Source organism: Protomyctophum parallelum, assembly GCF_964188405.1.
Source record: "Protomyctophum parallelum genome assembly, chromosome: 13".
Classification (NCBI taxonomy): Eukaryota; Metazoa; Chordata; class Actinopteri; order Myctophiformes; family Myctophidae; genus Protomyctophum; species Protomyctophum parallelum.
The window spans coordinates 9696589-9837478 of NC_139708.1; the positions used below are offsets into that span (position 1 = coordinate 9696589).

The 140890-nt window shown below is 44.5% G+C and overlaps 4 protein-coding genes and 1 pseudogene across 9 annotated transcripts in view; all 5 read left to right on the forward strand.

Annotated features, from left to right (window-relative positions):
• The window catches only part of LOC310869466 (E3 ubiquitin-protein ligase TRIM35-like), a 1661-nt pseudogene extending 1028 nt beyond the window's left edge, over nucleotides 1–633 (forward strand). Inside the window, exon 1 of the transcript in view lies at nucleotides 1–633. This exon is cut by the window's left edge and continues 1028 nt beyond it. The product of the transcript in view is annotated as an E3 ubiquitin-protein ligase TRIM35-like (transcript).
• Nucleotides 634–2423: 1790 nt separating this feature from the next.
• LOC310868463 (nuclear factor 7, brain-like) lies at nucleotides 2424–5968 on the forward strand (the record flags this gene model as incomplete). Its single annotated transcript, XM_083778921.1, has 2 exons — nucleotides 2424–2526; nucleotides 4320–5968. The coding sequence occupies exon 2, from the start codon at nucleotides 4403–4405 to the stop codon at nucleotides 5966–5968; it is 1566 nt and encodes a 521-aa protein (XP_083635047.1). The 5' UTR covers nucleotides 2424–2526; nucleotides 4320–4402.
• A 10300-nt stretch (nucleotides 5969–16268) lies between these two features.
• Nucleotides 16269–40887, forward strand: mcoln1b (mucolipin TRP cation channel 1b). Of its 2 annotated transcripts, none has more exons than XM_083780253.1 (14): nucleotides 16269–16402; nucleotides 25453–25703; nucleotides 26569–26730; nucleotides 27157–27313; nucleotides 29844–29925; nucleotides 30344–30440; nucleotides 30767–30866; nucleotides 32238–32344; nucleotides 32775–32924; nucleotides 33377–33478; nucleotides 36577–36699; nucleotides 37558–37764; nucleotides 38332–38462; nucleotides 39242–40887. In XM_083780253.1, exons 1-14 carry the CDS (start codon nucleotides 16372–16374, stop codon nucleotides 39252–39254), a joined length of 1713 nt encoding a protein of 570 aa, XP_083636379.1. In that variant the 5' UTR covers nucleotides 16269–16371; the 3' UTR covers nucleotides 39255–40887. The 2 variants fall into 2 exon arrangements, with proteins under 2 accessions (XP_083636379.1, XP_083636380.1); XM_083780254.1 differs by having other exon boundaries at nucleotides 39279–40887.
• An 11683-nt stretch (nucleotides 40888–52570) lies between these two features.
• Nucleotides 52571–114002, forward strand: prr36b (proline rich 36b). 4 transcript variants are annotated; one of them, XM_083780745.1, is made up of 13 exons: nucleotides 52571–53080; nucleotides 87229–87397; nucleotides 87782–88352; nucleotides 91395–91473; nucleotides 105374–105594; nucleotides 105877–106328; nucleotides 107207–107542; nucleotides 107957–107988; nucleotides 108019–108406; nucleotides 108532–108831; nucleotides 109226–109486; nucleotides 110223–110507; nucleotides 111457–114002. In XM_083780745.1, the coding sequence occupies exons 2-13, from the start codon at nucleotides 87353–87355 to the stop codon at nucleotides 112156–112158; spliced, it is 3672 nt and encodes a 1223-aa protein (XP_083636871.1). In that variant the 5' UTR covers nucleotides 52571–53080; nucleotides 87229–87352; the 3' UTR covers nucleotides 112159–114002. The 4 variants fall into 4 exon arrangements, with proteins under 4 accessions (XP_083636871.1, XP_083636869.1, XP_083636870.1 ...); XM_083780743.1 differs by having other exon boundaries at nucleotides 107957–108406; XM_083780744.1 differs by having other exon boundaries at nucleotides 107957–108406; nucleotides 111460–114002.
• A 13891-nt stretch (nucleotides 114003–127893) lies between these two features.
• The window catches only part of LOC310869820 (serine/threonine-protein kinase N2-like), a 76969-nt gene continuing 63972 nt past the window's right edge, over nucleotides 127894–140890 (forward strand). The window contains exon 1 of the mRNA XM_083780761.1: nucleotides 127894–128443. Within this exon, the coding sequence (XP_083636887.1) occupies nucleotides 128423–128443 (21 nt within the window). The 5' untranslated portion in view covers nucleotides 127894–128422. The remainder of the gene's footprint in view (nucleotides 128444–140890) is intronic.

The following is a 140890-nucleotide window of genomic DNA, read 5'->3' on the forward strand; positions in this document are numbered from 1 at the left end:
CCTGACAACCCAGAGAGGTTTGATAACTATGGCTCCCATGTCCTGGGTTCTGAAGGCTTCAACTCAGGGACTCACAGCTGGGATGTTGAGGTGGGAGACAGTACAGATTGGTCAGTAGGAGTGTTGGCAGAGGCGTACCAGAGGAAGGGAGACGGAGGCGGTCAATGCTGGAGTATAGAGTTAAATGAAGGTAAATACACAGCAGAATTCTCAGAATCAGCCACTGATCTCTCATTGGAGCAGAAACCCCATAGAAGCAGAGTCCAGCTGGACTGGAATGAAGGAAAGCTGTCATTCTCTGATCCTGATACTGACACACATACACACCTTCACACACACTTTCACTGACGCACTCATTCCATACATTAACACTAGTCACACCCACCCTCTGAAGATGTTACCAGAGAAGGTCAGTGTGACTCTGGGACAATGTATTTAGACATGATGATGATGCTGTTTATAGACGTCACACAAAAAACTGAGTGTGGCAAAAACATAAGTAACCAACTAACCACTTAACTCTAAATCCAATTTCAAAAGTAGTGAAAATGCTTGCTTGAAAGTTGAAAGTGTTTAATAAAAGTTCTTAATGGATGTAATGTTGCAGACAAGAAAACACAGAATTTGTGGTTAAATGCAAAAGTGTCAATTGCCATCATCTTCTAGGCCTAGGGCCCCAAATGAATCCCTGTGATGATGAAGAGACTACCTACTAGTCTAAAGAATAACTTGTGGTTGAGGTCTTGAGGACAAAGATTGAATTGAATTGCATTTTTTGTTTTAATATACTGTTATGTCTAATTTGTTTTGTTGTGGAAGCAATTCTTGATCTTGCAGTAACATACAGCTGGTTGTACAGTTGGTCTGTCATACATTTAAGGAAATTAAAAATTGCACACTGCATCAAGCACCAACGGTTTCTTTATCTTTTTATTACACCATGATAGATGTGTAAAACTGACCTGGAACAGGAAATGGATATGCTATTCCTTTTCAAAAAAGAAAAAAGATAGTTCGTCATATTCAGATAATGAATAATAATGTTAATAAATAATGTTGTGATGAAGTTTAAAGTTTGGAAAAAAAGTTCCCTCAAAGTTTGAATGTTTTTTGTGCTGTCTATATCATGTCATGAAATGAAGGACCTAAATGTAATGTAACCATGATGCCATTTTTTACATTATTTTATCTGCCAGCTCAAGATGCAAAATCATATAGCTGCTTAAACTCTCTTTCTACAATTTAGGCATTTTAGGCATTTACATTAAGCCAGAACACAAAGCATGGCAATACATCACATACATAAAAAAGTAGTTATGAATCATACGTAAGCTAAGAACGTAACGGTGGAATATCTATATAATGAAACTGCATATATATACTTTATAGTGCTATGTCTACATAAAATGCTACCGGTATATGTCTACATAAAAGTTACATAAATTGAGGTCTTTGCATACGCCTGTAAGGTCGTCGGGCTCTCTCTCTAAAACCTGACAGTCAAATAGGATCTTATACAGAGAGCGTACAGTGGCAAGAATATTAAAGTTAAACCTAAGTAACAATTTTAACTTACACTAACTGCAAGTTGTCTTTTTTATTTATTCATATTTAGCTTGAACGTGATAACTGGAATAATTTAGTTCAATTTAGTCATTCTTAATATAATGCCAAATAATCATATAATAATAATAAAGTTGTTTCAAGACACTTGTCATTTTCATTCCTGAGCATATTATTTTTATTTTTCCCCTAAAAGAAATTCAAAACGTACTTTACTAGACCTACAGGATCACTTAAGCTACAGGCCACAAAGCATCAGTGGAATATTTGGAGATAAGATTTATTTCACATAATATATTTTTCTCTTCCATCTTTAACAATTATTAAATGTAATAATATGTTTTGTTATTATCTATTATTGTCATTCAGCTTCTAGTATGAATGAAGTTTTCATAATTGTGTTTAATGAAGTAAAGTAAATAATCTATAATTTATACTCCGGTACAGTAGATGGCAGTATGCTAAAAGCAGTGGTTGCACTTGGCACTTGACATGACAACACAACCTATGACCCTCTGGCCATGCTTAAAAAGAACGAACAACACTGTTTGAACTCTGTCTGAACTGAACTGAACGACAGATAGCTCAGTCAGTGGCTGGCTGGCTGCGACTCCGTTAAACGCTATTTATTTATGCTTAAATTTGAAATAGAACGAATAGAAAGAGAATATTGCATTTCTCCATTTCCTGATTTGTAAAGGCTTGTGTGAACAAGTGAAGTGGCCTCGCTCTCCGTTGTAATTCAGATAAGCGAGGTATGTTTATTTCCTTTCTGCGGTTTGAGGTTTTGCTGTATGTTTGTATTATGTCTCTACCATTAATTGCATCATTTGCATATGAACGATTATTTATTTAATATATGCCGTTCAACCAAGGATTTGATGACTGAAGTGCAACAAAGTAGAAGACTGCTGGCTCATTTCCTAATCCTATCTTGGAACAAAGTGTTTGTGTAACTTCAAGGTAAGTCGGCAGATAACAACTTTTGTTATTTACACGATACTATAGTCCTATAGGTTCACATGACGCTCGTACTTGATAATAATGACAGTCATGTTTCAGGGCTACTAGAAGTCCATATCTAAACAACTATAAAAGTTCCCTGCTTGCTTCTCCTGGGGGGTAACGGGAAGAGTGGGCACCACGATGTAGAATTGTGTGTGTGTGTGTGTGTGTGTGTGTGTATATATATATATATATATATATATATATATATATATGCACACACAATTCATAATCCAAAGTATACTGATTAGACCATGCTTGAATAAATGTAGGCCTAGTACACTGGCCAATGTAGCCATGTGGACAAACTGTTCAGACAAATTGAAACACCTGTGTTGGTCATCAGCATGGCCGGTGTAGGACTACACGACACTATGGTATGGGACTATATATGCAACCCATGAATGGCAAAATTGCTACAAAACCTGTATACCGAATCATTTTGGACATAAACAAGAAGTTAAGGATCGTTTTAAGTCTGATAATGATGTGCCATGCATGTTCACATTATGTATGCACTTTACAATACAACTTTACATTTTTCAATTATTAATATTTTAAATATTTTGGACAAAATGGCTAATTTTAGATTAAGGTGCCCACTCTTGTATCCCTCCTGACCAACGGACACAATATTCAGGGACACTAGGTTAGTTTGTCCAAAAAAGTTTGGATGAAATGTAAAGTGAAGAAGCAGTCAATTCACTCAGTGGAGTGGGCTGGGGCTTAAAAATTTAAAATACTTAACGGCTTCCGCGCCACAGGAGATATTCGCAGCGGTTTGTATAGGTACTTATAGTTCACGAATTCAGAATAACTTAAACTAAAAAAGGCAGTCAAACGCCGCAGATACGATGTTGGTGAGCATATTTATGTCCGCGTTCCAAAATTCCCATACGAAAATATAGTTATGAACAGGGACCCTACAATAAAGCGACATCAACATTTCAGAAAAGCTTTATGGAGGGTTCCGAGAGGGGCTATGGTCTTTAAGTAATGCAATTATTTTGATTTTTAACATGCACCATGCAAGGCATGCATCATTATCAGACCTAAATGTAATGTACACTTCAACTTCTTGTTTACCCCCTACAAATTAATATACTTTACTTCATTTTTTTAACCTTTTGGAAAACATGGCCTACTTAACATCGCAGTGCTGTGCTACTGTAACTCCTCCTTGGTGCCCTCTCTTCCTGTTACCAATATTGGCATACTCAACAAGCAACCAGGTCTATGAAAACAAGCCCAGAATAAGTGACTAAGGCAGGTCACTTATTTTCTAGTGTTTTAGAGCAATGGTTCTCAAACATTTTAATTTCATGGACCCCCAAATTAATATGAATTTGGCCACGGACCCCCAATACTTATAATAATAAAGCCGATTCGGATCATGACAATAAACACCGTTTTTTTAAACACTGAAGTTTTAAAGGTCTTTAAATAAATACATTTTGAAACTAATGGGAAATTCTGCCCTCAGGACTAGGGCACCAGGTGCCCTCGTCGTTCTGAAGGGGGTGAGACATGTGTATGTATATTGATGATGGGCCTACAAGTATAATTGTGTTGTCCAAGGTGGACCTCTTCCACTTCACTGGTATCACAAAACTGCTCAACTGAATGTTGGAGGCCAGATCTAACATTTATGAAACATGCATTGTTTATGAGAATCCAAATTATAAGTGCTGTTTTTTTATTTGAATATCCAGCATTTAAAATCATGTCCCCCCCCTTCCTTTTTGTTGCAGTTCAACGGTGGATAAAGATGGTTTTGAAGATGTGCTGGTGATATTGACTGAAGTGCAACAAACTGTTTTGCTCTTGAGACTAAATGGCTTCCAAGTCTTCTCCCCCAGAAGAGGATTATTCCTGTCCTGTGTGTCATGACATCTATAAAGACCCTGTTATCCTGTCATGTAGCCACAGCTTCTGTAAAGACTGTGTGCAGAAATGGTGGAGAGAGAAGAAAATGAAGCAATGTCCAGTTTGTAACAAAATTGATTCAAAGGATCCACCCTGTAACTTGGCTCTGAAGAACCTGTGTGAGGCCTTCCTAAAGAAGAGAGCTGCAAAACGTAAGAGAACTGAAGTTTTCTGCAGTCTGCATACTATGGAACATAAAATGTTTTGTGATGAATGTCAACAGCTAGTGTGTGAGATTTGTCGTCTTTCTAAGAAACACAAAAGCCATGGTTTCCGACTCATCAAAGATGTTGATTTGAAACACATGAAGGATGAAGTCTACTACAACTCACTGCCGCCTTTAAAGAAGCAACTGAAGGTCTTTAATAAAGTTAAAACAATCTATGATGACACAGCAGAACACATTCATTTCCAGACCGAGCACACAGAGAAACTGATTAAGAAACGCTTCAAGAAGCTTCATAAGTTCCTCAGAGAGGAAGAGGAGGCCAAGATCAAAGCACTGAGGGAGGAAGGGCAGCAGAAGAGTCGGATGCTGAAGGAGAAGATTAAGCGTCTGACCGGAGACATATCGACCCTTTCAGACACGATAAAATCCATAGAGGAGGAGCTGAGAACTAGTGGATGCATCTCATTCCTGCAGAACTACAAGACTACAATGGAAAGAGTCCAGGTCACACTGCAGGACCCACGGTTGGTCTCAGGAGCACTGATAGATGTGGCAAAACACCTGAAGAACCTGCCCTTCAGAGTCTGGTACAAGATGAAGGACATTGTCTCCTACACTCCTGTCAGTCTGGACCCCAACACTGCCCACACAGATCTCATCCTCTCTGATGATCTGAGCAGTGTGAAACAAGGAGAGACGGGAGAGCTGGAACTGCTTCCTCACCTTCCTGACAACCCAGAGAGGTTTAACCGCTGGTGCCATGTCCTGGGTTCTGAGGGCTTCAACTCAGGGAGTTACAGCTGGGATGTCAAGGTAGGAGACAGTACAGACTGGGTAGTAGGAGTGTTGTCGAAGTCGCACAGACGGAAGGGAAGCGGAGTGGGTCAATGCTGGTCTTTTCGTTTAAATGAAGGAAAATACAGGGCAGAATTCTCAGAATCAGCCACTGAGCTCTCATTGGAGCAGAACCCCCAGATAATCAGAGTCGAGCTGGACTGGGATGAAGGAAAGCTGTCATTCTCTGATCCTGATACTGACACACACATCCACACCTTCACTCACACTTTCACTGACAAACTCTTTCCATACATCAACACCGGTGGTACTTCCCATCTGAAGATTCTACCAGAGGAGTGCAATGTAACACTGGACGGCTTGGTTAAACATGAAGATGATGATGATGATGAGGAGGAGGAGGAGGAGGAGGAGGAGGAGGAGGATTCTTATGATGAAAATGATAATGATATTTTTAATCCTCGTCATTATCCTCCTTATTCTAGATTATATGAAAGAATATGTATGTAGTGTTATGTTGTTTTTTGGACCCTGAGTCTGAACAAATAAAATTGATTGATTACTCTTAAATTACTATGATGGTGATGAGTGCTTCTTTGACCTCATGCCATAGTAGACATGAGTAGGTTCATGAAGACAAACCATCTAGTCTTTAATGGGGTTTACCAGTCAATTTTATAATCTATATAGATTGTGTTGACAGTGGCTGTATTGAGCTTTTTTATTTTCTTTAATTCCAGTATTTGTTTTGCCCCTTGTTTATGTTTTAACATACAGCAATTTGTTAGTTCCGTCATTAAGGACATTAATGTGCACACTGGAGCACCAAGTGATTTTCTTTGTATTGAATTAACACTGATAAAGAGGTAATACCAAAACAATATGTGATTTTTTTTTGAAGAGGTGCCTCTGATGACAAATAAGTGTAAATGGTAATAAAGAAGGTTATTACCAACTGAACGTGGCAGTCAAGTGCAGTGCATTTTTAAATCCTACTGTGTGTGTGTATAATATATATACAGCATTAAAAAAAACATTGAGAAATTGGCGGGGAGGGGATAACAAGGCTAACCCAGCATAACATTAAGGGACAGCAACTACAGTAATGAATGCAAATGAGAATATTTTGTGCTTTTAGGTACAATTATTTAAGATGCAAATGCTTCTGTTTTGAGTAACGGTGAATTGATACCACCCCCACGATTGGGAAATGTGACCTGTTCTCTGCCCCAATATCTGAGAGTCAAAACAGAGATCCTTGTTTTAACTGACCTGGTTATGCATCGGCTAAGCCACATATGGGCACTTACGTAACCATGTACTGTAGATCACATTTTTGTTGTTGAAGTTACATTGTGTGCAACGTCACATCTGTATTTTCCGTGAGGGGTGCTCTGTAAAAGTGTTGTCTGGGTGGTAGTAAGTCACCTCACCAGCTGGTTTCTCAGATTGGATATATATATATATATATATATATATACAAAAATATTCTAATAATATTCATTTTTTAAGGCATGATCTCTTAAAAGAAGCCACAGTAGGCCTACGGTGCCGTTTCTGCCCCATGCTCATCATGCCTGACTCTTTTATGGTCATTCTTTGTGTGATTAATGTTATGATTCTTATCCAAGTACTCGGACCCTCGTCTGGTTCTGGTGTGTGACGACCCGGTTGACATTTCCATGGTTCGGACAGACGGACATACGGGCAGGCCTGCTCGGGAGAACGAGATTAACATGACACGGAGACTGGGTCACATCAATTCACTCACAAGGTTTATTACACTTACAGGATCATATATAGCTTGGATACTTCATGTCCTACTGACGTCACTGACTAGACATCACAATCACTGCCTGCAGCACGCGGCCTTCAGCGTGCCCCTAACACAGACCTAGAGTATGTTACAGTTCAGGCAGTGCACTATACATATATATAAGTACATTGCATATTCACATACAATTACCTGTTATCAGTACACAGCCTGTTGGATTACAACAATTAATAGTATGCCATTAAAAGGTCAGTCAACATGATCAAGTGTCTCCTGAAGCACAGAGGAATATGTTTACTGTCTAACAAAGTGTTAGCTTTGTGTTCATCAAATTCACTCATCTAATGGGAGCCGACTGTCAGGTTCAGGGATGTCAACCCTCATCATTTTGGTGTGAGACAACCTTTCTGTGTCACTCTCAGTAAAACAAATACTGTACACTATGTACACTGGTTATATCAGCTGCTCCTTTTTATTGTTGCTTTCAATTGTAACTCCATAGTTCTCTCACTCCCTGTAAAAAAACATTTTTTTGATGGTTGTGGGTGGGGCACCATTGTATAATATTTCAGAGGATAAAATGCACAAAACTTTAAATTAATTTCCAGTTTCCACAGCCACTATGCATTCATGTAATGTATAATCACCTGTAACTTGCAGGACATAATGCATTGGCATGATGAATCAAGCAAATGGTGCTGCATTCGTCATGCATTACTCTTTAGAAGAGTGTATAGAGACAACTCTTCAACATGCATCACTTCAAAACATTGCCTATCATCAGTAGTAGCAGTAGTAGTAGGCCTGGGCTAAGGCTGTTGGTGAGTGTGACGTGCTTATGTTAATATGTTCGCGAATAATACAGGATTAGAGCATGCTTGAAACATTCGGATATTCCACAACCACAATTAAGTTTTAAAATGTCCACAATAGCTACAAAACCTGTATATCCATTATCTAATAATTCTTGGCATAAACAAGAAATTGAAGGATAATTCTGATAAGGTCCAAGTGATGTGCCAAGCATGTTCAGTTCACATTGTACTTTACATTACCTGTGAACAGGTAATTGAACAGTTTTCAAATATTTAATTTTCAAATATTTCGACCAAGAGATGACAATATTTATGGGACGTGCTATTTTAAGTTAATCGATGGATTAAGCTAGAAGAAGCAGTCAACTCAGTGAGCTGGGTCGGTGGTCTTTAAGTAATATAATATTGTTTTTATTTTAACATGCACCATACATCATTATCGGACCTAAATGTATGGTAAAATGTAGCCTTCAACTTCTTGCTTATCCCTACCAATTAGTACATTATACTTTAGTTTATTTTTTAACCTGTTACCAATATTTGCATACTCACGAGAAACAAGCAACCAGGTCAAAATATTGCGACTAGGGCAGGTCACTTATTTTCTTAGAGCAGTGGTTCTCAAACATTTTAATTTCATGGACCCCCAAATGAATATGATTTTTTTTTGTCGGATACTAGCTCACAATAACACATTGCATTATGGGAGCCCACTTGCAATACCCTCACGGCCCACCAGTGGACCCCGGCTCACAGGTTGGGACCCCCCCCCCTTACAGCTCAATCTTTGTTAGAACAGGCTTCCTCTCTCTTTTCTTCCTTTTTTTCTTGTCTTCTTTGTGGAAGACCTTCCCATCAGACTGCTCCACCCACTTCAGTTTGATATCTGCCGTTTCCCCTTCTTCCATCAGGCTCTAGCTTCAACTGACAGATACAAACCAGAATTATTATTCTCCTGATTCTAGGGTTGCCAAACTTACACTTTGTTCCTGGAATCAATCAATGAATGAAAAAGATGTGACCCTTATTGACCTGATAAAGAATACACTTTCTTTCTGGAATCAATCAATGAATGACAAACATCTTACAAGTTCAAACAGTTCATATACATTACTGTGTGTTGTTAATCACTTAAACCCTCTAGACTTGGTAAACTGGACATGGATGCTGAGGTTCTAGTGGTTAAACACAAACTGTACATGCTGTATAGTGTACAGTACATACTACAGTGAAATCCCCCATAACCTGTAAGCCGAACGGGGGGGGGGGGGGGGGGGGGGACCCACTCTGAGAAGGGGGGGGACCCCACTCTGAGAAGCATTAGACAATGGACAATTTTGGATCCCTGTTAGTTCAGCAAACCAGATAATGTACAATATTCAATATAATAATGGGTGGCAAAGGAGGTATACAGTATGCAGTATGACAAAATTATTAAATTGATGAATTAGTTAGGCATTATTTGTACCTGTTCCAAAATGACCGCCTTCACTGCAGGGCTGTTCAGATCCAGGGAGGAGTTTCTTCTGGTCACTTTAATTCTCACCACTTGTTTCTTCACGGAGACTTCTGGGACTTTGAAAACAAACATTAATAAATGTCAGTTTTATTAATTTGTGGGCTCTCTAACCTAGCCTGGAAACCAGATGAATCTGCCACAGGAAGAAAGGTGATATTAGTCTAGCCAGCAGGCCTATAGACGAATTCACAGAGGGGTCATTACTGACACGGCCATTACTGAGGTTAGGCCAGGTGTAGCTAATCAGTGCGATTAATGGTACACCTCAGTAATGGCCGCACCCAGGCAACCCTCTGTGAATTTGTCTATACTCACTTCACTCTTTATTATTATACTACTTAAACTTTAAGTATGTTGGCTATTGAATGAATATCAACATCCTAATACATCCTTATACTGGGGGGGTCAAATTATGACAGGCAATTCCTGCAGTAAAAAAAACACTTTGTTTGAAATAGACACTCATGCTTTCCAAGGTGTGATTTGGGCTGGGAGGAGGAGTAGGACTAAGGCCCTATACGTCATCTCTGGGGGGGGGGGGGGGGGTACTACCTGTGAGTGGGGAGTGTTGGCTGATGAATGAATATCAACATCAACGTTATGCAGATTTCTTCTGTGTTTTATTTCTATGGAGGGATAGACAGCAGGCCGACAGGAAACGGGGAGAGAGACGGGGGGAAAGACACGAAGCAAGCACAATGCCGTTCCCCATTGATGATGTCACTGGTGGACGGGTTTATGAACTGCCCACTGTTTTTCTTCTTTTTTTTCCATATTCAAGTCTATGGTACTTCCAGGCTATGTGATGGTAAGGGAAACTACTAACTCGCTCCCAGATTTTAGGAACAACTGCAAATGCAGCACTTTCAATGCAACAATGGGTCATCTCTTACCATGGCTGTGGCAGATAAATGCATGTGTCTTATCACATTTCCAGTCTTCCCATTTGGACCCTATGCCAAACACCATGGAGACACAGTTCTCCTCCATGAAGCGATTATTTGGTTCCCCTGAATTCCAGTCCCCGAATGTGTAGCTGCTCCCATCAGACCACTTCCAGGAGTCTCGGTACAGGCCTATCCAGCACCAGTTCGGAGGGGATCATCTTACGTACCTGCTTATTCTCAGTGTGGTTCCTCACACTGGCCAGGTCTGTGTGTCTCTCCCTGCAGTGTGCCTGAGCCTCATCCCATGTCAGGCTCTTGTTGATGAAGAAGTATTTCTCTATCGGCTCTGAAAATACAGGTATACTACAGTCAGTTTCTGTACAGGTTGGCCAGAACATGGTATATGCTCTGGTGGCGTATTCTCAAAACACAAAAATATGCCCAAAAGAAAAAGATATTTTGTGAAGTGAGGGGTGCATTTATCATCATACATCATCCTCACATTCCATGCTCAGCCAATCAAATCAACACATAATTCACATTCTGTGCTACACACAGACACACAAAGCTGGGCATAGAGGGGCTAGCACCCCTCAAAAGATTATTACGTGAATTTATGCGATATGGTGGCCATTTATATCCAGTTCAGTAGCATGATGGCTATGTGCAGTGTTGACTGACATGTTAATGGTGGTGAAATGTTGAAACGTTTGTGCCCTTGTGTTAGCTAACTGATCTGAGTGGTTATGTTGCGTGAGAGTGGGAAATTGTGAGTAATGCTCAGAACTGACAAATACATCTCACCTGTATCGTCGAAGCAGATTGCACACAAACGTTCTGCACATGGAGCATCGTTCCATGTACCATCATCATGATACATGAATGTACAACACTCTCTCTCCAATGGCAATGTTGTTTGGTTCATTAGGAGCCCATTTCCTGAACTTCTGCTCCTGTTGATCTGCCAGTGACCATCTCCAGCTGTTGATGTCATCATACAAGCCTATCCAGGCCGCCTTAAAATAAATGACAAAACATCATTAAAGGATATTATAAAGGTAGGTCGGTATGGTGTATAATAATCTGGGGGTTGAATAAGTTGAGTTGTCCATTTATTTATTTGCAAAAGTATACAGTAGCTCAGTAAGCAGAGAGCATCAAATTTATTATTTTATCCTTGTTCTTTCGTTCTTTTGCTGATGCTTTTCATCCAAAAAGATTATACAAAAATAAATGAAAAAATAAAAACACTGGCACCTCACGTATTAGGAGGGCAGTATGAGTCACCAGAAAAAAAGGACGGGTCTTTTCGGTGAATCTCACTGGTTAACTTCAATGGGTTTGTATAGGAAGGGGACGAGGCAGTTAAAATGAATATCAAGTAAATACTGAATCGAGCAACTTAAAAACTATCTGGGGTGTTCACATAAGCCTGAGTAGGCGATAGAATTACCAAAAGTTCTTTTGAAATTAAAATATCCCTTTAATACATTTGTTAATATTTGTTGTCCTGTGTGTCATCCCCAATCTGCCTTCCCTCGCTTGACTATAAAATGCATACATTATGACTCAGTTGAAATTCCTCAGACTACCATATGATGACTATATAATAGCAAAGTGGAAATATTTACATATCTGTCCTCAGGATTGCCCAGGCTGTTTAAGTCCACCATATCAATCACTGTCTTGACGTCCTCCAAGCTGCCTATAGTAGCCAGGTCTGTGAACTTGTCCCTGCAGTACTGCTGAGCATCAGTCCAGTTCATTTGGTCATATACAATGTGGTACTGACGAGTGTGACATAAGGAGAGGGTACAGAGCCCTAGGATAGAAGAAGGCATTTTATGTCAAAACGTTGGTAATTCTTTAGATAAAGTATTGCATTGTGGCTACAAGCTGTGCGACTTCTTTTATTTTCTATGAATAGCTATGTTTTTACAATTTAACATTTAACCTTTAATTAATAGGCTAATTACGCTAAAGAGTAATACTATTTGTTCTGTTATATGTTGTTTGGTTGATTTGGTTGTTGTAGTTTCTATTTTGTTGTCTGCTTTCTTTCTTTCTTTCTTTCTTTCTTTCTCTCTTTCTGTATACATTGTATCCTTGTCTTTAGGACCCCCTTAAAAACGAGATGCTACATCTCAAGAGGTTATTTTCCTAATAAAGAATTAATTTCAGTCATCATGACTTACCTGTCAGGATTCCCAGCAGATTGATTGATTGATTGAAATATTTATTAACAGTTTGTAGAATTTACAGTACATTTTAAGCACAAACTCAATACAAAGACTGTCAACTGTGAGTGGACGACCCAATTAAGCATTACACTTGTTTACAACAGGGTCCACATTGTTCAATTCATCAAAACATTTAAAGACATACAAACATTTAGAGACATACAAATAGACATTTCTATGTAGCTAAATTCATCATATGGGAAGCAAAAAAGGGAAAAGATACAATATACAGTGAAGGAAAATGGGGTGGGGGGGGTGGGGGGGATTCAGATTTTACAGAGGCCAGTTTCGAATTGCAGCCATCCGTAGGTGCCCTTTGAGAGCGGTTTTGAAGGAGTCAAGGGATTCACATGTCTTAATGACTGTTGGTAGGGCGTTCCACATTTTGGTGGCATAGGAGCGAAAATAATTTAGTCCCTTGTTTGTGCCGAATCTGGGTTGTACATGGTTTGTTGCACTCCCTCTGGTGTTGTGGGTGTGGACTTCGTTTACATTAAGGAAGTATTTAGACAGGTACATGGGTATCTTGGTGGTGTATCGAATCTTGTGGACCAGACCCATTGCAAGATGCTGTACTCTGTCGACGACCCTAAGCCATCCCAGCCTGTCAAAGTGGGCAGGGGTGAGGTGGGTTCGGGGGGTGAGGCCAAGTAGGAGCCTGACCAGTTTGTTTTGGGAGGTCTGGAGCCTTGTTTTAAGGGCCTTTGAGGTGCTGTGGTACCAAGAGGTGGATGCATAGTCAAAGAAACCTTGTACGAGGGCTCCTGTTAAGGTCTTCAAGGTGTTTTTGCTGACCAGTGAGGAGATCCTGTAAAGGAATCTTGTTCTTTGATTGACTTTTTTGATTACGTTGGTGGCCATCTTATCACCGGAAAGATTGGCCTCCAGGATGGAACCTAGGTAGGTAATTTGATCTTTTCGTGTGATAATATTGTCACCCACTCTAACCAAGAAGCCATCTGCCTTGCTGAGATTACTATTTGATCCGAAGAGGATGGATTCAGTTTTTCCCAGGTGTAAGGATAGTTTGTTATCAGCGAGCCAGGTGCAGATTATACCGAGTTCAGAGCTGAGGGTCTTTTCAACCTGCAGTTTGTTCCTGTCCGAGACCAGCAGTGCTGAGTCATCTGCGAACAGGAACAAGTTGCAGTCACAAGCTGAAGTCATGTCATTAACATATATTAGGAACAGTAAAGGCCCTAGTATGCTTCCTTGTGGGACGCCACAGCTCACTGGGAGGGGAGGGGACAGTGTTCCGTTCACCTCCACCATCTGTTCTCTCCCCTCCAGGTAGGATTGCATCCAGCTCACTGATGTGCTATCAAAACCAATAGCTTTAAGCTTGTTAACCAGTATGGAGTGGTTCACGGTGTCAAAAGCCTTTTGGAGGTCCAGCATTGGCCTCATTATAGTTCTCAGATTCTGTCTCTGTATGAATGCACACACAGTGCACAGAAATACTGTTAAGTGAAGATCATTTGATTATGCATGAGCTGTCTGATGATGCCACGTAATAATTTGACTAGATAATCATAGGTTTCTATGCGTCATTTATTATTCTGATAACAATTTGCTTACTGCACCTTTCATTCAAAACACTCTTTAGGTATAGATGTGCCATAGTTTTGGAGCATAATTAGAGAAAACAGCATCTACAGGGTTATGCAAATAAGCAAACCTGCAGTTATGGGCTTATGAAGGAAGACTGTAACTTTGTAAGAGTGTACAAATGGAACCAAATGGACCTGTAATGGTCCATTTGGTTCCATTTGAACACTCAGAGTTACAGACCTGTTATTTGGTTATTCAGGGCTAGCTCTTTATGCGTTTCTGGTAATAATATTGTCATTTTGTATGTCCGTGGCAAAAAAATAATTTTGACAAAAATGTCCACCACAAGCCAGCATGGAGATGACCCCTGCCGATGAGAGCTTTAGATTAGAAGGTTTTTACAACTCTACAAGATACATGATACTGATATGGTATAGGCAGGAATACGTTTTATGACAGCCATATCTAACCGGCAAACAAATTACCTCCCACTTCCCCTCAATAAAAGCTTAATACTGTAGTTATTGTGGTTGGTTTTGTCCCTTTACACGAGGCCCATACTTTTAATCAGACATGGCATGACTGTCGCCCCTCACTTTCTCTCTGCTGTCTACTGTCTATTCCTGACTCATTGCTCTCTGTCTGTCTGTCTGTCTGTCTGTCTGTCTGTCTGTCTGTCTGTCTGTCTGTCTGTCTGTCTGTCTGTCTGTCTGTCTGTCTGTCTGTCTGTCTGTCTGTCTGTCTGTCTGTCTGTCCGTCTGTAGGTAGACAGGTACATGCAACATGGGCATCTAGGTGGTGTAGCAAATCTTGTAGACCAGACGTATTGCAAGATGCTGTACTGTCGTGAAGCCTAACTTAAGCCATTCCAGCCCATAAAAATGGGCAGGGGTGAGGTGGGTTCGGGGAGTGAGGCCAAGTAGTAGCCTGGCCAGTTTGTTTTGGGAAGTCTGGAGCCTTGTTTTTAGGTCCTTTGAGGTGCTGTGGTACCAAGAGGTGCATGCATAGTCAAAGAAACCTTGTACGAGGGCTCCTGTTAGGGTGTGTTAGGTGTTTTTGTTGACCAGTGAGGAGTTCCTGTATGGGAATGGAAGGATGGAACCTTTACCTATAGCTAGGTAATTTCATCTGTCCGTGTGATTATATATAACCCACTCTAACCAAGAAGCCATCTGCCGTGCTGAGATTGATATTTGATCCAAATAGAATGGATTCAGTTTGTGTAAAGATAGTTTGTTATCAGCGATTCAGGTGCGAACCGAGCTGAGGGCCTTTTCAACCTGCAGTTTGTTCCTGTCTGAGACCAGCAGTGCCGAGTCATCCGCAAACAGGAATACACGATATATACACGATACAAATATAGCTTACATTTGTGTGTGTGTGGGTGTTTGTTTGTTTATTTTTCAGTTAGGCTTACAATTTACAAAATATAAAAAACGTTACACAAAGTCAATGTAAAAACATGTGAAGGAGAAGGAGAATGCCTACTCTCCAGGGGCATAATAATTAAGTGGCATTCTCCAAGAACATCTGTACATTAAGGACAAAAACTACATCAACATTGAATATGCAAATCAATTTATTACAATTAAAACACATATCACTTTAGGGGGGAAAAAACAATATGAACAATTTTTTTTTTAAACAGCAGAACGTACAAACCACAATAAAATCAAAGTCACAAAACAGGTTAAATTGGCAGACCAAAGGGAAGTATTTGGTGGTTAAGAGAAGTGATTAAGGCAGGGTGTCAGTATCAGTGTGTGTGGGGAGGGGGGGGTGTCCCTTTGTAAGAACCGCAAACGTTTGTCACGTGACTGTTCTCGTGACCATAAGGGAAGCAGCGATCGACCGTTACAGAGTAATTGGTGACCTGTCCAATTCCGTTACTCCATAACAGAAAGTGTATTGGAAATGCAAACCATAACAGTGCGTGCGTCGCGGACGGTGACAGGTCACCGTTGTCGGTGTAACGCAATGTTTACCGACTGGTTCTGGTCGTCACCAGCGCACTGATAATCGTTTATGAACATGCTGTTGTCATTTATAACACGTTGTAGGCTATAACATCTGACACTGATGATATATTTGTGATCATTATTGGATTTGGATCGTCAGATCATCGCCATGTCATCTGAAAATCATAACTGTGCTACAGGTTTGTTTACCATATTATTATTATTATTATTATTATTATTGTTGTTGTTGTTGTTAATCCATTATGCCTGCCCTACATGATAGCAATGTAAACATCTTAGTTGTTAATTTAAGTGTAGTTAACCTGTATACATCCCAGGCCATCCCATATAGGTGCAAATTGGTCTATATTCATCACATCTTGAAATTCAAGATATGACAACAATTTTCATTCAAGACTTGAATGAAAATTTGTCTTGTCACATATGATCTAATGTCAGTGACACAGAGCTATGTCTACAAAATAGCCTATATGTGACCAGATGTACACTGATAATACTTTGGGATAAATCAATGTGACTACGCCACTCTCTTTAAGGGGAGAGACCCTGAACCAACTATACATTTACTGTTACTGTGGTGACCAAACTCAGGTTAACAAGACAGACAGAGGCTTGTGTGTACAACCATTGAACACTTTATTTTAAATATATCAGCATAAGGTTTATCAAGAGTACTGCATGGTTGTGTACCAACACATACAATGACCGGGGACAATAAGACTTTAATAATAATGATAACACTGCACACTGATAAAACTAGAACACTACAAAAGGTTAGAATCACTGCGACTTAATATGCGCACAAATCACTGAAATTACATTTTGTTAAAACACTGCACACTCAAAACAAGGGGAGAAGGGAACGGTACGGTCATCATTGTGAAGTTACTTTGATCTGACTCTGTATATAGACTGGACTAAGGTGAGGCACTTGAGTAGCAACTAAGAACTAACAATAAAATAAAAGGAGGAAAAGAGCAGCGGCTGCCTGCTGACCACGATCCCGTGCGTCACCAGTGTCAGCCTACAATATACAAAAATAGAATTACTCCTTGAGCACCATCATCATTACACACAATACATACAATATACTGGCAACTTGGCAAGCCCATCTTCCTACCTATAGGCCCGAGGTGTGTACACCCAAACGGCAGGAGCATGGGCTGACCAGGGTCTGTCTGGCACTACAATATAATACAGAAAATCATATTATTTACACATCACCAGACAATAGTCATAAAACAGCATGCTGGGTAAATGCAATAAACTCTAGTATATACATAAACCTCTGGTTGCTATTAAACAACATATAAGTTAACTCCTACCTCAGACTCTTGTTACAGTGCATAAACAGTACTTTGCTGGTTCCCAGCCGTCCTACTGCCCAGCACCACCAGAAACTGTGGAGTGCAGTGACAGTAATAAGTACATATAAAACTACTCATGAAACAAACAAAATAAAGCATAACCCGCATTGTAACATACCTCTTTTAGTAAAGTTTGGGCGCACGGTGCTGGCCACCGGTGAATGACGCCAACCCAGGACTGCACCACGCACAAAACGGACGAGAACAAACGCGACTCTCTCTGCTCTCACGAGAGCTTCGCTTACTATATAAAGGCTGTTGCTGCTGCCTGCTCTGAGCTCCCAGGTCCTAAGGTCCCACCCCTCACATACACCCCCACTTTAAAAGGTTGCCGTCCCGGTAACATAACGGACATTAGTCCCCTGGCCTGAATGTCACTTGCTGGGAGTGCACTGAGGGGGGTGGGGTGGGTTGGGCCAAGGGCAGGGGTAGGTGGAATGGGTTAGAGTGTTGACCAGCAGTGGTCCTGTGTGTGCGCCTTACACCCACCAGCTCCTGAGGCTGCGGGGTTGTCTCAGACCTTTCGGGGGGATGTGGACTGCTCGGTAAGAGTTCTGGAGGTTCTGGAATGGACAATGGTGAGTCTGGGGGCGGGGGGTCTGGCTCCCATTCTGCGGTCGGATTTGTCTCCATGACAATTGGGAGAAAACCAGACGAATAACTGCTGTTGCTGTCATCGTCGTCCTCAGTTTCACTTCCTAGGGGGGGGATGTCATCCATTTGACTGGGTGGGGTGGGCACTGCCAGTGGTTCCGACACCAGGGCTCCTCTTTCCGTGATCGGCCTTATTTGTGAGCGATGGACGTTCTTCTGCTGTTCTGGGTTGTTGCGGGACTGGATCTTGTATACTGTACCGACCTCGTCAAGGCATTGCACCACTTGGTACACTGTCGATTCCCACACGTCTTGAATTTTCCGTCGTCCTGGTCCATGGTTCCTCCGATAGACTAGGGTGCCGGCTGGAAGAATGGTTGTGGTGGTGGGGGGTTGACGCCTCTCCCTGGCTGTAGCAGCTGCCTCCAGATGGTTTCGGGCCGCCACATACACGGTGGCCAGGTGCTCTTGGTGTTCTTTCACCCAATCCTCTGGGGTAGTAGAAGCTGGCTCTTCATCGGCTCGTCCCAGTAGTAAGTCCACGGGCAGCTGGGGCTTCTGGCCAAACATCAATTCGTATGGTGAATGAGCAGTTGACTGGTGGACCGTGGTGTTGTAGGCAAACAGCAACTGGGGGAGCATTTGGGGCCACTTCCGCTTCTTCTCACCTGGGAGGGAGCGCAACAGGTCGTGAAGTGTGCGGTTAAACCTCTCACATTGTCCGTTTCCCTCTGGGTGGTAAGAGGTCGTCCTACTTTTTGCTATGCCATACAGCTGACAGAGGCGTTTGAGTAGTTCCCCTTCAAAGCTCCGGCCTTGGTCCGAATGGATCCGTTTAGGGACCCCGTAGATGTAGAACCACTTCTCAGTCAGAATTTTAACTACCGTGTGGGCCTTTTGATCCGGCGTTGGATATGCTTGAGTGAATTTAGAGAAGACGTCGGTCACGACCAAGATGTGTTCTCTCCCATCACTGGCTCTCTCCAACGTGGTAAAGTCAATGGCTAGCACTTCCAATGGTTTGGAGGCCATTAGGTGTCCCATAAAGGTTCTGACTGATGGCCGTACTGCTTTGGCAATGACACAGCGTTCACACTCTTTACACCACTGGTCAATGTCCAGGCGCATGTTGGGCCAGTAACACCTCTCCCGGACAAGGGCTGTTGTCCTCTCTGCCCCCTGGTGGCCATGGTTGTCATGTAGACTGGTCAGTACCTCAGTGTGTAGTGCTTTTGGTAATAGCAGCTGGTGCACGGCCTTTCGGCCTGGGGGCATCTGTACTTCTCGGTACAGTACACCGTCCTTCTCTCTTATTCTCTTCCACTGCCGAGCGAGCTCCAGAACCTGGTCGGATTCCCTTGTCCGTTCCACTTTGTTTGGGGGGCGCCCTCTCCTCCAGTAGGTAGGAATGGTTTAATCACGGGGTCAGTGGCTTGCAGGGCCTGCAGGTCAGCCTTCTCCCGCACTGGAGCTGCATCCACGGCCATGATATTGACAGTAAGCCGTGGTTGCCCCACCGGGCACGGTATAGGGTTATTGGCCACCTGTGGGGGGACGGAGAAGCCAGGCACCATGGCCGGGAGGGACTGGGGCACTGTGGTGTTTGGTTGGCGGGAAAGGGCGTCAGCATTGCCATTGGCTTTGCCGGGGCGGTATTTAATGTCAAAGGTGAAACTGGCCAACTGGGATGCCCACCGTTGTTCTACAGCTGCCAACTTCGCCGTCTGGAGATAGCTCAGGGGGTTGTTGTCTGTGTATATAGTAAAGGTCGTTCCTAGGAGGTATTCTCTGAACTTCTCCGTGACTGCCCACTTCACGGCAAGAAATTCCAATTTCATGGAGCTGTAGTTTGACATGTTTCTCTCCGTTGGCTTCAGTCCCCGACTGGCAAAAGCGATTGGCCTGCGTACGCCATCCTGTTCTTGGGAGAGTACTGCACCAAGGCCCTGGTGGCTGGCATCAGTTTCCAGAATGAAGGGCTGTTTGAAATCGGCATATCCCAGGACAGGGGCAGTGACCAACTTGTTCTTTAGTGTCTGGAATGCCTGTTCACAGTGTGCACTCCAATGTCCTTCCAACTTGGCACTGACCCTTGACCGTGGTTTCTTGGGGCCTCCTTCCAACTCTCCGACCAGCCGGTGAAGTGGAGCAGCATGCTTGGCAAATCCTTCCACGTAGCGTCTATAATAGGAGCAGAATCCCAGGAAGGAACGGAGCTCGGTAACAGTTGAGGGGTGCTTCCACTCTGCTACTGCCTTGGTCTTCTCCGGGTCAGTGGCCACACCGGCAGAGGAGATGACATGGCCCAGATATTTAACCTCCTTCTGAAAGAAGTGGCATTTGGACATCTTCAGTTTCAGATTGTGCTGCTGGAGTCGACTCAGGACCATCTCCAACCGCTGCAGGTGTTGACTGAAGGTTGTGGAAAAGATGACAATGTCATCCAAGTACAACAGGAGTGACTGGAAACTCTGGTCCCCGAAGATGCGCTCCATCAGGCGTTGGAAGGTGCCTGGTGCGTTGCAAAGTCCAAATGGCATCCGGTTGAATTCAAAGAGGCCAAACGGGGTACAGAAGGCTGTCTTCTCTTTGTCTTTCTCTGCCATTGGTACTTGATTGTAACCACTAGCCAAGTCGAGGGTCGAGAACCATTTGGCACCTGTAAGGGCATCCAGCGACTCCTCAATGCGTGGCAGCGGGTAGGCGTCTTTTCTCGTCTTGGCGTTGAGTTGTCTGTAATCGACACACAGCCGTATATCCCCACACTTCTTCTGGACCACCACGATGGGGGAGGAGTAGGGACTGCAGCTCACTCTCACGATTCCTCGCTGTAGCAGGTCTTGTATATGGGCCTTGACCAGTGAGAACTGAGAGGGGGGGAGGCGGCGGTACCGCTGGCGTACTGGGGCCTCGTCCGTCACTGGAATGTCGTGGTGGATCAGGTTGGTACAGCCCAACTCCCCGTCAGCGAGGCTGAATGCGTCTTGGTACTTAGTTAACAATGTCTTGGCTGCCTGTGCCTCATCAGGGGGCAGGTCAGGCCACTTCAGCTCGTTCAGACCAGGGAAGGGGGGAGGGGGGGAGGGAGACTGGGGGCGGGGATGTGCCGACATGGAGCGAATGAAGACGACCTGCCTGTCCGGGTCCTCAAACTGCTCCTCCACGTGCACCGACTGGGATGGGGAGTGTAGATCGGCCAGATGTAGTGACCCAAGCACAGTTTTTGGTTTCAGCCACTGGTCTTCCTCTCCAACATTTACGATGGGGATGTTGACAGTCCCCCTGGAAACAGCGAGGAGGGCACTGGAAATCAGTAGGTTTACAGGGAGGTGACCTTTTCCATAGGGCAGGGGCTCCAACATCACACTGTCCAGTGCCGGACCAGGGCCTTGGTTACATGTGGCCTGGACGAACTTTAGGGAGCCTGCGGGTATGCGGAGTGCCGGACCTGGCAGTGCCACCGCTTCCCCCACACAGCCAGTCTGTAGGAGGAGTTCCAGTTGTTGGCACTCTGACAATGCCCGCACCCATTCCTTCCCAGCTTGTTGGACTAGAGGAGAAGAAAAGAGGTTGTTACCATGTTCCCTGAATAATACAGAATAGCAACCACTGATGATGTTCATTCCTAGCAGGCCAGGCACAGCAGTTTTTCGACGCATGGAAACTGGGTCAGGAGAGTCTTTTACCACCAAGATACCCATCTGTGGGAGGACCGTACCCAGGACTTCAACATCCATCTCCACATATCCCAAGTATGGGATGTCCAATCCATTGGCTGCTGTTAAGTGAAGCCAGTTACAAGATTTCAGCTGTTCATTAGTTTGGGGCTTAAGGTGTTCTTCAAAGAAGGCCTGTGTTACGGTAGTTACCATTGACCCTGTATCAAGTAAGGACGGCACCACCACTCCCCCTATGATGACCTTAACCACTGGGCAACGTCCAATTAGCCTGGATGCCAAACTTGCCTGTTCTGAACCCATAAAACCCCCTCCTGATGCCGGGTTCCCAACAACAGAGGGCGCTAGTTTTCCTGCTGCTCAACGGCATTCACCCTTACCCCCACCCTTTGGCCCTGTCCCCTTGACTCCACCCCACCTGGGAGCCCACTAGTGTCAACCCGACAAAACCTTGCGATATGGCCTGCTCTGTTGCACCGCATGCATATAGGTTTACCATCAGGCTGGAACTTGTATTGGTTCGGCCTGTTGCCATTGGGGAAGTCCTGGGGGTTAACATGGTTAGGGACAGAGGAAGCGGGGCCTAGATGTTTAAGAATGGCGTCAAGTTGGACCTGCTGTTTACGTAAACACTCCTTCAATTCCCCCAACTCATCACTGGGCCTAGCAGAAATGGCATTAGTATCAACCTCGCCTTGACTAACTCCTGAGGCATGGGAGTCACAAGAATAGGCTCTTGCTCTGTGTGTACTAGTAGGGGGCCCTCGCTTTTCCCATTTGATGGCTGCATTGCGTACCTCAGTAAATGACTGGTTCGGGTGTTGCCGAACCAGGTGAGCCAATTCACGCTGTAATTTAGCATCACGTACATTTTCAATGAAAGTGTCACGAATGACCAACTCTGGGTGTGAAACACCACGTGGATCTTTACATTTAAGCAGCTCCATCAAATGTAACAAAGCATGTGAAAATTCACGGATAGACTCATTGTCCTGTTGCCTGCGTTGAAAGAACTGTCTCTGTAGCGTCACATATGTTTGATCACAACCAAAATTGTCAAGCAGTATAGTGAAAATTGTGTCAGGGTTGGTTCTATCTGCTGAAGAGCCAAATTTAACTTCCCTTTTAGCTTCCCCGTCTAAAAGATCACAGAGGAACGCTGCCTGTTCAGCTGGGGATGTTTGCCGCACAGACAATGATTTTCGCGCCTCCTCCACCCAATCCTCCACAGTCAAACCATCCTGAACTATAACTCCTGAAAAGCGTGGACATTTCCTCTCTGTTGGTGCATAAACATACACCCGCTCCCGTACTTGATTATTGCTGACACCATTAGCAGCTACATGGCTAGATGGCTCAGGGGCCTCTACATTCACTGTCTCAGTACCCCTGTCTTTGAGCCTATTATTTTCTGCTTGTAGCTGCTTAACAAGTTCAGTCAAAACCTTGATTTGTTCATCAGATTCAGCCATTTTACTGAACTTTTTTTTTTCCAGCCCAAAAATGTCAATAACCTGGGTAGAGGTGAATAACACCACAAGGAATGTCCACAGTGCACCAGGACGGTATTGCAGCTAGAGGGCGGTGGATGTCCTCTTGTTCTCCTCCTGGACAACCACTGCTCTTTTCCTCCAACCCTAACCTGTTGCTCTACAATCTCAGTGCCTCTAATTAACCAACACAAAAAAAGCCTCTGCGTCCACTGCCGACTTACGCCAAATGTGACCAGATGTACACTGATAATACTTTGGGATAAATCAATGTGACTACGCCACTCTCTTTAAGGGGAGAGACCCTGAACCAACTATACATTTACTGTTACTGTGGTGACCAAACTCAGGTTAACAAGACAGACAGAGGCTTGTGTGTACAACCATTGAACACTTTATTTTAAATATATCAGCATAAGGTTTATCAAGAGTACTGCATGGTTGTGTACCAACACATACAATGACCGGGGACAATAAGACTTTAATAATAATGATAACACTGCACACTGATAAAACTAGAACACTACAAAAGGTTAGAATCACTGCGACTTAATATGCGCACAAATCACTGAAATTACATTTTGTTAAAACACTGCACACTCAAAACAAGGGGAGAAGGGAACGGTACGGTCATCATTGTGAAGTTACTTTGATCTGACTCTGTATATAGACTGGACTAAGGTGAGGCACTTGAGTAGCAACTAAGAACTAACAATAAAATAAAAGGAGGAAAAGAGCAGCGGCTGCCTGCTGACCACGATCCCGTGCGTCACCAGTGTCAGCCTACAATATACAAAAATAGAATTACTCCTTGAGCACCATCATCATTACACACAATACATACAATATACTGGCAACTTGGCAAGCCCATCTTCCTACCTATAGGCCCGAGGTGTGTACACCCAAACGGCAGGAGCATGGGCTGACCAGGGTCTGTCTGGCACTACAATATAATACAGAAAATCATATTATTTACACATCACCAGACAATAGTCATAAAACAGCATGCTGGGTAAATGCAATAAACTCTAGTATATACATAAACCTCTGGTTGCTATTAAACAACATATAAGTTAACTCCTACCTCAGACTCTTGTTACAGTGCATAAACAGTACTTTGCTGGTTCCCAGCCGTCCTACTGCCCAGCACCACCAGAAACTGTGGAGTGCAGTGACAGTAATAAGTACATATAAAACTACTCATGAAACAAACAAAATAAAGCATAACCCGCATTGTAACATACCTCTTTTAGTAAAGTTTGGGCGCACGGTGCTGGCCACCGGTGAATGACGCCAACCCAGGACTGCACCACGCACAAAACGGACGAGAACAAACGCGACTCTCTCTGCTCTCACGAGAGCTTCGCTTACTATATAAAGGCTGTTGCTGCTGCCTGCTCTGAGCTCCCAGGTCCTAAGGTCCCACCCCTCACATATACATAAGACTTAGGCTATACTATTCTATTCTGATAGAGACTTCCCTTTAGCCTATAGATCATTCCTAATCAAATTAAATAAACAACAACCATTTTCTCAAGGTTTAAAAGAAAGAAATACCATGCCCTTTTCTTATTTTTATGTATAGGCTATTCAAGCTATAGCTATTATAATCTTGTTAATAATGCAGAAACACATTAACCCATTAAGATCAATTGCCGTCTAAATTACTATAGTTCTCAAACTTTGTCCTGCCAAGACCCCCATGTGATATGGACCCCAATAATTATATATCTATAGGCCTATATACTGTATATTTATAGCAGAAGCTCGCAGTGTGATGCCCTGTGAGATTGTATATTTGCTATCTTCGAGAACCACTGTTCTGCACTGTTGTAAGTTTTACCTAATGTAGCAGAGTGGCTCACAACCTCAGCCTGATGACCTAAAAGTCTAATATCTCCCCTGCCGGATTATAGGGATATATACCTTTAGTGTAGTGGTTAAGATGTTGGCTTTCCACACGGGAGACTCGGGTACGAGCTGGAGTGTATACCATTATGCTACATCTGGCCAGGGCACTGCTCCATGGATTCTCCATGGAGAACATGCTTACAAAAAGATCTACCAGCATTCTGTTTTTCCCTGGCTCCTTTCCACACAGAGAAAGACAGGCTGTTCTCCTCCGTGACCAGCTATGGGTCCCAGCAGGAAGCGCTCGGTGGCGATGGGGAGGAGCCCCGTCCCGGCAGCCTGGCGGCGGGCGGCCATCATCAGCAGGAGGAAGAGGAGGAGGCCCTGAGGAGGAAGCTCAAGTACTTCTTCATGAGCCCCTGTGACAAGTACCACGCCAAGGGCCGCAAGCCCTTCAAACTGGGTCTGCAGCTGCTCAAGATCATCATCGTCACCGTGCAGGTATAGGGTACAGTGACAGGATTGGTTTGATTCCATTTTTATTGAAGGGAGAGAGCAGCTCTAGTGTTGATTTTTCGTCTTAATTCCCATTGACAATAAATGGGGAATTTACGTCATATGTAGCTATGACGGATCATCATATTTTTGATCATTACAATGAATAATAACCGTGGACAAAGTAGTTCACATGAACTATACTGTAGTGGCTGGAGCATTTGAGGGGCAATATATATTTTATATGCACTAATTATAAATAAAAGAGAATGCACTTCCTCATTTGCGTGCGGTAGCATCTCAGGGGCTGGGTGACCACGGGACACGATATAAATTCATATATCTTTTAGCCATTACGAGTGCATCCAATGTGTCCCTCCCAGGCCCGGGGTGAGCAGTAACAACAACCCATAGCCTGAAATGACCTGGCTCGGCCAATAGAATGACGGGGGGAGGGGGGTTGGAGCCATCTTTGAATCTGTTTGAAAACATCAATCACTTCTGTGTGCAAACACTGGAAGTTGTCTATATCTCCTTTAAAAGCGTCTGTGAATGTTCTATTGAACCAGTGGAAAATTACACTAAATGCTTATGACTAAATAATAACTACATTGGATCGATTGGAACGCAGGTTGTTCTTTTTCTGTTTCCTGAAAATGTAGTTTTGAACAGTGGCCTAAAAGCTTTCCCCCGACTGTCAGGTGGAAACCTCATGTCTAAAACTCATTCAAATTAAAAAGTAGCAAAATCGTGAGTTTTGAGCTAATAGATCGGCTCCTGTGTGACACTCTAGTCTATGATAAGGCGTTAGAAAACACAAAAAGTCCCCCTCTGTCTGTGGAAAGGTTTACCTCTCCTCTGGTCGTTACAGTTGGTGCTGTTTGGACTGAGAAACCAGATGGTGGTGACGTTCAAGGAGGAGAACACGGCCACGTTCAGACACCTGTTTCTGAAAGGCTACCAGGATGACACACCCCAGGCTGTCCACACACAGAGCCAGATGTACAGCCACATCAACTACACTGTTCAACAGGTAGATAATCACTGTTCAGACACATCAACAGAGAAGCGTTCATTTCTTTCCTTTTTGAAACGAGGTATAAATATGGTTCCACAACCCAAACATGAGTCCCAACCCAATGTTTGGGAAACACGAGAACGACGTAGAGAACAGACAATTTGTTTATTGTTGCCTTTTTTTCCTTTTTGGGAGGTAAAATGTTAAAGCTCTATATATTATTATATTATTATTAATAGTAATCATTGCTATAGTGTTTGGTGATTTCAGTTTTCAGTTGGGACACAATTTGATCCATTTCCACTATCTTAGATTTTGAATAAACGAGCCCCTCAAAAAAAAGAAAAGAGCAAAAAATTATTACTTGTAATTCATTTTAAATCACTATATGTTTTTTAAAAGGTGTAGTTGGATTAACTGTTGCACCCCTCCCCCATGCAGTACATGGCTCTGCCGCAGATCTCACTGGGACGTTACGCGTATGTGCTGGGGGTCGGGGTGAACGGCAGCGCCCTCTCCCTGTGCCAGCAGTACTTCCGAAAAGGCAGCATCGATCCCGTCAACGACACGTTTGACATCGACCCCCACGTGGACACCGGTAAGACGTACTCCTCGGTCTAGGGTTGGCCATGTTCCCCCGAAATGTATCCAAACCCACATTTATACCTGGATGGCCCTGCACCCAACCGAGTACCCTACGCTGTGCTTTTTTAGCTTCTACTTAATAGAAAGAAATTATCCTCGTAGGACAGTGGTTCTCAAACTTTATCTTGTCAAGGAACCCCTAGGCTAACTATGACCCATTTGGCCTCTGACCTCCATCTGAAAAGAATGTTTCAAGACCTCCATCTGAAAAGAATGTTTCAAGAATATTCCTAATGGCGCCCACTGGCAAAATGGTCCAGGCGCATGCCACATATAGGCTTTGGCCTGACAGCTCGTTGCGTGTTCGAGTCCCGTTCATGACGACCTTTGCTGCATGTCTCTCCCCTTCTCTCTCTCCCTATTTCCTGTCTATCTTCACTTGACACTATCAATAATGGCAGAAAAGCCAAAAACAAATCTTTAAAAAAATAATAATATTCCTAATAATTATTTGTTGTTGAAAATAGCAGATCTATAGCAGATTAACTAATTTAGCAGGGGACCCCCTCAGAACCTAAAGAACCCCTGAGGGTCCCGGACCCCACATTGAGAACCATTGACTTCCCCTCACTCCTTTTTTTCCTCTACAGAGCAATCTGTTGGTCCCGAAATAGCTGATCAACATGTAAAACGCTCATTGTGAGCTTGTAGATGTGCTATTCTCACTGAATGTTCGACCCCCGGAATAGGGACGCTAGGGTTCATGTGGTTTATCATTCAAACCGGCAGCATAATTTAATGAATTTTCCAACGGCAGCGTTCGCCCCGGAGGAAGTGAGGGATTGTGTGAGTCAGAGCGCGGCTGTTCCATATACGTCAGGAGAACTATGACCCACTTACTTAATGCCTGAAGTAGTTTCTACTATATGCAGTGGTGGAAAGTAACTGAGTTAATTTACCCAAGTACTGTACAATGTTGAGGGACTTCACTTTGTACCTCTACATCACTACATATCAGATGCAAATATTTGTACGCCACAATTATTTGAAAACTTGCTATGTTAACTGGTTAGTTAATAAGCAAACATTAACCACCATTGTTTTAGCTATTACCTCTGCTATTTTGCTATTTTTATATTGTTTTATTGTTGATTTTACGTAAATAAAAAACATGGACTGCTACTTCCATCACTCACTACAGGACACAAAGAACACCCACCCACCACTGCCACAGTTTCTTGTTTTGTGCTTCTCCAATTGTTTGTTGCACACATCATTATCCGTTGACTAATGGCAGAAATGAAAAGTAACTTCCACAAGGCCTGCACTGCAGCCTTTTAGGGGCATAGTGGAAATGTGGAATCGTCTGTGCTTTTCACGTGACTTGGAAAACATGCCATCATTTATATGACTCAGTGAAAGCCGCTGTATTTAATTTAGCCATTTGTAACTCTGAGACTGAGGGCTGCAATTTCGTCACCGCTAAACCCCTTATCCCTAAACTTCTTTGCCTTTTTTTTTTTTTACTATTTAGAAAAACATTTTTTAATAGTTCAACTAGCCAATCTACATTGACACGCTGTGAGCTTGTAGATTGGCTATTTTAACTATTCAAAAATGTTTTGCAAAATAGTAAAAAAAAAAAAAAAAAAAAGGCAAAGAAGTTTAGGGATAAGGGGTTTAGCGGTGACGAAAATGGAGCCATGTGTGTACAAATAGAACCAAATGGACCATTCAGAATTACATGAACATGCAAGGAAGTATACAAAAATAATTGCAGTGTTTTTTCTTGGAGCCCCCCTCTTACATCTGAAACAAGCTGAGACCCCCAAGTGTGTGACTGTGTTTGTGCACACACAAACACAGTCACACACTTGAGCCCTATATACTTTTCGTATACTTGTATTACACTCGAATGGTGAAAATATCCTAATCTACAAGCTCACAAAGCATTGCGGTGGAGCGCATGTAGACTTTTATTTTTGTGTAGACCATTGGTTCTCAAAGTGGGGTCCAGTCCGGGGACCCCCAGTGGTCGTAAAGGGGGTTCTAGGGGGTTCCCCAGAAAAAGTACGGTAGTTACCATAGCATCACAATCATTTTTAACCACTTCATACATTTATACAGTAGGCTATTAAAAAATAGCAGATATACAAGCTCACAGCGTGTCACTTCGTGCCACGCTGTGAGCTTGTACATCTGCTATTTTGGCAATTAAAAATAAATACATATATATATAAACAAGATCCATTGCACTAATGTTCCAGTAATCATATTTACTTTGGGTCGCTTGGTAGAAGTCTCCAGAAACTATCAATATTTCACTTTGGTACATTAGTGCATGTACGTACGTGTACATGCACGCTCGCTCTCTCTCTCTCTCTCTCTCTCTCTCTCTCTCTCTCTCTCTCTCTCTCTAAATCTTTAATTCCTTGACTTGAAATGGTTTGAGGACCACTATTGTAGACTAGCACCAAACAGACTCCTGATCTTTGGCAGGGGGCACCAGGTTGGTCTAATGGTGTTGTTCATGTCTTCCACAGAGTGTGTTGGTGTGGAGCCGGTGCCTGTCCCTTCCTACCTCCAGAACTCTGACTACAAGAACTTCACACTCAAGTTTCACAAGTTAGAACAACGTTGTTGCTATGTGTTACGTGCAGCACCAACCAACATTATCCTTTTTATATTAATGAGACCTAACTATTCAGAATATTGTAAAAGCAAAATAAAACAAGACAGTGACATTAGAGTCATTGCAAAACTCATGGCTTTTGGGGGTATTTAAAAAAGAAAGAAAGAAAAAAGAATGACATTGCCCAGCACACAGGTCTCTGGTCAAAACTGGTTAAAATGCAACTCTGTCTGTCATGAATATCGTTGTCTTACAGGAATTCTTTGTGTCTTTTCTAATTGCCTGTGTGTGTGTGTGTGTGTGTGTGTGTGTGTGTGTGTGCGCGCGCGTGTGTGCGTGTGTGCGTGTGTGCGTGCGTGCGTGCGTGCGTGCGTGCGTGCGTGCGTGCGTGCGTGCGTGCGTGCGTCCCAGGCTGATAAATGTCACCATAGAGTTCCAGCTGAAGGCCATCAACCTGCAGACCATAATAAACAATGAGATCCCAGATTGTTACACCTTCACTGTCATGGTGAGATTCCACCTCTGCTGCTGCTGTTTGTCACCCCTGAGTGTGTACTATGCTGACATGTTATTTAGATAGCATGCTGATTCAGACTTGAGACAGAACACTACTTTGTTCTCTCTGCGCTCTATTGGTTTGCTTATTTACCTTGTGTTCATGCGGGGTCTGCTCATAATTACAACCTCCCAATAGTCCGGCAAACGTTAAGGTTAGTAGTGTGGGTTTACGAGTGTGAGACTACGGTTAGAGTCTGCTTATGAGTCGCTCTGCATGACAGTGTCTACTAAATGCATAAATTGCAATTGTAAATTGTACTGTATGTTTGCCACCAGATTGTCATGGATAACAAGGCTCACAGTGGCAAAGTCAAGATCCAACTGGAGAACCATGCCTCCATTAAGGAGTGTACAGACCCCAATGTGAGGGGACATGGTGAGTGTATGAACCATGCCTCCATTAAGGAGTGTACAGACCCCAATGTGAGGGGACATGGTGAGTGTATGTGGGAACATTTATGGGGGGGGAAATTGCCCAAAATATAGACAACAAGTTGAAAGTGGTCAACTGTGTCTTTGTGTTTTATACTGTAAATATTTAACTAATGAAAGGTATTAATTAATGGTGATGGGTATTTTTCCACCATATGATTATACTTTAGGACTAGAAGGACTGTATAAATTTAGTTAATATAAATAGCTTCGACAGCAGAGCTATGATACTGGGAACTGAGATGCACCGGAACACCGGAACTCTCAAAATACTTTTAAGAGTAATCCAATTACAATATATACTTAACTTTAGCTTTTACCAGGATACTTTAAGTAAATAGCCAATATGAACAATGTTACTTTAGGAGAATTACCTTATAAATACCAAAATGTTACCTGAGTTCACCCAAGGAGAGACGTCCAATTCAGAGTGAGGTTTTAGTCATATTTTTATATTGATTCAGAGAGACAGAACAAGGATTCACAAACAGCATAATAATTCACCCAGACCCCAGAGGGTCTGGTGGGTAAATGGTTTCTCTCTCCAGTCTCAAAATGGGAGACAGTACTTATACTCTTTCAGTACAAAATGGAAAATGGTACAAAGTAGACGTGTCACGTGGCAACATAGAATTCAATCACTGGCCAACCAACAGACCCTAAACCGGAAGAGCACAGAGGTTGGTAATGCATGGCACCCGGCTTTAAAGGATAAATGGTCATGCAGTCTCGGCTATGGCGAGCTGATAAGGGAAGCGCCCGGCCTTCAAGGTCAGTTACATGTAGGGTTCTAGACAGACAGTGCAATAATAATTCTTACTAACTAAACGCCATAAGACAGCGTGAAGTCACTACACAGGGCAACCAGATTAAAAGGTCAAAAGGTCAAAGGAGTCAGCTGACCATTCACCCACAAAATATATACAAAATTACCTATCAAATGGTATTATATAAGGTATTAAGAGCTCGTCAGTCACTAAATAATAACGCCATTGGATCAATCAGAAGACAGGTGCTTCTTTTACATTTCCTGAAAAGTAACAGTTTTGGAGATATGAGGTCTCCACCCACAGCCACGATATCGGATATGATATTGATAAACAAGAGTTAAAAGCACAGTAACAATAATGTAAAGTTAAGAATAGTAATAAGGAATGATCAATAGATATACCTCTGAAGGGGGTAGCTTAAAATTGTTGGTAACAAGCTAGAAACGCGTGGTGATGTGGCATGGTTTTAGCTTGTTGTTAGCTAGTAGACCAGGCAAGCCAGGCCACGGTGTGATGGAGCATCCATGAATGTTTCTGTTGCTCAGCGGAGAGCTACGCACGGCGGCTGTTTGACCTGCTGGTGGCCTTCGTCTGCCTGCTGTCCCTGGTGCTGTGTGGCCGCTCCATTCTCAGAGGAGTCGTCCTGCAACACGTAAGAACACACACACACACACACACACACACACACACACACACACACACACACACACACCGTGCACACCACTTTACCCAAATCCAGCTCAAGTGGAGTTAGGAGGTTTTGTCCATCATTGATAAGAACAGCTGACAATGGATCTCCAAGCTCACAATGCGTCACAACGAATGAATTCATGCCCTGGTGCTTCATGACACTGCTTATACAGGCCTACAATAATAAGCAGGACTTTAAATATTACACTAACTTCTGCAAAGGGGTTCACTGTGTGTGTGTGTGTGTGTGTGTGTGTGTGTGTGTGTGTGTGTGTGTGTGTGTGTGTGTGTGTGTGTGTGTGTGTGTGTGTGTGTGTGTGTGTGTGTGTGTGTGTGTGTGTGGGTGTGTGTGTGTGTGTGTGTGTGTGTGTGTGTGTGTGTGCGCGCGCCAGGAGTACGTGCAGTTCTTCAGGCACAGGCTGTCTCGTCGTGTCACATGGAGCGACAGGATGGAGTTCATCAACGGCTGGTACATCCTGCTCATCATCAGTGACATGTTCACCATCATCGGCAGCTTCATCAAGATCGGGATCGAGTCCAAGGTGATCCATACAGTACATGCGTTACAATTTAGGCATTTAACAGACACTCTTACCCAGAGCGACTTACAGTAAGCGAGGTAAACCCACAACATCAAGTTCAGAGAGACAGTGTAGCGCCTCAGTAAACTATGGGATCACAGGTAAACCAAGAGCCTAAACAGTATACCTATCAAAAATAATAATTGACATAATTCAAACTATATAATTTTCTTTTTATATATTTTATAAAAAAAACAGGATTATTATGAAAATAAATCACCAGGATACCAATGAACGTAGCATGCTACCTAAAAATAAGATTTTAAAGACTATAAATATATTCAAATAGCATGATATGTATGATCCTGAAATGGCTCATTATGGATTCTGCATAATGAGTCATTTTAATTTTGGTATATTTTGACGCCATACCGTTTTTTACATTTTTGAAATGTACCTGTACTCCATTGTAGCATCTGTCCTCCTATGACGTGTGTTCCATCCTGTTGGGAACCTCCACACTGCTGGTGTGGGTGGGAGTCATTCGCTATCTCAGCTTCTTCCAGAAATATAATGTGAGTGAATCACACACACACACACACACACACACACACACACACACACACACACACACACACACCCTTTGACACATAGACCGGGGCAGGTTGGCGAACCGGGGACCTCCTATTTAAAGGGGGAATGTCACGGCCCGAGATTAACATTGCTGATAAGGTACATCACGTGGTCTGAATGAAAACGATTTCAAACGGCACGTGACTATATCTCAGGCTCTGACGTGACCTAGCATCTAGGCAAGCTGAGTGGCTAGCGCACTAAAGGCTACTAGTTTTGAGGTAACTTTTTGCGTCATACTAGGTGAAAGTATCATAAAAAATATATATTTTCGCTCGGAAATCTTCGTTACAATGACATTGAGTTGACGTGTAAGTTTTAGGGTAAACTGTTGCATAATCGCAATTTCGCGTGACGAGTTCCATGTTCTCCGTCCTCCCCCCGCTGACATGGCCTCAAACACGGCTAAGTGCTGAAATTGTGCTTTACCATGATTTCTACCATGATTGTTGACTGTTTTGGCAAACACAAGCAATATTAATCCATTGGCTAATGTATGGCCCAGAAGGGACATATATCCTTGAGCTTGCATATTGTCAATATGGCTGCAAACGTGAAAAAGAAAAGAGACATTGTCTCTTTTCACGTTTCACGTTTCGGGTAGTCACCATCTTGTAAATATGCACAATAAGGGTCCAGACACACCCAATAATAAAAAATAGGTATTCCATTGAGTCTCTCATGGTCAGAAACCATGAAATAGACACCAATTTTGCATTTCTAGCTCATCTGGTTCAGAAGTTAGAGCCAAACCTATATTTTCTGGGTGCTAATATTATGGCGGCCATATTGTGGCAGCCATATTGGATTTCATGGAAACTTGCAATACAAAAGATGTTCGTATTTATATCATTGATCAATATATCTGGGACGGATTGCAATGGTGAGTGGCCCCAAACACATGAACGCGCTGCCGTTGAACGCGCACGAGCGTTGTCCGTCGTGAACGTGTACAATGATAGTCAACGGACAGCGCGTTCATGTGTTTAAGGCCAGGCTGCAATACCTTCATTCGGCCACTATGTCCATTTCGCCTCAAGATTTCCTCTGGGTGCCTTCTCTATAAATATATATACTCTAAGGTCCATATAGGTTGTGATCCTATGGGGTCATAGATATTATTTCTGGTGGACAACCTTTGAGGTCATGGCAAATGCAGGTTTCCTAAAAAAAAGGGTGGTTTGCCCCCTGGGTACCATGCATCATTATCATTTGACCAACAACAACAAACTGGTTCTAAATGTTCTCCTTTGACAAACAACATTGATTCTAAAGGTTCTAATATGAGAAATAAGGTAAAATAAACATGAAATAAACATGGGGCGAGGTATCCGTGCTTTGGGGCGAGATATCCACGCTGTGGGGCGAGATAACCACACTTTGGGAGCGAGCTATTCATGGCTTTGGGGCAAGCCGTCTTCACTTTTCGAAATCCCAGGGCGACCGTTCTTCACTTTTCGTGGGGGTGAGTTGGAAAAGGGCGAGCGTACCTGTTCTGGTTTTCAGTGCGCAACACTGCAACAGGCTTATTCTCCATTTTACACCAGTTCCGACATTTATATTCAGAGCTGTAGCATTAATTACCTTGAGTTAATATAATATTTGATATACATAAAATATGTATAGGCGGCGGGTGCGTAAGGCTAGGGAAGGCTTAGCCTTCCCAAATATTATGCTGGGTATTTTTTTTAATATATATAATATATGTGCACAGCATTATAGAAGGCTATTGTGTGTGTGTGTGTGTGTGTGTGTGTGTGTGTGTGTGTGTGTGTGTGTGTGTGTGTGTGTGTGTGTGTGTGTGTGTGTGTGTGTGTGTGTGTGTGTGTGTGTGTGTGTGTGTTGTCGCTGCTCCCTGGTGATCGCTGATCGGATAGGCTATACACTATACAGCAACTGGCCTAATCATTATGATTGACTGATTGACTAGTACTATTGGTATGTCTGTAAACCTCGTCCTTCCAGTCGCTTTGTAGCAAAGAGTAGCGAGCGCCTGTTTTTTTTTGGGAAACAGCAAAACACAAAGACAAAGATAAAGTAATTCAGAAAAAGAAGCTGTGAGTCGGCTGTCAGAACTCAGCAGCACCAGTGCCCGCACGGTTCACAGTTCACACCACTGCAGCAACACTGACACGTTCAGCGGAGTGACTGCTGTCTCTGTGCCGTCTGTGAAGAGCCATGAGCCGCGACTCCCGGAGGGGCAGCAACACCGCCGGGTAATCTACACTGACTGACTCCAGACTTGAGAAAAAGACGTCCAAAAGTCGTTCTGTGTATAGGCTAATTCATTGGTAAAAGTATGCTAAATAACTCATTTTTAGACAGACCATCTGGGAAATAAATAAATAAATAAATCCGAGTCCCCCCCCCAACGCAATTATATTATAGCCTACCCAAAGGTAAAACGCACCCACCGCCTATGCGCCCCCCATATCGGTGTGTGTGAGTGAGAGAGAGAGAGAGAGAGTGGCGCTAGACAGGCAGTGGTAACCTGTTCAGCACTTAGCCGTGTTTGAGGCCATGTCAGCGGGGGGAGGACGGAGAACATGGAACTCGTCACGCGAAATTGCGATTATGCAACAGTTTACCCTAAAACGTACACGTCAACTCAATGTCATTGTAACGAAGATTTCAGAGCGAAAAAATAATAATTTGGTTGACACTTTCAACCATTATGAAGCTAAGTCTGACTAGCTCACTAACTCATGCTAGTCCACTAGCATGAGTTGATAGCCACCAGGAATGCTAACTCGCAGAGCCCAGAGGCGCTCTGCCCTTAGCCCAGATAAAAGATCAATTTCATTGGTCAAATTGTGCGATCCCGATCTGACGTCATAATCCAAGATGCTAATTTTAATAGCCTTATTACCTCCCGAGGGCCGTGTCATCCCCTCTTTAAAAGGGCGCTATTGAGTTCCATTTGCACACTCGTGTTGTTGGTGTGTGTGTGTGTGTGTGTGTGTGTGTGTGTGTGTGTGTGTGTGTGTGTGTGTGTGTGTGTGTGTGTGTGTGTGTGCGCGTGCGCGCGCGTGTGTGACAGATCCTGATTGTGACGCTGCGCGCAGCCTTTCCCAACGTGATCCGCTTCAGCTGCTGTGCAGCCGCTATTTACATGGGATACTGCTTCTGTGGTTGGATCGTACTGGGGCCCTACCACGCCAAGGTACTGCACTCACAACACCTTCTATTTACATGGGATACTGCTTCTGTGGTTGGATCGTACTGGGGCCCTACCACGCCAAGGTACTGCACTCACAACACCTTCTATTTACATGGGATACTGCTTCTGTGGTTGGATCGTACTGGGGCCCTACCATGCCAAGGTACTGCACTCACAACACCCTCTATTTACACGGGTTACTGCTTCTGTGGTTGGATCGTACTGGGGCCCTACCACGCCAAGGTACTGTCCTCACAACACCTTCTATTTACATGGGATACTGCTTCTGTGGTTGGATCGTACTGGGGCCCTACCACGCCAAGGTACTGCACTCACAACACCCTCTATTTACATGGGTTACTGCTTCTGTGGTTGGATCGTACTGGGGCCCTACCACGCCAAGGTACTGCACTCACAACACCTTCTATTTACATGGTATACTGCTTCTGTGGTTGGATCGTACTGGGGCCCTACCACGCCAAGGTACTGCACTCACAACACCGTCTTCAGTGGTGGGAAGTAACTATTTCCAGTATTTACAAACTTGTAGATCTGCTATTTTCAAAGGATTTTATACATTTGGAAACTAGCGTAATCGGACATTCTGCATGATGAGTACTTTCACCTTTGATACTTTAAGTATATTTTGATGCCAATACTTTTTACTCAAGTACATTTTTAATACCAGACTTTTACGTGTAACAGAGTATTTCTACATTTTGATACAGTACTTCTTCCACCACTGCAAATAATGCTTACGTTTTTAAACGTGAAGTCATATGCTGGTGACACCGGCGACAGAACGAACCAGGCACAAACCTCCTGGTAACCTCGACCCCCCCCCCACCCACCCACCCCCAGTTCCGCTCGCTGTCCACAGTGTCCGAGTGTCTGTTCTCGCTGATCAACGGCGACGACATGTTTGTGACGTTTGCGGAGGTGGAGCGCAGCGGTACGCTGGTGTGGGTCTTCAGCCAGCTCTACCTCTACACCTTCATATCGCTCTTCATCTACATGGTGCTGTCGCTCTTCATCGCGCTCATCACCGGAGCCTACGACACCATCATGGTACGTTGTCGTCACATAGTTATTTAACACGCATGTCGCCGCACAGCTATAAAAGGTCCCGGGGACGATTTGGGCGCTGGGGGCGTGTTCTCTCCTCCATCAGCGCCAAAGACAAAGAACTCCCCCCTGTCAGGTGAAAGGAAGCGGCTTTGCATTGAAGGAAGCATGTGAGGTCAGTCTGTTGCTCTCCCCAGGTTGGCAGAGGGAGTGTAGCATGAATTATGATATTGGGTTTATTATTATTCTAAACCTATTTTCTTGCTGTTCTTCATACAGCCAATCACTTGAATAAATTGATTGAAAATTGAGGAAAGTGAGGCCTTAGATTAGATTTCATGAAATATCTGAGTCCATTATGGTTTTATTGGAAGATGCTTCTGTATATCAATTTACAATTTAAGCAATAGAACAATATTGTTTGACTAATCCTAATACTCTTTAATCTTATTCAAAAATAACTGAAATCATCCATGGCAACGTTAAATCATGTCGATCTACATTGGATTAAATTCAGAAATGTTGAATTCCAAAGCATAATTTGCACTGTTCGTTGTGTATGTGTATCAGGCCCAGTCGCAGGAGCAGACACGCACCACAGACCTGCATGTGTTCATTGCAGAGTGCACGGACACACCCAGCTCTGGCAAGTTCAGAGGCCCAGAGCCAACCACCTGCTCCCTCTTCTGCTGCTGTGACTGGTGAGCAAGATTTATAGAGATACGTGTGTGTGTGTGTGTGTGTGTGTGTGTGTGTGTGTGTGTGTGTGTGTGTGTGTGAGTGACGTCGTCTTTGGCCATGCATGGTCATGTACTGTATGCAAGCACATGCTTCATCCAGTGTGTGTGCATGCAGGGCAGCATAGATAGATTGATACAGAGGCAGAGTACAGTTAGTACAGATTCAGAATAAGTACATGCAGCTTCAGAAGAAAATAAGTACTGTAAGATACAACTAAGGTTGCATTCATCACGCCGGTAGACTCGATGCGATTGGGCGGAGAAATTGCTCTTCTTGGGCAGAGTAGAAGATGTTCTTTTGGGCAAATGGTCGAGGCACAGCGGAGACGGGAGCGCAAAATGATCCAAAGTTTACAATCTGTCCCAGGGTCCCATTGATGGTGAGAGGGTGATCCGATCACCATATGCAATTATTATGCATATGCCATGTTAGCTACCTCAATTATTGTCTTAAATAGCAAATCTACAAGCTCATGGCGCATCACGTTCGTGACACGTTACGAACGTACAAAACCGCACCCTTTGCTGTTGCTGAGGAATAGAAAAACACTGGTGAAATTGTGAAGCATGAAAGTGTGCACGTGCGAGCATCTATTACCCCCCTCCCATCCATCCGTGCATGCGCTCGCACACATGCACGCGTGTGTGTGCGTGTGTGTGTGCGTGTGTGTGTGTGTGTGTGTGTGTGTGTGTGTGTGTGTGTGTGTCTGGGGTCTTGATGTACTCCCCTCTCATTTCAGTGACTGTAAATGAGATTTTGTGCTCCGCCTCTCACAGACGTGCCAAGTGGGACCATGACAGCACGTCATGCCTTGAGGACACAGCCACATGCCCTTGGACCACAGAGTCGCTTATTCTTTGCATTTTAATAATATCCAGTCCGGAACGCCTACAACGTAATGTGCTTTCAAAAAGGGCCTTATTACCTGCTCCAGCGTCCATATGAATAATTCATCCACAACTTCCTCTGAAATGCCCACTTTCCCAATCTGCTGGTAATGGCTTTTTCACAGGCAACAGTGAAAACCGTTCCTCCTTTCATTGTGTCATGCTGGACATAGACGTTCTGTTGACTTGAATGTTTCACAGTGTAAAGGATTTTACTGCCTTTTATATAATTTTAGCATCATTGTTTTTAGTTTGTATTTTTTTTTATCTTGTGTTTGTGTTTATATGGCCACTGTCAAGGCAAAACCTTGTATCTCCGTATTCCATCTCCATCGTCTTTTCATAAAGTATATTATTTTAAACAGTGATGCGCAAATGTAGGAAAATAGCCAATGTACATGCTCACAACTGAGCTTGTAGAATAGCTTTTCCACGACTTTAAAATTTATTTTGAAAATAAATAGGGACATCATACAAGGCTAGCGTTGTGAGCTTTTGCTCGGATACTTTTACTTGAAAATGTTTGAAGACTTTCACCCATAATGACATGAGCCAAAAATAGGGATGTGAAAGTAAAGTGTGTCTGTGCGTCTTGTAAACATTGAACCAATGAAAAGCATTAACAAGAGCTTGTGACTAAATGATAACCACATTAGCTCCATTGGAACCATGGTTCTGTTTTTCCATTTCCTGAAAAGTAACTCTTTTGGACATACAAGGTTTCCACCCGACAGCGACAATGTTCTTGGTGTATCTGCTCTGGTGCTGAGCCAGTTGAACATGGGAGCCAGACGGACAAAAGGGAAACAAGTGGGGGACCATTATCCCTATTTTACACCACTGGTTCTCAACATCCGGTACCCCGGTACCAAGTGGTCTGTAACTCTGAGTGTACAAATGGAACCAAACGGACCCGTAAGGATCTTACGGTGCAGTTTAGTTCATTGATTCTCAACCATTTTCATTTCACTGTAAAGTAAGTGTTATAAGTCAGATACAGTGTACAATTGGAACCAAATTGGACTTTCTCCGTTACAGGCCAGTAAGAGTACATTTGAGCCCCCCTTGGTGGTCCCCGGGGGGCTGAAGTTGAGAACCAATGTGCTAATGCACTGAGACAGGTTTTTTGTCTTTTTTGTTTGTTTTTTTCATAGTGAAAACATTGCAGGGGAAAATATGCCTTTTTCCACTATGTCAAACTGCTGCTTCGAGGCGTGGTATGAATAATTTTGTGCATTTTTTGCACGTCATGCTAGACTAAACACTGGCTACTGTCTGTATTTTATATGATGTGCCAGACAGACAGACAGACAGTGTAGCTGGAGATTCCTGAGCTCTCTGTCAAGGGATAGAGCTTGCAGTATTTATTTCATTGTTGTTTATTTGACGGCTGCCAAACAGAAATGTCTCTCTCTACAAAACCAGCATGCAGTGCAATTCTTTTTATTTATTCATGGTCCACCAACAACTGAATTAAAGGGGTATTTCACTTTTTATACACACTTCTGGGCTCATTTTACTCTGGCTTTTGTGTGCACCCCAGACAGTTTTTAAGTTGCTTGATTCAATATTTATGGATATTTGATATTCATTTGATCAAACATGCCCCAGTATACATTCTCCATTTTTATCACTTTAGCCTCATTGAAAACACCCATCCCTGGTTCTGGTGAATGATATATTGTCCTTCTAATGCATGACGAGGCCGTGTTAATTAAATTACTTAAAAATAAATTATAATTACGCATTATGAGGACAATATCAGTCACCAGAACCAGGAACATGTTTTGTTTTTTAACATGGTTAAAAATCTAAACAAAATCAAATTATTGAATCTCTGGTCTCTGGGGTGTACACAAAAAGTCTAAAGTTAAAAATGACTCCAGAATTTCTATTCATTTTCTGTCTGTTTTCATAGAGAAGGCTTTTGTTTGTTAATGTGTTAATGTCATTGTGACGTACTGTGTAAACTCTTATGAAGGCTATACGTTTAAACTGAAAAGGGACTTTTCCGCTGCTGGAGATAAAGCTTTACAGTACTACTGTACTGTATATGGTATATCAGGGACAATACAGACACTAATGTGATCTCTTCAGCACACACACACATGCACTGTCCATAGATTGCATGCACCCGGCCGGCCATATGCTGGGGACGAACATTTGGCTAAAATATCTGATGAGCTCACCATTTTCGCCAGAGAGATTTCATATATGGGCATTACAGAGTTTTGTTATAACAGGGAAAACAGCACAGCATAGACCCCTGGGGGACACCCTCAGGCATCCATTAGGATTCCTCCCCACGTGTGTTTGTGCTTCATTGTTAACCTATTCTGACCTGAGATCAGATTCATACGAGGTTTCCACTGGACACCCACTGGTCTGATTAACCCATTCTGACCTGAGATCGGATTGTAGAAATGTCAGTCGCTCTTCGATTTTTCAAAAATAGCAGACCTACAAGCTCGTATCGCGCCACTCGGTGGCGCGATATGAGCTTGTAGATCTGCTATTTTTCAATAGCTAAAGCATAACATGATGCTGACACCAAAATGGGTGCCCGTTCAGAATGGGTTAACAGCATTGCATTTCATTGAAATGAGGCATTACTGTACTTGAATTGATGAATGGTCTTGCCAGGTACAACCGACATGTTCATGTAATGAATGTTCTACACTTTAAACCACATTTAATGAGGCTTGAGAGAGATATGGGACCTGTTAGCTTGGAGCGATGTGAGATGTCTCACTAATGGAGGCATTAATGGAGCAGCCACTATGTACACGTATCTACTTAATGTTTTGTTTGGTGTTCTCTGGTGGACACTTTGTCACATGATTATTTACACTTTCTACTCGAGGTTCTGAAACCATGGGTCGCACTTGACAACCGGACAAAGGATAATGTATCCTTCCCATTAAGTTTTATTTTTGAAAAGCACAGCCTGTGAACTCATTTTCATCTCATCTCATTATTGATATTAATATTATTATTACAATTATTAACAGATTAAGGCTATCTGTATGTTTCAGTAATGTGTACAGAAACACTTTCCGTAGCTTTTAAACCACGGTGAAGAAACAACAAATCAGTAGGAATCACAGAAATATTCCTATTCAAGGCTACCAATGAATTCTTCATTGTTGTCATGTATTTGACTTTGTAATTGCACAAGAAATCAAGTGTGTGGAATTTGTGGATGCCAAAACCAATGCCCCCATGGGTTCTCAAAAGGGTTTGAGAACCCAGTAGTACTGTATCGCTTAACTGTTAATGGAATTTATTCAGCTGCTATGTATTTGTAATGTTTTAACGTCTTATCACACCCAATGGTTGACTGTAACCGGAAATGCCATGGCTGAGTGTATTATCCCTGCAGTGGGGAGGTGGGGCTTGTATAGGTTTTTACTCTGTATTTGAATTAGTTTTCTTAGAACATTGTGTAAACTGATAGCCAGTACACTCCAACACATTAAATTGAAAATGTGAAACTGTGTCGATTATTGCTCTGTTTTTTGGAATAGAAGGTACTATGCTATGCATGTGACATCATCATCAGGCGGGATGGCAAAAAACTACTTTCTGGCCATCCAAACAGAAAAGTGCCATCTGATTGCATTAAACTGCGTTAACTCACTTTGCCACTGGATTTTCCACTCACTTTCTGCATGTGCATCCCCTCTATAATAAAAAGCTACCAACGTCTCTGTTGGGTGAAGTGGCCCTTTAAGTGCTTAATCAGACCGATCAATTTAGTCACTTAAGGTGACAGAATATTGTCGGGTGGTAGATGACGCAGGAGACCCCATAAGGAACAAAATAAAGCAAATAACAGGATAAAGACAGATACGGGCGCTAGGATTAATGTGGTTAAAAACTAGACCTCTACTCCGCCAGGCGACCCAGGGCGTGCAAACGTCCCAATGGAACATGAAACATCTAACTGATGCATCTTGATCCCATGACTATGGAGATAATGTGTACCAATTTGCGTGAGTATTAATTAGCCTAAAGTTAAAAACGCAATTCTGCCGGCCAGGGCCTATATGAGGAGTTGTGTCATGATCCAAGGAATCTAGGGGAGAAAAAAAGTCATTGTGTGATCTACGGTTCAAGAGCTATAGGCAATGAGGTTGATAAAAAAGACTTCAGGTCTGTCACCCTACATTTTTTTCTTTCTTTGGCCAACTGGGAGTGTGCGTGCAAAGTTTCATGTCCATCTGTCCAATGAAGCCAAAGATTAGCTCTTCAGACAGAATGACAGACTCATGGACTGATGGACGGACGGGAGCGTAAATTAGTCCTCGGCCTTTGGCCATCCAGCCTGTCAGAGACAATACAAAAATCACACCTGTGTGAACCGAGTGGTGCAACTCCCCTCTCTCTCCCCCCCCCCTCCTCTCTCTATCTCTCATTAGCAGGCAACAGTGCAGCACTGTCTCTCTCTCTGTGTTTCTGCATGGCACAACAGCGCCCCTACTGGTACTCTTACTGGTGCTCATTAACGTCACATAGGTTAACCACACATAGATAGGTGAACACGGACATTGCTGTTCCTTGGAGTGGTTGCACCACTCAAAAAGAAACATACACAAGACAATGGGGTTTTCACAACTTTTCAGTAAACCGTACCCTGACAGTCGCCCCGCGTGGTGAACTCGACGTCCATGGGGACAGCCTCAGCGTCAAAGTGCTCAAACAGATTCCACGCATCGTGCTGTGCGACTGGCGTGGCTGCGTTCTCCTCATTAGCCTGAGGTTGTAGCTGCAGTATAATGGAGTTCAGCGAGGAGACGGCGGTATGGATGCGGTCGCCGTAGCCAGACCGACACTGTAACATCTCCAGCAACGTTGCAGCTTCGCGGACAGCCACCAGCATTGTGGCGCAATTCACCGTATTACCCGGGGTGAAGAAGTCGATGAGGCCGTTCAGAACTTTGCAGCGCCGTTGGAAGATGTCCCCGAAGACGGCGATCCAGTGTTTCTCCATACACCGCAGGACGTCCTGAAGGCTCCAGGGCGGTTTCAGGTAAACTATCTCGTGCCACAGGTCGTCGTACTCGGCCTTCATCTCTGCCTTCAGGACGGCGGACAGCGCCTCCTTCAGGCAGTCCTCCATCAGGGACACACAGGTGCTGATCTCTCTGGTCCTGTCCTCCGTCTCCTCGCCACGACCTTCCTTCCTTTCTGTCGTATTTAGGGGCTCGGCTCTTTCCGGCCGTTGCCAGCCGCCTCTTCTCTCACTGAGGGTGGATGCTGGCGTCTGGGTGTGTACGTCGGGCCTCCACCCGTCGTGCGGCGCCAGCGGCGTGGGGTGCGGGTCGCGTCCGTACCCCTCCACCTCCTCCACTAGCTCCGCCTTGCTGAGGGCCTTCACGCCGGACGGCAGGGACTTGTTGCGCAGGTTGACGTCGTCGGTGCACAGGATGAGCTCTCTCTCCGGGTGGAGACTCTGGTACTGCAGGCAGCACTGCAGGACCTGGTCGTCATTGTTCTTGGCCGTCAGGCCGTGGCGACGCTGCGCCTCCTCGGCTTGCTGCTTCGACTGGACCCAGAAGCTCTTGCTCTTGAGGCATGCATTGATGAAGTGCACCGCCCGCGTTCTGCTGTGGTTCTTCAGCGAGTCCAGCTCCTGGACCACCACGTGAGGGATTGCCAGCACGGGGAAGCCCATGGCTCTGAGGCCATGGGACAGAATCTTCTTCACGTAGTCCAGGTGAGCGATGAGGATGTTGGTGTCCATGACGATGCTATGCTGCACTCCGGCCTCGTTCGGCTCCTCGTCTACCTGCATCTCCACGTCACTGTCGAGATCCTGTACTCTGTCGTGTACACTCTGTGTTTGTGTGACATTCATTCCTTCCTTCATGTTGGTTTCCTTTTTGGACTGTTCTCTGTCGTAACGCGTCTTCTACACATTGAAAGCCTAAATAATATCAAAGAACTCTATTAGCTCTCTGAAGTGTTACTTCCTGCTCTGATTAATACAGCACTTTATAAAGCAACCAGCGTGCTCTGATCTGACAACACACGTAAGATCATTGTCGTGTGACGTCAGATGGAGGCCAAATACGACCTTCGCCTGACCTGTAAAGTGTCATGACAGGAACTACCCTGTCATGGTTTCATCTCATGAGCTTGTGATGTCAGAGCGTGATGTCATCAATAACATCAGCAGGTCTGCCAACGCTCTCTATATACGGTACTCCCAGTGTCAGCTTTTGGCAAAGCACAAAGCAGCACTTATCACTTCTCAGTCATTCTTAGTAAGCACTTTAAGCTCTTTAAGTGTCTAAGGCCAGAACCATTTCAATTCAGCCTACAAAGATGCAGCATGTTAAAGGACCACTTCACCACTTTTCAACCTATCTTCCAATAGGCCCTCACTAATAATCATGATAAAATGGCACCATTTATTTCTACTCAGTCTGTGTCTCATAGGAGGTCTGTGGGCAGTTTAGAAACCTGTCCACCAGTGACATCATTGATGGGGAATCGAAGCTAATAGAAACTGCAGGCTTTCTAGTCCTGAAAAGTTGCAATGCAAAAATGGAAGCCATCGTTCTCACGATCTAAACATTTTTGTAAAATAAATATTGTTTAAAAGAACGATGATGTCACTGGTGGACGGGTTTCTGAACTGCCCACAGCCCTCCTATGAGACACAGACTGAGTAGGGAAAAAAGGGCCATTTTATCATGATTATTAGTGAGGACCTATTATAAAGATAGGTTGAAAAGTGGTGAAGTGGTCCTTTAATGATATGCTGTGCTGCTGGCATGTCAGAGAGAGAGAGAGAGAGCGAAAGAGAAAGGGTTCAGCATTCCAGTGTGATAAAACCTGGTTCCCGGAAACGGTTCCAAAAGTGAGGGAACCGATTCCGGTTCCTCAATGTTGTTGGATCACCACCAGCACATGTTGTGAGTGCCACCCCCGGTCAAATACTGGAAGTATACTAGTATAGTAGGGTTTAAGTTGTTAAGCTCAGCAGCATCTTATTGACATAATGTGTGTGCAATGGCCACACAGCACCACTAGAGGGAGAATAGGCCCAGGTTGCACACCCACCAGCCAGCCAAGCTGTCTCATAGGAAATCAATTCAGTCCAGACTCAAGAGGCAATAAAGACATGATGGGAAGGGTACAGGCGCTCTTGGGAGGGGAGGAGAGGGGAGGGGGGTTCAAAAGGAAACAGGAAGAACAATGCTGAGACAGTGTAACTCAAGTAAACAGCTTTCTCGGCCCACCATTATCTCCCCCTCAGACCCCTGTACATCATGAGATAAAGTGCACGCTCTCGACAGAGAGAGATAAGCATTTGCCACAGTGCAAATGCGTGTAATTGAGGATGCAAAACGCAAATGGAATACTGCTGTGGCCAAAGCATGATGGGAGGGAGAGAGGGGGGGGGGGTGGAGCAGAGATGTGCACACTCAGTGCTCTTACTAGTATAGAGGAGTGGTATAGACAGGCCTTGCTGTCCGGTAGCCTTGGTGTGCAGTGTGCATTATTTATGACACAATACCACCAGAGCTGAGAAGAAGAAGATCGAGCACTTATACTCATTAGGGAGAACAGACAGACAGACAGACAGGCAGGCAGGCAGGCAGACAGACAGGCAGGCAGGCAGGCAGGCAGGCAGACAGACAGACAGACAGACAGACAGACAGACAGACAGACAGACAGGACATAGCCAACCTGCCCTGATCTTCATCAGCATCACCATCATGGGTTTCAGAGCAGATTAAGCAGGGTGCCCTGGGGACAGCATGTCCTATACATCTTACTTTTTTTTTATTTTTTTTTATTATAATTTATATTTTTTGTCCCACGATTTTGTAACCCATTTTTCACCCCTGTGTTAATCATCCTGTGATGTGATCCTGGGCTCTACACACCCTCCGCCAACCTAGGGAGAGCAACGGACTTAACTCATGCTTCCTTCATGCTTGAGTGTCCAAGTTGCTCCTTTACACCTGACAGGGGGGAGTTTCCCTGGTTGGACGTAGCGCGTGGAAGGAGCACGTTATTCCAACCAGTTCCTTTCCCCTCCATCAGGCGTCCCGGCTGGCCAGGGGGAGGCAGTTTAGAGACCAGGATTACTGCATGTTTTTGTGAGGGTACCTACCCTAGGGGACACGGGGAGAACATGCAAACTCCACACAGAAAGGCCCTTTCGCCAACCCCGCCTTCGGGTATGGGCACTGATGACTTACTTTGTGTGAGTATCATTCTAAGGCCTACTCTTGGCCCCCAGTCAAATCCTGGATGTTGATGATCTATTTGTAAGTCTGACAGTGTACTACTATGTAGCCTAACCAAATGGACCATCAGAGTCACACTGTCAGAGTTAAATGAACCTCCCCCCACATGGGGGGGAGGTGGCCGGCGGCCTGCCTTTCATGTGTTGCATGTGAACGCCTTCTCTTCACGTGTGGCGCTTGTTATGCGGCATGTTAATGATATGCTGCACTGGCATGTCAGAGAGAGAGAGAGAGAGAGAAAGAGACACAGGGTGTATTCCTGCACTAATATAGTTCTGTCTGCACTAATAGAGCTACTGTACAGCCAAACAAACAGAGCATCCATCTTTAAAACACATGTGGAAATGCTGCTATAACTCGTACACAATTTTAAATACATACATTGAAAAATGTGCTGACCTGTGTATGCTTGGTATTCGTGCACACCGCTCCAATTAGGCTATTAGGGTAAAAGGGTTGTTGTGCACGCACGCACGCACGCACATAACTGCTTTCTGTCCTGAGACAGAGGTTAATGTGTGGGCCTATCTTGCAGGATAGGCGTGCCTCTCGCTGTTATCACAATGCCAGCTCCTTCCCTTTGTGTGTGGCTTTGGCTAGCATGCACAATTTGTACACATGTAACCAAATGGACCCTTACAGGTGCGTATGCTTTCAGAGTTAAATGAACAATGAGGTTTTAGTATTGTATTACTGTATTACTGTGTGGCCTACTGCCACACAGGACACATTAGCATGCAGAAAGTGATGATGAGGGGGGGGGGGGGTCGAATCGAAGGCCGGTACCTTGAGCTTGACAACGTGCCAGCCGCCTTTGTGCTGTGCTTGTCCAGCTGGACAGTGAGCTAAGTGGGGGTCTTGGTAGTGTATGTGAGTGTGTGTGTGTGTGTGTGTGTGTGTGTGTGTGTGTGTGGGGGGGGGGGGGGGGGGGGGGGGGGGGCTAGGGGTGTTTGGCGGGTATACACGGGCCAGCCCCTTCCTGTCGCTCAACTACCACGCCAGCCGCTGCGCTGCTGTGTACAGAAGCTCAACTTCCTCTCTTTGTTGTGCTCGGTGAGTGACCTGCCAATATGCCCCCCGTCAGCCTCAAGCCAACACTCAATCAGGTGTGGTCTCTGTCGCCAGATGCCTTACACACACGCCGTACGCGTGCACGTGACGCACTCGCACAGACACAGATGCATGCACATGCGCGCCGCACGCTAACTTGCACTCATGTGGTACATGTGTACACACAAAAACACACACACACACACACACACGCACGCACGCACGCACGCACGCACACACACACACACACACACACACACACACACACACACACACACACACACACACACACACACTTAGTATTCATCAGTAACCCACAACAACTGGGCACACACTGCCACCAGTGGCTCAGGATGTAGCCTGGCCCGACTCCCCCTGGCTATGTGTGGAAGTGTCCTTGAACAAGACCCCTGAAGGCGTATTCATACTCCAGTTTTTGCTTGGTGATAAGGTGGACGCACCGAAATGGTGGTTAGTAAAAACAGAGTTGTCTTTGGGTGAGCAGTGACGCAGTGTGACGTCATGTTGTAGTTTTCGGTGGTCACCTTATCACCTAAAACTAGGTGTGAATACGCCTTGTGCTCCCTCCTGATGAGCAGGTTGGTGCGGCGTCTTGCATATGTTAAGCAATTTGAAGTTGCTATAAGAGGCAACATTTATATAAAAAAATGTATGATAGTCTGATAGTATGTGATAGTATTTCATTGTTCATTTTCTCACACTTCAGGTCATCACGTGTCAAGATATGAGTAGAGAGAAGAATCCAGTGATAAAGCATTAGTTGTGAATAGAATTGGGCTGACATACTCTTCAGCTTTAGGACAAGGAGCTGGTTCCAAGAGCAGCCAATATGCAAACATAACAGCATACTTAATTGCTGTGAAGTGCAGCATTACATAGCCTACTGGCATACCAACATTGTACTGGAAATTGAAGTCGACACACAAACACATATAAATCAGGCGTTACTCTATCCCCAACCCCCAAACCTAACCTCTAAATGCCTAATCCTAACCTCTACTTGAATCTTTTCCTAATTGTAAGACTAACACCCCTAAATCATTTTGAACCAATTATACAACCACTTCTCTCAACTTCTACTATATGTGGGGATGTTTGGCCCTCACAAGAAGGCTAATACAAGTATGTATGCACGCACACACACACACACACACACACACACACACACACACACACACACACACACACACACACACAACACACACACACACACACACACACACACACACACACACACACACACACACACACACACACACACACACACACACACACACACACACACACAGTCTGATCCCCTCTCTCCACTGTTTGGAAAAGGAGAGAGAGAGAGAGAGAGAGAGAGAGAGAGAGAGAGCGAGAGAGAGAGAGTACCAAAGGCTCAGTACAACGGCAGAACCAGAACAGACCAGTTCACAAAAGCCCGGCTCATGTCTGACAGGACCAGCAGGGCTGCCGGGATCTGGCTGAACAGCAGCGTGGCTGGCAGACAGACAGACACACACACACACAGATACACAGACACACAGACAGATACACAGACACAAATACACACAGATACACAGATACACAGACACACAGACACACAGACAGAACGACACACATAGCCTACAGACAGACACACAGACAGATACAGACAGAACGACACACATAGCATCACAGACAGACACACAGACACACAGATAGACAGACACACGTATACATACACACACAGATAGACAGACAGGCAGACACACGGACAGACAGGCCGGCAGTATGCCCACCAGCCACCCAGACTGTGCGTATACTGCTCATCATCAGACAAAAGGCTGTGTAAAGCAATGAAACAATGCCCTCGCCCAGAAAACAAACTATAACTATGTCTGAAAGAAGACACCAAAATCAACCATGGGGGGGGGGGGGGGGGGGGGGGGCTTGAACAGTCGTGGACCCGTTGTTGTATTCATGGCTAATTGTAAAATATCGACTATTAATGTAGCTCTGAGAGGGTGTGAATGTTCACATTTGGAGCCTCTCAAAGCATGGTACAAATACAATTTACTATCAATCTATTAATCTACAGTATGAACTGTAGCTTGAAACCTTGTATATATCCCTTGTCATGTCATGTAAAACTACCTACCTCTGTAACTATTCTGCCTCCCTTGTAACTATCTTGCCTTGTAAGTTGTAAGTATACTGCACATCTCATCTGATTCAGTAACCATCCTGTTTCTCTCTGTGGTTATTCTATGTAGGTTTTGACATTTAACTGCAGAACATCCTACTAACAAGAATAACAAGGATAGATGATAAGCAATAAATATTGAGTTTTTGTTTTGGTTGTTGTTTTCAAAACTACCGGTTAAACACATGCAGGATTATGTGTGCTACAACCCTTAAAACTATGTATGATATTTTCTATGATATATTTTTTTATTTTATTGAGGAGCGCTAGCCCCTCCAAGCCCAGCTTTCCGGGTTTGTGTAAACACAAACATTGAAGATAAAAAGTGAAGACGGAAAAAGTGAGGACGCAAATTGTGATTGGCCAGAATGAGATGATGTATGATGATAGCGCCCTTCACATCACACTGATGTGATCTTTTACGTAAAATCTCTATATTCTAATAGTAATCATTGCTATTGAGTTGAGTGATTGTTCAGTCACATAGGTCTCCCTGTCTCTGAAGCTTTTTAATTAATAAAGTAAATTGGGTCGCTAATTTCACCCAAATTAGGAGAGGTGGGCACGAACTGGCACAGAAAATGGCCTTGGCAATTGTCTGTCCAGAGCCCCACGGAGTCCTTGTGGAGTGTGGAACACGTGTGTCAAATTTGTCAGTCGGTGGGGCGAACGGTTCTCGAGTTACGTTGATTACAAGACACAGACAGAGACATGGTGCATTTATAGATAGATGTGCCATTGCATGTTCATGTGATTGTTGTTGAGAACATCAAGCCTTAGGTTAATTTTCAGCACCATACTAGTAGTAGCCAAATATTGATAGTGTTCCACACCAGACCAAGGCTTTCAACTTACTGATCTCCTGAATGTGGTCTGTATAGGCTATAGTCTGGTTGATGTAACTGGACATGTATAAAAGAGTGGGTGAAATATTTTTTGTGTGAGCTCTCAACATTGAAATAGTTAGAAGAGAGAATAGAGGGTATGCGCATGCTTAAAGTGAATGGCACATCGAGTCGATTCGAGTGGCACATCGAGTGACAAAGCAACATGCAAAGTGATTTTAACATTGTACGTTGTTTAATGCAATCAGATAGGACTTTGGATGCATGGGCTGTCAAGGCCAGAAAGTAGTTTTTTGACACTCAGTATAGGCCTTCCTGCATAACTTCCGGGTTTGATGATGATGTCACGCGCATACCCTCTATTGAGAGAATCTGCATAATGAAACTTTTGGTACTAAAGTAGCTGTATTTTGAGGCCTCTGTATTAATACCTCTGTATTTTACTGAAGCAAAACTTTGAATATCAAGGACTTTGCTTTTTATATTTCTACTTCACTGCTCAGAAGGAGGGGAAGGTGACATCATCCCCCTGATTTGAATAAAGCCCAGCCCAGCCAGGGGCCATGCGATTGGACAAACCAACTTTCCTCCTGTTCCTCCACTCCTTTCAGTTTCTCTCTCCTCCTCCTCCTCCTCCCCCCCCCCCCCCCCCGCCCCCCCCCTCCTGCTCCTTCTCTTGCCTCTTGCCTTCTGTCCATGTCCAATTGTCCAATGTCCATCCATCCATCCATCCATCTATCCATCCATCCACTGAAAGAGAAATAGAGTGACAGAGTGAGAGAGTGGGGGGAGAGATAAATATATAGAGAGAGAAATAGAGAGAGGTAGTGAAGGTGGAGAGAAAGAGAGAGAGAGAGAGAGAGAGAGAGAGAGAGAGAGGGGAGTGACTGCCAAAGCGTGAAAGCGCCCTGCCTTCTTCCTCTGTCCTTTTTTTCTGGTGCCAGATAGAACAGAACAGAGTGTGTGCATCACGGTAGACACGCACACACAGAGACAGACACGCACCAGAGGCAAGTTTCTTTCACATTCCTCCTCCGGTCTCAGCTCCATTTTGGTTCGATTCCTTGAACCCTTTCACTTTCTTGTTCCTACCGCGGGGTGAGCAGGAGAGCGGGGATTGTCACTGGTCGCAGCCGGGGGACAGTGCACCGGAGACCGCACCGCACACACACTGTCTATCACACACTGTATCACGTTGATTGATATAGTAGCCAGGGGACAGTGGACCGGAGACCTCAGCTCAGACACGGGGCTTCACGCTGATCGTAGCCGGGGACAGTGAACCGGAGACGGGGGCTTCACATTGGGCGTAGCCGGGGAGGATTTGCTCCACATTTCTAGGTAAGAAAGAACGAACGAAGGACGCTGCTTTAGCCGCCGTGCTAACGATCACGTCTAATTGTATTAATTATCCTGTTATAATGTTGATTATATAATTATTATATACCGTCCCCCCCCCGTCCCCCCCCCCACAAGTTACAACGTGTGTGATTTTTCTCTTTTTATTCAAGTCGATGAGCTTGGGGTTGGGGGGTGAGTTTGATTCATTGCATTGGGGGGCACAGTGGGGCGGTGGCAGCATCTCACACCGGTTAAAGTGGATATATGATAATGATCTGAGTCGTTGTTTAATACATTTGTACATCTCTAGTTATATTTTAGTACAGTTCTTCTCAAACCTTATAATGGCAAGGACCTAGCTAGCAATGCCCCCTACAAAGGCCTCGGACCCCCCATTTGAAACGATTTTGTTGCGTCAACTGGATTTGGAAAAGAGAAGATCTACAAGCGCTAAACGCATGGTGTGCTAAACGCTTGTAATGTATAGCTATTTTTTTGTTTAGCAGAAAAACAAAACGTCTGCCTCCTTTCATCCCCCTCAAGAATCGAGGACCACTATACTACTATAGGGTTCCCCGGACTTTCCCCGGGGAACCACACCGATTTTTATATTGGCTGTTTCCCTGTATTGATCTACTATCTCCCTCATACTCCATCTGCGTGGCGGATGTCCATTGTTCTCTCTCTCTCTCTGTGTGTGTGTGTCTGTACTGTGTAGAGAGAGAGAGGGCTTGTCTGCTATGCGTTTGTGAGCTTGGAGATCTGTGTTTTGTCTGCAACTACACTGTGGTCGTAGTAGGTGTTGCTTGTGTGGGTGTGTGTAATCCTTCAAGGTGTAGGGGCATTGGGGCAACATGTTGGTTCATTTTAAGAAGTGGCAATATGATCACAGCACAATGTAGACATATTTTGGTATTACAAATATGAAAAGTAGCCTACTCATTATGCAGAAAAATGATGCATTCATGTGTTCACCACTTTATTGTTGCAGCTGGTGAAGATGGGGCTGATTTTAATTACTTTATGTGCTGCGGGGTAGTCATCATAATCTATCACTATTCTAGTGATGCAAATAGCCTGCATCCTGCATCCTTAGGCTTCGTACACACCTACACAACAAATGTTCGCTCCGTGTGTGATGTCTGATTGCTGTTTGATTGCTGCTCCAATTAATTTTCAATGGGAGTCACATGGTTAGACCAAACATCTTTGTTTGATGGGGGAACAATCGGCAATCAAACACAAATGTTTGGTCAAACCATGTGACTCCCATTGGAAAAGCATTGTGGTGGTGCCCCCCCCCCCCCCCCAAAAAAACCGACCAAACATTGCTTGATTGGTGTTTGGTGCGTGTGAATGAGGCCTTAGATTCACTAAATTGAGAGGGGACGCAATTACATCACGTCACCCTCCGACGCTCTTGGGATGCAATACTGTGATGGATTTTTTTGATGTGTCACCACTAAATTAATGTACACTAGCCTATGTGCCGTGGTAGCTTGTGTCTTGCACTTGAGAATCCTGAATCATTTGTAACTATTGAGCGTGTACAGAAGTGCACACTCGGGGCCCCTTTTCCATCAAAAGAACTTTGGTTCTGGAACTGGTTCTGTTCTCTATTTTTTTATTATGGTTTTACTGTATATCACATCTGTACTGTATCTTCCAACCTGAATAGTGACACGCCCACTTTGGTTCTCACTTCAGGGCAAGAATAAGTATTTTTATGGATCTGAACCAACTGTTATGGATCCGAACCAACTGTTATGGATCTGAACCAATTATTTTGGTTCACAAGTAGGCTGGGAAAAAAGAACGAAAGCGGTTCATCCTCGCTGAGGATTTTACTGTGTGTATGTGAGAGACAAGAGCGCCAGCCTGCCCTAAAAACTGTCAAGGCATGTTTAATAAACTGCACCCATGCAAGGATTGAAAAACCTCCTCTCTCTCTCTCTCTCACACACACACACACACACACACACACACACACACACACACACACACACTTCCCCTGAGGTGTCAAAGCCAGCTAGGCTGTATCCACTGTTAAGATTAGAAGATCAATACTCTACACAATGATCTATAGCACGGGGTGTATTATTGATGCAATCGGGCCTAGATTGTGTCCCAGGATGGTTTAATATAATATGAGCACTTATCAGGCTGGTCTTGCACTAGGAGGGCTTGGACATTCTCTGGTGTCCGAACTCCGAACGGAGTAAAATCAACTGGTGGGGGTCTGTGTAGCCACTGTTTTTCAACCACTTGTCTTGGTCCATGGACCACTAGTGTGGGCTTGTAGATCTGACATTTTCTGAAAGCTGTTGACAGCAACGACATGCTACATAGTACATAATACATATTATGATGTCATCTTATGAATTTGAAGTTAAAATGTGTACATTTGAGTCTTTTAAATAATGTATTCATTTATTTCCCTATCCTCTGCAAATCTGCCCCCCTGGTGGCTTTGAAAAAATACTGGTCCACCGGATTGCAAATGGAAAATATTACACCCCTTTTTATGGTAGAAGGAAGGCACTGGAGCAGACTCGGGACAGTTGGTAAAAGAGACAATGTTTTGATGCAACTATAACATCTTCGTCAGGTCAGGACCCCTTTTTTTTTATGTAGCAAAAATATTTTGGGCCCCACTTTGAAATCCCCTGGCCCTATGTATGTAAGCAGAGCTACTCAAATGTCTCAAACTGAAAACATCATCTCTGAATGAGAGAATCATGGCTTGCTCACAAATCTCCATACCTGCAGGACAAGGCAGGCATAATGTTAGGCAGACAGACTGGCAAGAAGACCTTGCCCTGGACTAATGCAATCATGTGAAATTAAATTTAGCCTCCATTAAAAACCAGAACCCCCCCCCCCCCGCCCTCCCACTCCCCTTTCATGAAATGCTGAGATAAAAGGTCTAAAATGGAATTTAAGCTGGCGGCCTGCGGATTCACGTCAGAAGCCATTTGGGAGATTTTGCTAAGAAGATTTATGTTGAGATTTTCTGTTGCTTTTTAATTTGAATAAATAAAGCATTTAATTGTAAGTTAATAAGCATCACCTTCGCTTTAGGCGACAGGAGAATTCCTTTCCATATTAAAAAGGTCTCTGCTGAAAAACCCTGGTGGCCATTTCTCTGTTGACCCATGAGTATGTAGTATAATTTAACTCTTGGGTTGGTCATTTGGTTACATTTGCACACACTCAGAGTTAATAAAAGCAACAAGGCATAACTTTAACCCTGACGATTGAACCGTGAAAATTATAACCATGCAAGTCAAGGAGTGTCGTGATTCTGCTAGTGAAGTAATAGTGATGTTCATAATATTTACATTAACATTTCAGTTCTTGCACATTATTAATATTAAAAGTGATTTCCAGTGACATTACATTTACATTTAACATAACAGTACCTCTGAGTGATACTGTTTGATGGATGATAATTGGTTGAGGTGCTTGGTGACCAGTGTCCCCTTGGCTCTTCTTGTGTGGTGCGACTGTAGAATTGCGTTTTAGGGTCGATGTTCATTCTAATGGCCCAGTTTGCTCCCAGCTGGCCTTTTTTTGTACTGTGTAGTGTGTTCAGGGTCCATTGGTTATAGAAGGAATGATTGTTCCATTAATAGGCCTGTGTCGTCTCAGCTTGCCCTCAGGCTCACCAGCACCAGTAAGAGGTGTGTGTGTGTGTGTGTGTGCGCGCGCTCTCGTATGTGTACTTGTTTTACTATACTTGTGAGGGCCAAATTATCCCATAAGTATTATAGAATTTGAGGAATTGGCATTGTGAGGACACTTTTTCAAGATAAATGCTTATTTTATAACATACCGGTACTTTTAGAGTTAGGTACAAAATTTGGAAAAAGATTCAGGTTAGATGTTAAGGTTGGTTTAAGGGTTGGACTAGTCATGCAGTCTGATCTATACTTAAGTTGTGCACTTGTGTCGTGCACCACAATATCAGATCTACAAGCTCAGTGTTCCAGCCTAACATGTTGTGACTTTGTAGATCTGCTATAAAAATATTTTTGAAATGGCATTCATAAAGTCACTCTTCCGACTTCTAAAAATGTTGATGTCCTCACAAGTAGCCCATTGGGATGCAAACGTCTCTGTGTGTGTGTGTGTGTGTGTGTGTGTGTGTGTGTGACTCAATATTACCAACCTACCCCTCTCAGCTCTGAAACTCCCTGATTTGTGTGACAAGGACAACTCTGTCCGCCCAGGTCATATTTGGGGAGGGGGGCGGGTGTCTTCGGGGAGCTGTCCTGACCTTTGCTGTCCCTGTGACATCATGAAGGAATCATCGTCACTCATCATCCGCATCAATATTAACCCCATGTGTGATGAAGCAACCTTAACGAGCAGCTTCTTGCCGTTAACCATTCAAAGGGGCTGGCGATCCTAGTTATTGATTTGTTGATAGGCAAATAACAGCTTGTCTAACCAAGGATACCTTATTATCATTCCTTATCAGTTTGGTGCTGGTGATTTTCCTGTGGGGTTGCAGGGTTTCTCCTGCAGGAAAACAATCTTCGTAAGTGCTACTGGAGACGGGTGCACGTTGTACTTGGTTGTGTGTGCCAGCGCCGTACTCAGTAAATTAGCAAGCTAAGATTTTGAAAAAAAGGTCTACAAAGTTTAGGCATATGCGCAAGACAGGGCCTTTAAAAAAAAACTTCTATCATGATGGTCTGTACTATGTATGTGACCTTTTCTATGACCAGGAGAGTTACAGAGTGATGGTGGGGTGGCTTGGTCCCAGGATGGCAGAAACGCCACATAACTGTCTTGAAGCGGACTGAAACATGTGCGCCAAGGAGATAAAGGAAAGGAGAGATAACAGTCAGCTGTAGCCTGACTCCCGTCCGGACATGTAGCTGCTGCCCTGGTCTCCATTGGTGGGGCGGGGGGGAGTAGGGGGCTCATACAGACAGTTGTCAGAGCTGGCAGTTGGTGCTCGGCGGTCCTGTGGTTTTGGACGGCTTGCGTTTGCCAGGCCAGCAGCTGCAGTAATTTGCCGTGTTCGTTCGGAGGCTACAGTGTGAATTCCTCTGGTGGGAGGATGGATAATGGCCTTGTTGCTAGGCCTCCACGCCAAGGTTGCTTTTAGGGCTGCGACAGTTAACCAAGCTAATCGATTATTATAAAATAATTGATAATTGAATTAAAAAATCGATTATTAGTTTAGTGAAAAGTTACAAAAAATGTATCGCTATGAAAATAATCTAGCTCTACTAGTTGCTTTTATTTTTTTTCACCACTGTGGTGAAATGCGGATTACGGTATTAGCTTAATGGCACCAGACCAGGGCCGTTTGTAAATCACAGATGGCAGCAGAAATCAATCGATCAATAAAATGCACTAATAAACTGTTCTCTGTGCGGGCTCTCAACAATGCAGTGAAAGGATGAGTTAAGAAGGGAAGGGGCAATGAAAAGACATGAAACGCATAGAAATGCATAGTTGCTGTCGGGCAGAAACCTATGTCCATATTCTAAGTTTTTGTGTTTTTTCATAAATTAATGATGAGTTTGATGACCTACTTGATCATCCAGTGTCACAAAAGCATCAAAAGAAACAGATTTTGAGCTTGTACTGTAGCTGAATCCTGAAAAGTTATAACGGTTTTGGAGGTTTCCACCCGACATGATATAAATAAATGGTAAAAAGTAATTTTAAAGGAGCTCACAGTCACAGCGCATCCCAATGTGTTTTGAACTATTTTCACTATTGGATATACAACAAAGTACGTACAAGTTTTAAGTGGTTCAGAGCTGCGGAATAAAATCGGAACAAGAGTTTGTTTGGAGGTTGTCAAAGAGGCATTCTGCTGCGTCAGTCGCCAGCGTTGTCACGGCGACCACCTGTTTGTTTTGGGGTGTGTGTGTGTGTGTGTGTGCACGCCTACACGCTTGCAGTGGTGCAAGAAGTAAAAGTACCAATACCACAATATAGAAATACTCCGTCAGTAGTAAAAGTAAAAGTTCTGTATTCACATTTTACTTGAGTAAAAGTACAAAAGTAGTGACATCAAATTGTACTTACTACTTAAAGTACCAAAAGTACTCATTATGCAGAAAGTCCCATTTCTGGTTCTGGTTCAGGTTCAACAATCTTTTGCAGTACTTAAAGAAAATGTACTTAGTTACTTTCCACCACTGTGTGTGTGTGTGTGTGCGTGCATGCCCCAGAGGCCAGTCAGTGGGGTTCAGATGATGTCACAGGCTAGACGTGCGGTCAGTCGGTCGGTCCTGTCCGTGCTGTAGACATGGCATGGAGCAATAGGCATGCCTGCATGCCACAAACTGCTGACAACTACGACCCAACCCTCCACTCTTTTTAGCTACTGCTTCTGAAACCTTTTCATCACGTCAAGGACCCCTCAAGTTAATTATGTATTTGGCTTTGTTCCCCCATCTGAAAAGACTATGGGGACCCCCATAAGAGGAGGTTTTTTCAAATTCTTTTAAAAATTCAAGACAAAACTAGCCGATATTGTGAGCTTGTAGCTATTTCTGAATATCCAAAGTCAAGTTTAGAATAATGGGTGGTGAAACCTATTTCATCACCTGTGGACCTCTTCAATGACACCTGGGGGACCCAGACCCTATACTTTGAGGACCACATCTTTTAGGCAAACTAGCACAGGGCTGCGAACCATTCTGTGTCACTTCACCAAATTAAAAGGCTAGCTAGTTACCACTCCGTTACATCAGCTTTGTTGCCGTCAAACGCAGATGTGTTTTTGGGGCGTGACGAGAGAGAGAGAGAGAGAGAGAGAGAGAGAGAGCGACGGAGAGAGAGAGAGTGTGAGTTCATGGCCCCGTTGCGAGCGAGCCAGCTGTTTTTGTGGCAGTGCTTTGATGCCAGCTGTGTGCTATGGGAGGGAGAGAGAGCGAGAGCTGATAGTTAGCTGCAGCCCGCAGGCCCTGGCGTGCGTGTTGGACCATAACGTAATAACATCCATCCAGCCAAACCTCGGCCCGGCTTGAGAAGGATCAGGTTCCATCTGGGACACATGTCGTCCTCCTGCTTCGCTTTAGAAACATGGCCGACATATAATCCTCTTAACAGTGCAACCCTGGGATGGCCGGTGGAGTCACACCCCCCCCCCCCCCCCCCTCCTCCACCCACCCACCCATGTGCGAAGGAGAATCTGAGGTCTGTTGGAGGTGTGTCACTGTGTGTGACGTGTTATGTATGTTATCTATCGTCGTTCCTGAGTCCAGACGCCTATGTACATACATACATTCTTACTGCTATCTTTTGTCTCTCTTGCTCTGTTTTTGTCTCTTTCTGTCTTGCTCTCTGTGATGATGACTTCAGCAGTTCAGCCCCATTTCAAAGCTAACGGAAATGGCAGATCCCACTAGAGGAAATAGCAGATCTACATAATTTAAATTTTTGTGACATATTCCCAAAACATAGGGATTCCCCGTTAAAACTGTCTGTCTGTCCCCTCTCTGTTTCTCTGTCATTGTTTTTTCTCGTTGTTCTGTCTCTTTCATTTCAATTAAATTCAAAGGTGCTTTATTGCCATGAGACAACATACTTTTTTAGATATGTGGATACATGGCAAAAGTGGAACTAAACAAAATAAAGAGCGGTGTTTCATTGCATCTTAGAAAGATCCCCCCCCCCCCTCTCTCTACTCTGATGACCGTAGTATTGATCCAGGAGGACAGCAGCTGGTCCCAGGTCTGCTCTGATCTCATTTATCTCCACGGAGGAGCCCATGTCAGTCTGTCTCATCATGGACATACAGCCTCCAGCAGATCTTCAACACACTAATTACTCCAACCCTTCTCTTCCCCTTGGTCTTTTTCTCCCTCCGTCTGTCTGTGGTGCATTTTAAGACCATTAAGATCTGAGTCTGTTTCTACAAAAGGCCTTCTACATCATCAGTAGTTCTCACATTTTCAAGATTTTTCAAAAATGCTAAAAGATGTTCACGCCCTTGCTGAGCTTGTGAGTAATGCAGGTTTATTTGTAAAAGGCATTTCAAAATGCTCTAGAGACATTATACGCCATACTCTGTTACATTTTCAATTACATTATTATTCAATGTAACCTGAAGTTTCCACATGGGTCTTTTAATAACCAGCCTATATTTCCATCTCAATTTGCCAATCACAAGAGAGTATAATATATAGACAACCTGAAGCAACTTCTAATGTACAATCATCTAAGGCATTTAACTTAATTAGCCTACACCAAGAGTACACGTCAGCAATAAAAATGACTGCTATTGGTCAAGATAACGGCAATGAAAAGGACCACTATTGGTCAAGAAAACGGCAGGAAAAGTCATTATTTATAGCACGGAAGAGTTTCCAATCCACCACCGGTATTGACATTAATTCCTTTTGACCAACTGGAAATGTGCTGTTTATATATTGAGCTCTTGTAATGCAGTACACCATATTTTGTATTATTCCTCGTTGGGCAGAGAACTCCTTTTTTAATGTTTATATGCCATATTTTACACTTCCACAACAGTAGCGAAATCTACAAGCTCACAACGTATTCTAGGGTGCTGGATATGCTTATTTTAAACAGTCTTTTGGTTTTTGACTTTTTGTATATATTTAACTGGTAAAATATTTACAATTGCGTGTGAAGGAATAATAACTACAATGCATGAGCGCTACAATGCATGCATTGCATGCAACCATGGAACACAGGTAGTTTCTTACACTCTTGGTCTGTCTGTCTGTCTGTCTGTCTTCCCTGGGGAACCAGGGATAACTGCATTAAGGGGAAGAGGTCCCCTGCTCGCCGCTCACTAATGCACTTCCTCCTCTCTCTCTGTCTCCCTCACTGTCCATCTGTATAGTCAGCATGCAGCCTGCATGCTGACTAGTGACTATGTGTACCTCTGGTTGATGGCAGGATCTTTGCCGCTCCCTCCAGACTTTAGTAAGACTGCTGTGTTACGCTATTGGGGGGGCCCCCTTCCTCCTTTATGCACCCCGCTCCAGAGGCATTGTGTTGTGGAGTGAAGAACCTCAGCCCTGCCTCCCTATTGTATGGTCTGGTTTCTGGGGCACACTGAGGCCTCTGTTAAAGTTGCCACTCTCTCTCTCTATCTCTCGCTTGCTCTCCCTCTCTCGCCGTCTCTCCTCTGCCTCTCTCTCACCCCCAGCTTTTCTTTGTCTCATTCGTACCCCATCTTGCCTTTTCACCTTTGTTTGTTTGTTTCACCTTGTGTTGCACGCTTAAAAAGGCAGGTCTGCAAGCTTGTTGATTAGCTTTTCTTCGGCGTGTGATGTCATGTCTGTCTTACACTCCCTTTCTCTCTCCTTATTCTCTCTTTCACGTTTTTTCTCTCTCTCTCTCTCTCTCTCTCTCTCTCTCTCTCTAGTCTTCCTCATGCTTCCCTTGCTCTCTCTTTTTGTCCGCCTAGTAAAATAGTGGTGCTAGCTAGCGGAGCACGCTGCGGGCCGTGCGCGAAGGATTAGCATCCATCATTGTCCAGGGTTAACGAGCTTTGTCATGTGTTAATCTGCCCAGTCCCCGGGTTGAGGGGGGGGCTTCCCATGGTGCACCAGGGCACACTGCTAGCGCTGAGCATTATGATTATTTAAGCGCACATGTACATTACAGTTGAATGTTTTACACACCCAGGATTTGAACCTGGCTCACCGGCGAGAGAAGGGACATTGATTGAAGCCAAACATCTTATCCACTAGTGTAGAGGTGGATTCCCCGCTTTGCCGGGGAAAACATTGAGCAGCTCTACACGTGTGTGTTTTTGTCGCCTGGATCGTCCCGCCCCGCTCGCCTCTGTTGAATCGTCCTCCCCAGGGGGAGTGGAATCTGAACACGTAGGTTTTGAATTTCTGTGGCCTGTGTGTGTGTGTTGGGGTGTGTGTGTGTGTGTGTGTGTGTGTGTGTGTGTGTGTGTGTGTGTGTGTGTGTGTGTTCACTTGTTGAGCACGAACAGCGATGGGGCAATGAACGTATCGACATTTTTCTGATCTCTGCTCTCTGTACCCCCCCTCCCCCCCCCCCCGCCCTAAAATTAAAAGTTAATACAAACCCCTTCATTCTAAAAACCAAACACAAAAGATCTTTTCCGCAACAGGAGAATCCCGGGGATTAAGTCACCGGCCGGCTCTCTCTGATGATCACATGTTGCGGTGTCTCACAATCTGTTACCCCCCCGCACCCCCCCCTCTACCGCGCCTCTCTCTCTCTCTCTCTCTCTCTCTCTCACCAATCTACACTGTAAAGTCGTCTGTGTTAATTTAAGAGCTAGCGTTGCACGTAAAGGTCCATGTGGAGTTTGTGGACCCCTGCGGGTCCAGTTGAGTAGAAGGCTCGGTTTGTGTACTCCTGTTGAAGGAGCTGATTGGTCCCTTGGCAGTAGGTGGAGACAGTTGGCGGGCGTCCCGGTGTGGCGTTGCCACCAAAAACCTGGGCGAGCTCAGACTAACTAATGGTGTTTTCTGAGGCCCTGTCCTGCTGACTGACGTCACTCTTTCTTTCTTGTCTCAATCCTTCTGCTCTCTCCTTCTGCTAGCACTCTTTGTTATGATCTCTCTCTCTCTTTCGCTCTCGCTCTCTCTCTCTCTCTCTCTCTCTCTCTCTCTCTCTCCTTTCATTTCTCCCTCCCTCTGACAACTTGCTTTCTTGATTTTGTTTTCTACGTTTCTTCCCTCTCTATTTCTCTTCCTCTCCCTCTTGCGCTCTCCTTCACTCTCTTTCCCTCTCTCTCCCCTCTTCCTCCCTCTGTCCCGCTCTCTTGCTGTGTGTGTGTGTGTGTGTGTGTGTGTGTGTGTGTGTGTGTGTGTGTGTGTGTGTGTGTGTCAGTAGGAATGTCTTTGTTGGTGTGTTGTGTAGGAGCAGGGTGGCTGGCTGACCCTGGGCCGAGGAGAGGAGAGGGGGCCGTTTTGGGAATGCAGTGAGTCAACTGCAGTCAGTGGCAGTGTTGTTTGACTCCGGTCTCTCAGCTGAGGGTGTCCTCATGAGCCCACTTCTAACCCCCCCCCCCCCATCTGAAAATACATTTTTCAGTAATATATATATTAAAGGTATATTCAGTGATTTCACTTAATTCAAATATCACTTATTTTTTTTGTTTTGTTGTGATAATCCTCTCTACTATAGAGTGTGCTGACCATATAAGGAGTTCCTCCCTGTCCCCAGTTAACCCCTGGGGGTCAAAAAAGCTTAGGTTTCGTTTTTGGCTCTCTATCCTGATTGGATGAAAGGCTTAGGTCCCAGCCAAAAAACGAAACCTAAGGTTTTTTAAGTGAAATCACTGAATATACCTTTATATATATATTAGGTTGTCGGACGTCGATAGCAAAACTACGTAAACATCAGGCATTAATCCATCTCCTCCTTTCCCAGTCTATAATATTCGAGGCAGAAACCTTGAATCGCCAACTATCTTTTTATTTTTGTAAATTAAAGCCTTACTTAGCTTTGTGTCCCACAAAGCTATTGAAAATGTGCTCAAAAGAAGAAAAAGGGTACTTATTTTCACTATTGTACATTATTAGGGATGCTTCAATCAGGTGTTTTGGGCCCGATCGCCAATTGTTTTTCTCATGATTGGCCGATACCGATATGGCCGATACCGATCTTGTGCGTAAGAAATATTTCCAAAATTATTATAATTATGTCAAAACCCACATCAAAACTGTTCTTGTGTGTGGCGGAAGGGGAGAATGTTTAGGCCTGTCACAAAAATGCAAAATTATATTACACAATCTGATTGACATTTATATACCACTTAAATAGTGTGATACTGTACATGGGTTTCTCTAGATGGGGTAAATTACCGATCGGAGTGAATATCGGCTGATACGGCCGATCTCTGATTGGTGGCCGATTATCGGAGCATCTAATTTATATATATATGATCCTATAATCGGCCACCAATATATAATCCGCTCTCTTTTTTGGGGGTGTTTCTTTGTAAATTTTTTTGCACATAATGTGAAATTTGTCCTGCATTTACCCATCCTATTAACTATCAGGAACGGGGGACGCGAACGGGGGACGCCATTAGTAGGGCACTCTACTTCTCCCCCCCCACCCACTCTTCTTCCTTCCTTCTGGTGGAGGGAGGTGGTGCATGGGGGTGGGAGGGGGGATTCTTTTTCTTGGACAACAATCGGCCCCTTCACTTCAAGATATTGTATGGAGAGAGAGAGAGAGAGAGAGAGAGAGACCCCACCCCGCTATTCATTCACCATCACCGCGCTTCAGGCTGCACTCTTCTGTTTAACACGGAGAGGGAGAGTGAGACGCACACACCCACCCAACCAACCCATCCCACTAATTGAGTGTGGAGACTGGGGGGGGGGGACAGGGGGGGGGGGTGTATTAGGTTCATTTATCTTTCGCCGGGAGGCCTGCAGTGGTTACGTAACCTCTCTCCGTTAAGATGATGGACGGGCTTGTAACGGGAAAGAGGCACTTTACTGGACCAATGGGATGCCTCCTCTGTCTGGCATAAAGCTCTGCCTTTTAATGGTCTGATGGTGATGTACTGTATGGATGCCGGATGGAAGCTGAGTTCTCTGATTCTAATGTTCTCACTTTGGCTCATTCTTTTTGTATGAAATACGTTTTTATTTGTGTTTTTAGACCCGCTAGTGGTGGGTGCTCTATATGGTTGGCAACTTGGCACTGCAGTGTCCATCTGTTTATCTGTTTATCTGTCTGCCCACCACTTTGGTACCAAACAACACATCTCAAACGTCTGAATTGCTGACTTATACTTTACTTTACTTTATTATGGATCCCCATTAGCACTTGCAAAAGCGTGGCTATTCTTCCTGGGGTCCAGTACACAAAACACAACGCATCATTCACCACAACATACAACTACAATACACAGACATACAATGGTTCACTTACAAAGGATAAGAGATTCATCTCTGACTCATGACCAAAATAGAGATGCCCGTTTCAAAGTGTCTAATGAACCCTGACTGATTATGGTGATCCATTAGTCGCTCCTGTAGCGCCACCGTTAGGCCAATTTCAGATGAAATAGTATGAAAGTGTTATTTGGTAGCACAACAAGGGGATGGGGATTTTCCTTACCTGTCCTGTACTTCTTGTCCTTTTTTTGCCTACCTGTCCTGTGCTTTTCGCATCCACTGCTATTTTCAGTGGCCACAGATTAGTTTTTCTGCATGTCGGTGGCGATGAAAAAACGGTGCTACACTTATACACTCCTCGTACAGCCATGAAGTTTGGTACCTCCCAACTGGTGAAAATTGCTGATATACAAGTTCACACTTCACAGTGCGTTGCGATGCAACACATTGTCATATTTTGTACATAATGTGCAATGTGCATGGTACTGTACTTTGCTTCGATGGTTGTTTTCAGAGACCTAATCATTATCCGTGTTTACTGTATACAATAGTCTGTTTTTCCCCAGGCCTGAAAAGTAATAATGTAACACTGGTACTGCTAGTAGATCATATAACAGTAGGGTCATTGATATTTACCTCCATCTGTCTGTCTAATGCTACACCCGTCCATCCGTCTTCATCCACTTAATCCGGAGTCAGGTTGCGGAGGTAACCCCAGACTTCTCCTCCTTTCCCCGGCCACATTACTCCAGAGTATGAGTGTGGGGATCCTGAGGCGTTCCCAGGCCAGCGTGGGGAGATAATTCCCCCATCTGGTCCTTGGACCCCTGCCCCGTGGTATCCTCCCAGCTGGACGGACGTGCCTGGAAAGTGGAAAACCCCCCTGAGGAAAGGAAGCCCCGTGACAGGACAGAAGGCATCCTTGCTGGATGGCCAAATTTAACTGTCTTCCTTTCTACGCCAAGGAGCTGTGGCTCTGCTCTGAGCCTCTCACGGACAGTGGTGGAAAGTAACTGAGTACATTTACTCAAGTACTGCACTTGAGTACAATTTTGAGGTATTATTTTACTTTACTTGAGTATTTCCAATACTTCTACTCCACTACACCTCAGAGACAGATATTCCACTACATTTTGTTTTGGGAAAACGTAGTTACTTTGTTCAATTTAAGCTCACGCGATGCTATGTGAGCTTGTAGATCTGCTATTTTCAAAAGATTTTGATACAGCTTGAAATGGGACGTCCTGCATAATGAATACTTTGGTAGGTACGTTAAGTACATTTAGAATTATAGATGCCAATACTATGCTTTTACTCAAGTACATTTTTGATTATGGACTTTTCCTCGTAGCAGAGTATTTCTACATTGCAGTATTGATAATTTTACTTATATAAAATAAATGTGAGTACTTTTTCCACCACTGCTCACGGATGACTTCTTACGCTGTCCCTCAAGAGGGAGATCAGCCACCCTCCTGAGAGAACTCATCTGGGTTTACGCTGTCCCTTAAGAGGGAGATCAGCCACCCTCCTGAGAGAACTCATCTGGGTATATTGTATATCTGTGATCTTGTTCTTTCGGTCATGACCCACATTTCATGTCCATCTGCCACCTGTAGATTGAGACTGCTGCATTCTCGGTCAGCTCTCTTTTCTTGAGAACCGTGCAGTACAGCAAAGACACACACGTTTTTCCTTCATATTATCGTCGTTGCTGTCGGGGCAGAAACCTTAATCTTCATACTCTAACAGTTTGTGTGTTTTCCTGAAAATTAACTCCCTACTTTATTGATCACGCTACAGCGTCACACATGCATCAAAAGTAGCAGATCTACCGCTTGAAACCGCACCATGTTTTGAGCTTGTACATCTGCTACTTTTGATGCTTTTGTGTGACGCTTTTGAATTTGAATCCTGAAACGGTTTATTTGGACATATCACATTTTCCCCTTAGGAGAGACTCTATAGAATATGTTTTCTATTAGTTGCTAATGTTCTGCTTTGGTGCTGATGGCTGTGTTGAGCTAGCCTGGCGGGGCCAGACTCATAGTTGGGATTCACTGACGCTTCCTCCCCGCATAGGAGTCTGGAGTCAGGCCCATTGGCAGCATGAAAAATGTCCGTTAGTAGTTGCCTTGACAGACAGATCCATCTAGCCAATCAGCGTAACAAAAAGCTGACGTCACCACACAGTGCGCTAGTCTGCTCCTCATACCCCGCTAAAAATAAAAAGGTCGGTTATAGTTTCTACTTTATACGTGAGCGAGATATGTCGGATATATGTCTATATCTGAAATTACTGCTGTTCTTATCGTTTCAGTGTAAACTTTTAAACTTGTTGTGTTGAGGGCAGCCATTGTTGTTTTGAAAGTACTGCAGCATGAATGTTACGTCACCATATACACATGAACCAATCAGAGGCTGCTTTTCACTGTTGTACGGACAGCCGTTGAAACGCAGTCACTGATTGGCCCCGGTCATTTTCTGATTTCTCCAGCTTCTGCATACTCTCTGCCAATGAGCCCGACTCCAGACTCCTATGCGGGGAGGAATCTTCAGTGAATCCCCGCTATGAGGCTGGCCAAGCCAGGCTATTGTTAAAACAACACACTGTTGTAGTCTTGTATCCCCAGATGATGTGCAATTCCTAAACGGGCCTGTAAGTGTTGGGAGGAGGTGAGGCGGAGGGAGTATTATTGTTGTGATTTAGAGTAGGCTGCAGGGGATAATCTGAGGCCCCATGCCAGCGTGTGGCGCCTCGCCACCCAATGTGGCATAACTTACATTCTCCCCCTCACAAGAGAGCAGTTAACACACACATACACACGTACACATGCATGCACACAGTGTTCTTCTAAACGGGCATTGCAAACTCATCTCATTTACACACAAAGTACTTAAACACATTTGTGAAAATTGCACTTCTAAATGCTCGATGTAACTATTATTGTTATTTGATGACGCCGTATAAATGGAGGGCGGCCACAGCTGAATGGATAATGAGCCCGCCTAGGACTCCGGAGGTCCCAGGTATGATTCCGGCTCTCGGCAACATGCCGAATTGTCCCTGACACTTGAGCGCCAAGTGCTCCCGCTCTGTGACCGCACTCCTCTGTGGGCAGCACTCAGCAGGGTGACGCTAACTGAAGTTCCCCCATGGGATAATATGATAGTTGTATCCCAAAAATATAAATATAAAAATAGTCTGAATCAACGACACAAAACTAGTCTAATAGATTTTAAACACAGAACCTCACTCTGTCTCAGGGAGGAGTGTGGACAGTTCAGAAGAAACCTGCCTACTAGTGATTTCAAGCAAGATTTCATAGATTTTATTAAAAAAAAAATGCAAGAACAAGGGCTTCTATTTCAGCATGCTAACTTTGCTGTTTGCATTTGCAAGTAGAGAAAGACTGTAGTTTCTATTCGCTCGGTTGGTAACCCCATCAATGATGTCATTGGTAAGGCTGTCACGATTAAAAATGTAAGTTGATGATTAATTGTCCTGCAAATAAATGTGATTAACGATTTATTTTTTATTGTTCAAAAACAAACTCCCATATGACATACATTAAAAAGGGACAAAAATAAATTGACTTAATTGTGTTTTTTGCATTTTATATTGTAATGTTACAATTTGTATTTGTTTGCCTTTTAGGCTTCGTAATCACAAATTGCACAGGGCACCTATGACGGGTCCACGTCAATATGCCGACGGTCCATTGGTCCGATCGACAACCTACCTCAAACCCTAACCCTAACCTCCCCCGGGGCAGACACCTAAACCTAACCCTCTCCCGACCCCCAGCGCACCGCCACCTCGGACCAATGCTCCTTCGGAGCAATGGTCCGTCGGATCATAGGGTGCTTCCCACCTATGACAACATAAAAGAGAGACTTTAATTGTTTTTAATACTTTTTCTTTCCAAAAAACAGCAGAAATGGCAGATCTACAAGTAACACACCTGTCTCTTCGTGACGTGTTGTAAACTTGTAGATCAACTATTTCCGATTTTTGAAAAATGTTTGAAAATGTATGGGAATTTTTCCACATGGAAATTATTGACGATTATGCAAATATAATTGTGATTATCTCAAATAATTTGCGATTATGTGATAATTGTGATCTGACCTGGCCAGGCACTGGGCAGGTATCTAAACTGTCTATAACCCCACCGCAGAGGGAAATGGCGCCATTAAGCGTTTCCAGGCTGTGTTCCTCTGCAGTCATCCCCGCATTCCTCAGTCCCAATCACAGCTGAGGCTTGCGTCATGCAGGCAGCCCACTTCTCCGCCAGTCACATCCAGCCCCACGTTGGGCCCTGACAGCAGCCATGCCAGAACAGTAAATTATTTAAGGAGGACTGCACTTAAAATGCACAGGAGGGAGGGAGGGAGGGGGGGAGGGGGGGAAGGGGGGAAGAGAGAGAGAGAATTGTTGGAATTTTGACTTCTCAAGTTCTCACTGTAATCTCTCATTGACGTCTACACAAATTGAGTGTCACACAAGTAATGAAATTGGATAGATCGCGAGGCGTTATATGCTTGTAGAATGGCACATTCTCTATCTTCGGGCAGTAATCCTTGCTATACAGTGTTTGTTCAGTAACGGGGGTCTCTCCGCATCTCTCATTTTATTAAATTGAAAATACATATAATACATCTAACTAATTAGGAATGAATAAGTACCCTTTTATCAGCTTCACTTTTATAGTGTTATGTGCATCTTGTTACCGGGGCAGACTGGGTTTTTTTCCCCCCAAATCACTGAATGCTCCTTTAACAAGATGTGTGTATTTGTTTTCCTGTTTAAAAAAAAAAGAAGATCTACCAGCTCATAATGCACTCATGTGAGGCATTGTTTTCGTAGACCTGGTTGCTCTATTTCGCTTCACAAAATCTGGCAACACTTGAGTGTGACTTGACATTCTGGAGGAACCAGTGCCATCATGGCTCACAGTGTGCATGTTTTTATAGGCCGTGGTGCGGCTAGCGCTGTAAGGGCAGCGGTTGTGATCCTTGGGATGAAAGCGTGTCAATGACAGGGTCAAGAGTTCACTAAATGCTACTTAAAGCAGACCCTTCAAAGTCAAACAAGACCCCTGCTATTAACATCCCCCATCCACACGCACACACCCACACACCAATAGAATCTATCCTCTTAACCGCCGTTAGCTAGCACCTTGAGTAAAGGTGCTTACATATGACCAGTGTGGCTGCCGAGTCAGCAATTTTCCACATGTAACGTTAAGTACAACTTCATTTGCATATAGCCACTCAGTATAACGTCCATGCAGAGTCATCGTTTCCCTGTATAATGTTAAATGCAACCTCATTTGCCCTCTTTAACCCTGACACCAGCGCTGCAAAAACAGACAGATCTACAAGCCCTCAACGCGTTGCAAACGAAGCTGCAGAGACGGTTGCATCTGCGGGTTGGCGATCTGTCTTTTTTTCGACTCGCAACCCACTGTAAACTGTAATCGGCAGATACCGATATTGGATTATATATATATATATATATATATATATATATATATATTATCTCAAATTAAAAATGACGCTTTTCTGGTCTGAATAGCTTTAACACAATCATTCCCGAGATTCCTTCAAAATAGGAGCTCTGGGGTGCCGGGAAAACATGGCCGCTTTTACTCGGAACCCCCCCCCCCCACCCCCTCGCCCGGAAACAATCCGGGAAAAAAACGGAGAAATATTTTGCTAGCTTACCTTGCTCTCGATTCTATTATATCGCTAAAAGCTCCAAAGCGTTCATATTTTGAACGATAGGCGGATGAGAAGTCAGAAATGAAGCGCTTAGTATATCAGATCAAAACCACGGAGAGTGCCCTGGATTAGCAGATACGAGGCATTCTTTCTGCCGCACAACAGCTAAGTGAACGGGACGCTGATATGAATGAAGAGCGAAGCTTACGGTGGCCTTAGATTCTCACTCAAAATTAATCGCCTGATATCATTGAGGATGTTCTAGGTGTACACCTATGACGTGTGGACACGTCGGATGGACGGAACCTGTTAATGAACACTATGGTTCCTTTTGATTTCAGGGTCATTTGCTCCTGTATGTATTTTTACAGGCCGGTGGAGTTCCGCCGGCACCTTCGCCTCTGTCCTGTCCTTCCCCCACAACGGCGTCCTTTCACTTCTATTTGGAGTAGGCCCCACGGGCACAAGCACGCCTCACAGAGCACATGAATACATGCGCGTGTTGTGTGTGTGTGTGTGTACACACAGATGCGAACTTAACCAACCATTACTATTCGTATGTAGACGACCTTTTGGGGTGGCTACCGTGGCTTAGCAAGCGAATGTGATTTAACCTTTTAAACCCTATTATATACTTGCAGTAGTTGACCAGGTACAAGGCTGCTATGATATTTAACCTTTTAAACCCTATATACTTAGAGTAGTTGACCAGGTACAAGGCTGCTATGATATCATGACATTTTATGATGGTTAATTATCATACAATTGCGATTCATTACTTAACCCATTCTGACCGGGCACCCATTTTGGTGTTGGCATCATGTTATGCTTTAGCTATTTAAAAATAGCAGATCTACAAGCTCATATCGCGCCACCGAGTGGCGCGATACGAGCTTGTAGGTCTGCTATTTTTGAAAAATCGAAGAACGACTGACATAGAAACATAGCTTTTTCAGAAAACTGTCAGGATGTAGAAGACGTTTATAGAATCTGATCTCAGGTCAGAATGGGTTAATTTAGTTTTTTTGGGGGGGTTGAACTATATATATTGAATCATAACTGTAACTTTTTAGGCTTCGACAAAGAACAAATATAATGCCATAATACTCTAATATTAATAAGCTGTTCTACAAGCTCACGACACCTTACCATGCAGGCCTTATCATGAGTGGCTCTATACTGTAGTATACTGTAGTATAGGGCTCTATACTGTAGTATAGGGCTCTATACTGTAGTATACTGTAGTATAGGGCTCTATACTGTAGTATAGAGCCCTGTGCCCTCTCTTCCTTCGTTACCGCTACACCATTTTATTTTTCCTGGTGAAATAGGGTCGCTAGGGTTCATGTGGTTAATTTAACCCACTATGAAGTGGATGGTTTTTTCTGAAAAACTTAAATGTAAAAATGTACTACCCCAAACTACCCTGGCTTGAAAGGTATGTTAAAATAAGGGGTTCCCGGTCTTAAAGCACCACCTTTTAACTCTGACAGTATACAAATGGAACCAAGTTGCAGACTTACAGACTTGTGTAGGTAAAAGGTTTGGGAACCCCTGTCACCATAGCCTGCCCTGCACCATAGACACACTGGGCTGGGCGTTCAGTGAAATTACTTGTAGTTGGCTTGTTTATTCATAAGCCGGCTGGACCAGCTTATGAATAAACAATATTTCTGTGACAAGAATAAGTTTACTTGCGGTTAAAACAATTCCTAAAGGAATGATGCAGCATGTTGGAAAGTCTAACTTTTGCCTTGCTCCCGCGAACCCAATGGACGCTAAACAAGCACACACACACACACACACACACACACACACACACACACACACACACATCTGGAACACACTGCTTTCTTGCTGTTTGGGGTCAAAGTAAACGTTTCAGCAGTGGTTCTCAAATATGTCAAGGTCAAGGACCCCAAATATTAAGGCTGTAGGCCTACGATATTTGAAAAGCATGCAATATTCGATAACGTTGTTGAATACCTCTAACGATATGACTCATGAGTACCCCCGACATTATGCAGTATATAGTTTTAATGTCCTTTTGCTTCAGGTTAAGTTTAGCAAACTACAGATCCCCTAGTTTTATGAGGGCCTACTGGAAGTACTTGCAGCTGTGCGAGTTAATAGACATGATAATATGACATTTTTACCTTGATAAATACTTTGCATGATGATACCTCGATGAAGGTAAATTCCCCCCCTCCCCCCCCTGGACCCCACACTGAGAAGCGGCGTATTAGAATAGTGCTGATGAACTGATTATCCATGAAGGGACTGTATGAGTCTAGACGGCTTAAGCTAAAGTACTGCAGTGGGCCCCTTGGCTGCTTGCCAGAGGTATGGACAGTTAAACATCCCTTCTACGTGTATATATGTATAGGCTGTCGGGGACGTACACAAACTGCACATACAGAGTATAGTACAGTAGTTCAAATGTATTTGGCCGCGGAACCCCCCACCAGAAAATGTTTTGTGCCAGGGAGGGACCCCCACAAGAGAAGATTTGTGTTAAAAATTTAATTTTATTAAACATTTTCCGGTTTTGATATTTTTCTAAACATAAACAAAAATGGCAGACGTACAAGCTCGCAGCTCGGCACAAAATGACGAGCTGTGAGCTTGTATAGCTGCTGTTTTTTAAGTGGTGAAAATGATTGTGACGCATGCTACTAGTTTTGCTGGGGAACCCCCCCAAGGACCCCACTTTGAGAACCCCTGGTATAGGGTGTCAGAGACATGCACATACGTACGTAGACACGAGATTTGATTATGATAATAATAGTCTCTAGAATGATGACACCTTGCCTAACTGGTTTTACGTGTGCGTGTGTGTGTACAATAATTTTGAGGTACTTTTAATGTATTTACGTATTTCGATGTGCTGTTTCTCGAGTTACGTGGATTACGTACACATGTAAATATGGAGTTCTGTGTCAGGCCTTTTGTGGCAGTTCTGTACAACTGTGAGCCCGACCAACTTGACACCAGGCACTGCACTCCCTGTGGGAGTACAAATCCACAGATTTGAGGATAAAAAGTGAAGACAGAAAGTGAGAACGCCAATTGTGATAAGAGCGCCCCTCACTGTGTGATTTTTATTTTCTTTTTTTTAAGTAGTGCATTTTCGGAATAATTCTTCTACCACTTGGTGTGTGAGTGTGTGAGTGGGTGAGTGTGCGTGTGTGGGGTACTTGAGTCCTCCTTGGTGTGTGTGTGTGTGTTCGGTAGCCTCCTCGACAGTGGGTCTTGCATGGAATGTGGCGTGGGATGTGACAGGGAGGTCGCAGCGTGGGATGTGACAGGGAGGTCGCAGCGTGGGATGTGACAGGGAGGTCGCAGCGTGGGATGTGACAGGGAGGTCGCAGCGTGGGATGTGACTGGGAGGTCGCAGCGGGCCACTTGCCGTGGCGTCTTAAAGGGCAACGGGACATTTCTGTGAAGTCGACCACATTGTTATCAAGAGCACTGCGGGCAGCCAATCACGAGCCTAGAAGTTCGCGAGCTGACAGATTAGGTCGGTCAGGTGTTTCTCAAACAATCTTCAATTGTTTTTTTCCACCCACATTTATCTACCTAAAGTAAACCCGATACTTTGTAAACTTGACCTTTGGCTCTGTACTTGGTCTGCTCTCTTTTTCCTTGTACGGCCACAATGCGTCACAATGCGTCAGACGCGTTGCGAGCTTGTAGATCTGCTATTTTCGTCTAATGTTCCCCGCCAGAATAGGGATGCTAGGGTGTGGTTAATCTAAAAATAAAATAAAAGTCAATATCACACACACATTTGGTGGCCCCCCTGCAGTATCTCCAAGGACCCCCTGTTGAAGACCCCTGGTTTAGGTGTTGGAGTTATGCCTGATTCTTTTTTGTCTCGCACCAAAAATAGCCATTCTACAAGCTTGCCTATTTTTACGGCTTTAGAGCTATGGTTAAAAATGGCATTCATACAATCGAAGTCCTAAAAACATTGATGTCCTCACAAGTATAATACAAAGAAGACGTGGGTGTGTGTGACATGCATCTGGTTTTGGGGCCTCCGGGAGCCAATCGTGCGTCCGTCCGTCCGGCTGACTGACCCACTGAAGCCGAATGACCGGAAACTCTTCCTCTTGCCTTCTATAAACGGCTCCATCTCCTCCTGGCCGTTTGTCCCGTCAGCCCGCTAACCGCTTCACACCGCTGACCGTGGCTGATGCGTTACATGTAATCAACTAGACATAATGCATCTGACACACTTGTGTGTGTGTGTGTGTGTGCTTGCATTACTATACTTGTGAGGGTTTTAATGTCCCCACAGGTATAGTTGAATTTGAGAAACAGCCTTTTGTTTTGGCTTTTATCCCTTTCTCACCTGTATTGGGTCGGCAGTGGCTCAGGGGTAGAGTGGCCAGTAGAACGGCCGGATGGCAAGTGGCAACCATTACCATTTATTAGGGTTGTACTGATACTGGTATCGGGTACTCGGTCCGATATCACCCTAAAGTACTCTTACTCTGTATCGGAAACGGGGCCGATACTTTGAGACGAGTACTAAAACATTAAATTGACACTGGCTGAACGATCAATACAACGGGAGCACGTCTGACCCAACACAGCAGCAAAATGAGCAAAGCGCCCAAAACAGCTGCTCTACAAGAATAAATGACAACCGACAAGTGTAGAACGGAGATCCATCGGCATCTGTTTATATTCGGTTAGCCTGGAACTCACCTATGCTTTCTATGGCATAGGCAGCTCCCGGCAGGATCCGCCGGGAGAAACTGTGCGCAGCTGCTGGACATGAGACTAATTAATTAGAGAGAGAGAGGAGTGTGTGTGTGTGTGTGTGTGTACGGGTGTGCGTGTGTGTCAATTTAACAAAGGTGCAGACGATCAGAAATCAGCAGAGAGTGATTGACGTTTGCGCTACTCTATGCCGAATTGAAGTGGACTCGGACCCAGGCTTTTTTTTTTCTCCCTGGAAATAAAAACGTCTGGGTTTCCGAGGCTAATATTCGGTGGGCGACACTATCGGATGAATAAATTAACATCTTTTTTTTTTTTTTTTTTTTGCGGCTTACGCCTTTTATTGATTTTGTAAGGGACAGATAGTAGGCTGACAGGAAACGGGAGAGAGATGGGGGGATGACATGCGGTAAAGGCCGTGTCGGGTCCGGGAGTCGAACCCGCGGCACACCGCGACTGGATCACCAGTCCGGTGCCCAGACCGTTACGCTACGGCCTGGGCCTATAAATTAACATCTTGATAGTTTTGTCCTTTCTACTCGTAGCAGGAGCACATTCAAAGTATTTATTTCATTTTCATTAGACCACCAGGTCAAAAAGGAGTACTCCATGTAGAGATTTGTGTCTGTGTATATTCAGCGGGCAGCATTATTAGATTAATAAATGAGCATTAATTAATCTACGTTGTGATGTCCTCTCCACTCGTCTCGACACAGCTGTATGTCATTAAAAGTTATTTCCATCAGACAAGTTCCAACAAAGTAATCCATGACTGTGGAATCTTCTTGTAGTTATAAGCACAACGTCCTTAAAATCCATATAAAGATATAAAAACCGAAGTTTATTTTGCCGTAAAAAAACCTGTTGTTTTTCTTTGCAGTACCCCCACCCCTCCCCCCGCACATGTGCAGGGACTGTGACATAGGTGTTTTTTTGCCTCGACCATAATGAAAGAGAGGCACCTACACAAGGTCAACATTTAAAAAGTACTCGTATTGGTACTCCGTATCGGCGAGTACTTAAAAGAAAGAACTTCCTGGTCTTCACAAGAGAAATGGTTAATTTAATGGTTAAAAAAGTAGTTAGGCTTACAATTAGAAATGGGTTGTCTTTAGGGGAAGGCTTTTAGAATTTGGGTGTAGTGGTTGAAGTTATGTTATAGTTGCGTGCTGGTGCTGTGCACCAAATATATAAGTAGGCCTAGAATGGCCATTGTTGGCTTCCGTGTTGGAGTTAAAAATTGGTATTCATAAAATTGCGGTCCTTAAAAGGATTATGTCCTCACAAGCATAGTAATGCGAGCGTGTGTGCGCAAGCCATTAAATCACAGGTCAGTGAATAGGTTTGTGCCTGTCCTCCCAGATGGCTTTGAAACCCCCTGAAGGCAGTGTCCTTGGGGACATCTTGGTGTTTAGATGGGTCAGGCTGTTATTATAATATCAACATTCCAATGAAGTGTCCTTGAGCAATCCACATAACCTCCAGTTATTGCATGTTTAGTGTTTCTGCACTGAGCTGGTGATCCAACCCTGATCTCCGACTGGGCAGACCAGCCAGGCAACAATAGACTCCTGAGTCATGGTCTTTCTTTGGGCAGAGTCAAGTAAACGTCAGCTAAACGGACAGCAGAGTATTGGTACAACCTAAGGGCTTTCTTGGGAGAAATAATCATGTAATGTAATGTACATCTGAGGGGGAAGGCTTAAGACATTGCTACATTTTGTAAAAGGTGTTTCTCAGCTTGCATTACCTCACATTACTCTCTTTAATGAATGTTCTCATCACTGGTCTGGTTTGGGAATGCGTTAAGACATTCTTTAACAGTTAGTAATTCATTGAAAATTATGCGGTTCTGTCATTAAAGGAGAATTCCATGCTAAAAGGCTTTCTTCCCTTTATTTGTAGTTGTTACGTCCCCAACAAAGAGGTCCAGGTGTTATTTTGTGCAAAAGCTCCTTATTGGCTATTTCCCCTACCATAAGCCTTAAATGAATTGCATTGAATTGAATGGGAATTGAATGGGGCTATGGGGTGTTGTGCTAATTCACTTATTTCCATCGCTCAAAATTATATGTTTTTTGTATATATCCTCTCTTCATAATGTAAATAATATCCCAAGCGGCACAGTTTACTACTTATTTCGATGGAAATAAGCAAATTAGCACAACACCCCATAGCTCCATTCAATTCCCATTCAATGCAATTCATTGTGCGCTTATGGTAGGGGAAATAGCCAATAAGGAGTTTTTGCACAAAAAAACACCTGGACCCCTTTGGTGGGGACGTAACGACTACAAAGAAAGGTAAGAAAGGTAAGAAAGCATTCTAGCATGGAATTCTCCTTTAAAGGTATATTCAGTGATTTCACTTAATTCAAATATCACTTATTGTTTTGTTTTGTTGTGATAATCCTCTCTACTATAGTGTGCAGACCATATAAGGAGTTCCTCCCTGTCCCCAGTTAACCCCTGGGGGTCAAAAAACCTTAGGTTTTGGCTCTCTATCCTGATTGGATGAAAGGCTTAGGTCCCAGCCAAAAACGAAACCTAAGGTTTTTTGAGTGAAATCACTGAATATACCTTTAAGCAGTTTTCTGTGAATGTACTGCTGTCTGCGCGTGTGGCCGAGGAACGCACATGTGGGCCAGTTAACCCCCCCCCCACCACCACCACCTTGGTAGCACAGAAACGTGTATGTGTCTGGCTTCTTTTAACTTTTGTTTGTGTAACAAGCTGGACGAAGGACTTGTGAGCTGGTTAGATGGCTGTTCACGACACTAACGACAGTGAGATAACCAGATGTTTCCATGATGACTCGAGGCAAAGGTGGGCTGTTGTGATGGTCAGCTGTTTTGTGGACCCAGTGGTGGTCAGCTGTTTTGTGGACCCAGTGGTGGTCAGCTGTTTTGTGGACCCAGTGGTGGTCAGCTGTTTTGTGGACCCAGTGGTGGTCAGCTGTTTTGTGGACCCAGTGGTGGTCAGCTGTTTTGTGGACCCAGTGGTGGTCAGCTGTTTTGTGGACCCAGTGGTGGTCAGCTGTTTTATGGACCCAGTGGTGGTCAGCTGTTTTGTGGACCCAGTGGTGGTCAGCTGTTTTATGGACCCAGGCAAGGTGTTCCCTTCCCAGGCAAGGTGTTCCCTTCCCCTGGTGGTCAGCTGTATTATGGACCCAGGCATTGGTGTTCCCTTCCCCTGGTGGTCAGCTGTATTCTGGACCCAGGCATTGGTGTTCCCTTCCCCTGGTGGTCAGCTGTATTCTGGACCCAGGCATTGGTGTTCCCTTCCCCTGGTGGTCAGCTGTATTCTGGACCCAGGCATTGGTGTTCCCTTCCCCTGGTGGTCAGCTGTATTATGGACCCAGGCATTGGTGTTCCCTTCCCCTGGTGGTCAGCTGTATTCTGGACCCAGGCATTGGTGTTCCCTTCCCCTGGCGTTGCATGACACAACGTCAAAGTGTCTTTTAGCCTTTCCCACGGACACAAATTGTGTGTTAATACAAATGTGTGTGTTAATCTAACACACACATAAGCTACTTCCTCCCAGTGATGGATTCTGATCACCCTCAGTGAAGGAATGACCGTACTAATGCTGCATGGTTGAATATTGTCCCAAATGGGAGGTTTAATGCAAATCAAACCGAGGGTCCTTAATAATTAAAAAGGTAGAGAAACAGAGTGAAGGGCTACAGCGTCCGAGAAAGGCTGCCATACTCCAGCTGCATGAAGTGTGGGAATCCTCCTGTTCATTTAACTCTTGAGCGTGCACAAATGGACCTGTATGGGTCCACTTGGTTCAACTTGTGCACTTTCAAGAATTACAGACCCCTTTAAGGGTCCAGTTGGTTTTGGTTCCATTTATCACACCCACCCACACACATGCACATACCAGCAGGGTAGTTCCGCAGTGAACTGAACTGAACAGTTAAGTCCAGCTGCTGTGGCTTAACTAGGCAACCCAAACAGGAACACGTGAATAAGGAACTTCCTTATTGGCTAACCCGCTCGACTGGACTAAAAACATTTCATTTGATGTCCCTTTTTAGTTTTTTCTTTTGGAGCCTTAGCGACTAATGCAGCTCCAAATTCACTCTTTCTTTCACCATTTTAAACTAGTTTGATATGGTTTCATTTGCTATTATTAGCAAAACATACTTAAACTAATAATTTAGCTGGGTAAATTCAGAGGACAAATTTCATGTTGAGTTCCAAATTTGTATTTTTTTTCTGTCCCCCCCACCCCCTAGAATATTGTGATATTTTTTTTCTGTAAAGTGACTTTGAGTATGAACATCAATGACATAGATGTGTACAGAAAGGTGTGCCCAATGTCAAGCTACACGGTCCGAACAATGGTATTTGGTCTCAAAATGAGCAAAGTTTTCAGTCTCAATGGATTCGGGGAACATCATCATGGTAGCCTGTCCACTGTTACCCAGCCCGGGTTGTTACACATTTTGAATGGTCATACTTTAGGTGGCTGCCATGAATGGACAACTTTTGCAGTCCCAGTCAGAATGAGCTAGCCTTTATTTGGTGGCGGAATTTTTAATTTGCCACCCACCCTGCTTATTATAGCGGTCTATTGAACACACTGTAGGACAAATACGTTTAATTAGAGCGATGTCAGAATGAAGGGAGGGAAGACATTATTGTGGGTGGCTGTATGGGAGTATAGTGCATGCCACCAGTCATTGATGACAGAGGTTTAAAGTTTCATGGTGCAATCCTTTCTTGCAACTCACAAGGGTTGGGATCCGGAACCGGGACCCAACATTGACGAATCGGAAGTGTTTCCGGAGTTGGTATTTGTATTTGGACTTCACATCTGCTAGGTGTTACAAATTACAATACTGGTGGTTGTCAAGCTTTTTCATTTCAAGGACCACCATAACTCTGAGCGTGTACAAAAGGGTTGGAATTTGTAAATGTTTACACACTCAGTGTTAGACTTGTAAGGGTCCATTGGTAACCCCCTGTATAGGACCATTTAACGATTCCTATAGGCCAGGGGTTTTCAACTGATTTTGACCCAGGGACCACTTCTGACTAAGAGCAACTTGGGGACCACCACTATTGTGTCTGGTGGGCTGACCACCTGTCCTGCATCTCGCGGGACAGTCCCGAAATAGCACTGCTGTCCCACGTCCCGCAAATCAAAGATATGGGAAAATAATTGAGCATGTGATAGCATAAGCACAAAAGACACTCAGAGGGCAGGTGTGTGAGTGTGTGTGTCTGTATTCAGCTGTGATGCTCGTTGATGCTCGTTAGGCATCAAGGCAATTATGTTTCTGCACTGCACTGTCAAATAGTCCTACATCTGGCTTTTGTTCAAGCTGTTGTTGAAAACTAGGCTACATTTTGCTGTATGAAACACAACTGCAATACCTCTGCAGACCACCGGGGGTCCGCAGACCACCGGTTGAAAACCCATAGGGGTTCATTTGGTTCCATTTAGTTAAGGGAACCCTTAAGGAACCGGACTTCACGTCTGCTATACAATTGCAATACAGCTGGTCCTCAAATATATGAAATCAATATTGCTCTATAGACGGTATTGAACTCGCATCTTCTATATGCATCATGTAATGGAACAGGTTCTAATCATGTTTAGTGTGTGTGTGTGCGTGTGTGTGTCTTGTCTCTCTGTCCATCCTTCATCTCTCAAGGTTATTATCACTGTGTGTGTGTGTGATGTATGGATTTTATCCCCAGGGTTGCTCTTTTGCACGCTCTCCTGCTGTCACTCTCTCTCTATCTGTCTCTCTCTCTGTGTCTCTGTCTCTCTCTCTCCCTCTGGTCATGCTCAGCTGGCCAGGCCATCTGCGTGAAGGCAAACAGAGAACAAGAGGAAGGGAGGGAGGATGAGGAGGAGGGTCTTGTAGGAGAAAGGAAGGAAGAAAGAAAGGCGAGGAGGGAGGAGGAGTGGGGGAACCGTGGTGGGGGTGAAAGAAATTAGGTCTTTTTTGGGGGGTGGGTGGGGACTGGGGATGGGAGGGACGTATGCATGCATTGGGTTTGGAAGGGATGAGTAAGAGATGAGCGAAGGGAGGGAGGAGAGAGAGGATTGGGAGGCCAGCCAGGAAGCTTACAGCATAAAGATGATGTCTATCTTCCTTGTGTCTGTGCGCGTGCGTGTAGTTTCCCTGGTCCTCACAAGTGAAATGATTGTTTTATTGTTGACAAAATATTTACTGCGTTAGTGTTGTGAGCTTGTAGATCTGCTTGTTTTTCGGCTCTTTTCAGTAAAAAAAGAGTGCCATTCATAAAATCGGCGCCCTAAAAAGGCTAAAATGTTAATATCCTCACAACTATAGTCATTCAAACCTGTGGGTGTATTCAACCGGTGGATGTGTGCCCACGTGTGCCCACGCATTTTCTCTGTCTGTCTCTCTCCATCTGTCTCTCTCTCCTGGGTTTCATCTCAGCTGTTCAACCAAGTCCTGTTCTTCTCTGTGTTTGTAAACTCTGCCGGGTCCAATTTCATTCTCTGTCCCTCATTATTCCAGCCATCCATGTTTTTCACAAATTCTCACTGGATTTGTATGAATGGCCTCCGGCTACGGCTGTGGCCAGAGGGCATTACGTTTTCAGCTTCTGTCTCTGTCCCCACACCCGTTGAAGCTTCTGTCGGTCTGTCCCCACACCCGTTGAAGCTTCTGTCTGTCTGTCCCCACACCCATTGAAGCTTCTGTCTGTCTGTCCCCACACGTTGAAGCTTCTGTCTGTCCCCACACCCGTTGAAGCTTCTGTCTGTCTGTCCCCACACCCGTTGAAGCTTCTGTCTGTCTGTCCCTCCCCACACCCGTTTAAGCTTCTGTGTGTCTGTCCCCTCACCCGTTGAAGCTTCTGTGTGTCTGTCCCCACACCCGTTGAAGCTTCTGTCTCTGTCCCCACACCTGTTGAAGCTTCTGTCTCTGTCCCCACACCCGTTGAAGCTTCTGTCTCTGTCCCCACACCCGTTGAAGCTTCTGTCTCTGTCCCCACACCCGTTGAAGCTTCTGTCTCTGTCCCCACACCCGTTGAAGCTTCTGTCTCTGTCCCCACACCCGTTGAAGCTTCTGTCTGTCTGTCCCCACACCCGTTGAAGCGGTATCTCAAGATTTCCGCGAGGGTGTTACTTATCATCTTCCATTTTTTTTGTGCCGACATCAACTTGGACTCGAGGGTGAACCACGGTCACTGTGACCTTTCAACTATTGAGTGATTCTCATCGTCTGAAACCTCAAAACTGTTACTTTTCGTGATTCAAAATGTGTCTGGACTGTTTTCCCCTTTCCTAATTATCATGGTGAAAAGAGCAAGACTCAGCATTATGTGCTGGTGGCGGCTACAGAGCAATTCATGCGTCTTAAACTCATGAGACAGGAATGACAACCTGTACACACACCCACCCACCCCAGCAGTGGTTCTCGCTGCGAGCTTGTACATCTGCTATTTTTTTTAACATTTTTGAAAAACTTAAAAACTTTAGGCTGCATTACAGATGGTTGTACTTTTGTGTACTGTCACTGTATGGATCCCTATTATTTTTTTAAGATTTGTTTTAGACTTTTCTGCCTTTATTGATAGTTTCAGTGAAGATAGACAGGAAAGAGGGAGAGAGAGAGAAGACATGCAGCAAAGGTCGTCATGAACGGGACTCGAACACGCGACACGCTGTGAGGCCAGAGCCTATATGTGGCATGCGCCTGGACCACTAGCGTGTGGGTCCCAAATGTGGGTCCCCTAGTCCTCACTAGAGTTCAGCGGGTCTCCAGGTTTGTGGTCCAGCCTCTGTCTCTCCTCCGCAGCTCATGTTATTCATCTTAACAACATCCAGAAGCCTTTTTTCTACACTGCGTCTGTGCGTCAGTCCTTTTTGGGGCACAAACGTGAGAATCAGAATGTGACTTAGGTTGTATTCTCATCCTTGCATACCGCACTGAAGGATTGAATCTGACTGAAAGGTTAGTTACGTGTCGTAACTTGGTTTCAGAAAGCTGTGTGTGTAGTGCTAAAGCGCCTTGCCTGTGCTCTCTGGAGTGCACTAGTCCAGAAAAAGCGAGTATTTCTCGTTGGCGGGCCGGAAGCCATTTCCGTGTTTATTGATTTTTCTTTACAACATAGTATTTTCAAAGCAATTATTCACATATTTTCCCCCCCACAACCCCATGGCAGCACAAATACTAAACAAAATCTTCAAAGAAAGAAAGGAAAGGAAAAGGAAATGTCCATAAATACAAAACAAATAAAAAATTATAATAACAAAAAACACATTACATACAGTTAAACAAACAAATGCACAATGTCCCATCACAGTTCCCTACCCCCACCCCACAGCTGACTACTCCAATTAACCACTATACATCCAAAGCCTCTTCAATATCACCTCGTTTAATGAAGTCCAAGAACTTCTCCCATATCTTATAGAATACAGCAGGTTTCTTCCTAATTACATACATTAGTTTCTCATGTGCCAAATTGGTCGTTAAATTCCTCAGCCAAAAGCCAATCGTAGGTGCATTGACATTCTTCCAACATAGCGCAATTGAGCGTCTGGCCTGTAACAGGCAAAGGTCGCGGGAAGCCATTTCGGTGGAAAAGGCAAAACTCTAACCATATTGCACAAAATTAATGTGCCACATTATATTATACATTATGTGACCGTTTCACACATTTCTCTCCTCCTGTAACCGGGCCCTTACTGCTCCATGTTTTACTGCTCCATGTTTTTTGTACACTTTGAGTCAGAGTTACAGACCTGTAAGGGTCCATTTGCAACCCCCTTGAAATCGTTAAGGAATCGGACCGTTATGAGATTCATTGTAAGCAACCGGAATCGTTTTCTTGATCGCATGACGTTAATTTTCCCTTCTCTCTCTTCTCGTTCACACGTACTACTAACCAGGGGCATCTTTCTCTTTATCTGATCTGCCCTGTGATTCCATAACTGCGGAATACACAACTGAAAATGTCCCCCCGCGGGATCAATATAGATGCTCCATCCATCTCTCTCTTTCTTCCACCACATGTCATCACCACTGACCCCACTAACTTGTGTTTGAGTTGGTGACTTCATTCTGTCCTAACTAACACCGTGACTCACTTTTCCCCTAGGGGGGGGACGTACCAATTTGTTGCCTCGGCCATAAAGTCACGACGCACAATATTCCCTTTGTCCCCCTTCCTGCCTGCCCCCCCTCGAAGCATCTCATGACCCAGTTTGAACGGTCCCACTCGTCTGGAGAATGTCAGTCTTCTCTACGTAACTCCTTGGAAGTGTGTCATGACACTGTGTGTGTGTGTGTGTGTGTGTGATCATTCATCGTACTCGGCCATCGGGCATGAAACATTGTATCTCCGTGTTTCAACTTCATATGTTTGTTGTATGCCTTACTTCGTCATCATACAAGAGTAGCCTCGATACCCAGGCTTTCATTTCGTCTGCGCGAAAGATGAAAGCCTGGAAAAAGCCGTGGGCTGAACCAGTCTAAAAGTGGGAGTCAACCCTTCCGCGTAGGCGTCGCTCTAAATGATGTGACGTAGCGCTGCACTAGGGGGGAGAGGAGGGGCCGGGGGTGACGGACAGATCGATGAGATCCAATCAGGGTGCGCGCTTTTCTGAGACGCGACCCTCCCATCTAGGCCAGAAATGTCTCTGCTTAGGTCAGGCTATACAAGAGTGACACGTGAAAGTAGTGAAAATGGCCAATTTACAAGCACGTTGTGAGCTGATCAATTTGGTTCCGTTATCCTCCAGAAAGTAAAGGTTTTAGACATGAAGTTTGCTATCGTCTCTGGTTGGTTCCATTTGTCGGGTGTAGACCTCATATGTCCAACATTTTACGTTACTTTTCAAATTCCAAAGCATAAAAAGTAGCTGATCTACAAGTTCAATTTGAGCTTGTAGATCTGCTACGTATGACTGTAGTATGATCAAGTAGGGCATTAACTTAAGATAAAACACAAAAAGTGAAAAACTAATATAGAGATAAGGTTTCCACCCCACAGTGAGTGACGTTATGTTGTGTTCTGTATATGTACTGTACTGTATGTCCTCCAGGGCTGTTGCAGTAGCTCTATATTTTCCTGGACAGTAGTACGGTACGGTACATCCTGTTCCCTATATGCCCCATATCTCCCCCTGAAAAACCTCATCATGTTTGCAAATGATCTCGGCCTGCCATTCGGGCAAAAAGCTTGTATCTCCATATTTAATTTGTATATATGTATATTTCTTTCTCCATAACAGAAGAATGCCCTAGTTCATGCTCATTCGCATGCATGTTGGCCTCGCGCAAAAGTAGTGGACGATGCTCCTGTCGTGAGCTAAGCTTGTAAATCTGCTATTTATTTATCTTTCTTTCTTTTATATAATAATGGCATGCCCGAAATAGGAAGGCCAGGTTGAAAGATGTTCACTGTCTGTGGGTTTTATAAATAAACAAATGAAAAGTACTAACAAGAGTTTGTGATTAATAACTACACTGGATCCATTGGAACGCAGTTTTTATTTATTTATTTATTTATTTTACCGACAACTAATGGCTTTGGACATACAAGGTTTCCTTGTTTGTGTGTGTGAGACTGTGTGTGTGACTGACTGTGTGTGTGACTGACTGTGTGTGTGAGACTGACTGTGTGTGTGTGTGTGCGTGTGCGTGTGCGTGTGTGTGCGCGCGCCCGCAGCAGATAGGTGTAAGCCATGACATTTATCTGATCCTGCATAGCCACGTCTGCCGACCCGCTGCTCTCCTGTCTGGTCTTGTTCTGTGATTTGACTGACTGCTCCGCTAAATTCCCTGCCGTCTCTCTCGTCTCCTCGTTTGCCTGACTCCATGCTCTCGTCTCTCCTGCAGATCATCGTGTGTCCTCCGGTGAGCCCGTTAGCCGTGCGTTCCCAGCAGCCCAGCGAGCGTCCAGTCGCCCAGTCAACACGCTCCGCAGAGACGGACGGCACGCCACCGCTATCCTCCAGGCCACATGAAGCCGGACGGAGTCGCCATGGCCGCAATGGAGCCAATGGAGGTGATGCAGACCATCTAAAACCATGTTGTTTTAGACCCCAAATTTGGTTCCATTTGTACACTCTCATAGTTAGACCTGTAAGGGTCCATTTGGTTCCATTTGTATGCACGGTTACAGACCTGTAAGGGTCCATTTGGTTCCATTTGTACACTCAGACTTACAGACTTGTGAGGGTTCATTTGGTTCCATTTGTACACACAGTTTCAGACCTGTAAGGGTCCATTTCGTTCCATACACATAGATTTACAGACCTGTAAGGGTAATTTGGTTTCATTTCTACACAAAAAGTTTGAGAACACTGGCACTACATTTCATGCTTATTCTGCATATTCCGATTTCACTCTTGCGTCTGCTAAATGCCTACATTGTCATTGTAAACTGCAGGTGTTAGACTCCAACGCAGCCAACGAGGTGGGAGGCGGTCCTGATCAGCAGGAGGGGCATGGCCAGGGCGAGGGGGAGGTGTCCGCGGCCCAGGTGGCGGAACCTCCTCAGCAAGCACCGCCGGCCTCCGAGGCCATCAATGACCCCAAGGCGGACCCCAAGGCCAAGGCGCCGGCCGGCAAGACCGCCACTGGCGCCAAGACCAAGCCTGCCGCCGCCCCCGGCGCGGCCAAGCCCGGCTCGCGACCAAACACGGGCCGCCTCGCCAACGGCGTGTCCAAGCCCCAGACCAACGGAGTGGCCAAGAAGACCGCCGGCGCCGCTGACAAAAAGAGTGCCCCCGCTACCACCGCCACTGCTGCCGCCAGGAAGCCGCCAAGCTCGGCTCCGCCTTCCAGGACAGCTGGCACCGCCCCCAAGGGCGCAGAGAAGAAGCCCGCCGGGCTCAGCCGGCCCGCTACCGCCCCGACCACCAACGGCGCCGTCAAGACGGCGGCCAAGAAAACGGTGCCTCCACCTGCTAACGCCACCAAAGCTAGCGCCACCACAGCAGCGGCCAAAAAGCCTGTCGGTAAGCCTGGGAAATGACACACAGAGGAAGACCACAGTCATTTTATTTTAATAGTATATACCGTTGCTGTCGGGCACAAACCTTGATCATACTAACGATGTCATACAAAAGCATTAAAAGTAGCAGATCTACAACCTTGCAAATAATGCGGTGCGAAACAATGTGTTTTTAGCTTGTACATCTGCTACCTTTGAATCCTGAAAAGCAACAGTTGTGGACATTGGAGGTTTCCACCCAACAAATGCTATATAATATATATATATATAATATATATATATATATATATATATATATATATATATATATATATATATATATATATTATAATATTAGAGAACTTGTACCCAACACATGGCAAGAAACCCAAAGCCACAACAGCTACGTCGCTATTGCAACACCCACAACACCATCTTACACACTACACCCACACACACTCACACGGCAGTGACGTCACACACTTACCTTCGCAGTGTTCGGGACCTATCTCCTCCTATCGCGCCCAACGCCAACACTCGACACCACCCACCAAAAAATGATCATTGCAGTGCCACCAAAGATGCCTCCCGTCCACACTCACGGCGGCAATGCATTTGTTTACTACAAACATTATCGCCCGATGCACCCACACCCCCGGAACACTGTTGCCCTTTCACCACGCTAAATTCGCTAAATGTGAGAAAATTCATTCACAAGCCCACAAATGCCATTCAACACACACTACGACTCGCTTACAATTTGCGAACCTGGCAACACTGCCATGTCTTCTAATAGGCCAACACTAGCTCTCAGAAGTCAGAATCTGATCCTGATCTCCCGCAGGAGAAGAGAAACAAGGAAGACGAAGGAGAGGAATTGTAGCCTCACGATTTTGCTTATTCCTTCTAAATCTCTGTATTTAAACTATAACTCACTCAGCGAATCTCTTAGTTACATCAACATTGTACTTTGTCAGTAGTTTGTTTGTTCCTAAATATTACGATTACACGGATCACTTTTGCTATTTTCGCCTGCCAGCCAACTGCCGAGTACACACGCCTGCACACACACGCACACGCACGCCTGGCTTGCACACACACACACACACGCACGCCTGGAAGCCACGATCTCTCTCTCTCTCGCGCGCCACACGCACGCACGCGGCGGCGGCGCGGCAGCGAGACAGGACGTTATAATCTTGAGTTTCATTAAATAACTGTCTTTCTCCGCACGCGCACGTGCGCACACAACATTATTCAAGTGAAATGCGTAAAAGCAATATTGGGCTAATATAGGCTACCAATACAGGACGTTATAATCTTCAGTTTCATTAAATAACTCTGTCTTTCTCAGCACGCGCACGTGCGCACACAACATTATTCAAGTGAAATGCATAACGCCAATATTGGGCTAATATAGGCTACCAATATGTGGGTAGCCTACAGGGATTTACCCACGGAATGAATATATATATCCATCTATACCAGGGCTGCCCACACTTTTTTTTTACTTTTTACTTTCAAAACGACCAGCTAAATAAACGACCAAATAAAATCATCATCCCATTGCAGAAAATAGTTACAAAATGTAATTGAGGCTACATACAGTGGTGTCCCCTTCGTCTGTACCAGGCTGACTTCTATAGGTTTTGAAAGGTACCTTTCTTTTTTTTCTTTTTTTTTCTTTATTTACCCAGGGAAGTAGCTGAGCACAGGTGCTCATTTTCAGCAACGCCCTGCACATCGAAAAACACACACACACACACACACACACACACACACACACACACACACACACACACACACACACAAAATGTCATGTCAAAGGTACCTCTGGAAGCCACACCTCTGATGGGTCGGGTTTTGTCTTAAGGGGTGTGTTTTTTTCACCCACTGTGTAATACAATGAATGGACGGTAGGTGGCAGTAGTACAGAGGCCAGAGAAACTATAAGACAAACGCACATGGAATGGGAAATAGAGGGGGGAAAATGGAAATGGTAGGGTTTTTATTTTTGGTATTTGACTTTTCTACTGATGATTGTACGCAACAACAACTATTGCATTGTGTGTTTGAGCTGACAGGCCCTTTTTTATGTCAATCAATCAAGTCATCTCAGGTCATCTCAAGCGGCAGATGCAAAAATAGTTTTTTATATTAAAATTATATATATTTTTAGGGCCATGTCATGTGCTCTACCTGCAAAGCCTTTGTGATCTATAACTTTTGGGCACCGCTTAACGTCAGATCAGGGGTTTTGTCGGCCAGCACGCATGTGGAGTCAACTCCCGCAATTTCCTTCTTCCCATAGTGCGCGGCAATGTAACTCTGGGATGAGCGGCCGCGAAAATTCTAGTGTATATATATATATAGTTAACCAACATTCCGGACGCCCACGTCAAGTGAACATTCTTAGCGAAAAATAAATCTGCCATTTTCCCTATTCGATGTACAATAAAATATATGGGATTTAATGGTTAAAGGAACACACATTGTGCACTGTACAAACTTTAGTATAAAATGTGGTGGATAAATAATCTTTATTATAAACGTTGAGTCGTACATATACTACACCCGGCCATAGCTCATGAGTTAGAATCAGAATAAGTAACTTTATTCACGGGTTTTCAGGTGTAAAGAAGTGGCTAAATGTTTTTTTCGTATATGTAGTTTTACGGAAAAAGGTGGAGAATGGAAATGGACCCATAAAGGTTCCATTTGTACACTCTCAGAACCATGAAATTAAAACGGTTTGAGAACCATTGGTCTCAAACCTGGCACGTCTAACGTGCCAGTGACATAGTAAGAGCACGAGGTAAAAAAAAAGAAGAAAAGAAAGGTTAGACATGCTAGACTGACTGTGCCACAGCTATGTGTGCGTACTGCGTGTACGTTTGCCCTACATCCCCAGGACATGTGAAGGAACCATGTCATGATTCATGCATTCATGTATGAGAGAGCTATACTGTATAGAATGGCTGTTCTTTCTGTGTTCTTTGTCCTGTAACTTTGTTCACAGCACTCTTTTTCGCACCCCCTTGCCCTTCTTCTCCTCTCCTCTCTCCAGCTCCTAGGCCTGTCTCTACAGCTCCCACCAAGCCCAGTACCACCGCCTCAACCAAGCCCACCGCTTCCAAGACGACAAGGTGGGTCTGACATTGGTGTTAGTAGGGCTCCGAGCCCCTCGCTAGCTCGCGCACAACACACTTACACCCGTGCTACATGAAAATAGAAATACAAACTTTACGAAAGATGAGCAATTGTGCAGGATAAACTGGGCATCACAAAGCTCCCCAGTGCTAACTCGGCCACAGGTTCAGGAAGGTCTCTATTTAAGAGAAAACACCCCTGTAAGAGATAGTGAGAGAGAGACCCCCCCCACCCCCCAGAGGCAGAAGTAGGCCAGCTTCACATCCAAAGTCAACACAGACCCTGGGAGCAATGCTTCCTGGGAGGTTTGCTGGGAGTTTACGCAGTCAAATCCTCAGCAATTGAGCTTTAATTAAATCCCTAACTTATTTTAATGACTACAATGGAATCTGTGTTGGAGAGTATGTTAATACAATATAACTAGTGCAAGGTCTCTGTCGGTCTATGTCCAAAACTGTTACAGGATTCAAATTCAGAAGTACGTAGCAGAACCGCAAGCTAAAAAAGCGACGCGTTTTGAGCTTGTAGATCTGTTGCTTTTGATGCTTCTGTGTGATGCTGGAGTATCAAGTGGGGCGTTAATTTACGAAAAAAGAGGTTAAAACATATAGAGATAAGAGGTTTCTGCCCGACGGCAACGATAACAACTAGTAGCCTCCATTGTGCAGTGGTTGGAGGAGGTGGTCTCCTACTGTTCCACTTACATCCCGGTGTCTGGTAGGACACCTACTGATTGACAAATAGTAATGCCTGGAGCTCATATCAGACTCAGAAAGATAGAGAGAGAGCTGTATTGCCCAAAAGTGCATTGATGATAGTCGCCCTTGACAACAGGCATACTCAATTACGGTGTGTGTGTGTGTGTGTGTGTGTGTGTGTGTGTGTGTGTGTGTGTGTGTGTGTGTGTGTGTGTGTGTGTGTGTGTGTGTGTGTGTGTGTGTGTGTGTGTGTGTGTGTGTGTGTGTGTGTGTGTGTGTGTGTGTGTGTGTGTGTGTGTGTGTGTGTGTGTGTGTGCGCAAAAGAATTGTGCCTTGATGGAGCCATAAATCTCCTCTTCTTAATCTCTTTAATTAGATTTAGGCCCTTTCCCTTCCTGCTGCCATGCATTCATTCATGGTTGGTATCAGATGAGCAGCACAGACGCACGCGCACTGCACACACACACACACACACCCCCCGAATGAGTCAGTCTTGGTTGAGTGCACCACACACAGCCAACTGACACACACGCTCACTCATAGCCCACACACACACACTGGATGTTCCACTTAGTAGAATTGCAAAGCAAATTCAGACTCTCTCCCAAAGCGACAGCCATCTAATTACACTATAAAATCGTCTGTGTTAATTTAGCTAGGAGTCCTTTACACGGGTCCATTTGGTTGCATACCATTTGAGATGGAAATGAAATTACTGTGTGGCCATGTTAAAGACAGGAGTTGCTACAGAGTTGTCGCGTTGCTTTAACACTCTGTAGACCTACACTATATACACAGCCTAATAGTCCATACCCGTCGTTTCCACCATAGTTATAAATAGACGTCACCGAGAGGAATGGACATGGTGGCCGAAAGTATGTACTGCAGCTCCAGCGGCACTGGGCCATACGTGAACGCGTCGCAAGCCAATACACAACGGCGGCGGCGCTCGTTCATGACTCACTCGCACACGCACAGTGCTCGTTTATGTTTTCGGCCCGGCACGTTCACATATGGCCCAATTCCAACCCAGAATGCAACCCGGACGAAGGGGTGAAAACGACCTCATGCGCTGGGTGAGCAATTCAATGCAAGTGGATGGGTGGAGAACTCCGGTGACGTATCTATATTATTTATAACTCTATGGTTTCCACCCACCGTCCTTCCGGCCTGGGGGACCGCAATGACTACAGATCCCATTGCCCACGAGGACTGTTCGTTAAAGCGATAATATACCGTGTCAATTTGGGAGAAGTGAAAAATTGGCTTTGTCACTCTATTTACTATCTTTTATGTCTGTGTGCAAGTTGATTGTTCAACCCACTGAGGAACATGATTCCAGACGGAGGTTTCAGAGCTATAGCAGGACGAAGGATAGCATGCATATCGTTGCTGTCCGTCCGACCGTTGTTCCCGCATGTCGGACTAATGCTCCGTCGGAATTACCATCGGATCCCGAAATAGCCATCTACCCATGCTTTAAAGGAGTATTTTTGCACACCTAATAAAAAACAAACAAACAGCTGTGCTGATGACTCGCAGTGCAGGCCGAGTGGCTAGGCTAGCAGTTTGCGTGGGCTCATTTGCATTTTTTTTAGGGCAACTCGAGGGTATGCTTTTGCTTTACTGTGATTATTGGCACTTCAGTGATGCTTGCTTCCTGACCGCATCACTGGCGTGCCAATAATCACGGTAAAGCACACACTGTAATATTGCTTAAATCCGTAACGCAAGCTGGCAGAGCCTACTGTCTAACTGTATGGTTGTCTAGTACACATTGTCTCTGACACTGACTGACGGTTCCACTCCATAATCCATCCCCATCAATTCAGCTGCCACTGGGTAATCCCCCCCCCCCCCATAACTTGATTTGAAACGAACAATAAATACATGCCCCGAACCGCGACTAGCAAACGGAACATTTTGAATAGGCCATCACAAGAATAATGGAGACGGTTAAACAATTAATGCTTTTATTACTGTCAAACTGGAGAACCCGCCGACAATCGTTTTGTCAGCACATTTTAACATCCCCAAATGGAATTGTACACGATGACACACACACGCACAGTCGCACACACACACACACACACCTTTGTTATCATGCTCTCCCCTTGAGAATTGCCCCAAAAATTCAATTAAGGCTGGCATCTCCGGGACGTACTTGCACTCTGTCAGATACCGATATCTCTGTCTCTTGGATATCCCTAATGTCTAGTCTGTCAAGCCAGACAACCATCCCACAACCATTCCAATGCTACATAGAAAGGCTAACTACGTCAACTGAAAGCCAAGACACGGAAGCTGTCATTTCCATTCACACAAATATATTTTAAAATATCTTTGAAATATATTTTGGAATTTCCACTTCTGCCAAGCAGCAAGCTATACATGTGTAGTAGGCTAATTTGATTTAGGACAAATTTGACTAGTTGATTGAAAATGGACTAAATGTAGGTGGTGTGGGGAGGCAAGACATCCGCTGTAGTTTTTTTTCTCGCATTTCCAGCACGGTATGACGGAAGGATTTGAGAATCATTTGAGTCGACTCGTCGGGATCAAGAGGAATCTGAGGAACCCGATCCAACATTGAGGAACCGGTTCCATCACATTTGGAGCCGGGTTTTATCACACTGTCAGAGCTGTCAGAGCATTAAGGAAACCGTAAGAGGGAATCGTTAAGGAACCAGAATCCTAAAGGTTCCCAACCCTCTGTAGTCACGATTATTGTGTGTGGGTGTGTGTGAGTGTGAGTGTGAATGTGAGTGAGCGAGAGGCCTAGTCGCTTATTTTGGGCTTGTTTTCGTAGACCGAGCCGCTTGTTTCTGTTGGGGACCAGTCAGTCATCGGCTTGGAAAATAATGGAGACTTTTCTGCATGCCATGCCACCCTTTTTCTTTTACTGCCATGTGTTGACAGTGGCTTTTAATGGTTTGACACGCTTTGTAGGAGTTTCACCAGAGCCAGCTAACGCCAGTCAATTTGTTGGCAGAAACAAAAGCTGAAAATAACACGTCTATTAATGAGCACTGGCAACCGTCCAGTGTAAAAGCCAAATGTACTGTATGCTACTCTGTAGCACCACAATGCCTGCCACACAACCAGTGATTTACAAGCTAATTTGAGGCCAACCACAATTATGTTATAATCAGAATGTCATTGTGTCTGAACTAAGGGCATTAGTTATGGTTTATTTTGTTTTGTAGTTGTGTACTGTAATATCGCTCTGTCTGTCTCTGTGTCAGTCTCTCCCTCTTTCCCCCATGTGTGCCTGTCGGAGACGTTTCCCCATGTGTGCCTGTCGGAGACGTTTGTTGTAGTGAATAGTATATAGGCTCTGTGTGTGTGTGTGTGTGTGTGTGTGTGCGTGCGCGTATCTTCCGTTTGAAGCTGCTTGCACTCGGTACACAGGCAAACCCTCCAGTGTGATTGGTAGACAGTCCAACTGGTGTTAGAACACCGTGTTCCTACTTGAATGCCTAGGAGACTCTGTGTGTGTGTGTGTGTGTGTGTGTGTCCTGTAAAGATCAGCTATCGGTTATTTTCTTAGCGATTACATCATAATTGCAATGTCGATTATTCACTACATAATTAAACACATATTTATATATTTTTTTTATGAATCAATTAACCACCCTTTCACACACCAGTGTTTCAAAAACGATCTACAAACTCACTGATATTGAAATGTTTTGAAAATTTTCATCTATAATTGCATGCCCCAAATACTTGCCGTACTACGTTCTTGATAATTTTTTTATTTTAACACAAATCTTCTCTTCTAAATGCATATCAATTTGGGGGTCCTTGATGAACACGAAAGGGTTTGAGAACCACTGATTTAGAAGGAATTCTTGAGGAACCTGCCCATCTGACGGGCACGCACACCTGCATAAGGACACCTGTACAGTATGTACGGTACTGTTACTGTACATGTTGTACTGCATGTACAGTAGTATTACTGCTCACATTGTACTGTATGTACAGTACTGTTACTCTGCATTTACTGTATGTAGGTGCCATGATGCCGCAGAGCAGGAGCTATGTTCTAATTAGCATTCAGAGCATGTGTGGGCCTTGTGTGTGTGTGTGTGTGTGTGTGTGTGTGTGTGTGTGTGTGTGTGTGTATAGCAGGCTGGGTGGAAGAGGTGGAGGAGCAATGTGTATCTCTTGCTGTCTCTCTCTCTCTCTGTCTGTCTCTGTCTCTGTCTCTGTCTCTGTCTCTGTCTCTGTCTCTCTCTCTCTCTCTCTCTCTCTCTCTCTCTCTCTCTCTCTCTAAATGATGCATGGTTGCTGCACCTCCTCATCCATGCTGCCAGGAGACCCTGGTGAGAGCCATGGCTGTGCGTGCAGAGAGAACAAGCTGTGTGTGTGTGGACAGGAGGACCACAGTGCCATGCTGGTGTGACACCTCAGTGAAAGATGTTAGGACAGCAACATTCTGCCGTTGAAGGACATGGCAAGGTGACAGGCTGATATCTTATGTGGCACTGGGCCACATAAGACTGGCCCACAACTGAATATTAATCGGATCTATCTCGGGTTTTCTTTGCAGTGAAATACTGCAGAGTAGAAGTCAATCTTAGCCAATCAGAATGCAACGAGTCCACCTTGATCACATGACTATAGAGATGATGTGTGCCAATTTGTGTGATTTTTATGAAATATGGCCAAGCTTGAATTATCCTCTTTAAACTGCAAAGCTTTTTTTTCATAAAAATCCACCGTAGACATGTTAGGAGCTACTTTCTGTATTGTAATATTGCGCAGCATATTCCGAGCTGTGATGTTTTCTTAATTTTTAAGCTGTGCGTGACGGGGCGTCCCCTGCGTCCTCGTCTTCTTTGGGTGTTTTAGGTTTTACTTGCGTGTGCACACCTGCACACGCAGGTTCTATTAAACAAGCGCTCTCCCAAAATAATTGTTTTGACGGCTGGTCGCACACTTGGGAGCTCGGAATTATGCTTTCAATATTTTGGACAGAAAGTAGCTCAGTCATAACATGTCATACGGTGGGTTTTTAAACTATCATTTAGCTGGAGACCCCTTGGAACTCCCTCAAGGACCCCTGGGGGGTCGGTGCCCATTAGGCATCGTCCTACTCGGGGAACATGCATGTCGGGAACAATGCAAGGGAGTACTCGTTGAGTTATACCACAGACAGACAGACAGACGAATGCATTTGTTTTTGGTTCAGAGTTGCAGTCAAATGATGTTACCCCTGGGAGCGTACAAGTGGAACCAAATGGACCTGTAAGGCAGTGATCAGGTGGTCCTCTGGTCTCCTGTTAGTCATGCTGTGTTTGTTTCCGTAAATAACGCTCCCTCTGAGACCGTGAGAACATTAGTAGGCTACTGAGATGGATTCAAGCACTTGAAGGGGAATGCCAAAACAAAAATGCCTGGTATTATCAATCGACAGAGCAACACTAATATCCATGTCAATGTTTTAACAGTTGAATAAATGTTTCCATTTGACATTTTCTCTCATGTTCTTCCCCAGTAATAACTCTGCATAGTATACCTGTATGACCCCCATTTAAAAGCACTGCTCTATAGCAATGGACTAGCCTGACGCTCAGTCTGAATTTTCACTACATTATTCAGACTGAAAGCCCTCCCCACAGCAGCAGTTTATGGGATGGGCGTGATCAAAGCGGCAGTCTTTGGTGATTGGTTCATACCAACCAATCAGAATAGTAGGAAAGCAGATGACGTTGTTGTCAATCATGAGGCTATGGCTAACCTGCTTGCTAACCAAACAAACACAGCCAACGAGCACTACTAGCATGTAATCAAAAGCGGTAAAATGTCTGTTTATAAAATCTGTAGTTTCTGTAAAGAAACTATTTATCATACGCCAATTTAATAGCCAGATATTGATACGGTCGTGAGTCACCGCAGTGGGGGCAGCCATGTTTGTTGTCTGACGCCGTCGAGTGACTGGGCTGATGGCCAATCAGCTGCTGCGATCGGATTTTTGAACGACACTGATGCTGCCGTAGGCAGTCACCAGACCTGAATCGCCAGAACCTGTTTTCTTAATGGGCGTGGCTAGCGATTCAGGGCTGGAGCCAGGCTAGCAATGGACACTATAGAACACAACTACTCGCTCAACACCACCTTATAACGGGTCCATTTTGTTTCCATTTTGTGCACTCCCAGAGTTACATAAGCGCAGACAGGCCGGACAAGGCGTGTGTGAACGTCTTGTGTACTGGGCGGGCAGCACTGGACAGCGCAGCGGCCTTCTGTTCCAGTCTGCAGCACTCTGCTCGTAAATCTTGTGTCCTGTCGTGGGCGTGGCCCGACTGTGTCTGCACGCAGTCCTCTGCCGTCATCACTGTTTTATGGGCAGACAAGCCGCACAGCTAATCACCAAAGTGTGTGTGTGTGTGTGTGTGTGTGTGTGTGTGTGTGTGTGTGGAAGATTTATATATTTGTGTGTGGTTGCTTCTGAGTGCGCCACAGAAGTGTGTGTGTGTGTGTGTTGAGAACTTGAGAGTGAGTCAGGCAGATATACAGACAGACAGGCAGGGAGAGAGACAGACGGGGGAAGAGAGACAGACAGAGTTGACAGGGTGATTATGGTGCTAGAGTCCGGGTAAATGAAGAGTCAAGTAGACTGATGACTCCGTCAGTCACAGACTGAAACACCTTGTTATTATTATTTGTATTATTATTATTACCAGCAGCAGCACATAAGTCATTCAAATCATCCCCAGCTTTACCAGCTGCAGCATTAAAGTGAATGCTAATTACAATCCCATAATATGATGTGAAATGGACCATTCTGCATAATGATTAGTACTTCTACCGTTTGCTCCCGTCAGCACAGTATATCGTTACTGTCGGGCAGAAACCTCTTATCTACATATATAAACTTTCTTTCTTTCCCCCCTTAAATGCCTAAGTTCACAGCAATTGTCAATTCCAGAATAATTGAGGGTCGTGATTAAAATGATCCATGGAGATTTCCATCGAGCATGGTGATGGTTGGCGCACCACAGAGACGCAGACACTCGTTCAACAACATGCAACGCTCTACTTTAAGCCTTTCAACCATCCACAGGCTAGTATTCATTTAAACTGCCTCACCATGCTTGCTACACATTAACATTCTCATTCTCAGTCTTGCTAACAGTGTAATAACTGTTGTAACACTGCTACTGTTATAAGTTAGAGTTCCTACTACAGCATAATGACTCTTCAGGTCAGTGTAGCATGTTAACACTGCTACACTGTTTATAAGATCGGGTTCCTACACAGTCAAATTGTCAGTGTTAATTCATGCATATCATTATCGGGTGTAATAATAATAATAATGTCTATTGTCCCGAAGGATATTTGTCTTCACAATCTGTTCAACACCCACATCAAAAACAACACAGAGCACATAACACCAAGACAATACAAAGAAACAAAAACAAAACATGAGGTCCCCACTGTGTACAGAACCATCCTATCGGCGGGGCAGTTTGTTTAATGCCGCGATGGCTGAGGGGACAAAACTCCTACTAAAACGGACCTTTTTCCATGGCAAGGTTCTGTATCTTTGTCCAGATGGCATGAGGTTAAAGAAACGATACAGAGGATGGTCAGTGTCATTTGATATCGAGAGTGCTAGTCGTGTGATGGCCTTATTGTTCATATCAGAAAGTGTGGGTATAGGAAGTCCGATGATTTTGGAAGCGATGCGGGTGATACTGAAAAGTTTGTTCCTATTAGGCATGGACAGTATGGTGTAGAAACATGCAGAACAGTACAACAGAACAGGTTGAATAATGCTTTTGTACAATAATAGCAGAAGATGAGGAGCAACAGATAGCAGATAACAGAGAGCAACAGATGTATGTCCAAAACAGTTGAGTTTGTTGATCTGCAATTGTTTTGGAAGATTTCGACACATTTTGAAAATGTTGGGAAAATCAGCATAAAGGATATTTAAACTTTTGGTACTTGAAGTATATTTTCATGCCAATACATTGCAGTATTGCTACTTATACAGGATACTAGAGCGGTGCCCGTTGGACACTGGACTACTTGAAACGATGCAAATTGGAAATGCATGCATGCATGCAAGATGAACAGGCCAGCCCCATATACTATATGGAGATATAGCGGTGATCAGGTCCAGAGCCCGGGCAGAGGCTTTTGTGCTGGTTCTGGACAACATCTGTTCAAGACTCGACACCGAGCACTGCACTCCCTGTGGGCGTGTGGAACGCGTGTGTCGAATTTGATGTCAGTGGGGCGAACGGTTCTCAGGTTACATGGATTACAGACGTACGCGCACGCACACACACACACAGACTTGGTGCATTTAGATAGATGGTTAAAAAAAGTACTTATTCCACCCCGGATTACCCACATATCCTGTGCCAGCCAGATTAACTCCACGGCTCTCCTTGAATATACATCTATCACCTTCCCGTGGTGTCTCTACCCTCGCTCACTGAAATTCAGAGTGTTGGTTTAACTCTCAAGAAGGTCAAAACGTGCCCTTAGGGGGTCCATTTACTTTAGGGCCCTTATGGATCCTACAGCAAATCTTTTAATTCCACTCATTCTTGTCCTTTGCTGTCTGGGCGTCTAGCACAGGCTTATGCCAAAACCTGGTAGCCTCATTTCACCCCTTAACCTTAACAACTTTAACCCCTATTTTATGCTTTGGCTGTTCGAAAATCAAGTCGAGTTTAAATTAATTTGAGCATGTTTTGGCGGTACCAATGTTGGGCCGATTCATTGCCTCCCTAAAAATGATGCCGAAATGGCGGGAAAAATAAACGAAACACAGTGTGATGGAGGCAAGACTAAAGGACCCTGCACACTGGACGCGTCTTTCGGATTTTTAGCAGCGTTTCTCCATCGGTTTTCCGAAAAACGCGTCCAGTCGAGGAGAAACACTGTTGTTGTTCTTTTTTTCCCCCAAAATGAGTTAATGGCACAGGCAGACTCTTCACATACTAGAGTATGTCTGAAATAAATGTCAGAGCTGAAATCGACATGTAAATACGAAATAAATGCTTAAACATGTATCTAGGTGTTCACAGAAGTGAACTTTTCAAGCCTGTTTTCTCAACTTGCTGTTTTCTGCAAGACATTATTTCACTGCTTTCACATGACATGAAAAAAAGAAAAAAAAAATTCAATGACTTATCCTCGGTCAGAAGCGGTCACAAATGATTATAGCGGTGTGGTCTAGGAACTCGACTTGTAATTAGCTTAGCCGGAAGCGGCTTCATCATCACCTGAGCTCACCGTTAAGGATCTGATGCAACTGCTGGCCTACATTTGAACCTCCCGTCATGCTAGCACGCTAATCAGATTAAACCGAGGAACGATCAATAGCTCGAGCTAAATAGGGTTCATTAGCACAAGTTGGAGCGGCCTTTTTCCAGTAAGAGAAAGAGATCCAGTATCCATTAAGTTGGCCATATTAACATGGAAAACAATGGCTTGTTGTGCCATGTTTGTCCCGGGGTGTCGTCAACGCTGGCTGGATAAAAAGCTTGTCCTTGTCTAAGACTTCATCGTTCCGCCAAGTGGTGTTAAATCGCTCACACCCCCCTCCCCCGGTCTCTCTCCCCGTCTCTGTGACACAGTAATGAGAGGGCACCTTTGTTTTTTGGTACAAGAAGATCAGCGACTTGCCGCATCAGCGGCGACATGCTCCAAATATACGCCCGACACTTGGATTAATGCTGGTGTTTGTTGTTTAAGGCTTCATTGTGTGTGTTTTTCTTTTTTTTTTGCTGTTTTTTTTTTTTTTTTTTTACGGTCACAAGACCTGAAAATAATAATAATATGACAGTTAACGGCACTGACATGACTCGGCTAGAAAGGTATAAATTAAAGGCACAATACAATAAAAAAAAAGAAGGGAAGGGGCAAGCAGAAACAGAAATCATGAAACTATAGATACATAATACAGTTATTCATAAAAAATACACACAACACACATGGGCACATCAGAAGGCAAATTGCTGGGGCTCGCCAATGCAATGAATCACTTCTTTTATAAATCAGAGTAGATAGACCCTGGGCAAGTAATCAGTAAATCAGCGGCTGGCATATATTCATAAAGTTGTTTTCTCCATTTTAATTTTGCTCTTTCCATTGGAAGTACTAAAACCATTGGTTTTTCCATGCATATTTTGATTATCGCAATACTGTTGTTAATCGGAATTATGTTTTGTAATTTTCATATCGTCCGCTCTGCTGTCAGAAGCTTTGTTTGATCTCTACTGTTTCAGACCACACGGTTTACAGGTGTAGAATGGGCTGAAGTCATTTTTCTTTGCAAGCTTTTGCGATCATATGCCGTTTTCAGGACAACTAGGGGGCGAGAGGGAGAGCAAGGAATAAACGTAGGAAAAAAGATCAACGGTCAAAATAAATAAAAAAGTGCGTTCATGTTTATTATGTACACTTCAAGTTCACGACACTTGGACGGCTTGCTTCCGACCGGTGCATGGGGGTTAGACTCATGGCGTGCTATGTAATGTTCCATTACAGTTGGCACAGGAGGGGGGGTGTGTGTGTGTGTGTGTGCAGATCTCGCTGCTTCTTCCCAGGATATACAGAACCACCCATCTCGCTCTCTTACACAATGGATGTGCTTTTAACGGGGGGCCCGTCGGCGGTTGCAACCGGGGGATTTGAACGAGTTATTTCGGTTCTCCTTTTCAGAATTAAAGATTAACGTGGTCCCAGAAATCATCCCTCCATCACTGCTTGTTCCCGTTATGCCAGTGCTGCTAACATGGTTTCTTTATTTAGAAGCGGGGCGGGTTGGGACTGGAGGCAGGGGAGCTAGTGTAGTTAAGTATGAGGGCAGGGGAGTGATCACATGATGACATGGCCCTGTCTGTCTGTCTGTCTGTCAGTCAGGGCCCGCTGGATGGAGATTAGATTCAGTGATGGAAGATGTACTGCTGATTATTTTGATTAACTACTATTCAGCTGTTCTCTTAGACATGGCAGACAGTGTTACATTTTGTCCTGGGCATTTTGTCCCAGTCTGTCCACAAGCGTGTGGTTGGGGGAACAGAGGGCCATGACCAGCGATGACGGAAGGGTCTGCTCTCTCTCTCTCTCTCTCTCTCTCTCTCCATGGGAGTTTAGGAAACTAAATAAACCAACCAACCACCCTCTCTTCCTGCTCCCGTCCTGCTGTTCCCTGGCTTTACTTGTGTTTACTTCCTCCTGTGTGAGTGTGAGTGTGAGTGTGCACGGCGGCGGCGTGTTTACTTCCTGTGGAGTCAGTGCTTCCCGTGCTCTTCCAGTGACTAGTCATTGAGCTGTGGGCGGACACAGTCTCTCTCTCCTGTGGTTCTCAATATTTTCTTTTTTAAGCTCGGGCCACTAGAATATTTCAAACAATCCTCAAGGTCACAGACCACCCCACCTCCCCACAACCATATATCGTCACTGTGGTAACCTTGTTTGTCCGAAACCGTTACGTTTCAGGAAATGGAACGAACATTCTTTATTTTAGATCAAAGCTTGTAGATCTGTTATTTTCACTAACTAGGCGTATTAAGTGATGAAAAACATAAAAAGTTGAAATATGGAGAAGATACAAGGTTTCTTCATATGTAGATATGTCTTGCATGCTGTCCATCGATCTATAATAAATGTATCTAAAAATGGCGATAACAATACCCTTGGAATTACGGTTTATTGCCTTTTTTTAATGGTGCCCAATCTGTAATCTAAATATCGTTGCTATCAGGAGAAACATGTCATATCCTAAATAAATTAAAGCCCCACTTACTTGATCGTACTACACAGCGTTACATAAAAGCTTGTGGGTCTGCTACTTTAGCAGTTTTTGAACTTGAATCCTGAAAGTTTCCACCTGACAGACGATACCGAGCTACCAAAGCATACCACAGTCATTTTCATTTTGTTTCATTTTCTACTTCTGTTAGTAATACTAGACCGGTGCCCGAGCACAGAGTCTGTAATAATCCATGCCCCATCCGGTTATACAATGCCCATGTCAGAGTACCCGTTCCACCCATCTGTCCCTTTTATGCCCATATGGAGTTTGCTGTATCTGTCCCTTTATTCCTATATATTGACTTTGACTTCTGTGTCAGGCATGCCCAAATATGGAGTGTTGTGATGTCGGAACAGGCCAGCTCCATATATGGAGCCTGGGCAGGGCTTGTCCAGAGCTTCGACACCTGGCACTGCACTCTCTGTGGGGGGATGGAACGCATGTGTCGAATTGAAGTCGTTGGGGCGAACGGTTCTCAAGTTACGTGTATTATAGACGTACACTACACACACACACACACACACACACTTGGTGCATTTATACTGTAGATCGATTTAATATCGCAGTAGTTGTGTGTCGGTGTCGTGTGGAGCTCCAAGGCACTGCATCAAGGCCTTGAACAATCAATATTTCATTTACATTACACCCAGGTGTAAGAATGTCCAGCCAGGGTGAGACCTGCCGTTCGCCCCTGGCTGTGAACTTGGCGTCCCACACAACGCACGCATGCACACACACACACACGCCACTAGCATCACCTTCTATTTTATCATAATAGTTCATCTCTCCATATTTAGGGAACACATCAAACTTGTTAGCTTGAATATCTGTTCTCCATTATGCAATGAGTTACTAATGGATAGAATAGATTATTATATCTATTAGTATTCTCATTAATCAAATCATTGAAGCTCCTTTTTTAAATATAGATTTTGTTCATATATCAATAAATAAATTCAGGGAAAATGTGTAGATTTAAGCCTTATTTATATTTTGTGGGGTTCGCAAGAATAGCGAAAATAGCCAATGTCAAGCTCACAATTGAGCTTCTTGATCAGCTGTTTATTTATAACCATTTTTGAAAAGTATTTAATTAAAATCGACTACTAATCGACTACTTTTTGGGCTCAAAACATATTTGAGCCCAAGACATCCACAGACGTCCTGGGAATTACCGCTATGCAGTGACAAAGACGTCTGTGGACATCTAGGCAAAAAGAAAAAAAAGTTAAAAAGAAAAAGGTGGGCACCCTGGGTCACTATTTTGAAAGTGTTGTGTGGGCACACAATGTGTTTAATGATCATCTAAATGGATTACTTTCGACCAACGATTTCACATTAATCCTCCTGCTCTCCAAATGGCCGTCATGACTCATGGTTTGTTCACTCCTTGCGTTTCCTCCTCCTCAGGCCCGCCACTGGCACTTCGGCTCCTCGGCCCGCCTCGGCGTCGGCCCGCCCGGCAAGCGCCAGCGCGCCCAAGAGCTCTGCCGCGCCCACGACCAAAACCGCCCCGAAAACCTCCACCATCACCAAGGCTGGCCCCGCCAAAACCTCCTCCACCGCCCCCTCTGCTGGCAAGACTGCGGCAGCGCAGGCGCCCAGGACCACCGCGCCATCGGTCAAGAAAGGTAACGGAAACGTCGGATAGAGCAGTGTGGTTTTACCTCCTCCCAGTGAGGGCTCCTCGCTGGCAGGTGAGCCAGTAGGGTACAACAGCAGTTCAGGACAGAAATGTGTGGGGAGGATTTAACAAGACACAACATTCTGAGCCAGCCATAGTTGTCATTTTCAATCACTTTCACTTCCGTTTTCCCCGCTCGCAGACTGCCATTGTAAGAAACGGCTTATGTTAGCATTAGCATTGTGTGTGCCATAATAAATAGTGACCATGTCCCATTCCTCCTCTCTAGATGTCACCAAACCAACAACCCCAGCAGCAGCCAAGAAGCCTGCGGCGTCTCCCCTCACCCGGCCTGCGTCGGCAACAACAAAGACCACCAAACCAGAGACCGCCAAATCGTCACCCCGACCAGACTCTGCCGCTAAAAAGCCAACAGCAGTGACCAAGGCGGCGGCGGCCACCGACGCCAACAAAACCCCCTCCCGTCCCAAAACACAAGAGGGCAAGTCCTCCACCCCCGCCAAGACACCCGGCGCCAAGTCCGGCGCCACCAAGGCGACCAGCCCCAAGAAGGCGGTGGGCAGCAGCACCCCGACCCCCGTCAAACGGGCGGCCAAAGTGGTGCCGGCTGGCGACGCTGCAGCTAAAGAGGACGGTGAGAACAAAGAGGTGGTGGCCGCGGCAGTAGCCGCCGCCGCAGCTGTGGCCGCCGCCGCAGCGGTCATCGCCAGGCCGGAAGAGGTAGGTCCTGTTATAGTGATGACAGTTATTAATAAGTAATGATCACAACTATTTGAGCTGATCGCTAATTGTTTAGCATAAACGGCATTCATATATTCTGTATTAAGTCACGATTAGCAGATCTGTAATCTCACAATGCGTCTAAATGCGCTAAAATAGCAGATCAACAAGGTCACAACCCGTTGCAGGGTTGTGACCTTGTTGATCTGCTATTTTAACAATTTTGGAAAGTGTACATGTTATACTATATATTTAATAGTTTAATTAAATAAATGTTAGTAAACTTATTGAACGTATTTTTCCAATGGAAATATCCTAAAAAACGGGGTCGTATTATAATCGGGGACTAGACTATTTGAGTCTTGAAAAATGGGGGTCGTCTTATAATCAGTCGTCTTATATTCGGGACAATACGGAATATGGCCTGTTTTGGCCATAGTATTATTTATTTTGATTATTGGCGTTGGTCATAGTCATTTCTTTGCTTATTGACGTTATTTGTCATATCTGAACTGTGCAAACAGACATTGTTGTTGACAATGTAAAGTTCAATGTAAAAAAATCCATATTAAATCATAATTGTCAACTAAAACGGTGGTTCTCAACCTATTTCTGGATCAGGTTCCCGGCCACATATCAATTCTCAGGGATCCTTGGCATGAAAAGGTTTGAGAACTGCTTAATTTATAAGGCATTTGCAGAATTGGTCTCAGAATGGCTTAAATCGTACGTAGTGTTTTGCCAATTATTTGGGGGCCCACTTTGCAATACGCCTCGTGGCCTCACCAGTGGGCCCCCGGCACCACAGGTTGAGAACCACCAAACTAAGAATGTGACGATGGTGACGGTGCTGTGTTTCCTGTCTTTCTTCCACCAAGGCTGGAGCACCAGAGGCAGCTCCCGAACCCGCTCCAGAACTGGAGCCCCACCGGGCCCTCCCTGCGCTCTCTGCCCAGCTGGACCTCCTCGGCCTGGGGGAGCCCGATGCCTCGACGAAGGGCCCTTCCCTGGGGACCACGGTCATGTCTCCTCCCTGCTCCCCGCCAGAGGCCACCACGCCGGTCAGCGAGGACCCCCCGCGCAACGCCTCGCTTGTCCAGCCCGACCCCTGGGACTTCAGCAGCCAGCCCACCCCCCTCCTGGCTGCGCCGAGCCCCGGCCACGTGAAGATGACCTTCCAAGCACAGCGGGAGGAGGATGAAGATGACCGAGAGGTTAGGAGGCTCAGAGTTATAACGGTCGCTATCATTTATTTGAGATAATGACGTTATTTAGCACAATCGACACAAATCGTTTCAGTTTGTCTGTAATCCGTCTGTTGATGTACAATCTCATAGCGCTGCACTCTACAGGCTTGAGCTTATATTACAGTATGCTATTTTTGAAAGATCTTTAAAATGTGTTGCTCATTTTAAACTCATTTTTAGACCCGTGGGGGTCCACGGCCAAATACATAATACTTTTGGTTGACCTTGACATGACAATGTTTTAGCACCTCTGATATGGCAACATACATTTTACAGAAATCTGTTTTGGATTTAGAAGACCTTTGTAGAATCGGCTTCAGGTCTCAATGGGGCTAAATCGTCATTTGTGGCGACAGTTTAATCATCAACTGACATCCCCAGGAGCAGATGGAGGAGAAGGAGAACCTCATGTCCGCGCCTCCGTGTGCGTCGGCCCTGCTGGGAGGAGCCTCCCCGCTGGACGACTTCTCCTTCGCTGCCCCCGCGTCTCAGCGACGCGAGGAGGAGCAGATGGGGGAGGAGAAGGAGAACCTCCTCATGTCCGCCATGTCCGCGCCTCCGTGTGCGTCGGCCCTGCTGGGAGGAGCCTCCCCGCTGGGCGACTTCTCCTTCGTGGCCCCCACGTCTCAGCGCCGCGAGGAGGAGCAACAGGAGGAGGCGGCCGTGGAGAAGGCCGAGCAGGAGATCAACGACGACGATGATGATGACGAGGAGGACAGTGAGCAGAGAAGACTGGGCCACGCGGCTACCACCGGGTCCTCCTCGGGCGGGTTCGGCGGACAGTCGGGCTGGCACGCCGACGACCCCATGTCCGCCGCCGCCGACTCCGAGGTAGGACCGTCTGCAGTTGTTGGCGTGACACGCCTGATCGCGATTCATTGAGATAATCGTAATTATTTCAAATTGTTAATCGCAATTACTTACTTATTATTTGTACCGCAAATGAATGGTGACAGGCCTACTCGGAGGATGTGAGCAGCGCCAGCAGCCGCCCGCCGGGGGTGTCGGAGATGAGCAGCACCCAGTACACTGCCTTGCTGGAGGGCACGCAGAGCTCGGACGCCCTGGTGGACTCCAGCTTCCGCGGCTCCGAGGGCGACGGCAACTTCATGAGCTCCCCCAACGTGGAGACCCTGGCCAACGAAGAGGAAGACGAGGAGGAGGAAGAGGAGGAGGAGCGCATGGACGACATGGACGTGAGCTCGGAGCGGGCCGAGGACCACCGGCGCCACGCCAAGGCCGTCCAACAACATGAGGTACTTGGCTGCTACGTCTTGCACCTTTATGTCTCTTAACTATCATGTACATACCTGCTATTTGTTCATCCTGTACTCATGTACTTACCTGCTACTCTTTGCGCCTTTTTAAACATTTCAAAATTGTTCAAATAGCCCATCTACAAGCTCACAACCTTGATGTAGCTATTTTCACTATTTAATGGGGTAAATGGTCAGTAAAACATAAGGGGTAAGGCGTGCCTGTCTAATCTCATGTACATAGCTGCTACTTTTGGCAACGTACTGTACTGTACGTCTTAAGGTTTTTCCTGACAACTACGAGTGATTGCGCTTGCACAAAACAGACAATTTCGCCGACTTCTTTTGACACCTGTGACGTGACAATAAAGAGGACTGTGTTTGTGATTGTGAGGATGAGGAGGATGAAGACGTGGAGATGCCCAGTGAGGGCGGCGTGACGGAGAACGTGGAGGAAGAGGACGACTTCCAGGAGGACACGGAGCGCCTGGACAACCTGAACCGCCCGGCCCCGCTGCCCGCCATGTTCGGTGGCGCGTCGGCCGCCGCCTGGGGTCAGGTGGGCCCCTTCTCGGACCCCTGGGCTTCCTCAGGAAGCCACCCGGCCGACCACGGGGCGCCTGACTCAGAGAAGCCTGCCCTGTCTCCCGCCAAGGTTATTATAGATTTGCATTTTTCTATATTTAAAAAATGTATACCGTGTATATATATTTTTCATTACTTAGTTTTGATTCATTTTAGTTTTATAGTAATATTGGGTAGTTGGGCGGGAATAGACAAGCTCAGAGAAATAGCAAAAATATTAGGTTTACAAGCTCACTTTTTGACAACGGAGCTTAAAACCCAACGCAGCTAAACAATATTGGAAGATTTCATAGCCATCCGAAATATTTTGGCTCGTGTGGAATATTGACATTTACGGCGCGCACACTGACCTAGCGGTCCACGTCCAGGCGCAGGCCAGATATCGGGTCTAGCCTGTTTATGACAACCTTTGCTTGTCCCCTCCCTCTTTCCTGTCCTTCTTCACTTGTAACTATCAAAAAATGTTTAGTCCGTTTTTTCCCCCCTAGTTAGAGTTATTTAGTTAGTTTTTAGCTAGCCTCGGTACCAGGCTTTCATTTTTGTTGGTGCAAAAATTGAAAGCCTGGAGGAACGCATTGGCCGCTCTGGTCTAAAAGTGGGAGTCAACCCTTCCGGGTGGGCGTCGCTCCAAATGATGTGACGTAGCGCTGCACTAGGGGGGAGAGGAGGGGCCGGGGGTGACGGACAGATCGATGAGATCCAATCAGGGCGTGCGCAAATCTCAGCCGCGACCCGCCCCTCTAGACCAGAAACCTAACACGTTAGCTCAGGCTAGTCTTTAGCTAACTATAATGACTCTTTTCCAGGCCTGGATGGACGGCGGTGCGCCCCAACAGGAGTCCCACGCAGGGCGCCAGTCTGCCCACAAAGACATGCAGAGCGCTGAGGAGGAGGAGGCCCCTGTGGCCCCGCCCCCTGCCCCGCCCATGGCCATGTCTCAGTCCAGCACGCTGAGCGGCGCGGCACTCGCCGCCCACAGCGGCAGCGAGACGTCCACACCAGACGAGCTGCGCGACTACGACAGCAGCTCCGGCGTGGAGTCACGCTCCGACAAGCAGCGGACGCCCGTGCCCGCCGCCCCGCTTCATCAGGTAGGGCCTTTTGTCACCGTAATGGAATGTCCGACTCGTAGAAAAATATCAATGTTCCAGTAACACTTTTGATTATAGGTTATAGTATAGGTTTAGTTAACTAAGGTTATAGTAGTTTTTTGGTGGATTTGCTAGCTTTATTTTTGAGACGTGTAGTTTTAGTGTTGGTTTTAGTTTTTTATACGTTGGGTTATTTGTCAGTTGCAGGATTCAAATGCCTATTCATAGGCCTATTGTGTAATAAAAACTCAACAAAAGATACCATTTAAAATGTATTTATTCAGTCACTGTTGGTAACGAGAAAAACTAAAACTATTTCAGTCCGTTTTAGTTTTGTAAAAGCACAATTCAGTGTCCGTTATCATTTTAGTTTTATTATAGTTTTTCCTTTTTTTTTAATCTATTTTAGTTTTCATTTGTTTTCGTTAACCTTAATAACCTTGTTTTGATACCATAACATTGGGGTGTTAGGTAGTCACAGAAGTTGACTAGCCGTGAGTCAATGACACGCGTGGCTACTATAAAGATGCCAAGGATTCGACGGTGATGTTACTGTTATGCAACACGGAAGTAGCATGTAGTCAAAGTTGTTTTATAAACCACATAACAAGTCAGTGACATCACTGAGGCATCTTTGGTATATTCACACGACCACTTTAATTATTGTGGTCGTGTGAATAATAATAATAATTATTTTTTTTCATGATGAAATCAACGAAAAATGTAAGAAATTCCATGAATTTGAAAACAAATGTTTAAGAAATGTTGCGTTGTGAGCTTGTAGATCTGCTATTTTCATTTTGGGTCCCGGGCGGGCATTAAATTAGTTTGGGAACCGATGCTGTACACATATCTCTTCGCCCCAAAATCGCCGATCTACAAGCTCACAACGTGTCACACGGGTTGCATTGCGTTGAAAAGTGCTGTATTTGTGCCCCCCTTGTCCCAGCAGGACATGGACCAGGACCTGGGCATCCACCTGGAGAAAGGTGACGGTGAGGAGGAGGAAGCCGAGACGCTGCCCGCCGACGAGGTCCCGGGAGCGGGACCCCCGACCGCCCCGGCCTCCGCCCCCTCCTCGGCGTCCACATCGGGCGACGAGGCCAGCGACACGGAGGGCGAGATGCAGATCAACGACCCTGACGCGCCCATGACGGCGGAAGACCACCAGCACGTTGCCGGCGGCTTCGACAGCCCGCCACCCCCCGGCGGCCTGCCCGCCCTGGACGAGGACGAGGAGGCGGTGGAGGCGGACCTCGGGGGCTGCGGCGGGCTGACACCGCAGTCGGCCAACTCTGTGGCGTCGTACGGCTTCGACGGCACCAACACATCCAACTCCAACGCCCACTCCACTGCCGAGAGCGCCAAGAGCCCCGGCATCTTCTCCCTGGAGAACGAGGAGGCCGAGGATCCCTCCCTCATCAAGGAGCTGAGCGCCCTGCCCTCCGCGGCCGCCGGCCTGGACGAGCAGCGCCACCACTACATGCTGGGGGGCGAGATGGCCAACGACGACCTGGAGGACGTCGACCCCCTCGAGCCCGGCAGCCGCTTCGGCGGCGCCCCCCAGCAGCACCCTGGTGCCCCTGGCGAGGAGCCCTACTACTCTGCCATATGCGATAAAACTGATAGCTTTCTGGCAGGTAACGTATAAATAAGCCGCCCCCCACCTTCCTGCAACAACCCCACCCAACCACCAACCAACCAACCAACCAACCTGGAATGCACCTTTTACCACCCCCCCACCTAGAAACAACCCCTCTCCCCCCTCCTCGTTACGTGTCGTCGTTCATTTTCTCTCTGGTTGGGTTAGATAAAGAAGACAAAAGAAAATAAAGTAAACGACAAAAAAAAAGTGGGTGATGGGTGAGAATGTAGGAGATGAATGGAAGAAAGAGAGAAAAAAAAAAGACTGTAGCGATTTTCAAATGAAGCCTCCCTCTTCCATACTATCATCATTCTGGTCATGGTTCCGAGTGTTCGGCTTATTACGCCCGATTTATTCTCCACGTCACGTGCCGGCGGCGCACGCCTAAATGGTAGCGGATCTACAAGCTCGGAATTGTGCATGTCGCTACAACACATTCTGAGCTTTTAGAGCAACCATTTTTAAGGTGTGTGACACCGGTCTACGGGACCGGGTCCAAGTCGGGCCTTAAACTCCTTTGTGTACAATAGCTACTACCATTTTCTATTAGAATGTTCTTTTTACGTAACACTGCTTATTTGTCACCCCACTCCGACTGCCCCTCCCCCTGACCGGGGTGTTGGTTGACTGACTGACTGGTCCAAAATGTGACTGAACTTTTAAAAAGTGAAAGAGGAAAAACGGAAACAACGTGGATGGAATGAAACTGACTACCTGCCTGTATTTATCCTACTGTTTTTACCGGACAACTGTCAATTTGTTTGTTTTTTTGTATTTGCCTGTTTGTTGAGTTTTGTTTTGGTTGAAACCTGTTCCTCCCTACCCTGATGTACACACACACACACACACACACTAGACATTACTGTAGTCTGGCTTTGTGTTTTCTTTGTATTATTTCTTTCTTACAGTTAGTGTTCTTGTTCTACGACTTTAACCGTTCATAGTTACATGTATTAAAATAATAAAGGCTAGATATTTAACACGGCTTCCCCCTTCTCTCATCGTGTTTTTTCGGAAGTAGGTTACAGCGTTGGGGGGAATTAAAAAACTTCAGTGCATTGTGCCTACACATGTTGCGACCACAGGTCGCAACATGTGTAGGCACAATGCAAGGAATAAATGCATTCGCCATGGGAGGGGTTGGTCGTTTAGCGTTTGTCGTGTTCTTCAAAGCGGTTGTAGATGAGGTGTAGTTCATCATCGGCATATACATACATATACCCCCCACACACCCACGTGCTCATGTACGGTATCGCCTGATTTATACTTGAGTTGTGCGCATGTGCCACAGGCCACAATTAAGCCAAGCTGCAAATGCAAGCCTCACAAAGCCCACAATACAAAGCCGAGCTGCAAGCGCACAACGCTTCGCAAGTTGCAACGCGCTGTGGGCTTCATGCAGCTTCATGCAGAGCGGCTAAAGTACAACTCCGGCCTGCGTGTTTCGAGGCATTTTGTTCGTTTTTCTTTTTACGGTGGTTTGGCGGTTAAGCACCTTCGTCTAGTTGCTCATTCGTGCTTTTGGCAAATCAACTAACAAGACTAGACCATTGTTTGAAGAAAACACTCCCGCATCGCATCGTGTCCCCCTCCACACACATACACCTGTTAGAGTTAACCCTTTGCCACAGCATAGGGGGGCGGGGGGTGTCCGTCTGGACCAATTATCTTGCATGTTTGACTAACTGAAGGAAAAAAGACAAAAAAAAAAAGTGTACTACCTGATGACGTTTGGACCGGCTTTACACTAGAGATGTTTGATGATAAATGAATGGTTCTTCTCACTAACTAGGGGTTTATTCGTTTTTTATTATTTGTTCAAAATTCCATTAAAACATCATTGCAAGGCATTCCGTTCCCGTTTCTTCTTTCCCCGTCTGAACTTTCAAGGGGCCATGTCTGTACACAGAACATGTTTTTCCTTTTTATTTACACTTTGGACGTCGTTGTCCAAAGCGCCACCTCACATTCGCTGAGCCAGGCGCTCCATGTTTGCAGCTTGTGTTTTGAGGCGTGTCGCGTACGAAATTCACGCATAGGCAGACTTTCCGAGATTTCTGTCTACCGATAAGTCTAGTGACGTTCTTATTGTGGTCGATTCTAGGAATGCCTTTTAAATTAGTAGTTCAAAAATGTTCAAAAATAACAGATGTACAAACAAGCTCTCAGCTTGCATATCTGCTATTTGTTTAATAGCCAATGCAAAAATCTATAATGACACCAGAGATGCTTTCCCTGTTTTTAATGGGTTAACAATTCAGAGAATAAAAATAAATAATAAAAGCATTGCAGAACCAATGCGGAGGGTGGTGATTCTTAAACTGGACGGAGGAATTCAGTCCGTATGGTAATGTATGGTAATGTCCAAAAAACGGTGGGTGTAGCTTTGTCACCGGTTGCCTTTGCCGGACGTTCAAGCCCCATACAATGAATTTGAAAACCGACGTCGAGTTGCTGACCTTTTTTTACTCTGGACACTCTGGCCTAAAAACCCAGCAGACAGAGAGCTTGAGAAACGCACGTCGCTGAGAAGAGGAGTGCTCCTAGACTAGAGCGTCCTTCCTGCCATATAACGCATGGCAGAAAGGTGCTGGCCGCTAAAACAAAACAAAAACATGTTCTGTGGACATGACCCCTAAAGCATGCCTGGAACTCTTGTCCTGTTGTCTTTGTGTCCCCAGCTGTGTATTGTCACTTATGTACCATAATGGGCTACTCCCACTTTGTATCTCCTCGTCACCAAGGAAACGAGCTATAAACATCGAGGGATACAACATGGAAGAATGGTGTTTACACAAAATGCAATTTTGGTTTGATAAAACCAAAAGTGGTATCTCAGCACCCCGCACATGAATCCACTTTTTGCTCGGAGTGGTACAAATGCAAATGTGGTTGCATTTGTAGGCCTATAGAGCGTCGCAGTCCCTCCCCCTTTCAGAACGACGAGTGGCCCAGGAAATTAATCCCAATGCATTTTTTCCCATAGGCATTTCAAAACATATTTATTTAAAGACCTTTTAAGCGTTGTACGAAGCCAACTTTTGTCGTGACAAATCATGACAACACACAATATTTTGGACCAAACAAATAATTACAAAGAAGAAAAACAACAAAAAAAGTGTTGTAACCTGCCGTTTTTTTCTACGTTCTAATTCATTGTTTGGCCCAAAAAATTGTGTGTGTTGTCATTATTTGTCACGACAAGAGTTGGCTTCGTACGACGCTTAAAAGGTCTTTAAATAAATACGTTTTGAAATGCCTATGGGAAAAATGCATTGGGATTCATTTCCTGGGCCACTCGTTGTTCTGAAAGGGGGAGGGACTGCAACGCTCTATACCCTCTTGAGTTAAATGCATGCATATGTGTCTCTCTCTTTCTCTCAACCTTTTAAGATAAAGCACTGACCGTGCAACAGCACGTGCACTACCCCTCCTAGGTTAGACTAAAGGTCCTTACGCACTGGGAGCGTTCATGTCATGTGATTCATTCACATTAGTTTAATTCACGTTAATTGAAACTGATGTTTGTGTCATGAGTGCATCTGCACAGAACCTGAATGTAACGAGGCGATAAAGTGACTTTTGAAACGAGGTCAACTGTTGACCGCGGATAACGGCATCAACCTGTCTGAATGTGGTATCACTTGATGATGTCAAATATTTGAGATGGATTTTCACATTGTTTATTTGTCACATGCCTGGTGTGTAAGGACTTGTGTCCCTGCACTTACAAGTACCAAGTCAACGGCAAGTTCAACAGCTTGCTTGAAATGCCTGCTTGCATCCTCCTCGGTGTAGTGTACCCACTTTATACATTATCTGACACACACACACACAGCTAAACATGTTTAGATATTATCATTCTAAACCTGGTTTACTTATGTTAAAGATGGAGTGCTGTGGTTTTTGTACTTTTTCCATTTTTTGTTAAAGATGGAGGGCTGTGATTTTTGTACTTTTCCAATTTTTCATGTGTTTAAGAGGTGACAGTACTTCATTAGACCCCTTGGTGTGGTTATGTGCAATGATGTCTTCCCTTTGTATTTAGGTTTTTTTTCCTGGAGGCTGAAACCTTGACAGTAATATAGTGACATCACACTACCAGCCCCTCCCCTAACCCCTCCCCCTTATCATACAACAGCTGTGGGTGTGGCTTCAGTTCAGGTGGATCACTGCAAACCAGGCATACTTAATGAACTGGTGGGCGTGCCCACATAAAAACAACATTTTAACAAATACTGTACACATTTTTGAAACGATTCTTCCTCCTTCTATAACAAGACCTGATGATCATGTTTTATCGTGGGAAAAAAATCATGGCACTCCATCTTTAACATATGTTCTTAATGTTGTACAGTACATAACAAGATTGAGGCTTTAATCTTCGTGTTTATGAAATATCTACAACCATTGGGTTGGTTTTACGGAAGATGATTCTGAACATCAGTTGTATTTTATTGCTAGTTAGACCCATTCCAATAGTCTTTAATCTTATAAGCATGGATCCATCTTTATCCATGCAAGACAGACATTCCAGGACAATCTCCCTTTCTCCCAAAAATCTGTGAATGAAGAGTTGAATGTTAACCACATGAACCCTATAGCATCCCTATTCTGGGGGTTCGGTTTATATGGGTTCCTTTATTTTTTCTGTTTTAAATTATTACTATTTCAAAATAATAAATTCATGAAAATCATCAACAAAATCAAATAAATTCCATATTAGAAAACATTTAGCCGATCTAGATCGGCTAAACATCCATCTATTACATCGGCTAAACATCTATCTAGATCGGCTATTTTCACTAGTTTGAGTCCAGGGAAGACTGGACTCAAAGGTTTGGGAACCACTGAGTATAAAGGGTTTAAGTGGTTAAAGTTTTCGGTTTCTATCTCTAAAGGCCTTCTCTTCCTGTGTGACCTCTGACCTGCCTGCTCCCACTCATTCTATAAATACACCCTGGTGGCCACCCTCTGGACCTCATTCACGCCCCATCTGAGATACCAAAGTCTGGATTATTATTTTTTTAAGGAAAAAAAAGGTGGTATCTCAGTGCCCTTGTTCCCCACTTGGTATAATCCCAAATAGCCATTTGTACACTCTGTGTTAAATGAACACGCAGCATGCATACTGTATGTATCTCTCTGTCTCTCGCTCTCTCTCTGACCTCTGGATCCAGCACTGACCGTGCAGCATCCCCTCTGAGATACCAAAGTTTGGTGCTTTGACAAACGGTAAAAGAAGACATTAGTGGTTCTTCTTTAGAGAAGGAATATAATTGGGTTGAGCAGCAACGGCTTCCAGATGTTTCTCTTGGCTTTGAGCATCACTAGAGGCCTTCTAAGGAAGGATGCCATATTTGGTGTAATCATAATAAATTACCCCCTTGTTGTTCTTTTTACTACTGCATTGTAACAGTATACAGCATTAGTTGATGAAATGTGGCATTAACCCAAGTAAATCACATTTAGATCAGTAGCAATCAGGGGATCAGTCAGGCAGATATTTTGTGAAGCCACTAAGGAAATCGTAGTTCATATAATGGCCTGTTGTGGCGCTGTCATTGGACCCAGAAAAACCCATAGCCCCATAGAAGTCCATGTATTTGGGCCCAACTTCACCTAGACTGTATTACATTAATGAATACTTTCTGCTTCCAGTCACTAGTTTAAAGTCTCATTTCTAATGTCATAATATTCTTTTTGGAAAATTATGGTCCCATTAATTAAAAAAATGACCATAAAGTCGCGTATGTTCTGAGGGGCGTGGCTACCGTTACAGTCTATGATCGGGATTCCCCTCCCACTCGAGTCAAAATAAAAACCAACAGAGAAGAAGTGGGGAAGTCCCGCCTCGTTGTCTGGGCCAGCCAATGGCCAGCTGGGCCAAAACGGAGCCAGCCAATGGCCAGCTGGGCCAAAACGGATCTAGAAAGATGGCGACTTACAGTGCAGGAATAACAGGCTTCATTTTACGTCCATGTTAGACCCGGGGAACGCTTTGTCCATATTTTTATGGCTAGTCTATGGTAGCATTTAGGCTTGTGTCAGGCCACTGAGACATGTAATGGATAAATTAGTCTCATATCCAGGCAATCCACTTCTCATGATGGACCAAGCCTAATTTATCTGACACTCCTCTTGAGAGTAAGGATTTGGGGAGCATTTGAGGGTAAATCTGAACGCTATGACATTGCGGTGTGTTATGTGGTTATCACTTACAGTGACATGCCACAGTATCGATGAAGGCAGGCGTACTGCCACCACACTCATCTGGCCATGAATTAGAGCAACCTATCGTACTCCAAGGCCTTGTTACCGCGACCATCAAAGTCGGGTTGAGTTACATAACAGATCAATGCAAAAGGAGACTACTGGACAAGACAGGAACGGAGTTCCGATGTAATCGTAATAACGAGAGGTCCCTTAAGGACTAAGGAGCACAATTTCTAGTCTCGCATGACAACCATTGAGCACCTTCTTGTGTTCGCACACAACCAAGTCTTGTAGGTAACTTTTGGACCGCGTTGAATGCTGGAGAAGCAGGCGACAGAGTCTGCATGTGACGCCCAGTGTGCGCTATCCACTTAACAGTTTCATGGCCGATGCCAATTTATTTCACCTCCCCTGTTTTTTGTGTTTATTATGTATTTTATTTTATTTTTTGACACCTCTGTCCGGTTATGATCCTTTGTGTCATCATAACAGTGATCAGTTGTTGTGACCTTTCCTCCCCGGACCTCGTGTGGCTGTCCTCCCCGTTGTGTTGGATGCATGCCTCCCTAACGGACACTCACCACGTGACCATCACTGTCTGACAGGACACCAGGACGCCCGGTCCGACGAAGAAGACAAAGAGAACCGGACAGACTCTCAGGAAGACGTCCAGAACCAGAATCACTCGTCGTCGTCCGCCGGCCCCATAGCCAGCGGCCACTACCTGGCGCTGGTCCCGGGCAACCGGAGGCCCATCGATCCCGCGGCCGCCGCCCAGTTCGCAGAGATCGCTCCTCGAACGACCTCTCCTCCTTCTCCCGCCAACGCAGCCCCAGACGGGGACGGGGGCGGGCCTGCGACGAGGCCACACCGGGAGCGGCAGGAGCAGGAGCGTCAGAAGCTGCAGTGGCTGGAGCAGGAGCAGCAGGTGCACAAGCAGCTGGAGCGGCAGCGGCAGGAGCTGCTGCAGCTGCGGCTGCAGGAGCAGCAGCAGGACCAGCATCAGAGCCAGCAGCGGAGGATGGTCCTCCAGTGGCAGCTGGAGCTGGAGCAGCAGTACCGCCTGCAGCAGAAGCACGTCCAGCAGCAGCAGCAGGTCAGGAGGAGCCCCTCGGGAGGAGTCATGCTGTCTCCCTCCTCGGGGCTGTGCACCATCTACGAGGCCATGGAGGTCAGCGAGGAGGAGGAGGAGGACGAAGACCCACTGCACGAGGGCAGGAGGGAGGCCGGGGAAGAGGAGACGGCGCCCGTTGCCCGCGGGGAGCGCCCGGCGCCGCCCCGCGACCTGGACTGGAGCCAGAAGGTGGACATGGTGCAGCAACTCATCAACCAGACCCTGCTGCTGTCGTCCGGGGGAGGGGACGCGGGGGGCGGCTGCTGCTGCCCGCCGCTCCTGCTGCTCCCTGTGGGCGGGGGCGGCACCCTGAGCCCCCTGGAGAGCAGCATGTGGCCCCGGCTGCTGCCGCACTTCAGCCCGCCGTCCTCGGCCACCGTCACCTCGGTCAGCTGCTACTCGCCAGACAGCCAGGGCAGCTCGCCCCCGCCGGGGGACTGGACTGTGGTGGAGGTGGAGACCCAGCACTAAACCCTTTTACATATCCAAGGACCCCCTTAGAGAGTAGAAATGGAAGCAAATGGACCAGAGTTACAGACCTGTGAGGGTCCATTTGGTTCCATTTTTTTTGTACGCTTTCAGAGTTACAGACCTGTGAGGGGATCATTTAGCTGGAGGGACCCGCTGGAACCCCCTGGAGGAACCCTGGGGGGGTCCCCAGAACCACTAGTCAGAAGGACAGATGGCTTCATCATCACTGTCTGTTAGTCCAATCTCTACTTCGTGGCATGGCGGTGTCGCACGCAAACAAATTGCAGATCTATAAGCTCACAGCTTATTAGATCTGCTGTTTTCAGTGCTCAATAACATTGTGCGATTAAGCATAAATTACGCGCACAGTCAATCAATCCACTAACAGCACTGTGACAAGTCAATCAATCAATCAAATCTATTGATCTGAATCTGTACACACTAAATTACATCCCAAATCCCTGAATTTCACAGATTGATTTCTGTGCCACAACATACTGCAAAGTTATTACACACACACACACACACACACACACACACACACACACACACACACACACACACCTACCGCAGCAGTGATCCAGGATTATGATTATTAGTCAGGTGGTCATGTGATCATACTGTCCTGAGGGGTCAGCAGGTCTGTTCTAGTGGCAGATGGGTCCCGATCATCACAGCATTAACCACTATTACACACATATTGTTGCTGTCGGGCAGAAACCTCTTATCTCCATTATACTCACTTTTTGTGTGTTTTGCCCTTCTTGATCATACTGCAGCATCACACAAAAGCGTCAAAAGTAGCAGATCCACAAGCTTTGAGCTTGTAGATCTACTACTCGTGCTGCAGCTTTTGAAATGTAAATCCTGAAAAGTAACAGTTTTGGACATAGGAGGTTTCCACCCGACAGAGATAGCAGATCTGCATGGTAAACACGTCACACAGTTATCCTTTATTATCTTAGCAATATGCATAATAATACCAGTAAGACGCCTGAGGGCGAGGTCGCCTGCACTGGCCATATATGGAACGTGTCTTGAGTGTACCGGGTTTGATGAGGCCAGATCAGCATACTGTCAGAACAGGCCAGCTCCGTCAGCTCTGTATGGAGAACTAAGGGGGACAGCGGGGGCAGTGTCTTGAGTGTACAGGGTTTGATGAGGGCCCAGGTAGGGCCGGGACTTCATGTTGAGAACTCTAGTTTTCGCCGGCTGCCGGGTGCGGCTGCACAAATAACTTTGGGGCAGGCCCGTCTAGAGTTTAAATGGACAGGGACAGTCAAAAGGGAGACAGGAGGATGGATGGGGAAGGATCAACAGGTTCAGATATCTTATTGATGACATCAGGGATCTCCATATATGGGCTTAATTGCGACAGCAGGTCACATTTACTATGATCCCTGGTTTACTATCATCCCTGATGATGTCATAGTGATGTCACGAGACCTGGGCACAATATATGGTGGCTTTCCCCATGTATGGGGATTTTGAGTGACTGACGGACAAAAAACGCACAATTCCATATAGTTAACTGCGACCTTTGGTCGCAAAAAACATGATCAGAGCACTCCACTTAATAGCTCTCATAACCCTAGTGGGTCGTTTTAGTTTCCTCTGCCACTGCTTAGCACCAAAATAGTCAGACCAAACACTATGACCTCTGAGTGAGGGATGCAGCTATGACAATGATAATGCACTCATTTTACTCCTCTTTCTTGTAACCTGCTTTTGAACAAACCCTTTTATACACAGATGTGTGTTATGTTGATGTACTGTAGGCCGCTTGGGTTATTCTCAGTACTGACGTGACCCAAAACAACGAAACTTGTTGGACATGTGCAATAACAAAATATGAACCAACTCCTTGTGCTCAACACACATTCCTTTTGCCTTTTTTTTGGGTCTGTGTTGTGACTGTGTGTGTGCGTGCGTGCGTGCATGCGTGCGTGCGTGTGTGCGCGCGCGCGCGTGTGTGTGTGTGTGTGTGTGTGTGCATGTGATGTGTGCGTGCCTGACCTATGATGACACTGTCATGATGCAATCTTTTCCCCTGGCCGTGCTGTCAGAAATGAATCCCCACTGTGTGTGTTCCCACTGCTCCACAACTGAAGTGAGAACTTTGTGTGTCTCCCCTTCAAAGACCTCACTGAGCTGCTGTCAGCAACATAATAGAGCCGGGGGGGAAAGAGGAGAAGAGGGAGAAGGAACTTGTTGTTTGAGTCCCCTTGCCATCCGGACATGCAGTGGGTGGGTGGGGTTTAAAATGGCTAATACTGTAGGCTACTCGAGTTAAAACCTTAAAATTGTATACTGATGTACGGTATACGCACTTGCTTCCAACCACTGGGTGAGGTGGAAGGGGGGTGTCTGCTGGAGGGCAAGGGGACAGGGTGGGTTTGGTTTGAGTTCCCAAACAGTGGGTTGTGACCCATTTGTGGGTCATAGTTAAAGTAGACCAATTTGTATAGGCCCAGGGCCACGAGTCACGACTAAAAAGTTATACAATCTCATTATATATATATATATATATACATATATATATATATATATATATATATATATATATATATATATATAAAATTGTATATATTTAAAAACAAACAAACAGAAAAGTTTGGGAACCAGGGGTAGAGAGGATAGGCGGTGTTGGAGGTATCCCCTCTCTCTCTCTCTCTCTCTCTCTCTCTCATTCCAAAGTTGTGACCTCATTTCCCGGGTTGGCTGATTATTCAGTGGGTTTCCGAGGCTACCGGGTGATGTCATGATTCAGAGAGACAGGCTTTGTGCCACACCGGTGGGTGGGCAGACTGGGACGCCATTCAACATTGAGAATCCTTCTTGTTTGTACGCTCGCTGTACCTTGTTTTAATACAGTTATATCTATGTGCAATCTTTTGTTTGTGATTTGTGCAATTATCCCTAATAATTGCTGACTATCAGGTTTAAAAGTACGTGTTAAACGGCTACAGTCCATAGAAGAAAAAGCACCTGTCGTTCTCCCTTTGTCTGGGGTGTATCAGTTCTGTTCCTAGTGACAAATATAGAGCAACACTGCCACCTATCGGAAGAATGACTAGTGGTAAAAAAGAAAAAAATAATAATTTTATATGAACACTGTCTTGCTGGCATTGCTGCTATAGCCTGTATCTATCTTTTACATGAGATGTTTTATGAAAATGTTCTATTATTACTATACAAACGTCGACAATAGGTTGGACATGCATATCCTACTGTTTCTGAATCATTTAGTCTGAGTAGGCTACAGTGCACAATAGCCTTGCACACCTTTTTTATTAGGCAGTGGCTATATATTTAACAATGAAAGTGAGTTGCACACCCTAACCTTATGCATGTTGTCAGTCTTTCAGTAGGCTAATTTTGTGTTTTTAGTAATAGAAAAGGATTATGATACGTTATATTTAAATAAATACATATCTAGCAGTTAGTTTGCCCAGGTTGTAGTAGGTCTATAGTATATGTAAAGTTATATATGCTCTGTGGGAGTGGACCTCTTGATAAAACATATCACTATGGATATAGCCTAATAATTTGGCCCACACTACCTCAAGATTCTATTAATCCCATGTAATGTTTGTTTCCTTTCCAGCAAATATTCATGAGCATATTCATCTTCTTTTCTTATTGAATACTTGGATTTATGTTTCTTATTACTGTGTTTCTCTTTAGTTAAACTTGTCGAACTGTGAAAAGAATAAAGACCAGTACTTGAAATTATTCAATAAAGTTATTAAACACGCACTGAAAGAGCCTAGTGTTTCCCCCCCCCCCCCCCCCTCCCATTCATACCCTGAACCCTTTTATCTTTTATTGCCTACTACAGTACAGTAGGCTATAAAAGAAAACATGAAGAAAAGATAAAGTGCGACCTCTACTGGCAGGAACCTCATTATAATTATGTCCAAAACTGTTACTTTTCAGGAATTCTAATTCTAAAGCATCAAAAGTAGCAGATCGACTGTAGATGTTGATGATTTAGTGTGACGCTGTATATATTATCAAGTATCCTTAGGATGTTAATTATCAAACTAGGTCGTGAATTGGTCGTCTACATTTCATGCTCTTGTTTAACCAGCAGCTAAAGCAGCTGCAAAAAACACAAAGTTAAAATATGGATTCTAGAGTCTAGACTAGACTATTATCTATAAAACAAAATCTCACATGTGGAGTGGTCTGACTGTCTCTGGTGGTAACATCCATCTGCATACAAAGCTGTAGGTAACTGTACACCGCTGTGAGTGGAGAGTGATCCGGCTCACATGCTAGCAGTGGTTCTCAAACTTTTTAGCTCAAGACCCAAAAGGGAAATTTGATATCTCCCCAGGACCCAAACTAGTGAAAACACCAGATGCAGCCTACTCATATAGTATCTACTATGTCCATTTCTTCTTAAACATGTTTTGTTGGAATTTCTTTGATTTCTATATTTATTCATGTTTTGAAAAATGATGGATTTGGATTTTTTAATGAAAATTGAAGATTGTTTTTTTTAGGCTACTGGGTTGAGACCCACAAATGGTTCCAGACCCGGTGTTTGGGAAACGGTGTGCTATAGAGGCCATCTCAGATGATGGCTCTATAAGAGCTTTGTTTATGCTCTGTCATTGACTCGTTGGCCCATCAATTTCCCATCAATTTCCAAATTAAAAAACAATAGTTCAAAATAGTGATCCATGCAAGGCACCGAACAGCACATCAGGAGCAATTAGGGGTTCAGTGTCTTGCTCAAGAACACTTCGACACTAAAGGCCTATTCTGGATTTTCGGTGGTGAGGTGACCACCGGAGCTGTAATAACATGGAGCGGTGGTGAGTAAAAACAGAGAGAAGGGCTGAGGAGAGCGGTGGTTTGCTCTTCACCGGAGCTCAGTGACGTCATGTTGTAGTTCGGTGGTCACCTCACCACCGAAAATATTAGACTAACACTTAAGTCTGGGGGAGCCCAAGTTCAAACTGGCAACCTTGCGGTTCCCATCCAGCCACTCTACCCCTGAGCCACCGCCGTTGATATGGTGATGTAATGGTGATGTAAAACAAACAGTGACCAAACAAACATTAAATTATCTTTATTGTTAATGGCATCTAATGTTTGTGTTGGGGACAAGATGACGTAAATTTTCACTTCATTGTCAATGGCGTTTTTAAAACAAACATTGAACTAAAAACAAACATTAAAGCTGTATAGTGAAATCAAGTAGGCTATATAGCATTAAATGTCCTATTTTGACCATATAGGCGTAGAACATTATTTATTTGAATTATTGGTCAGTCAGTCAGTTGTCATACCATTTTCCCCAATGTTGTCCCAATGTTCCAGTAACCAAAAATACAAATCATTAATCACAATTATTATTATGAGAATTAATCAAGTAACAATTTGACGATCATGGCAGCTCTATCAGTTACAGTACAAAGCAACATAAACAGCTAGGCGGGGTCGGCAACCCAAGATGTTGAAAGAGCCATTTTCGACCAAAAATAAATTCAAAATCTATCTGGAGCCGCAAAGAAAATGTACGCATTATAATGCAGCTTGCCAAACTTTATTATCTCCCGGGTTGCAATGAAACTAGCAGAATTTAGCATGCTTTCACTGGAAATGTCTTTCAACGTTACTTTTTTTGTTGTTTGATAGCTTCTCACTGCAGATGAAACATCTGCATTGGCTGTGAAGGCAAAAGCCTCTGTCCACGAACTGTTAAATCCTCTGTTTTTCGTCGGCTATCTTTATTTTTCTCCCTGTAGAAGCCGTAGTAGCGTAGCAGGCAGCATCCTCACACACCCACCGGTTTGTTTATAATAGACACCTGGCTGGCACGGCACTGAGTGTGTCGCATGCTATGACGCAAATTTTAGTTTAGTTAAGTTTTCCAATTTTGTAAAAATGTGTAGAATAAATATGAAGAATGCTTGTCACGTTTGACCTCCTACAGAAACCATAAATGAAAAATAATTTATTGCTACTTTTAATGCTACAGGGAGCCACTATGGGTGTGCTCTAGAGCCGCATGCGGCTCTAGAGCCGCCTGTTGCAGACCCCTGAGCTAGGGCATAGGTCACTGAGTGGAGAGACAGGGGGTCTCTCCTCTCAGTGACCCCAAGCTGCTCAGTTTCTGACGCTGGTGACACCAGAGACAGACGGGATATAGAGTTAGGAGCCTAGCTGTGTACACAGACAGCTCTGTTCATATTGCATATCAAAAAAGAACAAAAAAAAGGTAAATCATCTTGTCAACTTTAGCATGTTTCTTCGTAAATTAACGCCCTATTGATCACAGATCATCACACATACATGTAGTATACTACAGCGTCACATCAAAAGTAACAGATCTGCACGCTTCTGCTGCACCTTTTGAGCTTGTAGATCTGCTACTTTTGCTGTTTTTGAATTTAAAACCTGAAAAGTAGGCCTAACGCTTTTTGACAGATGAGGTTTCCACCCGAGTGATCCGACAGATATGATATTTACAAAAAGGTCACACTTGAATGGCAAAAAACCAAAAAACTAAATACAGGATCTCTGTAAGATAATTAATAAAGAAGAGAGTTTTCAGTAGTGTATAAAGGTTAAAGGAAGAACATTTTAAGAGAAAGAAGATCCTGGATTTGTAGGCCTATTGCTTTTAGCAGAACATGTATAGGCTATTGTTATAGTAACCACAAGTGAAATATTATGGCCTGAATACAGTATGTCTCCAGTATTATATATTTAATAAGTGGGCTTTAAAAAAAGAAAATCAAATAGGTCTCACTGAACAAACAGAACAGCAGCGGGGTAAAGTAACTATAAGTACATTTACTCAAGTAATGTAGGCCTACTATTTACAATGTTCAATACTATTACTACTCCACTATACTAATATTGTAAATCTATCCCGACATTCTTTCTCTGCATCATGCATGGATTAAAAACACAAACAGTCAAACATATTTCCCTTTTAAATACATCCCTAAATATTGTACTTTTTACCCTATAAAATATTTGAAGCGATGACAAAAAAGAACATGACCAGACAAAATTGGAAAGGGGAATAAATATTATAAAAATGAAGATGATAAATGGGTTCTCTCTCCTGACCAACCAGAACATTTATTTTCTGTTTATTTATAGAACATACAAAAAAATATCACTTACCTTTAAGTAGGCTATAGGCCCCACTGGCGAAGTTGGAACTGAAAGGCAGTGATGTGACGTTAGTAGAAGTACCCTATTGTAGAAATTGTGTTGTATTGGTATTCATTTACTTGAATAAAAGTACAAAAGTATTGGCATCAAAATGTAGTTAAAGTAAAAGCAATACATACTCATTATGCACAAGTTTTCAAATGTAGCCTATATAAAACGTACATATTCGACAAGTATAGATCGACAAGCTCCTGCAAAGACACATTGTGAGCTTTTAAATCGGCTATTTTCAAATTGCCAAAGTGGTTATGTAATAATAATCAAAATCTACAAATATAGCAATAATCAAATCAAATAATTATAGTGTAGGCTAGTAAAAGTTAAAAATGTCATTTGAGATGTAGTAGACTAAGTAGAGTATAATAAGTAACATATTGAACATTGTAAATATAGGCCAATATACACCTCAAAATTGTACTTGTAAAGTACTTGAGTAAATGCAGGCTACTTGATTAGAATGATACTTTCCCCCACTGCTAAAAGGTTGAATGAATAAATGTAATCAAGCGGCTGCGGTCAGATGAAATCAACAGGTTCTACGGAAATGGGAGTGATCATGACCAGGAGGCAGAGGGCGCCATGGGTCGACGCACAGCCCAGCTCAGCCTCCAGGCAGGCGGGCAGCAGCATCACCATCATCACTACCGCACCTCCGACACACACACACTAACTCACACAGACAGACAGGGCTATCAGCTTTCCGCATTCTGTCTGTCTGTGTTACGGCGTCGTTTTTCCTCCCACGGCGCTCATGATCCCCGTGGGATTCGGATGGTTGAGTGTACACACCGCTGCTACTTTCTAGTGGAAGTTCAAGATGCGGCGACGGGCGAGCAGCAGCACAGTATGCACGAGTTGACATCCTGCTCCGGGGGATCATCACACACACACACAGCGACCACCCGGCGACACCGCCTCACAACAACACAGTCCCCAGTTTGTGACTTCTTGAAACGCCAGGATGTCGCCGATCATATCACCACCACCACTGTCACTACCAGGCTCCAGGACACGTCCAATCGCGTCTTCTTTAACCAGGAGGTCCACAGACTGTTCACGATTTTAAATCCTAAAAAGGACATTTGTCTAATTGTCTCCCCGTCATTTTGGACGTTTGTACGGACGCCAAGATCTACGGAACAGCTTATGTTGTCTGTCTGATGGTTTAGTGCGACAGACAGACAGACAGACAGACACCACCACATCCCCGCAACGAGACAAAACCCAAACAGACCGACCGACAGCATTTGGTTTTCACGGCTCAGGATGGCAAATAACGACCTGCAAGTAAGTTTGCCAAGTTCTCCTTTAGACTCCTTGTGATTGTTTTGATGCATTCATTTTGATTCATTGACAGCTGAGCAGGCTATAGTTGTCAGTGCACGTCCATGCAGGTTCTATCTTAGCCCTACAAGTAGCCCTCCAAGCAGAACCCAATGGTACTGAAGTTTCTGACATTTTGTTCGACCCACTCCATGGGGTCCTGTTGCACCACTACCATGCCACCTGGTACGCAGCCATTCTTAAACATAAACAACATGTTTAGCGCCTGGCCGCGCTCTGTGACGATTTTTTTTCGTGTGAGCGTTTCTGAATATGTTTAGTATAAGTACCCATACATGCCGCTGCGAATATCTCCTGTGGCGCGGAAGCCGTTAAGTATTTTTAATATATGTTTGCCCGAATTGGAAGCTTGGATTCTTCTCTTCCTTCCTTGTTTATTGACACCTCATTGTACCGCGTAGTGGCGCTATAGCTATGACAGAGCAGATCAGAGGCAGGGACGTAGCCGCACAAGCCAACCGCACACCGGGAGGCGGTACAATAAACGGTAAACAAACAAGAAGAAATAAAGCGACCAAATCGGTCAAACAAAGATTAAAAATACTTAACGGCTTCCGCGCCACAGGAGATATTCGCAGCGGGATGTATAGGTACTTAAAGTTCCCGAATTCAGAATAACTCAAGCAAAAAAAGACCGTCACACGGCGCAGATTCAATCTTAGAGAGAATTTTTACTTCCGCGTTCTGGAATTCCCATACGAAAATATAGTTCTGACCAAGGACCCAACATAAAACTCATCAAAATTTCAGAAAAGCTTTATGTAGGGTCCCGAAAGGGGCTACCCTACAAGCAGAACCCAATGGTCAGCCCAATCCGAACCGAAACTTCGGATTGGGCTGACCCAGGGGGTTCCGAGAGGGGCTAGTTCTATCTGTACTCTGGACTGGAACCATGGTTCCATTACGGTGTTCCATTTGTATAGTTAGTAGTGTAGTAGACAAGGTCCATTTGAAACCTACAGTAGTGCTTACCTAGTGCTTCCCAAACAGTGGGTCGTGACTCGTGACCCATGGATCGCACTCACAGATACATATTATGGGTCGTGAGTAGGCCTACATATCCCCTTCATTATTCTTTTTTATTTACTGTTTTTAATTATAATAATAATAATAATAGCCTAATACCTCCCCCCCATTTTGTATATACCTATACATAACTTTTCATGAATTTAAAACAAAATTCAGACTCTTTTTCAAAGACATTTCATGTCATGAATTGAAAACAATTGTTTAAGAAGAATTGAAAAGAGGATGCAAGGTGTTGTGAGCTTGTAGAGATCTGCTATTTTTGTTAGGTTCCCTGGGGAGACTACATTTTTCTCTTTTGGGTCTTGAGCTAAAACGTTTGGGAACCACTGAAGGGAACCATTGAGTTATAGCCTAATAATGCATTCATTCATTCATTATTTGGCCCGTCAATTATTATCTGTTTTGTCTGTCATGTTTTTAAAAATGTCATTATTCCTTCCTCGCATTACTCAAATGACGAAAGCTTGGACTGTTGGTTTGTTTTCTTCTCCTGGTGCTAACTGTCAACAGTAGCAGGTGCTTCATCACTGACCGATTCGCCCAATGACTTGTAGGGATTCGAACCGGGGGTCTATTGAGCGAGAGACCAAACATCAACCTTTCCCAAAGAGGGAATCCCCGCCTGTAGATATTGTCCAGTAGGCCTACTACTTGTCAATCAAGTAATACTGCCAGTAGCGGCAGTAGAATAGGAGTAGAGTGGCTGGCAGAGCAGCCAGATGAGAACCGCAAGGTTCCATCCTGGGCTCCCCCAGAGTTAGTGTTGAAGTGTCCTTGAGCAAGACTCTGAACCCCTAATTGCTCCCAGTGGTTGCCACCATTGGTGTGTGAATGTGGGAAGTGACTAAGTGAGGACACTGGTGTTGACTGTTCGCCGCTTCACCTCCCAATGTATGAATGGATGGACCAATAGAAGCATATTAATGGGATGACCACCTACAACCACTGGAGTATTGTAACATACTCTAATTATCAGTTAAAATTATATGCTATTCCTTAAAATAAGTTTGGATGCTGCACAGTAAAAATGAATAGTATCACAAATGTGGAAAAAATGAAAGGGTCACTGACTTTTATTCGTCTCCCAAAATAAAATGTGTTGAAGTAGAGGTCTTGAAAGCTGCAGTACAAATACACAGATAGCAACATACAAAAAGACATATAGTGAGTAGTGACATATAGTCACATGACATAGTGACATGCATATAGTGACATATGTGCATACATACGTACTGGCTACACTAGGCGAGTTGAGGTAGTCACACACACATGTGTTCATCACAGTCATGAGGATTTTACACCTGTATTGTGGTATTCATTGCCTCAGATAGTGTTTCAGTGTTGCCAAGTCTGCAAGTTATTATAAGCAATTTCTGCCTTGTTTTTCTGTAAATTAGCTTGTAAATATTGTAATTGTGGGATATGTTGTGGGGGTGGGGGACCTATACGAGCTTGTGTGTGCGTGCAGATCGTCTATTCTCCAATGGCAAATCTGTATACTGTGGTTTAAAGTGCTCATAGCCTAGTTATCTGGCAACACTGGTACAGGTGTGTGTGTGTGTGTGTGTGTGTGTGTGTGTGTGTGTGGGGCAGTCAGACAGACAGTGTGGCTGTCTTGGGTTTCAAGGCTCCACCCGGTGTGGTGTCACCAACCACCACACGGCTACGGATGACGAGGGGAAGTGTTAAAAATTAAAAAGGCTTGTCGAGTATCATTACCCAGTCCATATTAAAGGAGAGGTTCACCCAAAAAAAATACTTATTGTTCGTCAATTAGGCTACTGTACCCATGAAGCCTTGTAGTTCATGGATTTACTAACACAAACCAACAGAATCTCCATGAATTCAGGGTTTCATAGTGTATTTTATAGAAAATATTTGCGTGAACTACTCCTTTAAGCCTGTAGGCCACTGGTTCTCAACCTTTTTTTTCCTCCATTTCAAGGACCACCAGGCCACAGATCCCCATACAATCATACCCTCTGGGACTCCAATCTACACTGTAAATTTAACTGAGAGCGTACTGGTCCATTTGGTTCCATTTGTATGGTCTCAGAATTACAGACCTGTTATGGTTTGGACCCCTGGTGGTCCCCGCCAGACCCTTCATCGTGAAACAGTGCTGTAGGCTACAGTATACTCTCTGATTACTATAATAACTAATAAGCTCGGTGATGCCATTGAAAATGATCAGGAAATGAATACTCTCATTTTCAATTCCCCCCCCCCCCCTGTACACATGCTATTGAGGAGGATTTGTGAGATATGTTTGCCTAGAGAAGTCGATCGTAACCCTGTTTTCAAAAGAAACAACTTTGCAGTTTTCAGCAGGTTAACTGCATCGGCCTTGCATCATTTAATTGCATCTATGTCTATTCAGGCACTGATATGACTAATGTCACTATAGGTGAATGCAATTAAACTACCTGGTTGTAGGCAAGGCAAGGCCATGTAAAGAAAGAAAGGACATTTCCGTCACTTTCTTGGGCCGGCGGCAACTCCAGCTGGCAGATTGGTCACACTGGGTTGGCTAACTGCAGCCAAACGTTCAATGTAATTCATTAAAGCCAGTTAGAGCCGAATGGATGGACAAGCATGTGAATAAACACTATTTCTCAATGGTTGTCACCTTTTTGTAAAGTAATCGCTTCAGGGAAAAAAAGACAAGAAAACAAATCACACATAAGATATAATTCCATTGAGGTATTCTAAATAGCAGAGTATGTTTCAGACTGGGCGTTAAGTATGGGCTGTTATCACGAAACCGCCTTTCACCGGACAGTCTAAAACCTTTTTAGAAACATCAATAGAAAAGAATACAGTGTGCACACATTGAAAAAACATGCAACAATGTCCATGTCTTCTTTTATTTTCCCCAACCGATTATCTTACAAAGGTCACAATCATCAAGAAATGTTGTTTGCTCATGAGCTGGTCCAGCCGGCTCACTTGCTTTAGTGGCTCATGCCAGGTAGACCTGTCACAAAGATTACATAATCGCCTAATCGCAATTATTTTGCATAATCATAATAATAATCATTTCCAAAATGTGAATCTTTTTTTTTTTTTCAATGTTCAATGCCAGAAAAACTTTAATATTGTGCAACAATCAATCTGCAACAGACCTTTATGCATCACTGATGTGGAACTTCATGCAGTGAAGACAGCAATCACAAACCTGTGCGCAAACCTGTGCGCAGTGGTGGACTCAACCCCAGTACATGAGTCACAGTAATAGACAGTATTTTCCATATCAAGGACCATTATTTATTAGGCATTTCAGCCATGGACCACCATTTGATGAGATTTAGCCTCTCAGACCAAAGACTTTGAATATCTTGTTTTGTGTAGGAATGCGTGAAAAACAAATACGTTCGTTTTTTGGTGGAATTACTCCTTTCAGTACAGTACTTACTTACTTACGCCTGACACCCCTACTGGGGTATAGGCCGTCGACAAGGATCCTCCAGAGTTCTCGGTCACTGGCATTCGTCTCTATTTGCGACCAGGTGCATCCCAGCCTCTTGGTGTCTGCCTGGAGATCCCGCCGCCAGCTGTTTTTGGGCCGGCCTCTGCTTCTCTTTCCCTGAGGGTTCCAAGTCAGTACAGTAGTCAAGTAAATATACTTTGGTTCCCGTCCACCGCTGTACAGTATGTGTGGGCGGTTACAGTAAGTCTGCAACCACAGGTCACGTTAACGGGTCAGCAGACATCAGGTATCATGATGACATCATCACCAGTATCTGTTATCGCTCCTCAGCACTTTGCCCGTTCCAAAGCTGTCTAACCAATTCCCACATACTGTAGGCTTGTCACAATGATTACATCATAGCCTTATTTGGGTTGATAATTACTATTACTATTCGTATCCATTTTCAAAACATTTTCTAAAATAAAAATATTTTTTTTAAAGTAGGAAGTTATTAAAAATGGCAGTCCTTTTGCTTATAAGCATGTCTCATACCTGGCGTGTCTTTTCTTTATGAAGTCTTTAAGCCATACAGAAATGTAATTTTTAATCATACTACAATGTTCAATGACAAAAAAACGCAATTAAACTGTAAACCGACTCATCAAGTAAGATCTCATGACAACCCTCTTCCCACATGGAGCTGTTTGTTATTGTAACCTGCACTGAACTCTCTGCTCTGACATTTAGAAGTTGGTGTTTCCATGACTAGAAAGGTTGCCCTCCTGTTTCCTGGAAGGCTGGGCAAGTTGTGAGTTATTAACCAGAGTAGTAGGACCCGACCAATGCTATAGGTATGCTAATATATTTGTGTCCGATGATGATCTTTGGAGAGTCATAGACAGAGGGCTCTCAAACCTTTTCATGCCAAGGACCCAAAATGATATAAAATATGTGGTGGGTGTGTAACTCTGAGAGTTACTACCCCCAGGCCTATGGGTGTGTAACTCTGAGAGTTACTACCCCCAGGCCTCTGGGTGTGTAACTCTGAGAGTTACTACCCCCAGGCCTCTGGGTGTGTAACTCTGAGAGTTACTACCCCCAGGCCTATGGGTGTGTAACTCTGAGAGTTACTACCCCCAGGCCTCTGGGTGTGTAACTCTGAGAGTTACTACCCCCAGGCCTCTGGGTGTGTAACTCTGAGAGTTACTAGTACTACCCCCAGGCCTATGGGTGTGTAACTCTGAGAGTTACTACCCCCAGGCCTCTGGGTGTGTAACTCTGAGAGTTACTACCCCCAGGCCTATGGGTGTGTAACTCTGAGAGTTACTACCCCCAGGCCTATGGGTGTGTAACTCTGAGAGTTACTAGTACTACCCCCAGGCCTATGGGTGTGTAACTCTGAGAGTTACTACCCCCAGGCCTATGGGTGTGTAACTCTGAGAGTTACTAAGGGATAGCAAACCTGGGGTCCTTGAAATAAATAAAGTTTGAGAGCCACTGCTCTGGACACGCGCACGCATGCACGCACACGCAACCCTAACAACATGTTTCCAGCTGTCAGGGCTGCTAGCTGACAGTCTTGGACCCTACAGTATACTACAATGGAATTAATACCCTCCCTCACACACGCTCTCTTCTCTTGTCTACAACCCCCCAACGTCCAACACCCCCCCCCCCTCCAGTATCCAGGATTAATCCATCTGCACAAATCTGTCACACACACACACACACACACACACACACACACACACACACACACACACACACACACACACACAACAACACACGAACAATGTGGACCCTGTTGTAAACAAGTGTAATGCTTAATTGGGTCATCCACTCACAGTTAACAGTCTTTGTATTGAGTTTGTGCTTAAAATGTACTGTAAATTCTACAAACTGTTAATAAATATTTCAATCAATCAATCAAACACACACACACACACACACACACACACACACACACACACACACACTCCGAAACAGTATTTTTGGACCATTTTTCATATTCTTTATTATTATTGTTTTGGACACAATGTTTAGGTGCCAACTCTATCCGTTCAAATACAGATACATTATGTTAAAATAGCCGATCTCCAAGCTCATGACGCTTGGAGATTGTCTATTTCCAGCGACAAGATTTTGTGTAAAGGCGGAAAAAGAGGGGCAGACCAATTATGGAGCCCTGGGGGATCCCGGTAAAGGAAGCACTATTGACTTTCCTTGGACAGCAGTGATAGCCACATGCTAAGCCAGCATGCAGTGGCTATAGTGCCAACAAGCAATATTATGGTTCTTTTGGTTACATATCTCAAATTCTCAGTTTAGAAGATCCCACATGAAATAGAAATATACACCAGATAATACCTACCAAGTACATTTTATGTATCTCCAGTATGTTCACTGTCTGAAATACATTTTTAAATGTCAATATTGTATATTATGAAACTAAGTATAGCTGTGATAAAGGTGAATAATTCACTGGGATATCCCAGACATTTGTTTACTTATATGGTAACCCCCTAGCCCAGTGGTTCCCCATGCAAAAGTTATTCAGATAGCATCACAATACCACTGACCATCCATTCATTTTTTTGCTATTCAAAAATATCAGATCTACAATGTGATGTGCTGGGCCACCCATGGCCCACCCATGGCCGTAGCCATGCCTGGGCGGCCTATGCGTGTGCATAGGCCCAGCCAGTCATGGCTAGGACCACCCTAGAATTAATGTCTGCCTTCGCCGCTGCCCTAGACCCATCCCAGTCCTGTCTCTCTGCCCGGCCGGTTTGACTACCAGCTGTTCGTAATGGCAGTCACTCACCCACTGTGGAAGCTGCTGCAGGCTGGCACGGCCTCCATCAGAGGATTACTGTAGTTCTCTGATGATTACAACTCAGCCATGAGAGGAAGGACACGCACACACGCACGCATGCACGCACGCACAAACACAGATCTACAGTATAATGCTATTCGTGTGTGTAAGTGTGTCATTTATGGCAGTTGTTCTCAAACTTTTACAAGTCAAAGGACCCCCACATTGGCCGCAGAGCAGACCCCCATCTGAAAAAGTTTTGAGTATTTGCTTTTAAAAATATATATTCAGAGATTTGCACAAAATGTTAAAAATAATGCACAGTAGAACTGCTCCCCCAGTGTACATCATCACAGTGGCTACCAAACATTTTAGCTCGCGCCACGTTGTGAGTTTGTAGTTTGGCTATTTTCACTACTTCATAAACATTTTTCTAATTTATGCAATTCATTTGATTGAGTCCCGGATAACTCCCTTGTGTGGTGGTCAGAACCACCTGAGCATCCATCAACCAGGGTGAAGCTGGAACATCCGTTTCCCCTCTGTTCCAGTGATGTTACCTAATGCGATTGTGTTGCACATACAAAATACTCACATGGTTGAAAGTAATAACTTAGTACATTCACTTTTGAGGTAGGCCTACTTTTACTTTACTGGATTATTCTACCCCACAACATCTCAGAGACAAATATTGTACTTTTACTCCACTACAATTATTTGATAACTTTAGTTAGTAGTTACTTTGTAACCACTGCACCCCTATTTCACTTTAGCTATTTGAAAATAGACAATCTACATCTACAAGCTCACAATGGATTATGGGGCTAACGAAAATAATAGCCTCGCTACCAAGGCTACGATAATGGATTCAAAATATTGATTAATTCATTAATTGATAATTGATGATAAACTTATGTATCGATTAACCAGTTAGTTGATAAGTTGTGGGGTTTTTTCTTATCTTCATTTCCCTCAATAATGTCTAACATAAAAATCAAAATGTTGGTGATATATACGGAAAGAATACAAAAGGCATACCGTATATTCCTAAATCAATATTTATTTTACCATTTGAGATACAGGGCCAAGCAATGGCATTCTTTATGAGAAATTAAATGAAAAGTGCACTGTCTTCTGAAAAAGCAGAAACGTTTCTGCGGCTACCAAGGTGTGTGGGGGGGGGGGACACTTTTTTTTAACCGGCCCACACGAAGAAGAAGAAGAAGAAATGCGTTCTGGTAAATCAAGTTTACCAAGGGTAACTGGACTAAGCATCAGATACTTGTTTACAGCCAGGCCCTGTACATGGAGCATTTCATGGTAGAGGTTCAATGCCTTGTCCAAGGGCACTTCAACGGTGGTAATTTTTAACGTGTCGGACCGCTGATTCGAACTGGCGACCTTCCGGTATCTAGACCGCTCCGCAATCCACTCGGCCACCGCTGCTGCACAACACTATTACATTCACAGATAACAGCCCAATGATCTGCAGAATTTTCATTGTTAACTGTTAAGTTAATTGAAGAATTTCCTTTTTGTTTGTTATCCCTAGTCACGATGCAATGCATTGTGAGCCTGTAGATATGCTATTTTCTGAAGATTCTCATACATTATATATATTTGAAAACTTCTTGAGACAGATCTACAAGCTCATAGCACGCCACCGAGTGGCGCGCTACGAGCTTGTAGGTCTGCTATTTTTGAAAAATCGAGTAAAATTAGTAAAGTAAATTTAGAATTCCAGATAGACTGTAAGTACTATTGTACTGTTTTGCAGTGTGACTGTGTTTTGCAGTGTGACTGTGTTTTGCTGTGTGACTGTGTTTTACTGCTATTGTTTTGCTGTGTGACTGTGTTTTGCTGCTATTGTTTTGCTGTGTGACTGTGTTTTGCTGCTATTGTTTTGCAGTGTGACTGTGTTTTGCTGCTATTGTTTTGCTGTGTGACTGTGTTTTGCAGTGTGACTGTGTTTTGCTGTGACTGTGTTTTGCTGCTATTGTTTTGCAGTGTGACTGTGTTTTGCTGCTATTGTTTTGCTGTGTGACTGTGTTTTGCTGCTATTGTTTTGCTGTGCGACTGTGTTTTGCTGCTATTGTTTTGCAGTGTGACTGTGTTTTGCTGCTATTGTTTTGCAGTGTGACTGTGTTTTGCAGTGTGACTGTGTTTTGCTGTGTGACTGTGTTTTGCAGTGTGACTGTGTTTTGCTGTGTGACTGTTTTGCAGTGTGACTGTGTTTTGCTGCTATTGTTTTGCTGTGTGGCAGACATACACATACAGCAGACATACACACAGATACATATTGGAGTAAAAGTCATATTTTCTAAATTGTAAAATGTACTTCTAGTTACTTTCCTCCGCCTGAGAGGCATACAGTAGAGCTTGTGAAACTTGTGTGCTTCTATAATCCAAACCATTGTCACTGTATGGAAATAAGGACCCAAATGAATCATGAGTCATTTAAAAGGCAAATGTGTGCCTATGTCCACAGGTTTGTATAAGGCCAACCACCAGGGTTGTGTGTGAGAGAGAGAGAGAGAGAGAGAGAGAGAGAGAGAGAGAGGTAGAACAACGTATACGTTGCACCAGGCGTCAATGGGTTAAACTATTTAATAGATTTCAGAGACCGCTTGCTTCATAGTATCATCAGTGTATTAAAAAACACAGAGGCCAACCGGGACTCACAGGAGATTAAATAAAACTAGAAAAAGTGCCCTTCCGGGCACAGGTCTCCACCAGGTTATCCACAGATCCGTGCAGTTAGAGGTAAAAACACTTTTGGGCCAGTTATAGCGCCACCTTGAGGCTGAGTTGAAATTGTTCATGTGGCATTTTGTCCTCGGCCTAGTGGGAATGTGGGTGCACAATTTCACGGAAATCACGCGATGTGTTCATGATTTGCAGCATTTTGTTTGAAACTGAGCACTCCTGTGAACTTTGGAAGCCAATCTTAACCAATCAGGATGGAGTCTGATAAATCTGAAAGACCGGTTTCGTTGAATGGCTCTAGAGAGACTGTGTACCAATTTGCGTGATGTTTGGACAAAATCTGTAGGTGTACTGTGCAAAAACTTGTTTTGCACAAAGCGGCCTCCTGGTGGCGCTATAACAGGCCGTTCTGGAAAGTTTGGGGCAGAGGTTCATGGTTGGCATCCAGGGAGTGTGTGTGCAAAATATGGCATCGAAAAACTTGTTTTGCACAAAGCGGCCTCCTGGTGGCGCTATAACAGGCCGTTCTGGAAAGTTTGGGGCAGAGGTTCATGGTTGGCATCCAGGGAGTGTGTGTGCAAAATTTGGCATCGACCGGGTTAACGGTGGCTGAGATTAGCTGTTCACGGACACACGGACGGACGGACGGAGTGCAAAACATACTCTCCCCATGCCTTCGGCTGGTGGAGACAAAAATGTCTTGAAGGTACATATGGTGCTTCTAGGCTCAATGACTTCAAAAAAGAAATCAGCAACTCAAAAATGGAGGAGAGGCATTTTTTTTTGCAGTGAAAAGATTTTTATGGAATCAACGTTTCACTTCCTCCTCCACATTTTTGAGTGCTGGATCTCTTCTTCTTTTATTTATATCATCAGCGTATGTCGGATTCACCATAACGTGCATTTGTGCATCCTTATCCTACTACCCTGAAGAAGATTTTTGGTTACGTTAAACTCTAAAATAAATTATATTTGTATCGTGACTATGAGCTGTGCAACCTCTCTTCTGACCAAATGTGCATGTTCAGACATTTAACCATACACTTCAACCTGAAATACTTCTTTGCTGAGCTTGTAGATCAACTATTTTTGTCTAAAATTCTCCCCAGATTAGGGATGCTAGGTCCAAGTGTACAATGTAAAAACATTATCCCATTACACAAAGATATGGCGACCCCCTAGGGGCCCCGATGATGGCAGTAAATGGCGAGACTGCCGTTGAGGCAGTTTAGTTTATTTAATCATATTCACAGTATCAATACAATTACATCAGCATAAGGAAACTGTTACATACTGTAGTTAAAGGTGATCAAAAGGAATAGGCTGAAGCTGAAAGTTTATGTATCTACGGTATCCTACATACAACAAAACATGATTTTAGTTACGGGGACACGATGGCGCAGTCAGTAGCACTGTAGCGTCACAGCTAGAAGGACCTGGGTTCGATTCCTGCTGGGGACACTGTGAGCACAGCTAGAAGGACCTGGGTTCGATTCCTGCTGGGGACACTGTGAGCACAGCTAGAAGGACCTGGGTTCGATTCCTGCTGGGGACACTGTGAGCACAGCTAGAAGGACCTGGGTTCGATTCCTGCTGGGGACACTGTGACCACAGCTAGAAGGACCTGCATGGGTTCGATTCCTGCTGGGGACACTGTGAGCGCTGTGCGCGTGTTCTCTCCTCCTCCTCCTCTCTCATTGCCCATACTCTATAGGTGGGGTTGGCGAAATACATTCAAAAACTAAAATCAATCCCACACTCGTGTCATAAAGATCCATCAGGATCCCTTTGCTGTCTGAAAAGGGCACGAAAACAGAGAAAGAGGAGTCATCTGGGTCAACGACCCCCAAAATGATTTGGCCATGGACCCCCATCTGAAAATGTTTTGCCAGGGACTCCCAGAAGAGAAGATCTATGTATGAAATCTAAATTATTCTACATTTTCGATATTTTTTAAAACATGGGAGGAAGAGAGAGCGACACACACACACACACACACACACACACACACACACACACACACACACACACACACACACACAGAGAGAGACAGAAGGGCCGTCGTCAGCAAGAACTATAACGATAACTGTAAAGATATAAGTATAAAATGAGGCTACTTGTAAGCTCAAAACACGTCGCTTTGCGCAGTGTTTCGATCTTGCGGATCGGCTACTTTTGCTGCTTTTGTCTGACGGTGTATCAAGTAGGCCGTTAGTTTACAAAAAAAAAAAACGCAAAAATGTTAGAAAATGGAGAAAGAGGTTTCTGCCTGACAGTGACACTATAACAAAGACAATGGTGAATGATATTTAGTTTCCCAGACAGACAGAGTGAGACTGGGCCGTTCCGCACTATAAATATAACCATAGCTATAACTATATCGTTCACCATTGTCTTTGTAGCTGTGGCGTGAACTCTGTCATCCACT

Excerpts from the sequence above, each read along its gene's own strand:
- mcoln1b (XM_083780253.1), top strand. The coding sequence starts at position 16,372 with ATGTCATCTGAAAATCATAACTGTGCTACAG. Across the intron at positions 25,704-26,568 it reads TCATCATCGTCACCGTGCAG|TTGGTGCTGTTTGGACTGAG; the intron begins GTATAGGGTACA and ends TGGTCGTTACAG. Across the intron at positions 30,441-30,766 it reads GTTACACCTTCACTGTCATG|ATTGTCATGGATAACAAGGC; the intron begins GTGAGATTCCAC and ends GTTTGCCACCAG.
- prr36b (XM_083780743.1), top strand. The coding sequence starts at position 87,353 with ATGAAGCCGGACGGAGTCGCCATGGCCGCAATGGAGCCAATGGAG. Across the intron at positions 108,407-108,531 it reads CCGCCGCCGCCGACTCCGAG|GCCTACTCGGAGGATGTGAG; the intron begins GTAGGACCGTCT and ends GAATGGTGACAG. Across the intron at positions 110,508-111,456 it reads CCGCCGCCCCGCTTCATCAG|CAGGACATGGACCAGGACCT; the intron begins GTAGGGCCTTTT and ends CCCTTGTCCCAG.